This window comes from Hyla sarda, chromosome 3, assembly GCF_029499605.1.
Source record: "Hyla sarda isolate aHylSar1 chromosome 3, aHylSar1.hap1, whole genome shotgun sequence".
Lineage (NCBI taxonomy): Eukaryota > Metazoa > Chordata > Amphibia > Anura > Hylidae > Hyla > Hyla sarda.
The window spans coordinates 239,218,640-239,361,116 of record NC_079191.1 but is presented as its reverse complement, the minus strand read 5'-3'; the positions used below and the strand labels follow the sequence as shown (position 1 = coordinate 239,361,116).

General features: G+C 43.2%; 1 protein-coding gene across 2 annotated transcripts; it reads left to right on the top strand.

Moving 5' to 3' along the window:
- Positions 1–21,606: 21,606 nt before the first annotated feature.
- On the top strand, positions 21,607–111,699 carry WASF1 (WASP family member 1). Of its 2 annotated transcripts, none has more exons than XM_056566313.1 (9): positions 21,607–22,160; positions 64,130–64,289; positions 69,804–69,938; positions 89,049–89,202; positions 99,910–100,027; positions 102,744–102,913; positions 104,732–104,908; positions 105,438–106,081; positions 110,693–111,699. In XM_056566313.1, exons 2-9 carry the CDS (start codon positions 64,157–64,159, stop codon positions 110,845–110,847), a joined length of 1,686 nt encoding a protein of 561 aa, XP_056422288.1. In that variant the 5' UTR covers positions 21,607–22,160; positions 64,130–64,156; the 3' UTR covers positions 110,848–111,699. The 2 variants fall into 2 exon arrangements, with proteins under 2 accessions (XP_056422288.1, XP_056422289.1); XM_056566314.1 differs by lacking the exon at positions 21,607–22,160 and adding an exon at positions 31,718–31,778.
- The last annotated feature ends 30,778 nt before the right edge of the window (positions 111,700–142,477 follow it).

Sequence of the window (142,477 nt, the reverse complement as noted above, 5' to 3'; positions counted from 1 at the left end):
CCTCGGGCGCTCTGCGGGATGTTATTGGTTGTGTCCATGGCTTTCAACTCAAGGAATCCAAGTTATCTCCCTAACTTTGATGGTGCTCCTATTCAACTGTTTCTAGACCTGTCCTGGATCACTCTACAGAAGCGGCACCTGCTGCAACCTCTCCTTGCCACTCTGTGGAGCCACCAGATTGCCTATAGGTGGAGCTTCCCATTTGCCGTTCATGCTCGCAAAGATGGATGCTCTGCTGTCCTGCTGTCTGCATCAGACCTCCTGGCTTTCTGCTCTACATTGGATATCCCGGCTCCTCAAGTGGTGGACTGGGACATGACCCCCCCCCCCCCTCTTCCACCGCACCCTCCGGTGGGGCAGACAATTCGTGGGAGGCGCTCTGGAACGAAGAGGTGTCCTACTTCTCCTGCCCAACGGGTCCCCCTCCTCCTCCGCCTTGATGTTATCCATGGCGGAGCTTTGTTGTTTTTCTTTTACTCAGGTCTGATCAAGCTGACTATCTCAGGTTATCTACTGTTTGGAGATTTTTTGCTCTTTTGTCTCTAGTTTATTGCCTAATGTTTAATGACATATATTGTATGCTTTTTGGTCAGATTTTGTGGTAGCTACTCGGGGTGGCCTCTGGGGACAGAGCTGGTCCTTTTTGGATTGTTCTCCTTATCTTTGTTGTCCTCTCACTTCCCCTCTGAGTCTATGTCCAGTGCTTGGATTCCCTCTGGGTGTCCCCTTTATTGTTCACTTTTTACCCTTGCCTCCTCTCTGACCTTCAGGTCATTGGTTTGATTTTGAGATTTGTTCTTGACTTGTCTGTTTGTGTTCTTGTGACTGTGTTGCGAGTTTCGTTTTGTCTAGTCTTGTTTTGTCAACTCCTCCCCTAAGCTACGCCTTGTGCAGCGGGAGTTGATTACGCTGATGGCTGATATTGCTTTTTTGCAGAAGACGCACTTTGATCATTCTGGTACCTTTCAGTTTTTGTAACATCTTTATCCCCTGGTTTTTTCGGATATGTTTGCGATGGGGATTTTCTGCTGCTCTGGACAGTTCCTAAAATGGACAGCAGAGAGCACTGTGGTCATGACATCAGAGGAAATGCATTTCTTTTTTGGATTTCTCTTTAGTTTACAGCCGATAAAAAGTACTGGAAGGATTAAAAATTTTTAATAGAAGTGATTTACAAATCTGTTTAACTTTCTGGCACTAGTTGATTTAAAAAAAAAAAATGTTTGCCACCGGAGTACCCCTTTAAGTGTCTTGTTGTTTCCCCCCTACCTCCCTTCTTTCCTTTTTCTCCTATTTTGGTAATGTGTTGTTTGAATGCACAGGCTACTTTCCCCTTTTATTGCTGGTATAGCTTGTCATTGCTACAGGGGGAGGCTCTGCTTCTTGTTGTATTTTTTGCGTGTATGCCTCTCTCGATTACCTTGTTATTCTGCCATTTTACGATTTGATGACTGTCTGTTATTTTTTCTTTACTTGCTTTCTCATTGTATTTTGGAAACTATTAATAAAAATTACAGTAGAAAAAAAAAAAGACAGAATCTGAATGACCTAGTGAGTATCTAGTATATCAGCATATACAAGCAAAAAGAAAGTGGTGGATGGGGGACACGTTTTTGATCGAAAAAGTGCGCTAAGAGCCTCAATTTTTTGACCAATGTGTGCTGCTGCAATCTTCTTTTTGTATACTTAGTATATCAGCATAATTTTCTTTCTGTGATATGACAGGTACGCTTTACGCTTTTTCCTCAGGGTTCCCAACCCTTTGCATTCCTGCACATTACGCACATGAAACTGCGATGTCCCGGTCAGCTGAGAGGACAGCATGAGGGCCCTTACCTGCCTCCTCGCCGTCTGATCAGTGATCCTCTGTTGCCTCCAGCCTGTCGCAGGCTGAAGCAACAGAGCACCAATAACACTGATCAAAGCTGAGCCAAATCTCAGCAATGAACAGTGTATGCAATCGCAAGATTGCATGGTATTTCCCCCTATTTGGCTAAAAATAAAAAAGTAAAATGTGTAAAAAAAAAAAAAAAGTTAATAAATGTAAATAAGCCCCCCCCCCCCTAATAAAAGTTAGAATCACCTCCCGTTTTCCATTTTACATAAAATAATGTGATCAAATATAAACATATGTGGTATCGCCATGTGCGTAAATGTCCAAACTATTAAAATATAAGGTTAGTTAAACTGCACAGTCGATAACATACATGTAAAAAATAATAAAGTCCAAAATTGTGTATTTTTTGTCTCTTCATATACCATAAAAAAATTATAAAAAGCTATCTTAAGGTCAAAACCAAAATGGTAGTGATAAAAACTATAGACCACGGTGCAAAAAATGAGCCCTCACATAGACCCGTAAAGTTATAGGGGTCAGAAGATGACAATTTTAATTTTGGTGCATGTAGTTAAAAAAAATATTAAGTAGAAAAATTTAATAAAACCTACATAAATTGGGTATCCTTGTAACTGTATGTATCTGTATCTTTACAGAATAAAGATAAGGTGTCATTTGTACCAAAAAGTGCACTGCATAGAAATGGAAGCCCCCAAAAGTTACAAAATTGTGTTTTTTTTTATTTTACCACACAAATAATTTTCGCCTCAGATTATGTTAGAAAATAAGTGATGTCATTACAAAGGAGGATTGGTGACGCAAAAACATGCCCATATATGGGTCTGTAAGTGCAAAATTAAAAGCGTTATGATTTTTAGAATGGGAGGAGGAAAAAAAAACGAAAGAGCAAAAATGAAAATTGCCTGGATCACTATATAAAAAGCTCCAAAGCCTGGAATGTTCAGAGATTTATGGTCCAGGCGAGCGGTCCTTTCAGGCACCATCTCTGGACATTATCTAACTTGTATATATCATTGTCATCAGTTTTGCCTACTGCAGTTTTCATTTCAAATGTTTAGTTGTCCCTGATATTGTGGGTGGAACCTAGGCTCTGTGATGTCCCCCACACAAAGGGGCGGACTGATCGGCCAGTCCATTCGGATGTGGTCCGAGGACCCGGCCGAGTAAAGGGCCTGCCGTCCGTCGCTACTGTTGGGGATCCAGGAAACTTTGAAGGCGAGCGCTGTTTTGAGCTGTATATGTGGCTCACACGCATACAGCTAAAAACCTTGTCTGCAGCCCACACTGAAAGGAGATGTGACCTCCCCCTAATGCACAGTGCAGGCACTGATGACATCACTCATCGGCCCCTACACTGTGGAGACTGAAGAACGCGTCCGGCGGTAGAGCTGAGGAGATTGCTGCGTGGGACAGGTGAGTATCTATTTTTGTTTTAAACTTTTTTTTGACCTGGCACAAAGGGGGATGTCTACCTACCTATATACCTGGCTACCTAATCACCTACATACCTGATTACCTGCTTACATACCTGGCTACCTAACTACCATCATACCTGGCCTACATACTTGGCTGCCTAACTACCTGCCTACAACCTGGCTACCTAACTACTTTCATACCTGGCATACATACCTGCCTGCCTAACTACCTACCCACAAACTGGCTACCTAACTACCTTAATACCTGGCCTACATAACTGGCTGCCTAACTACCTCCCTACATACCTGGCTATCTAACTACATACCTGACTAACTACGTACCTGACTACCTAACTACTTGGCTACATAACTACCTACCTACATATCTAGCTATGCAACTACATAACCACCTACATACCTGGCTACCTAACTACCTACCTATTTACCTGGCTACCTACCTACATACCTGACTGCCTAATTACATACCTGGTTATAGAACTACTTACGTATCTAACTACCTAGCTAACTACCTGGATAACTACATACCTGGCTACCTTATTACCTAGCTAGCTATCTACATGCCTGGCTACTTACCTACCTACCTGGCTAGTTACCATCTACATATATTGCACTGAAAATTGTGATACATATCAATTACTGCTTTTTAGCTTTTTATTGACTGCATATAAAACTTATACATACGTGAAATAGACTCGGCCGCCAACAAAGTGCTCTGTAGATAAAGTGCAGAATGGGGAAAGACAGTGTCCTTTAACCCCTTAAGGACCAAGGGCATACAGGTACGCCTTTGCTCCCTGGTACTTAAGGACCAAGGGCGTACCTGTACGCCCGTGGGAATTTCAGTCCCCGCCGCGCGCCGGGCGGGGATCGCGCCAGGGTGACTGCTGATATCTATCAGCAGGCACCCCGCGCAAATGCCCAGGGGGGTCATTAGACCCCCCATGTCGGCGATCGGCGCAAATCGCAAGTGAATTCACACTTGCGATTTGCGCCGATTCCGGGTCATACGGGTCTATGGTGACCCGGAATAGAAGGGGGATCGCGGGTGTCCTAGACACCCACGATCCCCCTGTAGCGATAGGAGTGAGGTGGCAGGATTGCCACCCCTCCTATCTCTGCTATTGGTGGTCTAGACGCGACCACCAATAGCAGATCGGGGGCGGAGGGGTTTACTTTCGGTTTCCCCGTCCTGCCCTCCCACAATAGGCGGGGCAGGACGGGGAAACCGACAGGGACCGGCGCCGAAGATCCACTTACCCATCGGCGACGGCAGCGGCGACGATCAGCGGCGGCAGCGGGTGACGATCGGCGGAAGAAGAGGACCGCGACGCAGCGCCCTGGATCCAACGGAAGCCGGTGAGTTACTTAGCAACATCTGGAGGGCTACAGTCTGAGACCACTATAGTGGTCTCTAAACTGTAACCCTCCAGATGTTGCAAAACTACAACTCCCAGCATGCCCAGAGAGCTGTTTAGGCTTGCTGGGAGATGCAGTTTTGCAACAGCTGGAGGTCTACAGTTTGAGACCACTGCAAAGTGATCTCTATACTGTGCACCTCCAGATCTTGCAAAACTACAACTCCCAGCATGCCCAGACAGCAGTTTTCCTGTCTGGGCATGCTGGGAGTTGTAGTTTTGCAACATCTGGAGGTCCACAGTTTGGAGACCACTGTGCAGTGGTCTCTAAACTATAGCTCTACAGATGTTGCAAAACTGCAACTCCCAGCAAGCCTAAACAGCAAACAGCTGTCTCTGCATGCTGGGAGTTGTAGTTGCGATCCCTTCAGCTGTTGCATAACTACATCTCCCAGCATGCCTTTCGGCGATCAGTACATGCTGGGAGTTGAAGTTTTGCAACAGCTGGAGGCACACTGGTTGGAAAATACTGAGTTAGGTAACAGAACCTAACTGAAGGTTTTCCAACCAGTGTGCCTCCAGCTGTTGCAAAAGTACAACTCCCAGCATGCACGGTCTGTCAGTACATGCTGGGAGTTGTAGTTTTGAAACAGCTGGAGGTTTGCCCCCCCCATGTGAACGTACAGGGTACATTCACACTGGCGGGTTTACAGTAAGTTTTCTGCTTCAAGTTTGGGCTGTGGCAAATTTTTCACCGCAGCGCAAACTCCTAGCGGTAAATTCACTGTAAACCTCCGCCAGTGTGAATGTACCCTAAAAATAATAAAAAATAAAAAACGTATTGTACGGCAGTGTTTCCAAAACAGAGCCTCCAGCTGTTGCAAAACAACAACTCCCAGCATTTCCGGACAGCCACTGACTGTCCAGGCATGCTGGTAGTTTAGCAACAGCTGGAGGCACCCTGTTTGGGAATCACTGGCGTAGAATACCCCTATGTCCACCCCTGTGCAATCCCTAATTTAGTCCTCAAATGCGCATGGCGCTCTCTCACTTTGGAGCCCTGTCGTATTTCAAGAAAACAGTTTAGGGCCACATATGGGGTATCTCCGTACTCGGGAGAAATTGGGCTTTTTTTCCTTTTACCCCTTATGAAAAAGAAAAGTTGGGGTCTACACCAGCCTGTTAGTGTAAAAAAAAAAATTTTTTTTACACTAACATGCTGGTGTTGTCCTTTACTTTTTATTTTCACGGGAGGTAAAAGGAAAAAAAGACCCCCAAAATTTGTAACGCAATTTCTCCTGAGTACGGAGATACCCCATATGTGGGCGTAAAATGCTCTGCGGACGCACAACAAGGCTCAGGAGTGAGAGCGCACCATGTACATTTGAGGCCTAAATTGGTGATTTGCACAGGGGTGGCTGATTTTACAGTGGTTCTGACATAAACACAAAACAATAAATACCCACATGTGATCCCATTTTGGAAACGACACCCCTCACGGAACGTAACAAGGGGTATAGTGAGCCTGAACACCCCACAGGTGTTTAACAAATTTTCATTAAAGTTGGATGGGAAAATGAAAAAAAAAAAAAAATTTCACTAAAATGCTGGTGTCACCCTAAATTTTCATAAGGGAAAATAAAAAAAAGCCCCCCAAAATTTGTAAACCAATTTCTTCTGAGTAAGAGCATACCCCATATCTGGATGTAAAGTGCTCTATGGGTGCACTACAATGCTCAGAAGAGAAGGAGCGCCATTGGGATTTTGAAGAGAAAATTTGTCCGGAATTGAAGGCCACTTGTGTTTACAAAGCCCCCATGGTACCAGAACAATGGACCCCCCCCATATGTGACCCCATTTTGGAAACTACACCCCTCATGTAATGTAATAAGGGGCGCAGTGAGCATTTACGCCCCACAGGTGTCTGACAGATTTTTGGAACAGTGATCCGTGAAAATGAAAAATGTAATTTTCCATTTGCACAGCCCACTGTTCCAAAGATCTGTCAAACGCCAGTGGGGTGTAAATGCTCACTGCACCACTTATTAAATTCTGTGAGGGGTGTAGTTTCCAAAATGGGGTCACATGTGGGGGGGGTCCACTGTTCTGGCACCACGGGGGGCTTTGTAAATGCACATGGCCCCTGACTACCATTCCAAACGAATTATCTTTCCAAAAGCTCAATGGTGCTCCTCCTCTTCTGAGCATTGTAGTTCGCCCGTAGTGCACTTCAGGTCCACTTATGGGGTACCTCCATACTCAGAAGAGATGGGGTTACAAATTTTGGGGGGTATTTTCTGCTATTAACCCTTGCAAAAATGTGAAATTTGGGGAGAAACACACATTTTAGTGAAAAAAATAATATTTTTTTTTACATATGCAAAAGTCGTGAAACCCGTGTGGGGTATTAAGGCTCACTTTATTCCTTATTACGTTCCTCAAGGGGTCTAGTTTCCAAAATGGCATGCCATGTGTTTTTTTTTTGCTGTTCTGGCACCATAGGGGCTTCCTAAATGCGACATGCCCCCCGAGCAAAATTTGCTCTCAAAAAGTCAAATATCACTCCTTCTCTTCGGAGCATTGTAGTTCGCCCGTAGTGCACTTCAGGTCCACTTATGGGGTACCTCCATACTCAGAAGAGATGGGGTTACAAATTTTGGGGGGTATTTTCTGCTATTAACCCTTGCAAAAATGTGAAATTTGGGGGGAAACACACATTTTAGTGAAAAAAAAATTTTTTTTTTTTACATATGCAAAAGTCGTGAAACACCTGTGGGGTATTAAGGCTCACTTTATTCCTTGTTACGTTCCCCAAGGGGTCTAGTTTCCAAAATGGTATGCCATGTGGGTTATTTTTGATGTTCTGGCACCATAGGGGCTTCCTAAATGCAACATGCCCCCCAAAAACCATTTCTGAAAAACGTACTCTCCAAAATCCCCTTGTCGCTCCTTCGCTTCTGAGCCCTCTACTGCGCCCGCCGAACACTTTACATAGACATATGAGGTATGTGCTTACTCGAGAGAAATTGGGCTACAAATATAAGTATACATTTTCTCCTTTTACCCCTTGTAAAAATAAAAAAATTGGGTTTACAAGAACATGCGAGTGTAAAAAATTGAAGATTGTGAATTTTCTCCTTCACTTTGCTGCTATTCCTGTGAAACACCTAAAGGGTTAAAACACTTACTGATTGTCATTTTGAATACTTTGGGGGGTGTAGTTTTTATAATGGGGTCATTTGTGGGGTATTTCTAATGGGAAGACCCTTCAAATCCACTTCAAACCTGAACTGGTCTCTGAAAAAAAGTGAGGTTCAAAATTTTTTGAAAAATTGGAAAAGTGCTGCTGAACTTTGAAGCCCTCTGGTGTCTTCCAAAAGTAAAAACACGTCAATTTTATGATGCAAACATAAAGTATACATATTGGAAATGTGAATAAAATAAAAAAATATTTTGAATATCCATTTTCCTTACAAGCAGAGAGCTTCAAAGTTAGAAAAATGCAAAATGTTCAAATTTTTCATCAAATTTTGGGATTTTTCACCAAGAAAGGATGCAAGTTACCACAAAATTTTACCACTATGTTAAAGTAGAATATGTCACGAAAAAAACAATCTCGGAATCAGATTGATAACTAAAAGCATTCCAGAGTTATTAGTGTTTAAAGTGACAGTGGTCAGATGTGCAAAAAACGCTCTGGTCCTAAGGTGTAAAATGGCCTGGTCCTTAAGGGGTTAATGTCCTAAGGAAAGCTGTGCCTGATACAGCCCACAGATGGTATATTCAGCATAGAAAGACTCCATCAAGGAATGGCATGTACAGATAACACGGTATGTGCAAAATGTTTGGGATATATTTTCCAGTCCACATTGCATTCAATTCCTGTGAAGTACCGGGTAAGTCGAACAGTTTGTGCAAAAGCCCGGAGGACTTGCACTTGTTAAATAACCAGTGTTAACTAGCCACTGATAGCCAGCAATGACAGTCCCCTACAGGTTATCGGTACTACTCATTAACACCCACTGTTGCAAAGAAGTGGAAAAAGTAAACCTGGGATCCCGAACTTGCTTCAGCGTGCCGTGATGGAGTCCACTGCAGATGTCAACGTCCGCTGATTATGCGACCATTCGGATGCTGCGTCTTTGGCTCAGACCCACCGTTAACTTTGTTTTCTCCCCAAAACACTGGCAATGGGTGCTCTCTTGTAGATTCTGTAGATTCAATGCAATTCTCGCTGTAACGATCATCAGGAATCTTGTAGGTACAGCTATTTGTATTCCATGATAGTTTCTTTTGGGTCCATGTGTAGCGTGGTGCCGATACAGCACTGATGGCGGCCGTATGCTTAAACTGAGTGCGGTCAGACATTTAACGTCATTAGATCCCACCTTCCTACTCTACGTCACATCCCTACCTGTCAGGGCTCTCACACCTGTATAGGTAATCTACGTGCACCGGAGGGGAGGATTCTCTTTATCCAAACCTCGATTAGAATTGCTAGTTGCTAAGCAAGATGACAAGATGCGTTTCAGCTAATAGAAACATGGAGAGGAGTAAAATTGTTTATCTGATTATTAACTATATCCTAGATTAAACCTATTCCAGCCATACCTTTACTACACTATACAGAGGAAACATCCCAGATTTATTTAGGACACATTTTTCGCCGTTTTCTTTGATATTTTCTATTTTTTTATATATTTTTTGGCATTAAATGAAAAATTAAATATGAAAAATACCCGTGATCCATAAATGCTCATGAAACGTGTGACCTACCTTTCACTAGGTTGTCCCTGACCAGAAATGATAGGAAACCTTTATAAACCCTATCGTTAAAAAAAAACCTATCATAAAAAACATGCATAGGAGATTAAATAATTTAAACTCTGTGGTCTCACCAATTGTAATCGGTACGTCCATTCCGCTTCCCTTTGTAAAAGGAGACGATCCCACTTCCCCCCTCTCTGCGGGGGCTTGACTACTTAAATGACTGGTGCTTTTAAATCTGTACATCTGCTGTGGTGGTATTGTTTAAAGTGGTTAGCTACCAGGGTATTACGTTCATGTACAATATCACTTATATGTTCCTCCAATCTTTTGAAAAGGCAAAAAGTCTTCCCAACATATTTTTTTGGACATGGGCATTTAAGTAAGTACACTATCCCTAACGTATTGCAGTTGGCAAAATGTCTCATGAGATATTCATTACCTGTACTTTCACTTTTAAAGGTCTTACTCGCCACCACATATGCGCAGATAGTGCATTGGCCACATAGGTATGTACCAGTAGTTTTTCTTGTCAACCATGTTTCCATCTTGGTGATTGGGGCCAGATAGCTATGTGTTAGATTTTCCCCCCTTTTATACATTATAGATGGGAACACCGGAATTAAATCCGCAATTGCTTTTTCCAATTTCAAAATTTCCCAGAAAGTGGAAAAAACCTGTCTTACCTCCACCGCTTTCTGGTCAAAAGTACCAATAATTCTCAGGGGCTCTTTTTAGTTTTTTGCTGTTTAGGCAACTCTGTATGGTTGCTCAGAAGAGCTCTATGGTAGGCTTTTTTAAGGGCTTTATTGGGGTAACCTCAATTTTTTTAGCCTGGTTCGAAGTTCACCTGCTATCCTCTTAGAGTAGAGTAGTTGCGTCTCACTCGTATATATTGACTTAATGGGATCCCATATTTCAAGGGAGGTGGATGACAACTTTCCCATTGTAGCAATGTGTTAGTTGCAGTCTCTTTGCGATAGAGAGTAGTAGCAATTTGTCTATCATGTGTTATAAGAATTTTGAGATCCAAAAAAGTTAGTTGTTGTTTATGAATTGTGTGTGAACCTTTATCCCAGATTGTTTTCATTCAAGACCCCCACAAATTGATTGAACAGCTGCTCTGATTACCAAATGAGGAAGATGTCGTCTATGAACCGTATCCACAAATTGATGGATCTGGTCCATGACGACATCTCCTCCGAAAACAGAGTCTGGTCCTCCCAATAGCCCAAATATAAATTTGCGTAATTGGGGGTGCATGGGCTCCCCATAGCCACGCCGCGTTTCTGAAGAAAGGTGGTACCTTCAAACATAAAATAATTTCTGGTCAAAAGGAACCTCAGTAGGTCTAACACAAATTCATTATGCATTGTATACTGAATACCACGGGTATTTAGAAAAAATTAAATCGCCTCACATCCTTTTTCATGGGGGATAGAGGAGTAGAGGGCCTCCATGTCTAGGGACACCAAGTAACTATCTAGCTCGACGTGCAGACCCTCCAGTCGCTGCAATACGTTCGTGATATCTCTCACATATGAGGGCAAACCATATAAAAATGGGCGTAAAATGAGGTCAACATATTGGCTTGGGTTCTGGGTAAGGCTGTTAATTCCCGAGACTATTGGGCGACCCCTCAACAGGGAAGTCCCTTTATGAATTTTGGGAATGCTATAGAATGATGCCACTTTAGGACTGTCAGGTTTCATATATCTCATCTCAGCAAGTTGTTTCGCTTTTTGTAATATATTTGTCAGTTCTGTACTGAACATCTTAGTGGATCTTTTATTATCACTCCATAGCATTCTTCATGTTGTAAAATTTCCAAACACATAGATCTATACTCCTCCCTGGTCATAACCACAACATTACCTCCTTTATCGGATGGTTTTATCACCTAACTACATATCTGGCTACCTAACTACATCGTTAGCTACCTACCTGGCTAACTACCTACCTGCTCTTTTCTGTGCAGGATACTAAGTGGAGGCATTATTACAGTTCGGGGCTTATAGATAAGGAGATTGTGTAGGGATAAATGCAGAGTCTAACATGTTTGTCCAGCAGATTTTAAGAGATACGTTTTGGCTGGAAGATGTCGAGATGGTGGTCTGATCCGGATGGAGAAGAAAAGGAAAGAGGACACCGTCGATCAGAAAATACATCACCTAAGAGTTCCCTAGATGTAACTGTAAGCACTTATATGTATGGTAGAGTGATCATGTGTACAGCTGTTATCTTCCTCTATATGGTCCTGTATATAATCAGTTATATGCTACAGTGATCCTGTGTACAGCTGATATCTGTTGCTATATGGTCCTGCATATAATCAGTTATATGGTATACAGATACTGTGTACAGCTGGTACCTACTTCTACCCTGTTTCCCCGAAAATAAACCCTACCCCGAAAGTAAGCCCTAGCAGGATCATCCGGGTGGGCCGCAATATAAAGCCCTACCCCGAAAATAAGACTCAGGCCAGGGGTAATCAACTGGCAGACCAGTAATGCCCGCAGAATTACCAAACCCCGCCCCCCCTTGGCTGGTTCCACGGCAAGTTACAGTAATTGAGCCGGGGCAGGGAAGCTGTCGCTTTAAAACGTCCGCACGTATGCACGGCCGACGTCACGGACGTGTCCCTGCCCCCGGATGCTAAGCAACAGAAGGAGATCCCGCTGCCGCCAAGAGCTTCAGCTTCCGTACACTACAAATTGCGGACGCTACCATATCAAGGTGGGGAAGTGCTGGTCTCCGCTGGGGATAAATGTGTACCGTAGTTTATTATGGCAGAGGGGTGGGGGGCACTGTAGGAGTGTGGAGGATGACGGGGGAAGGGGAGGATGGGGGCTGTAGCAGTGTGGAGGATGGGGGGCTGTAGGAGTGTGGAGGATGGGGGGCTGCGGGAGTGTGGAGGATGGGGGGCTGCGGGAGTGTGGAGGATGGGGGGATGTAGCAGTGTGGAAGATGGGGGGGTGCGGCATCCTCCACACTGCTACAGCCCCCCATCCTCCACACTGCTACAGCCCCCCATCCTCTACACTGCTACAGCCCCCCATCCTCCACACTGCTACAGCCCCCATGTTGTTCAAGGTACATACCGTAAATAAATAAGCCCTACCCTGAAAATAAGCCCTAGTGTGTTTTTTGTGACTGAAATTAAATATAAGACCCGGTCTTATTTTCGGAGAAAAACGGTATATGGTCCTGCATATAATCCCTTATATGGTATACAGATACAGTGCACAGCTGGTCTATGCCTTTATATTGTTTTCTTTATATAATCACTAATATGGTATACAGATCTGTGTACAGCTGGTACCTATCTCTGTACGCTCTGTATATAATCACTTATATGGTATACAGATAATGTGTACAGCTGGTATCTTCCTCTGTATGCACTGTATATAATCACTTATATGGTATACAGATCCTATGTGCAGCTGGTATCTACCTCTATATTGTTATTGCATGTAATCACTTATATGGTATACAGATCCTGCACACAGCTGGTATATACCTTTATATGATCCTGTATTTAATCAGTTATATGGTATACAGATTCTTTGTACAGCTGGTATCTACCACTATATAGCTCTGTATATAATCACCTATATAGTATAAAGATACAGTATACAGCTAGTTTCAACTCTATATGGTGAAAGTATATACCTTTATATGATCCTGTATTTAATCAGATACAGTCATGGCCGTAAATGTTGGCACCCCTGAAATTTTTCAAGAAAATTAAGTATTTCTCACAGAAAAGGATTGCAGTAACACATGTTTTGCTATACACATGTTTATTCCCTTTGTGTGTATTGGAACTAAGCAAAAAATGGGAGGAAAAAAGCAAATTGGACATAATGTCACACCAAACTCAAAAAAATGGTCTGGACAAAATTATTGGCACCCTTAACTTAATATTTGGTTGCACACGCTTTGGAAAGAATAACTGAAATCAGTCGCTCATCAATAAGCTTCTTACACCTCGCAGCCGGAATATTGGACCACTCTTCCTTTGCAAACCGCTCCAGGTCTCTCTTATTGGAAGGGTGCCTTTTCCCAACAGCAATTTAAAGATCTCCACAGGTGTTCAATGGGATTTAGATCTGGACACTGCTGGCCACTTCAGAACGCTACAGCACTTTGTTGCCATTCATTTTTGGGTGCTTTTTTACGTATGTTTGGGATCATTGTCCTGCTGGAAGCCAATATCTCGGAAGCAAACCCAGCTTTTTGACACTAGGCTGTACAGTGCGACCCAAAATCTGTTGGTAATCCTCAGATTTCATGATGCCTTGCACACATTCAAGGCACCCAGTGGCAGAGGCAGCAAAACAACCCGCAGAACATCATTGAATCTCCACCATATTTCACTGTAGGTAGTGTTCTTTTCTTTGTATGTCTCATTCCTATTTCAGTAAACAATAGAATGATGTGCTTTACCAAAAAGCTCTATCTTGGTCTCATCTGTTCACAAGACATTTTCCCGGAAGGATTTTGGCTTACTCAAATTTATTTTGGCAAAATGTAGTCTTGCTTTTTTTTATGTCTCTGTGTCAGCAGTGGGGTCCTCATGGGTCTCCTGCCATAGCATTTCATTTAAATGTCGACGTTTAGTTCACGCTGATACTAATACTCCCTGAGCCTGCAAGACAGCTTGAATATCTTTGGAACTTGTTTGGGGCTGCTTATCCACCATCCGGACTATCCTGCGTTGACACAATTCATCAATTTTTCTCTTCCATCTATGCCCAGGGAGATTAGCTACAGTGCCATGGTTTGCAAACTTCTTGATAATGTTGCGCACTGTGACAAAGGCAAATCTAGATCTCTGGAGATGGAGTTGTAACCTTGAGATTGTTGATATTTTTGCACAATTTTGGTTCTCAAGTCCCGAGACAGTTCTCTTCTCCTCTTTCTGTTGTCCATGCTTAGTGTGGCACATACAGACACACAATGCAAAGACTAAGTGAACTTCTCTCCTTTTTATCTGCTTTCAGGTGTGATTTTTATATTGCCCACACCTGTTACTTGCCCCGGGTGAGTTTAAAGGAGCATCACATGCTTAATACAATACAGGAATATGGGTGCACTACTGTGGTAGATGTATACAATGACATTGGCTATCCCTCAACACTGATGTTAAAATTTAGACATTTGCCAGTATATCCTTATATGAAGGACATACCAGAGCCCGCACACCAACGCCAAGGTTTCTCAAATGGCGCGGGGGCAGCATTCGGTCGACTCACAACGTCCTCCCAGGTACCCTCCAGCGTGGCTGAGCACACATACAATGGGAGGAGAGAGGCAGGCTGCAAGCCCCACCTAAGTTGGCTATATAGGTGCATGGCCTAACAGGTGCTACCCTATTGCTGCCTGGAAGATATTCAAGGTGCATTACATATGGAGTTTAAACACCTCCAAGTATAAAATTTAAACAAACAACAAAACACGTGGTCTCAAATGGCTGTAGGTGCTCAACCCCAAATGCGGTTGTGCATTTATACTGGTGGAGCAGATCCTGCCCTTGTAGTCCGTTGCTAGGGGCGATCCCGAGCATAAAAATGCATACAATGGAGGATGCTTGCAGCGGACTAGAAGTGCCACAATAGAAATCCTACACCAGATAGACGGTGTGGATGTGTAACAATTAGAATAATACAATACAGGAATATGGGTGCACTACTGTGGTAGAAGTATATAATGACATTGGCTATCCCTCAACACTGATGTTAAATCACATGCTTGAAACAATCTTATTTTTCCACAATTTTGAAAGGGTGCCAATCATTTTATCCAGCCCATTTTTGGAGTTTGGTGTGACATTAGACCTCATTTACTTTTGCAAACCCGACATGTTTTGTCGGGCTGTGCGCCAGATTTTGTCGCATTGCGACAGAAATTCTGTCTGCACCAGATTTTGCGCCATAATTTTTTTAAAAAACCCCGACTAACTCTCCATTTTGCTGAGAAAACCCGAAAAAGGGGCGTGACCATCGGGAAAAGGGGCGTGTTCCCAACATTGTCACAAAACCCCAAAATATTTACTGAGTTTTCCACATAAAATGTGGTGGATTTGAGCTGGGCAAAACCCTACAGATCAGGGCGTGTGTAAAAAAAGCAAAGTGTAGGAAAAGTGGAAAATGTAGGGAAACCTTAGTAAATACCGTGGAAAATAAATTGTAGGGAATTAAAACCCACAATGAAACCTACACTCCACTCTTAGTAAATGAGGGCCATTATGTCCAATTTGCTTTTTTTCCCCTCCCTTTTTTGGTTTAGTTCCAATACACACAAAGGGAATAAACATGGGTATAGCAAAACATGTGTTACTGCAATCCTTTTCTGTGAGAAATACCGTATTTATCGGGGTATACCACGCACCGGCCTATAACACGCACCCTCATTTTACCACGGATATTTGGGTAAAAAAAGTTTTTTACTCAAATATCCATGAAAAAATGAGGGTGCGTGTGTGCGCGTGTATACCCCGATATACCCCCAGGAAAGGCAGGGGGAGAGAGGCCGTCGCTGCCCGCTTCTCTCCCCCTGCCTTTCCTGGGGTCTAGAGCGCTGCTGTCGGCCCTTTTCACCCCCTGGTTATCGGCGCCGCTGCCCGTTCTGTCCCCCTGACTATCGGTGCCGGCCCCCCATTGCCGGCGCCGATAGCCAGGGAGAGAGAAGCGGCGCCGACAGCCAGGGGGAGAGAAGGGGCAGCAGCTGAACGGCGCGGCGCTCTGACGTCATGCGCCGTGCATAGCAATGACGCCGGGGACGCACGACGGAGGCCTGGAGCAGCGGAGCAGCGCGGACCGGACTCAGGTAATTATGCCACCGGGGATGGGGGGAGGCAACGGGGCAGCGGCGCCGGCAATGGGTGCCGCTGCCCCTTCTCTCCCCCTGGCTGTCGGCGCCGCTTCTCTCTCCCTGGCTATCGGCGCCGGCACCGATAGTCAGGGGGACAGAACGGGCAGCGGCGCCGATAACCAGGGGGTGAAAAGGGCCGACAGCAGCGCTCTAGACCCCAGGAAAGGCAGGGGGAGAGAAGCGGGCAGCGACGGCCTCTCTCCCCCTGCCTTTCCTGGGGGTGTATCGGCGTATAACACGCACACAGACTTTAGGCTAAAAATTTTAGCCTAAAAAGTGCGTGTTATACGCCGATAAATACGGTATTTCATTTTCTTGAAAAATTTCAGGGGTGCCAACATTTACGGCCATGACTATATACCGTATACAGATTCTGTGTACAGCTGGTATCTACCACTATATGGCTCTGTATATAATCAGTTATGTGGTATAGTGATCATGTGTACAGTTGATATCTGTTGCCATATGGTCCTGCATATAATCAGTTATATGGTATACAGATACTGTATACAGATGGTACCTACTTCTATATGTCCTGCATATAATCATCTATATGGTATACAGATCCTATGTGCAGCTGGTATCTAATTCTATAGTGTCACTGTATGTAATCACACATGTTATACAGATCCTGTGCACAGCTGGTCTATGCCTTTATATAATCACTTATATGGTATACAAATCTGTGTACAGCTGGTATCTACCTCTATATTGTTACTGCATGTAATCACTTCTATGGTATACAGATCCTATGTACAGCTGGTATCTACCTCTATATTGTTACTGCATGTTATCACTTATATGGTATACAGATGCTGCACACAGCTGGTATATACCTTTATATGATCCTGTATTTAATCAGTTATATGGTATACAGATTCTTTGTACAGCTGGTATCTACCACTATATAGCTCTGTATATAATCACCTATATAGTATAAAGATACAGTATACAGCTGGTTTCAACTCTATATGGTGAAAGTATATAATCACTTATATGGTTTGCAGACCCTGTGTACAGCTGGTATCTACCACTATATATATGGGCCCTGTATGGGGGAATACTGGTTTGTGTATAGTGTTTTTATTCAGTACATTATAGCGGTATTGTCCTGTTATTGTGTGGTGTTATATATTTCCTCCTTGAATACCTGTATCATTGGTCATGAAAAAGTTATCTTACCTACGTTAACGTGTTTTATATATATATCTTTTTATTGTGTGTGTGTGTAAGGGTGGGGCATGAAGAGGGATTTGGGTGGGATAAGGGCATGACAGAGGTGTGGCTGGGAGCGAAGTCTTAAAGGGGGCCCTTGCTTTATTTGGTCTGGGGGCCCTGAGTGTTGTTATCCCGTCTCTGCCCATTCACTACACACAGAAAAGGATATCCTACTCTTCTATGTCTTTATATGCACCCTAAGGCCCCATTCACACTAAGGAAAATTCCACAAGGAAATTCTTGGTGGTTATTGCTAGCAGCGGCTTCCCATTGATTTTAATGGGATTTTGCTGCACAATTCACATGTTGGAAGTTCTGTTATGTAATTTCCTATATGAATTTGACTCCGATAGAAGACTGCATATGTTCAATCTTCTGGCAAATCTGCCAAAGCCCTGTGACTACGTTCTAGTAGATATGTGCACTGTCCTATTGACAGCGCTTGGACAGAATAGAGCTGGGAGTTGAGTGAAAGAAGGTTTAGTGGGTGGAGATAAGTGGAGAAAGATATATATATTTTTTAATATATATTAACCCTTTAACGACAATATATATTTATGTCCATTGCCGGTTCCCGTCAGGAGCTGATTGCGCTTCATACCTGGTGGGTCCTGGTTGCTATCAGCAACCAGGACCCGCGGCTTATACCAGACGTCGTTGATTGGGCTGATGTCTGGTATTAACCCTTTAGATGCCGCGATAAAAGTTGATTGCGGCGTTTAAAACGGGAAAATACACTTGACGGTTAGCTCAGCGGGCTGTTCGGGACCTCAGCGGTGAAATCGCGGCATCTCGATCAGCTGAGGGGACGGTGGGAGGGTGGTAACCTGCCTCCTCGCCGTCCGATTGGTGTTCTATTGCTCCAAGCCTGCCATGCAGGCTGGAGCAGTAGAGCACTGATAACACTGACTATGCTATGGCATAGCATTGATCAGTGTATGCAATCTAAAAAGTTAATAAATGTGATTTAATCCCTTCAATAATAAAAGTTTGAATCACCCTTTTTCCCATAAAAAAAACTAATATACGTAAACAAAAAATAAAAATAAACATATGTGGTAGCGACGCGTGCGTAAATGTCCCAACTATAAAAATATAATGTTAATTAAACCGCAGGTCAATGGCGTGCACGTAGAAAAAAAAATCCAAAGTCCACAATTTCATATTTTTGGTCACTTTGTATATATTTGTATAAAAAAATATCAAAAAGTCCCATCAAAACAAAAATGGTACCGATAAAATCTTCAGATCACGGCACAAAAAATGAGCCCTCATATAGCCCCGTATATGGAAAAATAAAAAAGTTATAGGGGTCAGAAGATGACAGTTCTAAACTAATTCTAATTTTGGTGCATGTAGTTATAATTTTAAATTTTTAGGTAAAATAAAACCTACATAAATTGGGTATCCTTGTAAGGCTGGGTTCACACCACGTTTTGTACTTACGGTTCCGTATACGGCTGGGGGGAGGGGGGGCGGCGGGGAATCGCGGCGCCCGCACTCAGCCATATTCGGGAAGCGTATTTAATGCATGTCTATGAGCCGACCGGAGTGAACCGCAGCCTCCGGTCGGCTGCGTTTTTGGCCGTATGCGGTTTCCTGACCGTAGGCAAAAACGCTGTCGACCACGTTTTTGCCTGCGGTCGGGAAACCGCATACGGCCAAAAACGCAGCCGACCAGAGGCTGCGGTTCACTCCGGTCGGCTCATAGACATGCATTAAATACGGTTCCCGAATACGGCTGAGTGCAGGCGCCGCGATTGCCCCCCAGCCGTATACGGAACCATAAGTAAAAAACGTGGTGTGAATTCAGCCTAAGGGCGCAAGAACACCACGTTTTTGCAATACAGTTCCTGTATCAGGTTTTTGGATGAAAAATAGATTCCTCAAAACCTGACTAAACTGTATCAAAACGTGTGTAGACATTTTAACCCATATACGGTTGAAAACCGTATACGGTTTGAAAAATGATGTCTGGTCTCATCCGTTAAAAAAAAAAAAAAAAAATTATACGTTTTTAACTTTTCATTCCATTTTGAATAAAGTTTCACTTGTTTGATTGAAATTCCAAGAAAAAAACTGTGCAAAGTCAAAAACCGGATGGTGAAAACCGCATGGAACTGTCCGCACATACAGTTCTGTATGGTTCCCATTGACTCCCATGTTAAAAAAAAACGTATACGGTTTAACCCCTTAAGGACCAAGGTACGTCCTTGGTCCTGCTCCGGTGATATAACGCGGGCTTACACAGTAACCCCGCATCAAATCACGGCGGGCCTGGCGTCATAGTGAAGCCGGGACCCGCCGCTAATAGCGCGCAGCGCCAATCGCGGCGCTGCACGCTATTAACCCTTTAGCCACGCGCTCAGAGCTGAGCCACGCGGCTAAAAGCGAAAGTTGCTGGTTAACTCAGTGGGCTGTTCGGGATAGCCGCGGCGAAATCGCGGCATCCCGAACAGCTTACAGGACAGCGGCAGGACTACCTGCCTCCTCGCTGTCCGATCGCCGAATGACTGCTCAGTGCCTGAGATCCAGGCATGAGCAGTCATGCGGCAGAATCATCGATCACTGGTTTCCTATGAGAAACCAGTGATCAATGATGAAGATCAGTGTGTGCAGTGTTATAGGTCCCTATGGGACCTATAACACTGCAAAAAAAAAAGTGAAAAAAAAAAAGTGACTGAATATCATTTAACCCCTCCCCTATTAAAAGTTTGAATCACCCCCCTTTTCCCATAAAAAAAAAACCACAGTGTAAATAAAAATAAAAATATATGGTATCACCACGTGCGGAAATGTCCGAATTATAAAAATATATTGTTAATTAAACCGCACGGTCAATGGCGTGCGCGCAAAAAAATTCCAAAGTCCAAAATAGTGCATTTTTGGTCACTTTTTATATCATTTAAAAATGAATAAAAAGCGATCAATAAGTCCTATCAATGCAAAAATGGTACCGTTAAAAACTTCAGATCACGGCGCAAAAAATTAGCCCTCATACCGCCCCATACACGGAAAAATAAAAAAGTTATAGGGGTCAGAAGATGACAATTTTAAACGTATTAATTTTCCTGCATGTAGTTATGATTTTTTCCAGAAGTACGACAAAATCAAACCTATATAAGTAGGGTATCATTTTAACCGTATGGACCTACAGAATAATGATAATGTGTAATTTTACCGAAAAATTTACTACGTAGAAACGGAATCCCCCAAAAGTTACAAAACTGCGTTTTTTTTTTCAATTTTGTCGCACGATAATTTTTTTTCCATTTCACCGTAGATTTTTGGGTAAAATGACTGACGTCATTACTAAGTAGAATTGGTGGCGCAAAAAATAAGCAATCATATGGATTTTTAGGTGCAGAATTGAAAGAGTTATGATTTTTTAAAAGCAAGGAGCAAAAAACGAAAATGCAAAAACGGAAAAAACCCCGGTCCTTAAGGGGTTAATACAGTTTTTCACCCGGACCAAGAAACGTGGTAGACTACGGTTTTGGGTACGGGTAAAAAACCGGACACAACCGTATAAGACGCAAAACGGACTAAACCGGATGATGCGTTTGACATACTGTGTACAATGTTAAGTCAATGCATACGGTTTTCTTTGGTTTTTAACTTGAAACCGTATATGGGAACTGTATAGCAAAAACATGGTGTGCATGCACCCTAATCATATGAACCTAAAGAATAAAGATAAGGTGTCATTTTTACCAAAAAAGTGCACTGCATAGAATCGGAAGCCCCCAAAAGTTACAAAATGGGGTTTTTGTTTCCAATTTTGCCCCACAAATATTTTTTTTCTTGTTTCGCCTTAAATTTTGTGGTGAAATGATTGGTGTCATTACAAAGTACAATTGGTGGCGTTAAAACAAGCTCTGATATGGGTCTGTGGGTGCAAAACAGAAAGCGTTATGATTTTTATAAGGTGAGGTGCAAAACACGAAAGTGCAAAAATGAAAAAAACTGTGGTCTTTAAGGGGTTAAATGTTTACTATATTCGCTTTTCTTTTCAAATGAATCCTTACACACAGTTTGGACATATAACAGTGACCCTTTACAAGCCAGGTCTTCAGAGGTTAATCCTTCATGACAGAGCCAGGCTTCAGGTAGGCAGTATCATGTGTGCCCGCCGTCTCCCCCTCACACTGCCGCACGTGATGACGGGCCCGGTAACCTGCACAGGAGGAGAGGGAAGGTATCGGAGTGAACTGCGGATTGATGGACTGCACCATCCCGTGCCAGGAGGGGTGGACGGATAAGAGAAGACACATCCTCCGCCCCGCTCTGCCCACGTCCCCCCAGCGGCAGCACAGAGCCCCCGCCATCTGATCAGAATAAGGAGCGGAGCCGTGTGCCGGCCATCGTCCTGCCTCTCCTTCTCCCGCTGCTGACCTGTCCCCGCCTTCCTTCCCTCCCTCCCCGCACAGTCTGCTGGCTCTGCTGCAGGGCACAGCCTCCACCTCTCGTTGTTTGTTGTCCTTGATCATCGTGGACGATCCGTGACAACGGGGGCAGAGATGGGGCGCAGCTGGTAAGCCGGTCCACGTGACCCCCCGGAGGAGCTCTATCCCAGGAGCGGAGGAGGATGAGCAGCGCCCGTTGAGCGAGCAGCCTCGTACCCGCTCCCGACCTCTTTCCTGCCCGCAGGTATCAGCCCTATGATCGCAGCGGCTGTGTGTGAATGTGACCGGGGATGTGTGCGGCACCGCATAGAGGCAGGCGCTGCTGAATGAATGATCAGGCCGCTGCCAAGTGCAAGGAATATCCCTAGGAACATGGCTGTGGCTGGCATATTATCTGGGATCATTTACATTCCTATGGCATCATCCATCATGGCATCACCGCTATACATATATATATACACTGTATATATCTATCATCACCCGGATTCTAATGTATTTCCTAGGATGGTTTTATCAGGTCTATATGCTTGGATGATTATATAAGCAGTCATTTGCATTCTTCTAGTGCACCATGTAATGAGATGGCATTCCTAGGTGCCCCATGTGTGCCAGGCACTTGTATGATGTTGGTATTTGGTACCTGTGTGCTGTTTGGTATGGGTGATGGCTCTTAGTACTGCACTGTTGGTCCTATGGCTCTTGATGTAATGGATCCCTGTAGGGCAGTGGTCTTTAAACTGTGGCCCTCCAGATGTTGCAAAACTACAATTCCCAGAATGCCCGGACAGCCAACGGCTGTCCGGGCATTCTGGGAATTGTAGTTTTGCAACATCTGGAGGGCCACAGTTTGAAGACCGCTGCTGTAGGGAAATCATTCAGTGTAATGGTACCTATAAGACATTTACGTATGTTAGTGATCCCATAGCCCTGACCAAAAGGAATATAATTCAATAACTTAATGCAATGGTTATTCTAACTTGTCATAAGCAGATCAGTAAGTGATAGGTGGCAGGGGATCTGGTGTTCACCTACAGCTGGCATATGCCTGTGTACATGTGTGCTTGGGCAAGGTGTGTGCCCAGCATATAAATATCGCTGTGTCATAGACTTCTCATTGGGATCTGAGGGAAGCAATCCAATAGTCTTCCTCTCACCCACCCCCACCTGCCCATTCTTCCTGGAAGAGGAGGGGATGGCTGGCGCTGGTGTCCTGTGCATTGTTAGTGGATTCCTCAGGATTGGGCTGGAGATGCCAGTGACAAGATGGAAGAATCTTGCTCTAGTACCTGTTGTATAGGCCCTGCACGTAAAGGGACCAGGAAGCCATGATCATTTATGTCATAACGGACACTTGACACAGTGACAGCACAGGCCCACATTGTCCCCCTTCACAATTGAGAGACTAGATGCAAAGTATCATGGTAATGTCTGCGGCTCTGTCCTTTTCTCCTCTGCTTCAGTACACAGGGTCAGGATTAGTGTGGAGATGTCAGCGACCCCATGAAGAATTCCTTTGCATGACAATTGTGAAGTGCGTCTACCATTAGCATGTATGACTGAACACTCAGGACTAGAGGGGGGGTCACTATATACCTACCGTCAATTGGCCGTCAAGCATTACTATGCTATACTATGCCCCTCATTTACTTAGAAAATCGGGTTGTAAGTCTATGTTGCTTTCTTACCCGACTGCTTTTTTCCCCTGGTATTTATTATTATGTCGCATCCTGTTTGTCGCACGTGCGTTTTGTTGGTTTTGGTTTCCAACTCCTCTGAGCTGTCGGGAAAAAATCCACAACAATTCAACAAATTCGGGTTGGAAACCTTTATAAATACGTGGGAAAGCCCAGAAATGTCAGGTTACGCCCCTTTTTCGGGTTTGGGAGAATCCACATCGGGTCCGTCAGGAAAAAATGTTGCATCGTGTCGCAGACTGGTGCCCATAGCAACCAATCAGATCGCTTCTTTCATTTTAAACAAGGCCTCTGCAAAATGAAAGAAGCAATCTGATTGGTTGCTATGGGCAACTTTTCCTTTGCACAGGTTTTGATAAATCTCCCCCATAGTATTTATTGACTCCTTTTTGTAGCGACACTGTTCTGTACGTCCTATAGCGCTTATTCCTCTTGCATCGGTTACATATATTCATTCCGTATATCTGAGATGTGAAGATCTGACAAGTGTCGTATGAGAACTGAATATGGGCGCTGTGCCATGTTACCTGCTCCTCCGTAGCTCTTTTACCTCATGCTGCACGCTATTCTGTAGTGGTGTTCTTATTTATAACCTATATATCTTAAGAACATAAAACCATACATATATAGTAATATACATTCTAAGATCAGTACAAGTAGCCCTGAATGTGTATATCCTGTTATGAGAGTATTTTAGGTACATAGACATAACAAGGGAAGTGTTCCCATGAGCTCTATCATCAGCCCATGGTGCCCTTTGCTTTCCTATTAGCCGAAAGAGCAAAAAAAAATAAAAATAAAAAAATGGGGCTAAAAAGGGCCAATCGTTACGTTTCCGGTGTATTCAATAGGTTTTGCGTCCTCCCCCCCCCCCCCCCCCCCCCAATAAAAGGAGATAATCGAAAACTGTAATTGCAACCAATCACAGTTCAGCATTCATATCTTAGGCTCCATTCACACTAAGTCTTCTCCATACGCGGACCGGATCCGGCTGGGGGATGGGAAAACCGGGCGCTCCCGTATCCCAGATAGTGACTCTGTGCGGCTCATTTTTGCCCTGTATCTGGTTTACTGGCCGGACTGAAAACCGCAGCATACCACGGTTTTCAGTCCAGCCAGAAAACCGGATACAGGGCAAAAATAAGCCAACTGTAGTCACTGGGGGAGATTTATCATAACCTGTCCAGAGGAAAAGTTGCCCATAGCAACCAATCAGATTGCTTCTTTTATTTTTGAAAAGGCCTCTGAAAAATTAAAGAAGCCATCTGATTGGTTGCTATGGACAACTGGGCAACTTTTCCTCTGGACAGGTTTTGATAAATCTCCCCTATATTTCCACCATAATTTGCAAATAAATTCTTTAATAATCAGACAATGTGATTTTAGGGTGCGTTCCCACACGGCGTATACACAGCGTATTTGAGGCTGCGCAAAATTTACGGCAGCATCGGGAAATACGCTGCATATTCCTTGCTCACTATACACACAGGGCTTTCCGGCGGCAGTCCTATGCGTCTAGTGAGTTTTAGAGGTGGGGCCGTGTGCCGGCGTGACTGTGACGCGCAGCTCCGCATCCAAAACTAACTGCACACATAGGGCTGCCGCAGGAAAGCCCTGTGTGTATGGTGAGCAAGGAATACGCAGCATATTTCCCGCTGCTGCCGTAAAATTTGCGCAGCATCAAATACACTGCGTATACGCCATGTGGGAACGTGCCCTTATGGATTTTTTCTCTCTCATTATGTCTCTCATAGTTGAGGTATACCTATGATGAAAATGACAGGCCTCTCATCATTTTAAGTGGGAGAACGTGCACAATCGGTAGCTGACAAAATACTTTTTTTTTTCCACCACTGTACATTGCTGCGGCCGGTTGATAGGCTGACGGTTGTCCGACGTTCCATTCACTAGGAAGCTGGTCCGGACCGATGGGGAAGGCGAATTAAAGTTTATTTTGTTTACCTTTTGCAGCCCGGGCATACGATAAAGAGCAGTGGTATTCAACCTGCGGACCTCCAACGGCTGTCCGGGCATGCTGGGAGTTATAGTTTTGCAACATCTGGAGGTCGAAGACCACTGCTATAGAGTGTCAGCGCCGGCGGCCACAACAAACAGGAGGACGCGGAGGGCAGTGCTTGCGGGTGACATATGTGATTAGTACCCCGATGGGGACAGAGCAACGCTGGGCTAATAATTAATTGGGAGGCAGAACAGCGCTCGCGTGTCACAAATGATTAGTTCCCCGATGTGGGGACGGCGTGCTGCGGCTGATAATTCATTCATTCCCGAGGGGGAGGGGCCAAACCGGTATTGCGGTATGGGTTAAAATTCATATCGTGCAGGAAAAAAAATGTGGTATTTGGTATGAACGGGTATACAACCCAGCCCTAATCTATACACTATGGAATATTTTCAGTCAGAATGGTTTTTCATCCGAAAAGATCATTTCTGTAGATTGCTCTGATTGTAGCGGCTGACAGGGAGCTAAAGATCGCATTCAACTGCACAACAAATAGAAATCTCTATCCGCGCCCTCCGTGATTATGTAGAGGCTGCTCCACTGCTTTAGGGTAGGTTCACATGTAACTAATCCACTGCAAGTTGCTCACTGCTAAAATTTCGCTTGCAGAGTTTCGGCTGCCTAATTCCGCAAGCAGAATTTCTGTAGCGAAAAAATCTGCAATGTTGATTATGTCGGTACCCATTGAAGTCAGTGGACAGCAACATAATCCACTTGCTGACTTTCTGCTGCAGAAATTCCGCTTTGGCCCCGTTGCGGTTTCTACCATCCACCATGCGGAGGGACTGCAGCACAGCTCTCCTCACATGAATGTGTTCGCTCCGTTCCCTGCACAGTTGGGGCCAACAGCCCTCCCGTTCAGGGACAACTTTTGACAGGGATGGTATTTGCATGAGTTTATTTGTCTTGTTTGTTGACTGTCACAGTAATTTGTTTGACATGTCGTGTGGAGAAGATCAACATTCATTCTGGACAGACAAGTTAAGATCTGCAGGCCAGTCTACTAGATCTAGTTCTGCTAAATACTGCCGTCTAAAAATAGTCCCTAGCCTGTGATCATGTTTAGTTTGTGTGTCTCCACCTGTTTGCCTTTCATTTTGCTGTTCCAGACTGTTGAATGCTGGGATTTCTCTTTTATCTAAGTCATTGCTCAGGTCACTGGTACCTCAGACAATTTCTGAGGAGATAAGATTGCGGCTTAAACATTTACCCAGTAAATTACTCTCACCCTGAATGGATTAAACTCTCTGAAGAGCCAACTTGTATAAATAGAGGAAGAAATGAAAGGAAGAAGTGAAAATGTTGTTATCTTTTGAGGGCTGATTTGATGGTTGTGTGAAGAAGTCTTATATGAAAAAGGATATTGGGGGAGATTTATCAAAACCTGTGCAGAGGAAGAGTGGGGCAGTTGCCCATAGCAACCAATCAGATTGCTTCTTTCATTTTCCACAGGCCTCTTTAGAGGCCTGTGGAAAATGAAAGAAGCAATCTGGTTGGTTGCTATGGGCAACTGCACCACTCTTCCTCTGCACAGGTTTTGATAAATCTCCCCCGTTTTCCTGTTATTTTTGATTTGACATATTACCGCTTTATCGTTGTTTCTCCTTTGGCACATGTCCTAAATCTCAGAATGAGGTGCCCGGTAGGCGATATCTAGTTACAGATAAATAACTAACAATATGCTTTACGTAACGCATGCACGCTGCATTTTGACGCTGCGTATTTCTGTGCTAGCAAAGTCTGTCAGAGTATTAATAGACACTTAGGGGGAGATTTATCTAAAACTGTGCAGAGGAAAAATGGTGTAGTTGCCCAAGACAACCAGTCAGCTTGCTTCTCTCATTTTTAAAGAGGCCTGTGAAAAATGAAAGAAGCGATCTGATTGGTTGCCAAGGGCAACTGCACCATTCTTCCGCTACACAGGTTTTGATAAATCTCCCCCTAGCACTCAAATACACAGTGGAAGAAGACACTGCTGAATTAAATCGAGGGTTGATAATAGGAAGAGAGACTCATCAGGGAATGGCATAGGCCTAATTAAAGGTGTATTCTGAGTGCAATTTTTTTTGTTATAAATGAGTCTAAAAGTAAAAAAAAATACTCAACACAAATAGAGAAACAGAGCCGCACATCCACAATTTGTATTTTGATCTACTTGCTTCTCAGCATAATTTAAAAAACCTAACAGGTTGTTAGTATACATTTTGATCAAAAAGTACAAGCCCACTTGCCACGTCAAGGCCACCTCGTTAGAGTGGGTCCCTAACCTAACACTGGAGTAGCGCCGGGTGGCAACCACCGCCTCCAAGACACCATGACCAAAGGGGGAACAACCCAGTGGCCAGGCAGCCCCACTGCTGCCCGACCAAGCCCCTGGCTTTGGACCGCACCACCCCACAGAAACAATGGCCACCACAGAGAACCACACCAGTATGAAACCTACCATGTGCTCCCTACCAGAGGGCTGGGAGAATGTAAGGAGGAAACCCTTATGCAGTCTCCTACAACTGTGTTGTATATTTGTAGTCTCTCCCTTCTTCCATGGCCAGCACTCCACTCCATCCATTCGGCCCCGGCATTTTTAATTAGCAGTAGACTGCATAAGGGTTTCCTCCTTACATTCTCCCAGCCCTCTGGTAGGGAGCACATGTTAAGTGTTCACACTAGTGTGGTTCTCTGTGGCGGCCATTGTTTCTGTGATGGTTTGTCTGTGGGGTGGGGCTGCCTGGCCACTGGGTTGTTCCCCCTGTGGGCATGGTGCCTAGGAGGCAGTGGTCGCCACCCTGCGCTATGCCAGTTTTAGGTTAGGGACCCACTCTGACTAGGTGGCCTTGACGTGGCGAGTGGGCTTGTACTTTTTGATCAAAATGTATACTAACAACCTGTTAGTTTTTTAAATTCTGCTGAGAAGCAAGTAGATCAAAATACAAATGGTGGATGTGTGGCCATGTTTCTCTATTTGTATTGTAAAAAAAGAAATACCTGCCCCCAATGCTGCTGTTCTGACAGTGTCTGGTCCTATAATGTCTTGTCCATGAAGGAACTGCCCACTCCTGTTCCTGGCTCAATGGATCACTGCTGCAGTTAGTGACTGGCATATTAGCCATTTCTTGCATGGACAGGATGTCACAAGGAGGCCAGAGAACAACTTTAAAAAGTTTTGAGGGCACAAAAATTTTGGGAAATAATCTGATTCTCCAGGGCATTATATTATAGAGAACTGGTGTGGCACAAGAAAAGTCTGGGAGATTAGAGTACTGATTGTGGGACACCTGCATAGAAATGGCACATAGTTTCATTACAAAGTGTCATATGCACATATTTGGCTGGCGTTTTATGGTGCCAGTTCCAAAAGTTGGCAGATCACCTTACATGTTGAAATGTAACGCAAAAATGATGAAAATGCCTTATGTGTAATTCTACCTTGTACTTGGTCTGACTTGGTGTTGTTTGCCGGACTCCTTGTCTAGAAAGTTTTTCACATGTTTTATAGACTTGCTGCACTTTTTTGACACATGCTGAATTAAATCTAAAGAGTAATTACATAGCATCTGCATGTGTTTTAAATATGGCGCAGAGGCTTTAGTGTCTCCATATGGAGTGGCTCTACATGCATAGTAGATGCTGATGTATATTAGCTTTGGACTTTATTAGTAGAATCTTTGACCCCTTTGATAAAACAGTGTTTGGTTTTTGTTTTGGATACTGTCAACTACTTTTTCTTGAAACGCAAGCCTTCCGATTCCAGTTCTCAATCCGGGAATTGTACTCTTGAGCTTATCTCGTCTACGAGTCACCGGACCAGGAAGTAATGGAGAATTGTGACTGCAATACAATTATTTTCTATGTAGAGAAAATCAAAAAATCTTAATGCTTATATTTATGTTTATAGTATTATTATAACTCTATAACTAAATTGACCGATTAAACCAGTAAGTGGCTCTGATTTTATTTGACAGCCGGGTCAATTTTTTAGATACTTGTTGTGCAACCCCCCCCCCCCCCCCCCCACATTTGTGGTGGATTCCTTTACAGAACGCCCAGATAATGTGTCAGGTGTTGGAGAGAAGATGCTTCTCTTTATGCACCGATTCTCATTGTCTGGCCTGCACAATAGCAGGAATCATGTGTCACCTGTGTCCTTGAGGATTGGACTATGGGACTGAGTTACTGAGAAAGTGTCGCCACCAGCTCTCACACAATTTTTAAGTTCTGATAGGGATTCAAAAGAACAACAGGTGATGCCATAGAAGGCAAGTGAAAGCAATATTTGGATACTGGAGCATTTAAAAGAAAAAAATTGCCAATGAAAAGTTCCCTGTTCTCACAGAAACCAGTTTGTCACAAATGTCTTTTTATCTTTAGCCCGACTTGCTGCAGCTTGCTCTAAGAGCTTTTATTTAGGGATCATGAGTTATTGGTTTTGACAGATTTCTCTCTTTTGTATTGTTGTTCACACCAACAACTTATATACTGTAGTATGAAACCACTGCTTTCATATAGTGCGCTACAGTGCCCAGCTGTCCCATAGATTTTGAATGGCTATTCCGTTCAATCAGGGGCACTCAGGAACCCCAGTCTAATGATGGGTGGCAGTCAATGTGACTTATTGAGCCCCGGCACCAGAAGGAAGAACAGAGCAACTCTCTGAAGCATCAGCTGCCGGTACAAATGTAGAGAATCCCCGAGGTGCACCAAGGAGCACAGGATTTAAAGGGGTTATCCAGGAAAAAACTTTTTTTTTTTTTTTTTTTTTATATATATATCAACTGGCTCCAGAAAGTTAAACAGATTTGTAAATTACTTCTATTAAAAAAATCTTAATCCTTTCAGGACTTAGGAGCTGATGAAGTTGAGTTGTTCTTTTCTGTGCTCTCTGATGACACCTGTCTCGGGAACCGCCCAGTTTAGAAGCAAATCCCCATAGCAAACCTCTTCTACTCTGTGCAGTTCCCGAGACAAGCAGAGATGTCCGCAGAGAGCACTGTTGCCAGACAGAAAACAACAACTTAACTTCAGCAGCTGATAATTATTGAAAGGACTAAGATTTTTTAATAGAAGTAATTTACAAATCTGTTTAACTTTCTGGAGCCAGTTGATATAAAAAAAAGTTTTTTCCTGCAAAACCCCTTTAAGTAAAGGTGTAATTTTTTTATTTTTTATTTATAATTCAGACAGTCCGGGCATATGAAAAAAAATAAAATAAAATTAAAAATATAATATTATTTTTTTTTTTTACCCTTTTCTAAATGAACACACACGCTGGAGTACCCCTTTTAATAATTCCATTTGCCCACCGAATATTTTACTCTTTTATATGAATCCTGTTCTCCAAATATTTGTACCTTGGAAACCAATCTAACGTGTTGCCCTTGGAAGCCAACCATCAAGTATCAGGAAAAAGGAACAGAGTTTTCCTTTTAAAGCATTTCACTGAAAAACATTTTAATTTGCACAGCAGCAAATCAACAGTAATTTGCTGACATCTCCTACGTGGGCATAATGGGAAAAATGTCATATTTTCTAAATTGGTAAAAAGTTCTTAATCTGGTCTGCTGATGGTCTTTGGTCATCCTGCTCTCAGCAACAATATTTTCAGTCATTTTTCAGGGTCATTAAAGGGGTACTCCGGTGGAAAACTTCAAGTCCCTTCAGGTCCTCAGCCGAGCCTGTCTTCTGTCTGCTTCCAAGGCAACGGGATAGACCAGCGCCTGTGCATTGGCCGAGACAAGTCATGGTTGGGGCCAGTGACCAACTCCTTTCTGCATCTGGATAGTAACTGAATATTTGCATATATGTACAGTATTTGGCAGATCAGTGGATGTATTTATATGCATGATTCTCATCTGTTATATATGGTCTCGGCTGACTGTGCGTGATTTTTGTCTTCACCTGTGGGGGGGGGAGATTTATCAAAACCTGTGCAGAGGAAAAGTTGCCCATAGCAACCAATCAGATCACTTCTTTCATTTTTAACAAGGCCTTTGCAAAATGAAAGAAGCGAGCTGATTGGTTGCTATGGGCAACCGGGCAACTTTTCCTCTGCACAGGTTTTGATAAATTCCCCCCCCCAAATTCAGTGTCCACCTGGAATCAGAGGCGAAAATATTGTGTCCTTCTGTCATAGTTCTGCCAGGAGCTATGCCTTGTGGGTATTCCAGCCATTATATTGTAGTACATTTCTGTCATCATTTTTACATAGCCGTATTTCTAGAAACATAGCACAACTTACAGGATACACTGCACCATCTGAATTTCTGATGTGGGTCATAATATATTTCGTGGCAGGTTCTGATACTTTAACACAAATGCAGGAACACCTTTCCCAATCCTATTTAAGCACTACAAAAAACTTGCGCAGAGGGAAAGGGGTGCAGTTGCCCTTAGCAACCCATCAGAACACTTGTTTCATTTTTCAGAGGCAACTGCACCAATTCCCCTCTACACAAGTTTTCATAAATCTACTCCATAGTTCACACATATTATTTGGGTTAGTATTTTAAGCCAAATCCTGCCCAAATTGTGTGTGTGAACCCACCTAATGTGACCGTGTGAATCCAGCCTTTCATAAAGTGGCATGTCAAGATGAATTTTTCCCTGTAAATTATGAACGCTGCAGTAATTTGATGTCCTTTTTATTGGCACGGTAGTTTTCTGTATTTTATGTGCCCTCCTCCCACACATTTCTGTCACACCTTTATAATTGTAAGCAGTTTGTATTGTTCAGTTGTAGGGAAGCATAACATTGGGTGGTTGTTTAGCTGCCAGTTAAAATGCATGTTACCTTCTATAAAATAGTTAAAAACATTGAGAAATAGAAATGTAAATTTTATCTGCTGATATTATTCTGGCAGGTACTTGGTAGGTGCCACTGCTCAGGGGAGAGAGAGCACAGTTTCTCTGGGGTTATTTACTCAGGTTAACTGGTATTAAATGCTTTTATGTACCAAGGTAAAAAAAAAAAAAGGCAAACATTGAGGATCACATGACACATTGGTCCAGACAGGTGATAGAAAAAGTGGATAAGACCAACTTTTAAATCTACGTTACTTTTTCTAATGCTGAGGGATTATTAAATGGACAAGCTGTGCACAATCGAGGCAGGGAGCCGGATCACCATGCTCCTCAATATTCCCCGCCTGTCCCTCTCATGAATATGCTAGGACGTGAGAGCCTGCATGTCCCTGAACTCTGCTCAGAGCAGAGCGCAGGCTCTCACGTCCTAGCAACGTGAGAGTGAATACTTTTTTGGGGGAGGGGAATATTGAGGAGGCAGGGTAGTGTGGCGAGACAGCTCCCCGACTCCATTGCGCACAGCTGCGCAATAGAAACAGAAGGAAGAACACACCTAACTCTGGCAATACTTTACCAATTCATGTAAGTGACCCCTCATTTTAATGCTGTTCACCCGCACAAATATAACCCAATATATTGGGTTTAATGCAGGTTAACAGCCTGTCAGTTTTGCTTTTATATCAGTGGGTAATTTTTGTGATCAGGCCATCTCAGTTTGCTTCAGTTGCAGTCACTTTTTTTTTTTACCTGATTATAAACTGTGGTATGTTGTGTTTTATTTCTTTTTTCTCCAACCGAAGTATCTGGACTAAAAACAGAACTCTAATGCTGTATTCACATCACGTTGGGGGAATACGGCAGCTAGATCCGTCCAGGAAAATCTTAAAACCAGCTGCTGTCTTATCCCCACTGGACCAGCCCTGTACCCCAATTAGATGGGCGGTCAGCTAGTGACTTGGTTCAGTTTTATCTTTTTGTTGCCAGAAGGGAATATAGCATGGGTCGGGCCGGGATATGGCAGCAACCGGTTTTCATATTCCAAATCCTGCTAACAAATGCCCCAAACATGATTTGAATGCAGCCTAACATATAGTAAAAATACATTACGGTATATGGTGCTAGATGTTATTGGAAGAGGGTTTTGTTTGCATCTGGTTTTTTGACCTTCCATTTTGTTTTTTTGTTTTTTTACCAAGCATGCTCTGAAACAAAAGCTGATGTAAAATGGAAAAAAAAAAACCTGACGCAAATGTTTCATTTTTTTTCCTTTTTTGTCATCCATTCAAAATTTCTATGTTGAATTATATAAACTGACCATGCCTGAACTGATAACAGACATTAATGTGAAACTAGCCTTACTGCTCCATACGCTGTAGTAGTTTTTTTTTTAAATATATTTTTATAAAAAATTTTCAATAAACAAAACAGAAAACAAAAAGAGATAATTGAACAAGATGTAGAATAACATAGGCAACAACAAGGGTAATATAAAGTTTGTAATGTACAGAGTGGGCCATTTATATGGATACACCTTCATAAAATGGGAATGGTTGGTGATATTAACTTCCTGTTTGTGACACATTAGTATATGTGAGGGGGGAAACTTTTCAAGATGGGTGGTGACCATGGCGGCCATTTTGAATCCAACTTTTGTTTTTTTCAATAGGAAGAGGGTCATGTGACACTTCAAACTTATTGGGAATTTCGCAAGAAAAACAATGATGTGCTTGGTTTTAGCGCAACTTTATTCTTTCTTGAGTTATTTACAAGTTTCTGACCACTTATAAAGTGTGTTCAATGTGCTGCCCATTGTGTTGGATTGTCAATGCAACCCTCTTCTCCCACTCTTCACACACTGATAGCAACACCGCAGGAGAAATGCTAGCACAGGCTTCCAGTATCCGTAGTTTCAGGTGCTGCACATCTCGTATCTTCACAGCATAGACAATTGCCTTCAGAGGACCCCAAAGATAAAAGTCTAAGGGGGTCAGATTGGGAGACCTTGGGGGCAATTCAACTGGCCCACGACGACCAATCCACTTTCCAGGAAACTGTTCCTCTAGGAATGCTCGGACCTGACACCCATAATGTGGTGGTGCACCATCTTGGTGGAAAAACTCAGGGAACGTGCCAGCTTCAGTGCATAAAGAGGGAAACACATCATCATGTAGCAATTTCGCATTTATCCAGTGGCCTTGAGGTTTTCATTGATGAAGAATGGACCCACTATCTTTGTACCCCATATACCACACCATGCCATAAATTTTTGTGTTCCAATAGTCTTGGAGGGATCTATCCAATGTGGGTTAGTGTCAGACCAATAGCGGTGGTTTTGTTTGTTAACTTCACCATTCACATGATTCATTGGACATACACTGCTCAAAAAAATAAAGGGAATGCTAAGATAACACATCCTAGATCTGAATGAATGAACTAATTGTAGGAAATACTCTCGTCTTTACATAGTTGAATGTGCTGACAACAAAATCACACAAAAATTATCAATGGAAATCAAATTTATCAACCCATGGAGGTCTGGATATGGAGTCACACTCAAAATCAAAGTGGAAAATCACACTAAAGGCTGACCTACTTTGATGTAATGTCCTTAAAACAAGTCAAAATGAGGCTCAGTAGTGTGTGTGGCCTCCATGTTCCCTTATGACCTCCCTACAATGCCTGGGCATGCTCCTGATGAGGTGAGGGATGTCCTCCCAGACCTGGACTAAAGCATCCGCCAACTCCTGGACAGTTTGTGGTGCAACGTGGCGTTGGTGGATAGAGCGAGACATAATGTCCCAGATGTGCTCAATTGGATTCCGGTCTGGGGAACGGACGGGCCAGTCCATAGCATCAATGCCTTCCTCTTGCAGGAACTGCTAACCCACTCCAGCCACATGAGGTACCTAATGGCAGTCAGGCTACCTTTTAAGCAGGACTGTGGAGTCGGTAGATAAATGTTACGACTCCGACCCTGGAGTTTTTTGTACTTTCGGCTCCGACACTCCGACTCCTCTGTATTAATATGCAAATGTATTTGATATATTCCTTGAAGGAAAGAAAGGCAACATACATGTCATTACCACAGGACTACTGGCTGGGAAGCCAACAGTCTACTGTATTGAACAGTTTGTGTGCTGATCTTCTGCTGAAAATAGGGCAGTGGGAGGATCCAGGAAGGGGCATTTATTATAAAACATGATTTCCCTTGTAGAATCCCATAGTCGTGTTTAAAGGGGTGCTCCGCCCCTAGACATCTTATCCCCTATCCAAAGGATAGGGGATAAGAGGTCAGATAGCCGGGGTCCTGCTGCTGGGGACCCCCTGGATCGCCGCTTCAGCACCGCCCTTTCATTACTACACAGAGCGAGTTCGCACTGTGCGTAACTTTTTTATATATATATCAACTGGCTCCAGAAAGTTAAACAGATTTGTAAATTACTTCTATTAAAAAAAATCTTAATCCTTTCAGTACTTATGAGCTTCTAAAGTTAAGGTTGTTCTTTTCTGTCTAAATCCTCTCTGATGACACCTGTCTCGGGAAACGCCCAGTTTAGAAGCAAATCCCCATAGCAAACCTCTTCTAAACTGGGCGTTTCCCGAGACAGGTGTCATCAGAGAGCACTTAGACAGAAAAGAACAACCTTAACTTCAGAAGCTCATAAGTACTGAAAGGATTAAGATTTTTTTTTAATAGAAGTAATTTACAAATCTGTTTAACTTTCCGGAGCCAGTATATATATATATATATATATATATATATATATATATATATATTGGCTCCAGAAAGTATATATGTTTATATATATGTTTATGTTTATATATATGTTTTTGCCTGGAATACCCCTGTAAACTGCCTACCTAATATTGTGGAGATCCTCCTGTGTGGCCAAAATAGCTCTGATCCATCGGGGCATGGCTCCCCAAGACCTCAAAAGTGTCTTGTATCTGGTACCAAAATGTTCACAGCATATTTTAGGTGTGGTCTTTATAGTTGGACATCCCGTAGATCAGTGGTCTCAAACTGTGGCCCTCTAGATGTTGCAAAACTTCAACTCCCAGCATGCTCGGACAGCCGTTGGCTGCAGCCAACGGCTGTCCGGGCATGCTGGGAATTGAAGTTTTGCAACATTTAGATGCTCGCTCATATTGAAGTCTGCGGAATTTTAAGTCCAAGACAGCACCTTGACAAACCATTCTTGAACATTCTGCTCTGTTGTAATGAACGGATGGACATTGGTTTACAATAATGCCCATGAATGCTAGGGTTAAATATTTATATTTCTTTGTCAGAACACTTTCTAGAACATCACATTGCCTCCTCTGGCTTACCTTCTTCTCATTGTGCATCCTTGTGCTATCTCTCCCCGGGCTCACACATCTAGCCCTCCATTCATATGATGTAAAAGAAAATGTAAGTCATCAAACCAATCCACCTGCTGTCTTATTGTCACTACTCTTATCCCTATTGTAAAATTATTTTTTAAAACAATTCAATAAACAGAGTTTACAAATAAATAAAAAAATAACAATTCACCTTCTTCCACTGCTTCACGGTCTAGTCCTGATACTCATATACTTATTGTAAGCCTTTTCTCTGGTGGACAGGGGTCCGCATGGGACTTTTCTGCATCTATGCAGCCCTATACATAACAAGCTGTCATGCAGTGTGTCCTGTGCCCATTTTCTACCATAGCAAGCTGTCATTTTTTTCATTATTTTGTGCTTTACTAGCTCTTCTGTGGCATGGGGCCAGGGACTTCCCACAGATATCAATGAGACTTGGGCCCCCCATGTTCCTATCTTTGTTTAACAGGTTGGATCACCCTTTTTTATATATATATATATATATATATATATATATATATATATTATATATTTAAAAAAATTCCAATGACGCAGCACTCCAAAAAAAAAGGTGCATTTATTCACACATGTCTCAATACAGCTGTAGAGACGTGTGAATAAATGCACCTTTTTTTTGGAGTGCTGCATCATTGGAATTTTTGTCTATGAAGAACCCTGATCAGGTTTAGACGCTGGCACCCGTACCTGGTTAACTAGAGCTGTGCTGCAACTTTTTCTTTTTACACTATATATATATATATATATATATATATATATATATATATATATATATATATACTACTGCATAGCAATAACATCCCACAAGATGTTTCCTTTTGGAGATGCTGTAACCCAGTGGTCTAAACCTAACTATTTGGCCCTTGTCAAAGTCGCTCAGCTCTTTCCGTTTGCCTAGATTTCCTTCTTTTAATACATTTACTTCCAAAGCTGACTGCACACAAACACGCACAGACCAGGAGGTTGGGCTCACCAGTCTCCAGGCTTCAGCTTACTGGCACATCCTAGGTCTAGTTTTACAAAGATCCCTTAAAAATGTACAATTGGTAAGAATGATTCCGGTAATCGCAGCTGAACGTCTGTGCCTCCCTGCTGCTTGTCTGTAGATGCTTAAAACCGCCAGTCAGCAGCTTGTCTACTTGCAGTAAGCTTTGTCATTGGCTTGATCTTCCAAGGATAGTGCAATGGCGTGTCTTCCCTTCTCATCTTAGCATGCAGTCTAATGAATCTTGATATGCATGCGACTGATTTTTGTGATGATTTCTAACTTTGTGTAAATTTACACGTTGTGGTCGTATCACGACAAATGACTTTGATTGTAACATGTAAATACATCCTTGGGGTTTTCATAGCCCCCATGATTCTTGCTTTGATCAATCTTTTTTTATTCATCCTTTTGCCTAGCATTTATATCTATGCACAGTGCTGTTTTTATGCTTTAATAGCATTACATTTGCAATAGAGATTTTTGGATCTCTGTAGGGTAGATTTATATAGTCATCTATTTACAATACTATATTCAGCCTTTAAATGTGTTGAAATGGCAAGTATTCCCTGCTGGCAGTAGTCATTAAAGCAGAGCATGGCACAGAATGGAGATAGAAATAGTTACATGAGCTAATTATTTCAGGTGCATGGAGGCATCAGCGGGCGCTGCATATCAACTTCTATCACTTCTCCAGCTTTTGCACTTCCTAAGCTGGAACCACCACGTTGCTGTCTGTCAACCCATAGAAACCTCAGTGACTGCAGCCTGGTGTTGAATCTCTTCCAAAGTCCTCTCTTTAGTGCTATCAAGTGGGCACTGATATGGTGAGAGGGGGGATGTTTGGAAGGCATGAAACGCCTCAGAGGTAGCAGGAGATATGGTGCTAGCATTTACCGTTTATTGGGATTTTGTTTGTGTGGGCAGCTTATCCCCTATCCACAGGATAAGGGATAAGTGTCTGATTGCAGAGGGTCTGACCGCTGGCCCCTTCTGGGAACGCCAGGGTGTCTGGCTAGAGATTGTGGGGGTTCCAGGGGTTGCACCACCAGTGATCAGACATCTTATCCCCTATCCTTTGGATAGCAAATACTAGGAGTAGGTCCAAAACCAGAAGATGTACAGATCTTTTCATTAACCCCGTCTGTCTCACCACGTTTTTTTTTTTTGTTTTTTGTTTTTTACTTAGATTCCCTTTAACCCCTTAAGGACCATGGACGTACCGGTACGTCCTTGGTCCTGCTCTTCTGATATAACGCGGGGTTACACAGTAACCCCGCGTCATATCATGGCGGGCCCGGCGTCATAGTGAAGCCGGGACCCGCCTCTAATAGCGCGCAGCGCCGATCGCGGCGCCGCGCGCTATTAACCCTTTAGCCACGCGCTCAGAGTTGAGCCGCGCGGCTAAAAGTGAAAGTTCCCGACTAGCTCAGTCGGGCTGTTCGGGATAGCCGCGGCTAATCGCGGCATCCCGAACAGCTGACAGGACAGCGGGAGGGCCCCTACTTGCCTCCTCGCTGTCCGATCGCCGAATGACTGCTCAGTGCCTGAGATCCAGGCCTGAGCAGTCATGCGGCAGAATCGTTGATCACTGGTTTCTTATGAGAAACCAGTGATCAACATAGAAGATCAGTGTGTGCAGTGTTATAGGTCCCTATGGGACCTATAACACTGCAAAAAAAAAGTGAAAAAAAAAAAGTGAATAAAGATCATTTAACTCCTCCCCTATTAAAAGTTTGAATCACCCCCCTTTTCCAATAAAAAAAAAACACAGTGTAAATAAAAATAAAAATAAACATATATGGTATCACCGCGTGCGGAAATGTCCGAATTATAAAAATATATCATTAATTAAACCGCTCGGTCAATGGCGTGCGCGCAAAAAAATTCCAAAGTCCAAAATAGTGCATTTTTGGTCACTTTTTATATCATTTAAAAATGAATAAAAAGTCCTATGATCAATAAGTCCTATCAATGCAAAAATGGTACCGTTAAAAACTTCAGATCACGGCGCAAAAAATGAGCCCTCATACCGCCCCATACACGGAAAAATAAAAAAGTTATAGGGGTCAGAAGATGACAATTTTAAACGTATTAATTTTCCTGCATGTAGTTATGATTTTTTCCAGAAGTCCGACAAAATCAAACCTATATAAGTAGGGTATCATTTTAATCGTATGGACCTACAGAATACATATCAGGTGTCATTTTTACCAAAAAATGTACTACGTAGAAATGGAAGCCCCCAAAATTTACAAAACAGCGTTTTTTTTTTCAATTTCATTACAAAGTAGAATTGGTGGCGCAAAAAATAAGCCATCATATGGATTTTTAGGTGCAAATTTGAAAGAGTTATGATTTTTTAAAGGCAAGGAGCAAAAAACGAAAATGCAAAAACGGAAAAAACCCCGGTCCTTAAGGGGTTAAAATGCAAAAAGGAAAATAATGTGTAATCCGCATCACCCACACTTACCTGGTACAGGCTTATAGTGCAGGTGACCGTGATTACAATGGACTTTACTGTTTTTGCAATCCGATGCTCCACTGTGCCCGAAAAATAAAGGTAAATATGCAAATGAAGAAGCTTGGTGCACCATGGCGTTCCCTAGCCCCGAGTGCACCACGCTTGGCCTGTATCTCCATGATATTGCCCTTTTTATGTTCCTCCCCCTGGGAAATCTGTCTGGCGAGCAGAGAAATCTCACAGACTGTTGGTTTACAGGGAATATTGCGCATGCAGCGCAAAAATGGCCTTGGACATACGATTGTCACTGCGAGTTATGAGAGATCTCACAGGAGGAAAAAGATTAATGGGGCGTTAATCTATAAGATACACACTAACCCTCACAGAGCACTCGGGCTCTGGAACGCCCTGGGTGCACCAAGCAGCTTCATTTGCATATTAATATTTTTGGGCACAGCAGAGTAACTGAGGCACGGATTACAAAACGGTGAAGTCAGTTGTAATCCGCCTCACCAGTGCTATAAAGGTATGTTCACACGGACAGATGTTTTACAGCGGATTTGACTTCAACGGTTCAGTTGGGTCTGCTGCAATTTTTTCACTGCAGAAAATCTGTCATTTCAGCGATCTACTATTACTGCCTGCAGACTGTAATAGCAGAGCTGCCATATCAGCCACTGGCTGCCATGACAACCTATCAGGCGCTCAAAAAATGCCTTGTGGGGGTATCGTTCGGATGCATGACAGGACCAGCACCTGGCATGCAACCTATTTGATGCTACAGTTGCTACTGACCATGGCATCCGAAAAGTTAACCGAGTCTCATCAGAGTGATCATACTTTCCCACCTGACATTTTACTGACGTGTGTTGAATTTGGGTAAGGAGTTACAGGTTTGCACTAGGTAGCTCTAAGTGATTTTGACATACTGAGGAAAAACGCTGACCTGTTTAAAGCAGTCAAATAGATATCTAAACATTACATTAAAGTTACCTGAACCTGCCTATTTCAGAAGGAGAGATGCCACAAGAGGTGTGGAGAAGAAAAGGAATCTGGCAGCAAATTGTCCCCCCGCTATCTTCCCATTCAAATGCTTGGCTGATTCATGTGTCCTTGGCTATATAGCATTATATTTAGTCAATATATTGAAAAAGAAGAAAAAAGGTTTATTTTATTATGTTGTTTTGTAGCCTCCGGTGCCCCAATTGCAACTCTGTTTTTATTTTGTTGCTATGCTCCCATGGTTACCGATTATATATAGGAATTTTACTATGTGTTTAAATAATTGTACTTTTAACTTAATAGTCAGGTGGGGTGAACTTCATAAAAAATAAAAAATGAGTCTGGGGGTGTGAATATGAGGCTAAGGGGCACTGGATCAGATTTAAGGAGTGTAAAAATGAGTCTGGGGGTGTGAATATGAGGCTGAGGGTGTGAATATGTGGCGATTGGGGCATAGATCAGGCTCAGCGGGCGTGAATATGAAGCTGAAATCAAGTTTTGAGTTCACACCCCTTTCAAAATAAAGTACGTGGCTACCTGGCCAACCAAATATGAAAATCCCTAGATGTCAGGAATATGGGGGGGGGGGGGGGGCATAGCAACAAAATAAGTACACCATTGAAATCGGGACACCAGATGCTAAGAAATGGTATAAAAACTCCAGTAAACATTTATTATGCTGTCTTATAGTAAGATTCTTTGTTACCCATAGCAACCAGTCAGAGCTCTCAAATTGTTCTGGTAAAATAAGCTCAAATTGATTGCCATGGGCAACAAAGAGAATCCTATTATAATTTATTTTGTCTACAATGCTATGTGAGGGCTCATTTTCTTAGCACTGTGATCTGTAGTTTTATATGCGTACCATTTCCGGGTAGGATGGGACTTTTTATTTAATTTTTTGGTTTTAATTTCATGGCTATTTTAGTATTCATTTTATGGTAAGGTTTTACAAAAGTTTTTTTTATTTTTATTTTTTTACACTTTTTCATTGATCTAATATTGATTAGATGTTGATTGATCAATGCAAATACAAGGTATTAATCTATTAAATCAGCACTCTTCTGGTAGAGACAAAGGCCCAGATTTATCAAAGAGCTATTTTCCCACGTTTATTTGGGTGGTGGGTTTGACTAGCGTGCATCTTATTTATCAAGAAGGTGCAGCAGGATGATGAATTTTGCGCAGCTCTCCTGTGGTGGGAAAAGCTCTACCACATACACTTTTTCTAGACGCTTGTGAGGGAGGGAAGTAGACACTTTCCCGGGTCCTGAATTTGGCAGGTTAGGTGTTTTTACTTACTTTCACAGAGCTGCCTGGACATTTTTACTTGCAATTTAGACGCTACCATCAAATTTGATTGCAGTGTCTAAGGGGTTAAAGCTGGGCATCACCGTGATCAGTGATGTCTGGCATTAGAGATGGGTCCTGTGGCAGATAGCCGCCAGGACCACCCAGCTATGACCTGCGTTCAGCTCCTGAGCGCGTGTCATAGAAGGGGAATAGGACGCTGTCGTCCACAAGGGGTTAAAGGTTGAATTGTGGAAGGTAGAAGTGATTCTCACGCCTACTGGTAGGTGGTGTAGCTTTGGGCCTAAAAAAGTATCTTTGCGCATAAAATAGCGACTTTTGACAAAAGTCGCAAATGATAAATACTTGACCACTGCATGGTCAAAAAGAAAAAGTTCTACGGGTAGGCAAAAAGAGTGAAACTGTCTATATCAAAAGATGCATAAAAGCTGCTAAATATGCTTCTTGCGCCTGAACTTTGCCAAAACATAGTCAAATGCTAAGGCCTTCAGCTGCAATGACCATTGGCACCTCATAAATATATAGTGGGGTGCCAATTGGACCACCAATAACATATGCCAAAACTGTTTGAATGACGCGATCACTATTCATTGCCACATTTAAACTGTTAAATGACCAGTTTTGGAGTAATCTCCAATGTCTGTCTCAGCAGTCTGCATCTGCTGGGTATGAAAAAGGCTCTGCTGGATGGTTCCACTCTGCTTCTACCCATTTTGCTGGTCTCCCTATACACCCGTAATACGCTGGGATATTTAATGGAAAAAACACTGTTCAAACAATACTCTAATGGCACATTTACACCTACGTAACCTTGCAGATTATGAACGTGTGAATGTACCCTAGGGTATGTTCACACATACTGTATACGCCATGGTTTTTATGCAGTGTTCAGCTTTTTTTTCTATTGATTTACACTCCATCGAATTCCCAGCATCAAATCTTCAGCGTATACAGTACATGGGAACATGTCCTAACAGTGATTTCCAGGATTTTCTTCCTGAAACGGTGCCAAACACGACTGGTGGTAATGGCAGCATGCACTCTATCCCCGATGGAGTGATATAACCTTAGCTTTTGTCATTATTGTCTGGTGGAGAAATTTGTTGGATCTGTAACGACACTCTTTCTATTTATTTGAAGGGCCAGTTTTTTTGGAAGGCATTAATAGCGCAGGCATCAGGATCATATGCAGATTATGTGAAACTTGGAATGGTTAGCAGTATTAGGCAATAAATAGCCGTGAAGCTGGGAATAGCCCCGGAGTCCAGTCATTGTTACATTGTCTTATTTTTAGGCTGCAAATCTCTAAAAGGCTCATTTAATGAAGGAACAAGGAGGTTTTCGGCTTAGGCAGGCAGCTCTTCATGTGGGGATTTTCTTCTGACTCTTTGAAGTGTGTTCACCTCTCTGGAGCTGGCAGTTCTGTACCTGTGAATTGCCTCCGAGCTGTTGTGCTGCTTGTTTGATGTTTGAATAGGAAGAAATGATCTTTTATGCACATTGCAAACCTCAGTATACTCAAAGCCTGGCTCCTCATACAGATGAGCAAAATGGAGGATTCCTTGGCTTATCACGAATATATACGAGTAGGCATTTTGGCCCAGATTTATCACAGAATGTCTACGGTAGAGCTATTTTCCCACGTTTATTTGGGTGGTGGGTTTGACTACCGTGCGTCTTAATTATCAAGAAGGTGCAGCAGGATGATGAATTTTGCGCAGCTCTGCTGTGGTGGGAAAAGCTCTACCACATACACTTTTTGTAGACACTTGTGAGGGAGGGAAGTAGACACTTTCTCAGGTCCTGAATTTGGCAGGTTAGGTGTTTTTACTTGCCTTCACAGAGCTGCCTGGACATTATCACTTGCATTTTAGACGCTACAATCAAATTTGATTGCGGTGTCTGAGGGGTTAAAGCCGGTCATCACCATGATCGGGGATGTCTGGCATTAGAGATGGGTCCTGGTGGCAGATAGCTGCCAGGACCACCCAGCTATGACCCACGGTCAGCTCCTGAGCACGTGTCATAGAAGGGGAGTGGGATGCTGTCGTCCACAAGAGGTTAACCCCTTAAGGACCAGGGGTTTTTCCGTTTTTGCACTTTTCATTTTTTCCTCCTCACCTAAAGGGTTAATAGCGCGCAGCACCACGATCGCTGCTGAGTGTTTTTAGCCCCAGATGCCGGCTTCAGTTACATGCCGGGACCGACCTGATATGACACGGGGTCACCGCGTGACCCCGCGTTTTATCGCGGGAGCCGGCCAAGGACGTAAATATACGTCCTTGGTCGTTAAGGGGTTAAAGGTTGAATTGTGGAAGGTAGAAGTGATTCTCACACCTACTGGTAGGTGGTGGAGCTTTGCGCCTAAAAAAAGTACCTTTGCGCACAACATAGCGACTTTTGACAAAAGTCGCAAATGATAAATACGTGACCCCTGCATGGTCAAAAAGAAAGTTCTAGGGGTAGGCAAAAAGAGTGAAAGTGTCTGTATCAAAAGGGGCATAAAAGTCTCTAAATATGCTGCTTGCGCCTGAACTGCGCCAAAATATAGACAAAAAAAAAAAATGCTCTAAAAGCAATGATAAATCTCCCCCTTTGTGTTCTTCTTCCCAGAAGGCAAAGCATTATGAGCTGGGAAAAAAACCAAAGTCTCTCACAATCGGCCTTCTAGACTTTAACCTGAGACTTGAGGGATCAGCATATATTCCAGGTGTATCTGCTCCGTCATTTCAGCATATCGGGAAAGCTTTTATTGTTGTCTGTGCTACATGCTATCTGCCTCACATAGAATCCCAGTAATTTGCCTGCTTTGTGTGGCGCTTCATGTATGTCTTCTAACGATAGTGACCTTGTTACCCATAGCAACTAGTATACTAAACTGCACAAAAAAGAAAGGAGTAGGCAGAAAGGCCATATATTATTTCTCAATGGTGTCGAGGAACACTCTGCATGGGAACTTACTGAATGTTGTGTGTCATAGTTATCGGCTGCCGTGATAATGGTCCACAACAGAGAATCCATCCATTTTGACTGTTAAAGGGAACCTGTCGGTTTGTGCTGCCCTAACCATGACCTATTGAAGTCAGTGGGTAGCAAAATATGCAGCTGATTTTGCTACCCATTAAAGGGTTACTCCACTGAAAAACATCTTATCCCCAGTGAACTCTGCTCTGTGCCGGATGACTGGTGACTACAGCTGCCACACCCCCCTCCATTAATGTCTATGGGAGGAGGCGTGACGGCTACGTAGTAGCCGTCACGCCCCCTCCCATAGACATGAATGGAGGGGGCGTGGTGTGACGTCACGAACACTGAAGCTTCAAGCTGCTGCCGGCCCGGAGATCACGGGGGTCCCCAGTGGCGGAACCCCCATGATCAGACATCTTATCCCCCTATCCTTCAGATAAAGGATAAGATGTATACAACGGAGTACCCCTTTAACTTCCATGGGTAGGAAAATATGCAGCAGCAAAATACGGCATATGTGACCCTACCCGTAATGTGAAATTCTGTGGCATTTTAGAGAAAACATAGGGGGACATTTATCAAGGGTCATGTAGGTGAATGATTTTTTTACACTTTTTTGTTTGTTTGGTGGTAACGTGTATGTGTACCAATTTTTTTTAAATGGTGCATGGAATGTGATAAATATGGTGCTTAGTACACATTTGTTTGCAATTACACCACTTTGTATGGCCCCTCCTTTGCAACTTTTTTTGGGACTTTTTAAAGGGGTACTCCGGTGGAAAACATATTTTTTTTTTCTAATCACCTGGTGCCAGAAAGTTTCAGATTTGTAAATGACTTCTATTAAAAAATGTTTATCCTTCCAGTACTTATTAGCTGCTACATACTACAGACAAAGGGGGAGATTTATCAAAACTAGTCCAGAGGAAAAGTTGCTGAGTTGCCCATAGCAAGCAATCAGATCGCTTCTTAATTTACCAGAGGCCTTTTCAAAAATGAAAGAAGCGATCTGATTGGTTGCTATGGGCAACTCAACAACTTTTCCTCTGCACAGGTTTTGATAAATCTCCCCCGAAGTTCTTTTCTTTTTGAATTTCTTTTTTGCTCTCTGCTGACACCTCTGTCCGTATCAGGAGCAAATCTTCATAGCAAACCTATGCTGCTTGGACAGTTCCTGATATGGACAGAGGTGTCAGCAGAGAGCACTGTGGACAGAAAAAAAAAAGAAATACAAAAAAAGGAACTTTCTTTGTAATATACAACCGCTAATAAGTACTGGAAGGATAAAGATTTTTTTAATAGATGTAATTTACAAATCTGTTTAACTTTCTGGCACCAGTTAATTAAAAAAAACATTTTTTTTTCCACCGGAGTACCCCTTTAACCTGTTGTGCAAAAACTGTGCAACTTTGTGTAGGTTTGTGGTGTAATTGAGCGCTTTGTGACAAACTTGCAACCTTTTTTTTTTTATTATAGAAAAGTGTGTAAGTCATTTTAGTCAAAATCACTTTAGCAAAAAAGTCACACAATTTGTGTGCAACAGAGACATTTCTGTGACTTTTCTACACCGAAAAAAGACTCTAAACCGGTTCATAAATTTCCCCCCATCGTTTTTGCAAGGCTCAAGAAGATGTGTCCCCAAGGTGGCTTTCCTCTTGCCTGACGGGTCTCTTCAGATATACAAATAGGGAAAGTACTGTCAGTCAGGCCAAGATTTTCTTATTCAGGAATATACAGAAAATTCTGCTGACTGAACCTGCAGGTATCCTATTTGCAGTGTAGTATTACATGATGGACTCTAGTGTGAACCCAGCCCATCCCTGTACAGTATAATGACTAATATTAGATTACCATAAATGATCACAGTCATCTTCTTATGTCCTCAGAGCCTTTTCTAAGGGTCATTTATTGGTAGTATGGGCCGATTTATCACCCCATTTACAATGCACATCGATCTTCCGAGAAATGAGCAAGTTTTTGTTCATTGTCCGATTGCGCAAATTGAGTTGCCCCAGAATTCTTTGTTAGCCAGCAGTGCATCTCTCTGTATAAACAGTGGATGAGCGGCCAACAAGGGTGGAAGAAGATGGCCACACAAACAATCCAGCAATTCATGCATCTATTCACTTCCCATAGTTGGACCTGGCTAAAGGATCATTTTATCAAGTGCAAACCGTCTTGTACGTAGTCCAACAGTGTAAAGGGTCCTGTTTAAAAGAACCCTTAGACTCTTTTAAGAAAGATGAGGAATTGAAAATATTTGGGTTATTTTTTATTTATTTTTATTTTCAAATTTTTTACCTTTACTATACTTCTGGTCTGTGATAAGGAATGATACTGCTGGAAAGTAATCTGCTCATAACAAAAAGCATCAGCTTAAAGCAAAACTGTCAGCCTGTTAACCCACACTAAACCCGGCCAATACTGGGTTATAGTGTGGGTGAACAGGATTCCATAGAGGGGTCACTTACCTAAATTGGTCTGGTAGGTCCTGAGATATCATCCTTGGAAGTTCCCTGGCTGTATTGAGGGAAATGCGCAGTGGAAGCGCCCCCCCCCCCTCCCTCGCCCGGCTAGCCGCTTCTATCTCCCTCTGTCACTTACTAGTAGGGCTGGGCGGTATGATCAAAAATGCATATCACGGTATTTTTGTAAGTTATGGCAGTTCCACAGTATTTAACTGTTTCTCCCCCCCCCCCCCCCCCCCCCCCACACACACGCTGGGGAACTAATCATATGTGACCCGTGGGCGCTGCTCTGCTTCTCGGACCCCCCCCAATGAATTATCAGCTGCAGCACTGCGCTGTCCCCCACATTGAGGAACTAATCATATGTGACCCGCGGGCGCTGCTCCCCCTATCCTCCTGTGTGCCGCGGTGCTGGAAATGATTAATAAAGGACACCTGTACTGATTAATTTTACATATTCCTGTGCCCGGGCTGCAAAAATAAACAAAATAAACTTTGACCCACCTTCCTACATTCCCCCGTGGCTCCGGTATCAGCCTCACTGTTCTCCGCTGCAATTTTCATGCTGCTTCCTGGGGACGGGAATGTCACAGAGCTGTCAGCGGCTCTTTACATGACAGTGCGCTCAGCCTGTCATGTCATGTAAGGAGCCGGCCGACAGTGCGCTCAGCCTATCGCTGAGGCAGGATATCGCTGCGTGATACGCGGCCGGTGATACGCGGCCGGTGATACGCTGACGGCGTTGTGGCGTTCCCGTCCCCAGGAAGAAGCATGAAGATTGCAGTGAAGAACAGTGAGGCCGATACTGGAGCCACGGGGGAATATAGGAAGGTGAGTCAAAGTTTAGTTTGTTTATTTTTGCAGCTCGGGCACAGGAATATGTAAAATTAAACAGTACAGATGTCCTTTATTAATCTTTTCCAGTGCCGCGGCATGCAACATTTAAAGCGGCGGTGGCTCACAGGAGGACGGGGGGAGCAGCGCCCGCAGGAGTTACATATGATTAATTCCCCGATGTGGAAACAGCGCTGGGGCTGATAATTCATTCATTCGGAGGGGGGGGGGGGAGGGGCCCAACCGGTATTGCGGTATAGGAAAAATTAATATCGCACAGAATAAAAAAATCGGTATTCGGTATGAACTGGTATATCGCCTAGCACTACCTACTAGTCCCGCCCCCGCTATTTGCATATTCATAGTCTTCAACTCCACGACCTAGTAACGTGGAGTCACCAGTCACGTGAGCTCAGCGCTCTTGGATGACCTGGATGACCTGTTTAGTATTAGGACTTTAGAATAATTTAATAATTTTAGATAGCAAAATGGAAAATTAGGAAAACATCACCAGAAATTCTTAAATATTACCTTTAAATCCTCAGAACAAAGTTTTGTGCCGTTGATGTGCTTAGCTCACAGGCGATTGCCCTGCCTGATATTGGAGATTCGGTCAGAAGCATTTTAGGGTACTCTTACATATAGCCCTAGCAGTCGCAGCTAGTGATTTCTCTCCTGAAACAGAAGTCCAGTGCACCAAGTGGTAGCTGTGGCCACCGGCGCAGCATATAGGAGCAGCTTTAGCCTCTGGATGATAACAAGAATATTTCTATTTTTGTTCCCAGAAACCGTGATCTTTACAATGGTCAGAAAATGGTCTGATTACAAGATAAAATAAACCAATAGTTACTTACCTCTCTGATCCCACACTTATTTCTTGTCTAGGCTTCGGTCCGCAACCCGGTCTTTCTTTTGGAGCAGACCTTCGCAGCCAATCAGTGACCACAGCAGTCACATGTCATACTCCAGGCATCAAGACTCCCATCATTGCATATTGAAGCCAGAACTATGGCACCAGAATGCAAAGGCTGCTGATTGACTATGGCGGTCAAGTGTCAACAGTTCTAAAAGAAAGACTGGGATGCTGACCGGAGACTGAATGGGGATTTTTTTGTATTTAAATGGGATAAAGAAGTGGCGATCAAAATCATTGGACATCAGTATTGAGGTTAAGTTGGCATCTTGTATTTTTGTGCCACTCAATACGCAGAGTTAACTGTTCTACTGGCTGCACATCCTCTCGGATCCAACCTGTTAGCCCTATAGAATTTCTTCTAGATCCCCCTGTAATCTTTTTACTAGACAGTCTAGGACTTTAATGTGGTTGTCAATAGAAATATCCAAAAGTTGTTAGTATCTCTTTTTACAGCATTACAAAAAAAAAAGCCAGGGACTGTGAAATGAGCATGTTACTGTCTCTGAAGAACCCAGCTGACATTGTTTTATCAGTGTAGACTGAAGCAATGACAAGGCTGTCCTCTTCTTTTCATACATATCACATTCTGCTTTGAAAGACAAGACCCTGTGGTTCTCGCCCAGATGCATTGGCTATTCGAGCGCTTTCAGATGATTACAGTCATTTGTCTGCAAAGTTTGTTACCCTTTCCACACAAGCTGCAAAGTTCTGCCACCTTGACCGATAAATACTGGTTGTGGAGATGGACTTTGAAATGTTCATGTCATTCCTCTTCTGTCCTCCCGTAGATTACAATGATTCATTTGACTTTTATAACCCTATGTTCCTGGAAAATCTCTATTCCCATTTGTTTCAGCACTTCACAACATATTTTATAATGTTTGATGTATATGTCCAGTCTAAAGCTCCCTGAAGTGCTGCCGAAATCCGCAACAGACAAGAAAATCATCTTTGTAATTTAGGTTTATTGTATATGCCATTTGTGATCAAAGAACCCACTTTTCTGTTTACTGATAAAGGTGCCTACGTGTAAGCAAGATATAGTGTTCTGCAGTAGTTTGGTACCCCATTCTGTGTCAGGACCCTCTCATATTATATTAAAACAAATATTGGCTTGGGAACATGAGAGATTGTTAACATGCTGTAAAATTTCCTTGTGTTTCCCTCTTGTTTTAAAGGGGTTCTCCAGCCCCTTATAAGACATCTTATCCCCCTATCCAAAGGATAGGGGATAAGATGTCTGATAGCGGGGGTCCCATCCCTGGGGACCACCGCAATCTCCCATGCAGCACCCACTTGTCTCAGCTGCACGAAGCAAAGATCACTCCATGTCTAAAGCCTTACGACCACGGGAATGTCACAAGGGGGCAGAGTCGTAACGTCACGATACTTCCGGCTCCGTGGTCGTGAGGCTTCAGACACGGCGTGATCATGGCTTCATGCAGCAGAGACAAGTGGGTCTGATTGATTGCGGGGGTGGGACCCCCATGATCAGACATATTATCCCCTATCCTTATGATAGGGGATAAGATGTCTTAGGGCAAGAGTACCCCTTTAAGTTAATGTAAGGTGAACTGATCTAGGCTTCTCTATGGGAACGGAGGCCAGGGTAAGTAGAAGTTATTTATTTTATTTATTTTAAACATGAGGGGACACTAATGGCTTGACTCAGGGAGAGATGAGACACTAATGAAACCGAAGGGGATACTAATGACTGATCATATGATGTCACGTTGCATAATGTTAACTACGTTTTGTGACGTGTCACCTGATTACAAATTTTTTTTTGCGGTCTCCTAGATTTACAACAAATTTTTTAAACCCTGGCATAGAATGTCTTGGTTCATGGTGGGGGGGAGTTGTGTGTTGTGGTGGGGGGGGGGTGTCAAGTAAGTGGATTGTTTTTGCTATCATTGACATATGGCACCTATAAAAAGCCGGGACCTCAGTTTAAATTTAAGCCTTTTGTAAAGAGGGGGGATATGGGTGGGAAAAGGAGGGGTTCTTAAAGAAATGTTTTTTGGTTTTATGATTGTATTGAATTATTTTAGGAAAAATTCCTACAATTCCACATTTTTTTTCATCAGGGTCTGAAACAAACCTTCAAAAAAGTAAGATCTTTGTGCCCACATGCAGTTGGTATCTGTAACCTGGCTTTCTTATGGTGGTTTTGAAGACTTAACTTGCGGAGTGGCCTCTCAGGTTATGACAACATGGTTTTGCTGCTGTTCTTGGAATCATTTGTGTTTTTCACACTAAAGCGCATTCCTCTTTAGGAGACTGAATGCACATCCTTCATAAATAATATTATGGTTGTGTGATTCCATAGGGTTTAAACTTGCATCTTATCATTTGAACAGATACATTTGATACCTTCAGAGATTGCTCTCAAGAATGGACCAGACTTGCGGAGGGCCACCATTGTCTTCTGATGTCTTGGCAAATTTCTCTTGATACAAGCAAATTGGCTAGAAATCTATAAAATCCTGCACTAGGTGATTCATCTCCAGTTACCTCACAGCCATGACATTGTTACCTTGAGTATGATTTTTTTTTTTTTTCATTCCTCTGGATTAACTCAGTAGGACTCATTAGGGTTATAAGTTGATCCAGGGATTCATTCTGGTTGCCATATTTGGAGTCGGGAAGGAATTTTTACCTCTAGTATGAGGGTTTTTTGCCTTCCTCTGGATCAACTCAGTAGGGACTCATTAGGGATATAGGTTGAACTTGATGAACTCTGGTCTTTTTTCGACCTTATGAACTATGTTATTATGTTACTATATTGTTTTCTGGAATTTTCCAAACTGTTTAAAGACACAGTCAACTTGATGTATGCAAACTTTTGATCCACTGTAACTTTTATATATATTCAATTTGTTGTAAACATTTTCTGGAAAAATTGCATGTGTAATGTACAAAGCAGACGTCTTAAAGTTTGTAATATTATAGTGTGTTGACATGGAATCTGTGGAGGAGAGAAATGTGAGGTTTAACAACTTATATGTATGTAAACTAGGGATTAGAGATGAGCGAACTTACAGTAAATTTGATTTGTCACGAACTTTTCGGCTCGGCAGTTGATGACTTATCCTGCATAAATTTAAGCTTTCAGGTGCTCCGGTGGGCTGGAAAAGGTCGATACAGGCCTAGGAAAGAGTCTCATAGGACTCTATCCACCTTTTCCAGCCCAAGGAAGCACCTGAAAGCTAAAATAATTTATGCCGGATAAGTCATCAACTGCCGAGCTGAGAAGTTTGTGACGAATCAAATTTACTGTAAGTTCTCTCATCTCTACTAGGGATGCACTGAAAGGGAAATTTTGGTCCGAAACCGAAAATTTAGGCTGTGCTTAGCCGAAAATGCATCGCCCCGCCCCTTTTAAAAAAATATATAGTTTGTTACATTTTATTATTTTTGGGGGGGGATGTGATGTGACCAAAATCAGCAATTTTTGCATTTGGGATTTTTTTGCATTTATGCCGTTCACAGTGCAGGATCAGAATTAATAGTTGGGACAATTACGCACGTGGCGATACCCAATATGTTTATTTTTATAATTTTTTCATATTTATTATATGGAAAATGAGAAAAGGAGGGTGAGTTAAACTTTTAATATGTAAGGGGTTAATGTTTTTTTTTTTTTTTTTTTTTTAAACTTTGATTTAACTTTTGTTTTTTCTACACTTTATTAGTCCTTAGGGGACTTATAGGAGGAATCATTAGATTCCTCATACAGATCAATGGAGTTCCATAGAACACCATTGATCTGTGCGATGTGTGCTCATTTGGTTGAGCCTGCTTAGCCAGGCTCAATCAAATGAAGAGCCACGGACACCAATGATGCAGAGGGAAGCCCTCCGCGCTGCGGGCGGGACATTTACATGTTCCTTTTAGACCCCGCTGTCAACTTTCGCGTCATGTCCTCACCCGACCCATGACGTTACATGTATGTCATGGATCGGGAACGGGTTAAGCCACGCCCCCTAAATTTTCGCCAGAAAATTCAATCAGCCGAAAATGCCTAAAGGGGCATTTTCAGTTGATAATTTTCGGCAGCCAAAATTTCGGTGCATCCCTAATGTAAACTTATGACTTAAACTGTACATCTGTGTTTCCTTAAATGAGCTGGTTAGAAAGTGAGCTATCCTCCTGTGCAGGCGCCTGTGTATAAGCAGGCCATACAACTTTAGACTAACGGTGATGAACCGATGGTCTAATGTCTGTGGTTGCTGCCAAAATAGATTAGCCATAATGCACTTCTCCCTGTACTTTTCTATTATATCCTTCATAAGAAGCACCACTGGAGATTACTGTCAGCTATTCTTTTTCTCAGAATACTGTATCATAAGCAATAGATACACGTATATCATGAATAAATGTATGAATAGAAGATGCCCTATCACATTAATAGTTCTAGAAAGCAGTATTATAATGTGTGCAAATGCTGACGATATTACCAGTAAGTAATGTATTTAAGTGATGTTGCTCATCCATGATTTCAGATATTCATTGCCCATCAGCCCTAGAGTGGCTGCCCATACCCATTCCAGAAAAAGGAGCACATGACAATTCTCCATACATCCCTCCATTTTATTAGGACATATACTGCAAACGTTTCTCCTGGTCAACGTAGAAAACCTTTGTCGCCATAGTCTGAAAACAGTACATTTGTGCAGATCACTTACCTCTTTAATAAGAGATACTGTAGCAAAAGCCGTAAGTAGAGAATTATATATATTAAAAAATACCTTTTATATGAATTCCACCTTATAGGGAATCTGTCCTTGTGGAGATTTCTGGCGTTATTTCAGTAGTGTGAACTTAAGGTAACTGTCTCTTCTGATCTCCCCATATACATAAACAATCGGTACTGTTCGTGTGTTTTGAATGGATGGTTGGGGTAAATGCTGTCGTACTGGAATCCGCTTATCTCCTTGAAAACAAAAGGATCAGGCAGTTTAAAATCAACATGCCTGATCCTTCCTTTTCCCCCCGATATCTCTTAGGAGGGAGTCCGGAGGCCACCATACAATGTTGTAGACACATTCTAATTCTGTGACCATGGGGTCATTTGGTTTCCTATTATTCAGGTGGCACATTTCATAACCCAAGGCAATTTGCAGTAAGTAACTTTTTTTTTTCTTTTTCTACATGATTATGGATATATAGGCGCAAAAGCCATTGAATAATGTGCGCACTTTTGGTGAAGATTAGTTGTGAAGTGTGTGTACATATTTTTGTTGTTGTGTTGTTTTTTTTTATATTTAAAGCCTTATTTTAATTACTTTTAATCTCACAGTTTTGGATAACCTTTTAAAAAACAGATAGTTCTCAGCAGTGTGGCATAAAGGTATCTCAGAGAGTTGATAAATAAATGTAGCATCAGCTATTATAAATTTTGGGGGATTGTCTTTAGCCTTTGTACCATAATATCTTGCCGGTAAATTGATCATTTCATGGAATTACTTTAAGGAAAAACTCCAGTTTACATTCAGTAGATACAGTACGGATACACCAGTACGTTACATGAGACCGAACTGCAGCCGTTTCCTATCTTGGTGTAATCTGAATTTCTCTGAATGTGATGTACTGTAATGCGACTCATATGTCCCAATGACTGTAAAGTAATTCCACTTACGTCTGATCCTCAGAACACTGAAGACCGGAGCCTCGGTAATATGGTGATGTCATTATTTATCTTTGTGTAGCTTTTATGTTATTACATGTTGTCTATTCTTTTAGTTACTAGCTTGAGAATGTTTATTTGTAAGATTCTATAGTTTCCTAGGGGGATTGGATGCCCCATAGTGTCCTTTCCATGTTGCTTGCACCAAATGGACACCATATATTGTGGTATTCATTGATTTCTTGTACAACAGCATTGAACTTAATGTCAATTTGTGCTGGCTTACTGTGGAAGTTTAGCTATTCATATAAAAGTTTATGTGATGTAAAACAAAATATATATATATTAAAGAAGATTTACAGGCTGTTCCTGCTATTTATTATAGAACAGTGAACTCCTCAGTGGTTCTAGTGTATAGATTCCGTAATACCGGTAAAAAAAAACCTGCAACATCTTGCTGAAATCCATCATGACTATTGGAAGGAGCATTTCTGATCCCTTAAACCAGTGTTTCCCCAACCTGTGTGTCTCCAGCTGTAGCAAACTACAGTGTTTGACTGTCCGGACACGCTAAGAGTTGTAGCTCTTCAACAGCTGGAGGTACACTGGTTGGGAAATGCTGCCTTTAAAAAAAAGAACAATTGCATTCTTATCTTTACAGCTGTATATATTTACCTTTTTTTCTGTTTAACATATGACTAAATGCTACGCTATGCATATACAGTAGTAGTACTATTGGCTTAAAGGGGTATTCCAGGCAAAACCTTTATATATATATATATATATATATATATATATATATATATAATCAACTGGCTCCGGAAAGTTAAACCGATTCGTAAATTACTTCTATTAAAAAATCTTAATCCTTCCAATAGTTAGTAGCTTCTGAAGTTTTCTGTCTAACTGCTGAATGATGATGTCACGTCCCGGGAGCTGTGCATGATGGTAGAATATCCCCATAGGAACTGCACAGCTCCTGGGACATTAGTCATCAGAAAGCAGTTAGACAGAAAACAACAACTCAACTTCAGAAGCTAATAACTATTGGAAGGATTAAGATTTTTTAATAGAAGTAATTTACAAATCTGTTTAACTTTCCGGAGCCAGTTGTTATATATATAAAAAAAAGTTTTGGCCTGGAATACCCTTATAATGTATGCCAGAGCATATTGAGCAGAGCTCTGTGGTACTTGTTGATGGTTTGCACTGGTGACCTAAAGGCACTAAACCTTCTTCCAATCCATCTGCTTCAATGGATAGGAAGGATATTTACAATATGAATGTATCTGTATTGGTCTATTGCAAAGCATTGCCCCATCAAAGGAACAGAAGTAAAGCTACACAATAATGTATTGTCTGCAGTGCTCCTGTTTGCCTTTCGTGCAGCTGCATACAGAGCCTTTGATGCTGTTACATCTGTGGGGTTTTTTAACGGTGTGGTAGCTAGGCTCTCCTTAAAGGGGTATTCCGTCTTTATACATCTTAACCCCTATCCATTGGATAGGGGATAAGATGTATGATCGCAGGGGTCCCGGTGCTGGGGACTGCCACGATCATGGTGCAGCCCCCCGCCATTCTGCCAGGGACTGCACAGAGATCGCGGGGGTCCCCAGTGATCATACATCTTATCCCCTATCCTATGGTTAGGGGATAAGATAAATAAAGCTGGAATTCCCCTTTTAACATGGTGAAAAAGATTCAGATACAGTGTCAACTTGGTATAGTAGCTGGCAACTCCATTAACCATGCACCTTACATTTCGGATGCAGATCGACACAGGTTGGATTCCACGGAAAATTTGTTGCATATTCGGCACTGAAATATGAATCAAATCCCGTGACTGTACACATCCTGTGTACGTCAGTATGTTTTCAGCAAGCCTATTCACGTGCACGAAAAATTCCAGTTAAAGGGGTATTCCAGGAATTAAAAAATTAATTTTTTTATATATATATCAACTGGCTCCAGAAAGTTAAACAGATTTGTAAATTACTTCTATTAAAAAAATCTTAATTCTTCCAATAATTATCAGCGGCTGAAGTTGAGTTGTTGTTTTCTGTCTGGCAACAGTGCTCTCTGCTGACATCTCTGCTTTTCTCGGGAACTGCACAGAGTAGAAGTGGTTTGTTATGGGGATTTGCTTCTACTCTGGACAGTTCCCGAGACAGGTGTCATCAGAGAGCCCCTCACGTAGGCTTGCATTGAGGGGCGGAGCGTGACGTCACATGGTGGCATGGGCGTGACGTCACACGCCGACGGCCCTGCGGTCGACCGTAATCAGTCCCGGAGCGAACACGCTCCGGGGACTGATTACAAACGGGGTGCCGCATGCAAGATCACGGGCGTCCCCAGCTGCCGGACTCCCGCGATCAGGCATCTTATCCCCTATCCTTTGGATAGGGGATTAGATATGTAAGCACCGGAGTACCCCTTTAAATCTTTGGGGCCTTTTTGTCTTTTGCACGATAAGTTTTTTTTTCTCCTTTTATAAATGTTTAAAGCCTCTTCATTACCATCTTATTTCCATAGTTTAAATGCTTTTCTTCTTTATCATTCTCTTAAAAGTGTCCCATTTAACTTGTGCACTTTTATTTTCGAGGACATTGAGGGAGATTTATCAAAATCTACGCAGTGGAAAAGTTGAGTTAAAAAGGCCTCTGAAAAAAAGAAGCCATCTGATTGGTTGCTTTAGGCAACTGCTCAGCTTTTCCTCTATACATGGTCTGGTCTCTATCACCTAGGTTAAAACCTACCCCTACTTTGGAACTTCTGTCTGGCTTATTGATTAGTATAAGGTCCAATAGTGCCCTCCACCCTTGCCAGGTCCTGCTTTAGTTATAAAAGGTAATTAATGGTCCTTTATTATTGTCTAACACCTGTATTCTTTTCTGGACCTGCAGGTTTCAGTTCCCAGTTATTATCGGGTTAATTGAAGTTGCCCATAATAATGACTTCATCCTGCCTTGCTGCCCCATCTATTTCTCTTATAAGTGTGTTTTCTGCTGGTTCCATACTTTGCGACTTATAACAAACCCCTATTAGTAATTTAATATTCTTTCTCCCTCCCCATATTTCCACCCATAGAGGCTCCACATTTTCATATTCATCACATATGTTTTCACAATGGGCTTAAATGGGCACTGTCAGATACAAAAACTTTTGATATGTTGTAAAGCATGTATAACCAATGGGTTTTGCAATTCCTTTCATTAGAACATTTTCAGTATTTCATACTGTAAAAGCCAGTCATACAACTGCTCCCCCCTGCCTGCTTAGACACATACTAGTCCTGCTGTGTCCATGCATCATCACCTACGTCATGGACAAACTTCCTTGATTGACAGCTGTGAGTGCAGGGCTCACAGCTAGAGGAAAAATCCTCCCACTGTCAGCTTGTGTCCTGTTACTGTCAGTGAGGACAAGCTGGGAGTTGTAGTTTTGCTAATGCTAGGGGAGATGTGAGCAGACAGCATACTGAGGGAGGGGGCGGAGACCTGCACAGTGAGGCCACACCCCCTCCCTTTGACACGAATTCAGGCTAGTGAGCTAAATGAAAAGTGTAATAAAAAAAAAAATAAAGGTGCTAGACACATAAAAATTAGATGTACATACTCAGGATTAGGTGCTGAGTGATATATATATATTTAAAAAAAATAATAATGTTGGATCTGACAGGTACGCTTTAAAGAAAAAGTATCTAAAACGTATCCCCTATCTTTATAGGATAGGGGGATACGTTTTCTTACATGATACTTCTCCTGTAAGGCAGTTTTTTACATATATGCACAGCCCCCTCCTCACTTTATTTGGTATGGACCGAGTGTCAGAACTCAATTTTTGGGGGGTCCATTGCATAAGCATTTATTGAAACTGAGTGCAGGTAGCTGATTCAGCTAAATGAAGGCCTTAACTGTCTTATGTTTGGACAGAGCATAGACGATACTGTGTGTTTCCGTAAATCTATTAAACACTTTAGTCTTTATTTTCCATTTTGTACTTTTCTTGTCTGGTATTCTCAGCACTGGCTTTGTGTTGGGATCCCGGCCTCACATGTTTACACACTAGCGCTCTGTCTCTCTTTGTAAACGTTCCTGACATGATGTATTATTTAATTAGCATCAAGTTTCCGCCGGACAGAACAGCAGATCGTGTAAAAGTCATGTGAAAGGAACTATTGCTTGTCGGGCATTCCCAGTGCTGCACTGTCAATGGGAAACTACTGCCAAACGAAACCCCCACCATTCACAGAGAGGGGACTGGAAGGGTCTAGTAAATGCAAGGATTCACTGCACTGCATACACGAATGTTAGACGCTGTTTACTACCAATTGCTCTATAAAATAGGCAATTATATTTGACATTAGCCCCTGCCTTCTTTCAGGAAGTATACAACACTACTCATTTATCTGTATGGGGTGGCATCTGACACGTGGCAAGGCCTGTAACTATTGCGCCATTTTTACCAAATCCATACACAGGCAGTGAATCATCAGACAATGTAAAACTAGAATAATACATGAATGCACAAGGGGAGCAAAAAAAAAAAAAATTAAAAAATAAAAACCCAGATATTAAAATATTATAAAGGTTAATTGGAATCTGTAGGTGAAAAAAACATAAGCGCATCACTGGAACTGTGAAAGGTCAATCCTAATGTCACAGTATCCATATTCATATCAATCGCTTTCCTTTGGACTGAGGGAGGTACATGCCACATATATACCGGCACTTGAAACAAGTACAGTGGTCCCTCAAGTTACAATATTAATTGGTTCCAGGACGACCATTGTATGTTGAAACCATCGTATGTTGAGACCATAACTCTATGGATACCTGGTAATTGGTTCTAAAGGCACCAAAATGTCATCCAAAAATAGGAAAAAGTGAGGATTAAACAAAAATAAGTAGATAACTAATATAGATAAAGCAAATCCTTACATATAAAAGTAAGAAAGATCTGCTGGGAGCTGTAAATCATTGTCTATTTTAGTGTTTCCCAACCAGGGTGCCTCCAGCTGTTGCAAAACTACAACTCCCAGCATGCCCGGACAGCCAAAGGCTGTCCGGGCATGCTGGGAGTTGTAGTTTTGCAACAGCTGGAGGCAACCTCGTTAGGAAACACTGGTCTATGTAGAGGACAGAAGCTTCTTCAGGGTCCTGTACAGAACACGTAATGTCCTAAAAAAAAAAAAAAAAAAAAAAAAGAAAAAAGAAAATGGAGCCGCCCTCACCTGATGCCCAAAGGAGCAGCTAACCCTGGTACAGGTGAAGAGTACAGAACATGTAATACCTCCCTGTACTGTAGGGGGCACTACCAGACACCAGTCAGTGCATGTACTTCAGTAATACAGGGGTTTTACCAGTGAAATATACATTCTGATTGGTCGGTTCTTCCAGCCATTGACATGTTTCGCAGATTCCAAAGCATTGTATGTTGAGTCTGGTTTCAAGTTACAATGGTCCAGAAAAGACCATTGCATGTTGAAACTATTGTATGTTGAGGCCATTGTAAGTTGAGGGATCACTGTATTGTTTAACAGGGGCCTGATGGTGGTATTTCTGTAGTACCATCTTTGTTTCACTTTCTGCCCAAAAGCCTCCGTTTTACAGGAAATTCTGTAAGGTGTCACATTTGACCTTTTTGTATGTTTCCTATATGAACATCTGTCCCTACAATTTTTGTCACTAGTGAACAGTATACAGCACTTTAAAAAGGGTTATCCAACCTTTATTGTATTCAACTTGTGCAAATGTGTTCAAAACTGTTTTAGGGGACCAAGTACAGTAAGGTTACTTCATATGTTTAACAACAGATGCCATTGCCTAAACGGTGACATCCATCAGATGATATCTTGATATCTTTAAGAAAATTCTGATTAAAATTTCAAATGGACACTAAAATACACTGTGAAAAAAGCCCTTAATGACAGTGATGTGACCTATAATCACAAATAAGGTGTTTTATGAAGAGTTAACGGCTATAGTCTGTGTTCATACATTGCATTTTTACAGCATTTTCCGTATGTTTTTACTGCATTTTCACCATATCTGTTGCAGTTTTCCAAATGACACATTTTTACCATGACTTTGCACAATTGCGGTCAAATAGGACCTTTTTTTTTTTTTACACAATTTTAGAACAGCAAAAATAAAAGAGTAAAAATGGCAGCAATAAACATAATGTTATAGTATAAATCTACTATATATTCTGATCTTGTACAGATAGCAGCAGTATACAGATGTGGGTGGGAGGAGGTCTGAGAGCCACTAGGAGTGAATCTGATAGGTGATGATGTCATTTTGTGGTTCACAGGAAGTTGTCTGACCCAGGACCCCCATGATTAGACCTCTCCTATTCTCCTATCCTCTCTCCGTCCCCTATTCTTTGGATAGGAAACAAGATGTCTAGGGGCGGAGTATTCCTTTAACCAATCTTAATCCCCTTGTTTATGTTGCTTACACTGCATGCAGTTCACTAAAAAGTAGGGGGCGTTCCCACATAAAAAAAAATGCTTGTTCTGACATCTCTTGTGGGACCTTCCTCCTTGACACCAGAAACATACACAGTGCCCTGTTTGTCCAGCCCACACTTCCTGTATTTACAGTACAGTGTTCAGGACAGTGGAGGGACTAGTGGTAAGAAATATATATAGCATTTTTTTTAATCCAAAAATATACACATTTTATATCCAATGTATATTACAACTATAAAAATAATGTTACTATCTATCTATCTATCTATCTATCTATCTATAAATATATATATATATATATATATAAAAAATTATAAATTAACTGACTGTGCTGGGCTGGGATAGAGGTGGAAGAGGGCTTGGATAGAGGTGGAACCAGACAGGTCCCAGTCATGTTAAATGAGGTCTGTTTGGTTTCCATTAGATCACCATTATATTTTTCATGATGTAAGCGTTGGAAAAAAAAGACTGACATGCAGGAGTTTGTCCTCCACTCAAGTCCAGCCATTATAACTGAATCCGCAAATAAAACTCCCTAATGAAGCTCAGAACAGTGATGTGAACCTAGCCTACGTCATGTAACTTTCTGTGGTTTACACTGGTGACCACATGACCAAGTTAGCGTAATAAAACCCATAGATGCAGCTGTGCTGGAATAAAACATATAGTGCTGTAGGACTAGTGATTGTAAGTGTACATGATATGAGGGGGGGAAAAAAGCTGAATATTTTAACCTACATTAATATAATCTATATATATAAAACTTAACGTGTGTGTGTATGTATGTATGTATGTGTGTATGTATGTTCCAGCATCACGTCCAAATGGCTTAAGATATTAACATGAAACTTGGCACACATGTTACTTATATGTCAACAACAAACATGGGATAGGTGATTTAACCCTTACTCATCCCCATTTGCCAGGGGCGGGGTTTATGTTTAAAGTCCCATACAAGTCATTGGGAAATATATGTTACTGCATAACTTCCAAACGGCTGGAGATATTTCCATAATACTTTGTCACATGTTACTTATATGTCCACTTAAAATATAGGATAGTTAATTTAACCCTTAACTACCCCCATTTGTGAGGGTCGAGGTTTTTTTTTAAAGTCCCATGCAAATCAATGGGAAATGTATGTTCCCACATAACTTGCGTACACTTGGAGATATTTCAATAACTGGTACACATATTATGGGTCGACATAGGAGGTCGGGATAGGAGGACGCGATAGGAGGTCGGGATAGGAGGACGCGATAGGAGGTTGGGATAGGAGGAAGGCATAGGAGGACGGGATAGGAGGACGGGATAGGAGGACGGGATAGGAGGACGGGATAGGAGGACGGGATAGGAGGACGGGAAAGGAGGACAGGATAGGAGGTCGGGATATGATGACTGCATAGGAGGTCGGGATATGAAGTCAAAAGCTTCCTCCTTTGTTTATTTTCCTCCCAAACAAGGATTAGGAAGGAAAAACCGGGCAACGCCGGGTACTCTGCTAGTAATCTATATTCATGTGCTTGATATTTTCATTTGTGTCATATTTAGTATGTTATTATAAGCTTCCTCATAATGCAGAAAGGGGGTAACACTACTAACTTAGGATTCTGGTAAACTGGTTGAGGGGATCGCTCCTTACTTAACCCTTCTGAAGCAATTTTTTACATGCTAGTAGATTACTATGCAGTTGATGTTCTATTGACCATAATTTTAGCTGTTATGTCTGATACTTTTAGTACATTAGTACTAAATCTGATCATAGTTGTGTCACAACTCTTGGCATTATTCCTCTGGTAATGAGCATATTTCATTTGACCAAGTGTGCATGAGATTTCAGTTGGCGAGAAAAGAAGCTTCATGCTTCTGCCAATCTTTTCTTTACGACGATAAAATATAAAATTCTAAGAACCTTTCTGTTGAGGGTATTTCTAGTACCTCCAGCTTTACTTAAAGCATACCTTTAAGTAAAGATAATTTGACAAATGGCTATCATGCAACACGGTCTCATAATGTAGGCAGGAAAAATGGTGCCCCGATTCCAGGGTTTAGGTGCCAAATTTGAAATGCATGTCAATTTGAAAAATGCCCAGTGCTGCACCATAGTCCTTTTTTTTTTTTTTTTTTTTTTTTTTTTATAAAATTGACCGCACCATTAGGGGTACACTTTAAATTAAACCAAATATGAAAACTGAGATTTGGAATGATCAAAAATGTTGCAGGAAGCAGTGGAAAGAAAATGTATACTTATGGTGACATCTTACAGTGACATTGTTTTTACGTTGCAGGTGAAAAGCTATCATCTTTAACCAAGGATGCCACTCGTTAAAAGAAATATCGACCCCAGGCATCTGTGCCACACTGTCCTGCCAAGGGGAATCAAGAATGAATTAGAATGTGTGACAAATATTTCTTTGGCAAATATTATTAGGCAGCTTAGTAGCCTGAGTAAGTATATTCCTATTTCTATGCTGTTTTGTATGTGTAGTCTGTGGAAGATGTGTTCATATATACCGATCCATCAGGTTTCATGTACTGATTTGGAGTGTGTTGTGGAGACAAGAAAACCAATTATGTTACCCGTCACTCTTCGAAATAGCAGATGTTTTGGGGTTACACCATAACGGTAACCGTACCATTATCCAATTCATTTACTCCTGTCTTTGCTGGCATGTGCTTCTGCACACAGTCCTATTGGAAGGATTGGGCTATCACAGTGACAGCCAAATCCTTTATTGTGACAAGGGACTTAAACAGTCCTCGAAAAATCCCTTGAAAGCATCTGTATGTGTATGGTTACTAAGGGAAACCAATGATGTTAGTAAGCATGTGTGTGGCGCATACAGAGAGATGCATTCTGGGCTGTTATGATTTAGATATCAGTTATCTATATATATGGTGGCACCCTGCCACATAAAAATCAGATTCCTTGCTAAAAAAAAAAAAAAAAAAGATATCTTATATTGCTCGAGCTGCATAAAAAAATAAAAACAATTCTAACCCCTAACTCCCATTCATCTCCTTCCGGTCCTCCAATCTTCAGTCTTCTTTCTACCTATTCTGTCTCGGCCAGTGATTCGCTAAGCAGGCAGGTCCTGCTCCGAGCAGAAAGACAAGAGGTTAGGGGACCGGAAACCGCTAAAAGGGAGCTGTGGGGCACCAGTGAGCGACCAGTATAGCGTGTTTTTTTTTTTTTATTAAATCCAACCCCAGCAATATAAAATTTCTCTAAGAGCTCCAGGATGCCCCTTTTGAGCACAGATTTTGTGAAATAAATAATTAACACTCTTGTGGCCTTCCTTTAGTGATAGAAGGCTATGGACACACTTAGAGTTTGCAGCGCATTTAGAATGCAGCATTCCAAAAGGCTCTTGGCATCAAAGCCCACAGCATTCTTAGTCATAAAAGGGTTCAAATCCATATTGTGGGAAGGGGTTCATAACCTTCATCTGACTCCCAGATGCGATCACAGAATACAAATTCTTCAATTTCTCGCTGACTCCTCATTCAGTAATCCTGGATTTTTACAGTCGCTTCTACAGCGGCTATGAAATAGTTACAGTTTAGTGATGCACAATGGACCCTGCCTGCCAAGAATCAGCTGTTTAGAGCCCCCACCATGGTTGTTCTGGGGGGGGAGGGGTAAAGCTAGTCCTTATTCTCTTCACTATCTGTAGGATAAGAAGTACATTTTAAACATTTCAACGAAGTTTGAATGATTCTTTAAGAAATACCTGTCAGATGTCTATGTGGGCAGCAAATGATTTAAACAATCACCATGAAACATTAAAGGGCTGCCAGCTGTCAAAGAAGGAAAGCTGAAGAATAGGAACATCAGCAGGTAACTAAAGTGCTCGGCTAAAAATAACTCATCCTGCAAATTAAGTTCCAGACGAAATCCGTAAATACGTGGTGGAGATGCTTTAACTATCAGCATATGTATATGTTAAGGCAGAACATATTGTATCAGTTACGATAAGCTATAATTGCCTAATTAATTTTTAATCATTGCATTACTTTGGCAAACACTCTTGGAGCAATATTCAAGTAAAAGGGAATACCTTGTAGCGGTTTACACATACTTTCACCGAATTGTATCTAGTCTGTAAAAGTAAACGGTCTATTGAGGGGTGTCTGTTATTTGAATTACATGGCTGTGTTTTATCTGTAAACATGGAAAATGTGTGCGTTTGATTTACTGTATTTTTCGTCATATAAGATGCTCCGGTATATAAGATGCACCCAATTTTAAAGGATAAAAATCCAGAAAATAAAGATTCGGAACCAAATACAATGTAAAGTATAGGACAGTGATCTTCAACCTGCGGACCTTCAGATGTTGCAAAACTACAACTCCCAGCATGCCCGGACAGCCGTTGGCTGTCCGGGCATGCTGGGAGTTGTAGTTTTGCAACATCTGGAGGTCCGCAGGTTGAAGACCACTGGTATAGGAGGTAGTACTCACGTGTCCCAGCCGCTCCGGACCCATCTCCGCTCGTCACAGCTGCCCTGGATGTCGCCCTCCATCGCTGTCGCCGCGTCCCCGGGGTGTCCCCGTCGCTCCGGAACGTCTCTGCTGCCCGGTATCCTCGCTCTCTGTTGCCGCCATCACGTCGCTACGCACGCCGCTCCTATTGGATGACGGGACGGCGTGCGCGCTGACGTGATGACGACGAAGGAGAGCGCCGGCCATGCAGGGGATCCCGGCACGGAGCAGACACCGAGGAGGCAGGTAAGGTCCCTCCCGGTGTCCTGTAAGTGGTTCGGGACGCCGCGATTTAACCGCGGCGGTCCCGTACAGCCCGACTGAGCAGCCGGGTTAGTGTCACTTTCACTTCAGACGCGGCGGTCAGCTTTGAACGTCGCGTCTGAAGGGTTAATACAGGACATCACCGCGATCGTTGATGGCCGCAGGGACCGCCGCGATAGGACATGGTTTTAATGTGTATTTGCCGTATAAGACGTCTTATACGGCGGAAAATACGGTACTTTCACTGGATTGCAATAAGGTTGTGAGCACTGGTGAAATTGGTAACGCCAGAGAAAAATGCACAATTCTGCAATTCCGCTAAACCTCTCCATAGAGAAAGGTGTGCGTTTTCCTGACATTTAAACAGAGGCCAAAAATGGTACATAAATCCAACCTACAATGGTATTATGGAAGCCAGGCTATTTATTTAACTTACAGAGAATTGTCTTAACCAGATACAGTTGTAGAGGTCAAATAGGGAAAATATTTATTGAAAACCCCTTTTAACCTTCCTGGCTTTTAAGGAGTTGTTCAGAGATGAAACTTGTGATCTTCTGTCCGTAGGTTACGTAGTCTTGATACACACTTGGTACTCTAGTTTGGGGAGAGCCAACAAGTGCCGCCATTTTGAAAATACTGACACCACATCTCCGGATCCAGAACAATTTGCCCACAATCAAAGACACATACGTTCCCACATTTATCCATGACTGCCAAATGTTGCCGGAGAAGAGGTCAACACATTATCTGAGAGACGATTGTGATACAGCCCCCGCTTGGTGTCCCCTAATGATCACAAGATGTCAGGTGCCAGCTGTTCCTAATGCATTGATCATTCCTGTAAAGAATTATTTTATTCCAGGCAAAAAAATAATAATTTAGCCTTTGGCCAGAGTCATGCAATACAAGCTCCCAAAATTTCATTTACCTGAAGGGTGCAGTTCCAGGGATGCCCTACTTTGGTGTCTCTCTCTCCAATAGGAAACAGTTTTTCGTTTTTGTGGTCCCTAATTGGCTCCTGACTAGACTGGGTGCATCTGCGCACTCTCACCTCACTGTAGACAACCATTACCTTGTAGAGTACCTCCCTCATCTTACATTCTTTGTTATTCCTAGAGATTTATGACTAATTTGACAACTGGGAGTTACCATTCCCTCCTGATTGGGCTGTGTCAGTCTTTGTACGGACACTTACCCCAACTTGTAATACATTACAGTAATACAGTTGTCAATTTAATAATACACTTCTAAGAATAATTGCGGATGGATGACACAATGAAGAGTTCTAATTAAGATGGCCCAAAATTATTATTAATTAATCTTACCTTGTATTTTTATGGCAGGATACCCCCTGGAATGGTAAACAGTATGGATGTATGCATTTCGTACATGCTCCATGCAAAAGACACCTTTTATTATGGTAGTCTGAATTATGGCTTTCCTTTTACTATCATCTACTTTTCACACAAGAGAGAATTCTGCCACAGTTCTTTCTCCTCATTTCAAGCTGGATAAATTATTATCTGAAGGTGAAATACATCTGAGCCTGCATTTTAAATTAAAGGGGTATTCCAGGAAAAAAAAATAATAATAATATATCAACTGGCTCCAGAAAGTTAAACAGATTTGTAAATTACTTCTATTAAAAAATCGTAATCCTTTCAATAATTATCAGCTGCTGACGTTGAGTTGTTGTTTTCTGTCTGGCAACAGCTGCTCTCTGCTGACATCTCTGCTTGTCTCGGGAACTGCAGAAGAAGTTTGCTATGGGGATTTGCTTCTAAACTGGGCAGTTCCAGAGACACATTTCATCAGCGAGCATTTAGACAGAAAAGAACAACTCAACTTCAGCAGCTCATAAGTACTGAAAGGATTAAGAATTTTTTAATAGAAGTAATTTACAAATCTGTTTAACTTTCTGGAGCCAGTTGATATATATAAAAAAGTTTTTTCCTGAATAACCCCTTTTAAAGTATAGAATGCTTAGGGGGCCCTGATCTCCTCCCTTTTTTTTTTTACAGTATGTTGATTAAGATCCCCCATTCCTAAGTTATAGGGGGTTTGTAGTTCAGCAATCCTTTAGAGGGGCAGGGCTGTATTATAATGGCAGTTGTGTTTCCTGGTAGGGTCCACATTTATGACACATTCAGCGTTATGGTCAAGGCAAAATATAGGAAACTCTGCTACTAGTGCCTGATTCATGGCAGGTTACACTTGTTATTGACCAACTAAGGAGTTTTATCTTGTCTGAATTTATTTATCCCAATACAATTTTGCCTTCATTTGTTCATATTAAAAGCAATAGTACTTCCATCAAGGAAAAGTACCGATCTGATGCGTTTTGGCTAGATCGCCATAGCCAGTCATAGATCTTACACATACAAGCAATGACTATCTTTAAAGGGGGTATTCTGTCTTTATACATCTTTTCCCCTATCCAAAGGATAGGGGATAAGATGTACGATCGCAGGGGTCCCGCCCTCCTGCGGTCATACATCTTATCCCCTATCCAAAGGATAGGGGATAAGATGTATAAAGCTGAAATGCCCCTTTAAAAACCCTAGGTTTTATGAGGAAGAAAAAAGACAACATTTTATTGGAATTGCCAGTGCTGAAGTTCGTACGTATGTACGTATGTATGTGTGTGTGTGTGTGTGTATATATATATATATATATATATATATATATATATATATATATATATATATATATATTATATAATATATATTATGTGTGTGTATGTATATATATATATATATATATATATATATATATATATATATATATAGGGGAATACGCAGATCAGCTCATTACATCACCTTTTCAGGCGATGTTCCCTGGTATCAGCTGATACCAGGGAACATCGCCTGAAAAGGTGATGTAATGAGCTGATTTGCATATTCCCCTACCCAGAATGCCTGCGGAGTGCTTAGTGGCCCTTAAAAGCTCCGTCACACCAGGAGTGGTGAACTCTGCCTGAGTTAAATACTCATCCCGTGTATGTATATGTATGTATGTATGAATATATATATATATATATATATATATATATTTTATATTGTTTGGACTTTGGCTGTGATTCTCGGCATCTGTGCACACATGTGACATGTCCACTTTGATATACAGACGCACATACTGTAACTTTGTCAGCAAATGAGTTATTGTAGCAAGCTAAATGTTTCGCTAAAATGTTTTTTCCCCCCTTCTTTAAGGTAAATATGCAGAAGATATATTCGGGGAGCTGTTCAATGAGGCCCACAGCTTTTCCTTCAGAGTGAACTCCTTACAAGAACGTGTTGATCGGTTATCTGTCAGTGTGACACAGCTAGATCCTAAAGAGGAAGAACGTAAGTTTTATAAGGTTTTCCTTACATTGTTACATTGCATGTGCCTATGTTAGGACAGAACTTTCATGCACTTTTTTGAGCCTACACTGGAAAGCAGAAATAATTCTCCTGACAAGCCAACCCAGCTGGACAACTGTACGCTGCCATTGTCTGATGTTAACACATGAAATAGGTCATCTTCAGCCCCACATTCCGCTGCAGTTAATTAAACAATGGAGAAAAGCTTTAAAGTGGCATTCTTTGCCTATTGGGTAGAAATTCCTGTCCTGTGTATCTGTTTGTGCAGTATTTCTTGTAGTCATTTAATCCCCTGAAGCTAAAATCATATACAGAAATGTAATTGTACTGTGCCCAAGCTTTTCTGTTGGTATTTTCATTATACTCAAGAGCTCATACTGCTCCATTATATTTTTCTGTGCTTGAAATTGAATAGCGGTACAGTGACTCAGTATTTCCGTACCTGTGATCAGTGATTGTGCTAAAAGAAGGCCGTAAGGGATACATGTTAGACAAGCCTCGTTGCCATCAGCTGAGATGCTTTTGGTTAAAGGGGTACTCCCGTGGAAAACTTTTTTTTTTTTTTCTATATCAACTGGTGCCAGAAAGTTAAACAGATTTGTAAATCACTTCTATTAAAAAATCTTAATCCTTCCAGTACTTTTTAGGGGCTGTATACTAAAGAGAAATCCAAAAAAGAAATGCATTTCCTCTGATGTCATGACCACAGTGCTCTCTGCTGACCTCTGCTGTCCATTTTAGGAACTGTCCAGAGCAGCATATGTTTGCGATGGGGATTTTCTTCTGCTCCGGAGAGTTCCTAAAATGGACAGCAGAGAGCACTGTGGTCATGACATCAGAGGAAATGCATTTCTTTTTTGGATTTCTCTTTAGTTTACAGCCCCTAAAAAGTACTGGAAGGATTAAGACTTTTTTAATAGAAGTTATTTACAAATCTGTTTAACTTTCTGGCACCAGTTGAAGAAAAAAAAGTTTTCCACAGGAGTACCCCTTTAAGGTGAATGTATCTTGCAGTTGTATTTATCTTGTTAGGTTTTTATTTTTATTTTTTTTTACTAGAAATGCCTTAAGAGAAAGCATTGTCATAAAAAAAACATTATTATTTTTTTCAAACCGACTAAAAGTGTACTTGTAAGCATAGTCTCCATGCTGAGCAACACGCAACTGCTTGCTGACAGTACTATTGCCAAGGCAACCGTTTAAAGCACTGTGAGTATCATGCATGGATCCTATCCTTAATAAAAGGTGTAGCGTCAACAGCTGGCATCCACCAGGGTACTGTGTGTCCTGGCACTCACCAAAATCAAGCTGCATTCTCTGGTCTATGTCTCCACTGTAGACCCTGGGTTTCCTCCTTTGGACTCACTTCTGCTGCTTCTACCATTGCAGCAGCTCCTGCTCTGCCCTCTAAGTGCCACACAGGAGCACTGGCTTTAACTTAAAGGGTTAGTGCGCGCTTCTTTATAGTTTCCGTCACCATTCTCTGTAAGGCATCACATATAAAAGCTTGGTCCACCCATCTCCTGAGCATTATTGTAGCTTGTCTACATGTGAAGATGTCTGTTTTGATCTGCTTCCTGATCCTGTTATACCTTGCTGCTTCTCCAGTGCATGACCTGGACTGTTGACCATGCTTGTATTCTCATCAGCCCCTACCACCTGGCTGCATCTGAGGTTCTCTGCTGTAACACCAACTCAGCTGTAACACCAACACAGCTCTGCTACTAAGTGGTCTGCTATGCTGCATTAAAATTACTTAGATTGTCAGCTTGTCCCTCTTGCCTGTACCCCTGGTATTTGGCACTGGGGCATTCTGGCTAGCTAGGCCAGCTGCCACCTAAATGGGACCACTTACTGCATCAGAAGTCCAATTTCTGCATCCAGGAGTGGAATCAAGGGTGAAAACTAGGGGAATGCTTCTTACTCCCAAGTTTGACCCAAAGACAAACCGGCAGGTGGCACAGGGGGTCCACACCCCTTGGGACGTTACAATAGGCCTCATGCAAGATACTTGCTGACCACGTACTGCCCACCATACTGCTCAGCATAATTCCCTACTGAATCATTTCAGTAGTAAACTTTTTTTTCTTTCTCTTTTTCTGCTGTTTCCCTTTTGCTGGTGTAAGCCATATATGAATTTCATATAGAAAATTAAAAACAGATGAGTTGGATTTATTTGATTTGGTCATTTTAAGTTCACCTGTCACTAGCAGTCTCATTAGACTGCAAGTGACAGATGTGCGTTAAGGGTGCGTTCACACGCTAGTAGCTAGCAGGGAGTTTCCCGCTGCAGGAAACCCGGTGCGAGTTACGCTACCACTGATTTAAATGGGTCCGTGCACAGTCCGCAAATCTGACACTATTGCGGACTGTCTGTGGACCCATTCAAATCAATGGTAGCATAACTCGCAGCAGGTTTCCCGCAGTGTGAAACCGGCTACTAGTAATAGCGTGTGAACGCACCCTTAATGTATGAAGTCATAATCCTCAAATGGGCACTGGACAGGATATGTTTAAACATCCCAGGAAATCTCGTAGCCCGAGACTGACCCAATCAGGAGTCAGAATGTACCACAGACATGTATGGGCTTCCGCCATTCTGACTCTTGATCGCATTAGTTTTGGGGCAAGTCTCTGGCTGCGAGATTGCCTGGGAGGTTTGTACATATCTTACCGAGGCTTATAACAGGTTCACTTTGAGGATTTGTAGTAATTTGCTTAATTTACTTCCTAACCTGGTAGAACTTACAGTATATCTGCTATACATTATGACATTATACATTCATATAGTATTTTTAGACTTGAGGTACCAAAGCAAGCAAACAATTTCCACACTGACAGTGCACAAGACTTTTAAAGACAAGCGGAACCTTCCTTGGCATTGCAGATGCCTTGGTAATGAACATCAACAGAAGAACTAGAACTAGGTGACTTCTAGTTTACATTAAGTTCTTATAAAAGCTACAATAATTAAATATATTCATTTCCCTTTATTGAAAAAAGAAGAGATTTGCTCCACTAAGTCCTGCTGTATCTGCTCGAACTCTATACATTTTTTTATTTTTTTTTATGAACGCTACTTTAAAATCTGATAAGATCCTTACTTACAGGGTTTCCTAACCATTGTGCTGTTGTCAAATTACAACTCCCAGCGTGCCAAAGGCTGTCAGGGCATGCTGGGAGTTGTAATTTTGGGAAAGGTGGAGATACATTGGTTGGGAAACACTGCTTACATATTTTCTTAAAGGGGTACTCCGGTGAAAAACATTTTTTTATTTTTATTCAACTGGTGCCAGAAAGTTAAACAGATTTGTAAATTACTTCTATTTAAAAATCTTAATCCTTCCAGTACTTATCAGCTGCTGTATGCTCCACAGGAAGTTCTTTTCTTCTTGATTTTCTTTTCTGTCTGACCACAGTCCTCTGCTGACACCTGTCCATGTCAGGAACTGTCCAGAGTAGGAGCAAATCCCCATAGCAAACCTATCCTGCTCTGGACAGTTCCTGACATGGACATAAGTGTCAGCAGAGAGCACTGTGGTCAGACAGAAAAGAAAATCAAGAAGAAAAGAACTTCCTGTGGAGCATACAGCAACTGATAAGTACTGGAAGGATTAAGATTTATAAACAGAAGTAATTTACAAATCTGTTTAACTTTCTGGCACCAGTTGATTTAAAAAAAATAGTTTTCCACCGGAGTACCCTTTTAACTATAGGAACATACTTAAGAAAGACTGTCACTAGTGACAGGTTTCCTTTTATCACAGTGATTGTATGATTCACTCTAAATGGTGGTGCTGTTTCTGAGTAAGGCTGGGTTCACACCACGTTTTGTTAAATACGGTTCCCGTATACAGCTGGGAGAAGGGGGGCGGGGCTTAATTGCGGCGCCCGCACTCAGCCGTATTCGGGAACCGTATTTAATGTATGTCTATGAGCCGACCGGAGTGAACCGCAGCCTCTGGTCGGCTTCGTTTTCGGCTGTATGCGGTTTCCCGACCGCAGGCAAAAACGTGGTCGACCGCGTTTTTGCTTACGGTCGGGGAACCGCATACGACCGAAAACGAAGCCGACCGGAGGCTGCGGTTCACTCCGGTCGGCTCATAGACATACATTAAATACGGTTCCCGAATACGGCTGAGTGCGGGCGCCGCGATTAAGCCCCGCCCCCTCCTCCCAGCCGTATACGGGAACCGTATTTAACAAAACGTGGTGTGAACCCAGCCTAACCTAGTTGTAACTTGAGCCATTGAGAGACACTGAGTCATTGTGGGGGTACCTCAACCGTGATTGATAAATCTCACTATATGCAAATAAGGTAGGAAACCTGTCACCAGTTTCATGCTGCCTGAACCATGAGCAGCACAAAACAGTGACAGGCTCCCTTGTCACAGTGAATGATCCCAGATTCCAGAGTGCAAAATATCCTGTCTATATAGGAAATATGTAGAGTCAGTTTTATGGCCCAGATGAAGGCCAACACCTTAAAACAAGGATAAGATCTTCCTTACAATGGGCTTTCATAAACTACCTTCTGTTTAGTGGATCAACATAAAAGTGGAAAGTGAAGCAAGCCAGTACAGAAGCGCCCCAGCTGCGCTAGAAGTTTGTTGGAACTCATTGTTACTACTCCATAGGAAGCCCTTTTCCTTCCTACTCTGAGGAGCAAAGCCTGCTCTGTTCTATTGCCAGAGATGCAATTGTCTGACTGTACATAATCATTTCGTTGTGTGACAAATAATGCCAGTTTTCACTTGGTATTAGCTGTGTAATGTGGTAAGAATGCGGGGACAGTTTTATCACCATCAAAATAATCCTGAGTTAATAGCATTTCGGAAAACAGCAGCTGCTGAATATGTGGAACAACTGCTGGGAAAACTATTGAAAAGCAGCTGTTTTTCAGTTAATGCTAAAATGCCTAATCTGACATCCCTGGTCCTTTTCATAGCAGCAAGGTTTTCTTTTAATACTGCAGGATAAGGAAATACAGTAGATCTGCCATACAGTGGGTCAAAAAAGTATTTAGTCAGACACCAATTGTGCAAGTTCTCCCACTTAAAAAGATGAGAGAGGCCTGTAATTTTCATCATAGGTATACCTCAACTATGAGAGACAGAATGAGAAAAAAAAATCCATAAAATCACATTGTCTGATTTTTTTTTTTAAAGAATTTTTTGCAAATTATGGTGGAAAATAAGTATTTGGTCAATAACAAAAGTTAATCTTAATACTTTGTTATATACCCTTTGTTGGCAATGACAGAGGTCAAACGTTTTCTGTAAGTCTTCACAAGATTTTCACACAGTGTTGCTGGTATTTTGGCCCATTCCTCCATGCAGATCTCCTCTAGAGCAGTGATGTTTTGGGGCTGTCGCTTGGCAACACGGACTTTAAACTCCCTCCAAAGGTTTTCTATGGGGTTGAGATTTGGAGACTGGCTAGGCCACTACAGGACCTTGATTCGTTGCTCGGACGGTGTGTTTGGGATCATTGTCATGCTGAAAGACCCAGCCACGTTTCGTCTTCAATTCCCTTGCTGATGAAAGGAGGTTTTCACTCAAAATCTCATGATACATGGCCCCATTCATTCTTTCCTTTACATGGATCAGTCATCCTGGTCCCTTAAGAGAAAAACAGCCCCAAAGCATGATGTTTCCACCCCCATGCTTCACAGTAGGTATGGTGTTCTTTGGATGCAACTCAGCATTCTTTCTCCTCTAAACATGACGAGTTGAGTTTTTACCAAAAAGTTCTACTTTGGTTTCATCTGACCATATGACATTCTCCCAATACTCTTTTGGATCATCCAAATGCTCTCTAGCAAACTTCAGACGGGCCCAGACATGTATTGGCTTAAGCAGAGGGATACGTCAGGGCACTGCATGATTTGAGTCCCTGGCGGTGTAGTGTGTTACTGATGGTAGCCTTTGTTAGTTTGGTCCCAGCAGGTCTCTGCAGGTCATTCAGTAGGTGGTCCTCCCCCCCCCCCCCCTGTGTGGTTATGGAATTTTTGCTCACAATTCTTGTGAACATTTTGACACCACAGGGTGAGATCTTGTGTGGAGTCCCAGATCGAGGAAGATTATCAGTGGTCTTGTATGTCTTCTGTTTTCTAATAATTGCCCCAACAGTTGATTTCTTCACACCAAACTGCTTGTCTATTGCAGATTCAGTCTTCCCAGCCTGGTGCAGGTCTACAATTTTGTTTCTGGTGTCCTTCGACAGCTCTTTGGTCTTGGCCATAGTGGAGTTTGTAGTGTGACTGTTTGAGGTGTCTTTTATGCTGATAACAAGTTCAAACAGGTGCCAATAATACAGGTAACAAGTGGAGGACAGAGGAGACTCTTAAAGAAGAAGTTACAGGTCTGTGAGAGACAGAAATCTTGCTTGTTTGTAGGTGAACAAATACTTATTTTCCACCATAATTTGCTAATAAATTCTTTAAAAATCAGACAATGTTATTTTATGGATTTTTTCTCATTATGTGTCTCATAGTTGAGGTATACCTGTGATGAAAATAACAGGCCTCTCATCTTTTTAAGTGGGATAACTTGCACAATTGGTGGTTGACAAATACTTTTTTGCCCCACTGTATGTGTGTAGTCTTAAAATAAAGTGCAGGGATTGTCGGGGGCCCATTTACAAGTGAATCTGTTACATTAAACAGGCAGAATATTAAACAGCAGGAGTAGCTGAGCAGATTATTCAAGTAAATATTCTATAAAATGTATTGATCTATATTCCTTCTAACTCTTGGTTTAGTGGGAATCTACTGGGCTCCTAAATTTAGAGGAAGGAGGGGTTGAGATAATTAGTTGGCCAGTTATTATGAATCTTTTGCCACAAAACTATATTGATTTCCTTCTTAACCTGCTCTATAACCCACAGTGAACAGACTACAGATAACCTTTAATGGGATGTTTCAGCTTTTGTTCATTTTATTGTTCCAGTACTAATAAAAAAAACAAAAATTTAAAAAATAGGAACCAACTTTGCAAATTACTTACTCCTTCCCTTTCCAGAACATATGGGTATATCCTTGCAGCGGGTACATTCCTAAGACAAGGGCGTACCCATATGTCCTGCCCATTCCCAGCTCTGCGGCACCCGCTGAAGGAGATCAACGGCGGGAGCCATCTGTTAGTCACCGCAGGGATCCCACCGCAACTGCGAAGACTGAGATCACACTGGTCTCGACATTGTAATCCCATAGATGGTCAGTACTTAAAAAGTACAGCACTTAAAAAGTAACCCAGCCCCCTGTCAGTGCAAATTAATATCAGCCGGTTCAGTCCCAACTGATGGCCTACGAAAAGGCCTCATTGACAAGCTGTCACTCATGATGGTTAAAAGCAGAGATCTGTCTCAAGACGTTTTTGTTAAAAACATAATGATTACATTGGTTACAAGCACATTTCTAAGCTCCTGAATGTTCCAGTGAGCACTGTTGGGACTATACTACGGAAGTGGAAAGACTGTTGTCTCCAAGAAAAACAGTAAGTAATTCACCCCACCATCATGGCCTGTATTCACGCTCCTCACACAATGCTCCATTGCTGAATAAAAAGCATGTTGAAGTTTGATTAAAGTTTGCTGCACAACATGTAGAAAAGCCAGTGAAATACTAGGAGAACATAGTGTGGTCAGATGAGAACAAAATGGAACTGTTTGGATGCCATAATACACACCATGTTTGGAGGAGAAATGACCCTGCATATCACCCTAAAACACCATACCAACAGTGAAGTTTGGAGGCGGAAACATCATAGTGAGGGGCTACTTTTCAGTAAATGGCACTGGCACACTTCACATAACAAAAGGAGGGATGAATGGGCAAATTTACAGACATTCTTGACAAAAATCTTCTGCCACCTACCATGATGATGAAGATGAGACGAGTGTGGACATTTCAGCAAGACAATGATTCCAAACACACTTTTTCAAATGGTTTCGAAGAAAGAAAATAAAGCTGCTAGAATGGCCCAGTCATTGCAAATCTATGAAAAGAACTAAAGATGATAATTACTAGAAGAGGTCCACAGAACCTTCAAGATTTGAAGATTGTTTGTGCGGAAGAATGAGCCAAAATCACACTAGAGCAATGCATGTGACAAGATTTTCCATACAGGAATTTGTCTTAAAGCTGTCATTACCAATAAATGCTTGTTCCACACCTTTTCCCTGTGTCTTTTCACTTTTAAGTAATGTGTACCGTATATACTCGAGTATAAGCTGAGTTTTTCAGCACGATTTTTCGTGCTGAAAAGGCCCCCTCGGCTTATACTCGAGTGAACTCTCCGTCGGTGGTCTTCAACCTGCGGACCTCCAGATATTGTAAAACTACAACTCCCAGCATGCCCGGACAGCCATCGTCGGTCCGGGCATGCTGGGAGTTGTAGTTTTGAAACATCTAGAGGTCCGCAGGTTGAAGACCACTGCCCGGGCCTTCGTCATCATCCAGACCTCCCCCCTTTAGTTTTCTACTCACCTCCCCTTGGTGGGAAGGAAGGGTGAGCTGGTCCGGGCCATCTATGCTGCAGGGACCGTCCGGTGGGGAGGGTTAGTCGTTCCGGGCTGTCCATCTTCACCTGGGAGGCCCTCTTCTCCGCTCCGGCCCCAGACTAGTGATGTTGCCTTGACGATGACGCACAGGGACGTTCGTCCCGGTGAAGATGGACAGCCCGAAACGACTAACCTTCCCCACCGGACGGTCCCTGCAGCATAGATGGCCCGGACCAGCTCACCCTTCCTTCCCACCGAGGGGAGGTGAGTAGAAAACTAAAGGGGGGGGTTCTGGATGATGACGAAGGGGGGATGATGACAGGGTGATGACGATGAAGGTGTTAATGACGGGGGTCTGGATGATGACATGGGGGGGTGATGTATTTCCCACCCTAGGCTTATAGTTGAGTCAATAACTTTTCCTGGGTTTTTGGGGTGAAATTAGGGGCCTCGGCTTACATTCGGGTTGGCTTATACTCGAGTATATACGGTAATCATTTCTGCACTACTTTGTTTTTTTTCTATGTATGAGTTATTTGGGTTATTACCAATGTCTGGTGAAAATTTCATGGCAATAGCATCTTTAGATCTACTTAAGATAGTTGTCAGACAAATGCTCTTAATTCTCTCCCATACATATATCTCACATGGGAGACAAAGTGTCATTTTTTTTTTCTCTCCCGAACGATCTAAGGGGGATATTTATCAAAACCTGTCCAGAGGAAAAGTTGCCCAGTTGCACATAGCAACCAATCAGCTCGCTTCTTTCATTTTTAACAAGGCCTGTGCAAAATGAAAGAAGCAATCTGATTGGTTGCTGTGGGCAACTGGGCAACTTTTCCTTTGCACAGGTTTTGATAAATCTCCCCCATAGTGACATAGCAGGAGTAGATCTCGGAGTGCAAAAAGGTTAAGTTTTTCCATTAATAAATCGCAAACACAACTTACTTTTACCGCAGGAGTATAATAACCACTCCTCTCACCTTAACTTGCTATTTTTTGTACTCTGATTTTATGGGAGAAAGTAGGTTAGGTTCATTAATTGCTCAATTGTTTTTCATGAATTTTTTTTTTTTTTTTTGCGTGACCAATTCTCATTGCTAACTAACCAGTACATTAAATTATGATACAAATTTGTTTTTAAATATTTTAGTTGACAGCATCTTCTGATAATTTCTACAGTCTTGAAGAGGTATTTCTATGTATTTTACAAACACACTGCAGCCTACATTGTGTGTAATATAGCCAACTACTCCATACTCATCTTGTCTGGTCCAGTGCCAATGTTATTTTCTGCCCTAGTCTATCTGTTTACTTCCTCTGATAATGCGCTGTCCCTGCCAAGGGGCTGATGATGTTCCAAACACACTGCATTCCATCTTGGATGCTGCTGCAGTATTGGAATAATTGAAGTAGGAAGATGGGGTTAGTAAACAGAGAGACTAGAGCATCAGCACTGGACCAGGCAAGGTGAGTATGGGGTAGTTTGTTATACACAAATCAGTCCGATTTACTGAGTTTTACTGCAACATGTTTCGATTGGTCCCATTGACTTTAGTGGTCCAAATTTATTCTAAAAGGGATCACATTTTGTCCATTTCCTGAATGTATACTTTGGACACTAGAGCAGGGGACCACAATGTATGCTTTTCACAGTTACTATTAGATAATATTGGTCCATTAAAGTAACCAGGAACACATTGTGATGTATGATGGCATATCTTACTTATGTACACTTGCAATGTCTGCAGAATTGATATGAATGGCCCCACTTGTATTGACAATCCATTGCCTAATATCTTCATAACAGGAAAAAAATTATAAATTGTAATCTTACAGCATAGTGGCTTCTAACTCAATTCATACTTGGTACACATGTTTTATTTGGTAGCAGTCTGGTTGCTGTGGTTTGTAAATTTTTTCCAGAACTTGGTTTTGTCATTTCTTCATTAAATCTCTACTTAATTTATCCCTGGTATTTTTCCACTCATTTAGTAAGGAAAAGCAATTAGCCAAATAAACCCATAGGGGAAATTTATCAAAACCTGTCCAGAGGAAAAATTGCTGAGTTGCCCATAGCAACCAGTCAGATTGCTTCTTTCACTTTTGAAAAGTCCTCTGCAAAATGAAAGAAGCAATCTGGTTGCTATGGGCAACTCAGGAACTTTTCGTCTGGACAGGTGTCACAAGTAGCGCTGCAGCCAGACGTGCTGGCTGCGAACGCGCTCCGGCCCCGTCTTCCCATGCTGCTTCTGCTGCCGTTCGTATCGTGGGATGCGCCCGCATCCGAACGCCAGGCTCTCACTCTCCCCTCTGCATCTCTGTCCCTTCCACTGTTCCCTGCTGTCAGCTCGTGCGCCCCCGCCAGCTTCCACAGATTTAAAGGGCCATTGCACCATTGATTGGTGCTTGTCTGGTCCTGTGTCTATTTAACCCCACACTTCCTTCCTGTCCTTGCCGGATCTTTGTGCTCACTAGCCCTAGAGAAAGCGTTTCAGTTGTGTGTTGTCTACAGTGTTCCAGCCCTCATATGCACTTATAGTTTAACATGTGCAAATAACATCACATTAGCAACATCCTATTAGAAACAAAACATCACAATGGCAGTATCCCAATAGCAGCAAAATGTAAGTAATGTGCAATAATATAGGTCAATGGTATACCCAGTAGCGCTGATGTCCAAAAGATGATAGATCCCGGCTCCCCCACCTCACCCTCCATGTAAAATTCCTGACTATTGTAATAAATCTTAAAGGGTAATCTAGTGGGAGTTTTTTTTTTTTCCAGAAGTATGCCCATAGAGTAGTACATAAGAAAAAAATAAACCTCTACTCACCTCCAGCACTCCCTCGATGCTTCCAGTGTCCTGCTGGTCCAGTCCCTGGTTCTGGGGGGTCGACAGTCAGGTTGTAACTCTCAAGCTAATCACCAGCCGCAGAGATGTCTCACCTTGGCCGTCAAAAGACTGAGCAGCAGTGTGAAATATTGCGCCCAGGCACCAGGAAGAAGCACAAGCGCAATACATCATACTGTACTACAATTTGAGGGGGTATATATATATATATATAGTCCCAAATAAATGCAGCACTACTTATCTAGTCCAACAAACAATGGTGGTGCCAGCATCCAAAAAAGACTCGATCAAAGTCCTCCATAGACAGAAACCAAAAACAGGCGCAGCACTCCAAAAAACAGTGTGATTTAATATCTCATGTCAGCATTACAACGTTTCAACTCCTCCTGGAGCCATTTTCAAGCATGCTTGAAAATGGCTCCAGGAGGAGTTGAAACGTTGTAATGCTGACATGAGATATTAAATCACACTGTTTTTTGGAGTGCTGCGCCTGTTTTTGGTTTATATATATATATATATATATATATATATATATATATATATATTGTTTTCCACTAGAGTACCCCTTTAAAGCCAAGGGGCTATGAAGGCCTGGGGTGCACCATGTCACAAACACTTATAGGTGCAGGAAAGCAACAATTCAAGGATATATCTAAATCTACCCTACTTATAAAATTCCCACCACTTAAATTGTCAATACTATATCTATCTATGCATAAACATACACTCGGTTCAAAAAGATATGGATATGAACCATCTGCATTTGACCCAAATGTTGATATATAGATATTTGTGCATATGGATGCATTAGAGGAATAGATTTCCTTAACCCCCTTAGTATCGTGACAGTATATATGACACTTATCATGTAGTAATTTTAGATATGGACTACTAGATTTGCCACCAAGATAATTATGGCTTTACATGGTACCTGCCTAGTGTGGCCATGGTTTTTCAAGGATAGGGATACGTTGTGATAGCCATTTGACTTGAATTTTATCCTTCTTTGTTTTTAGTGTCCATGCACAGGATTCTTGGAGGGTTCTGTACAAGTGTTTGGATGGTGATTACATTTCAGGGGCTTATGATGGAACGTCCTAATGCTTGCTATACTGTGCATTTTTATTTAGGTCAGGTGGTGTTGAATATTCATGAGAGAACTGGTTTCCTCTGCAGTCTGCAGTTATTGATTTCATTGCTTTATTAAACAAACCAGTTGAATGATTCCCTAAATGGGCATTCAAAAGTCAAACAATTTGACTTCTTCAAAAACTTTTACATATTTACAGTGTTAATGTTTCCCTTGTTGTTAGAGGGTAAATCGATGAAACACCTTAACCCCTTTTTTTCCTGAAAAATGCTATCCTAGGTTGGTCATTATTTATTTGTCCAGGACCTATTTTGCATTAGACTCTCTTTATTATAGTTGGTAATTAAGGCTTCTTATTTATTGCCTATAGAGACTAATTTCCAATGCAGTTTATTTGCTGTGGACAATAAGGCCTCTGTCTCTATGTAGCACAGTGTGCCACATTTTCAGTTCTGCTTCATGCACACACACTAGTGCTGGTAATTTTTATGTAGTCTTGAAAAAAGTAACAAAGGGGAGCTTACTGAATACATGTTTATACAGCCCCAATAGAGTAAGCTCTTGCGTGTTTTTACAGTCCCAATAGAGTAAGCTTTTGCATGTATATACAGCCCCCATTAAGTAAGCTCTTGAATGTTTATAAACCCCAAAGAGTAAGCTCTTGCAAGCATCATTTGTAGGGGACTTGCCTGCCAGTATTGAGTCTAAAAGGCCTCCTCTATTTTGAAAGACTCCTTAATAATCATGAAGATTGGTCAAGTGTTAAGAGAGGTAATGATAATACTAAATAAAAAATAATAAAAAAGATGGTCAGAATCCGCTACTCTGCGTGGTCATAACTGCCGGCAAACAACAGACTTTTTTAATGTGCATAAAGTAAAGACAACGGGGGAAATTCATAAAAACCTGTGCAATAAAAAAAAATGACTAGTTGCCTATAGCACCCAATCAGATTGCTTATTTCATTTTTAAAAAGGCCTCCGAAAAATGAAAGAAGCGATCTGATTGGTTGCTGTGGACAACTGGTCAACTTTTCCTCTGCACAGGTTTTAATAAATCTCCCCCTATGTGTAAATAGAGAAACACAACAAAAGATAAGCTGTATGGACTAAATGCTGGAAAAAAAAAAAAAGAAAGCCAACTTTAACTCACCTTCCTCTGTTCCCCCATAGAGCCGCTACAGCTGTTCGGTTTTCTGGTCTGGTCTTCTTTCTTCTTCAAGGGAACGGAGGAAAGGGAGTTAAAGTTTGCTTTCGTTTCTTTTTTTGCAGCCTGGGCACAAGACTGGAGATACTTTTCAGTAGATCTGAGCTCTCCCCAAACCACTGACCCTACCTCCTTGGACAAGCTACCCTAAATGTTGGTCCCCATCTGGGTAATGGTCCCTACACTCAGTAACTGCATAGGATGTCAGGGAGGCCCGGTTATCAACACATAGACATGTCAGGAACCAAATCCACAAACAAGGGGTTAATCAGTGATAAGTAAGAGTCATAACCTAGATGGGAGCATAGTACAAAATCAGAACCAGAGACTTTGTGAGGCCAGGTAAACCAGGAGGGTAGTGTAGTACAAAATCAGCAGGCAAGAGGGTAGTCAGGGAATAGGCAAAGATCAAGTCACAATAGGTCAGGATTACAGGATACAGAAAGCTACTGGAGGGATAAATCTCAATCAAGGGCAACTCATCTACTAAGCTGCCCAATTAAATCTCCCACCACTGGTACTGGTGAGCTACAGTGCCAGAGATGTCTTCTAGTGATGCATGGCCAGACAGTTATGTATGTTACAGCTAGATTTCATTTTCCTGACAACATAGTCAATATTACTTAAAAAAGTCATTAAAAAAACAAAAAAAAAACTTTTACCCATCTTTGCACTCTCCTGCTGTTCTTCCTGGTGCTGGGGCCCAGTATGTCACATTGCCACTCAACCAATCACTGATTAGGTCAGGACACCACTGCAACCAGTGACTCAAAGAGCTGCACTGTAACTCATCGACCCCTGGCACCATGAAGAAAAATACATGGGAAGGGGGGGGGGGGGGGAGGAAATATTTGTTGTTTTGCATATTGTGCAGAACTTCGTTTCAATCTATTATGAGTATTTTGAATAAATGCAGTTCTCCATAGCGTGTCACCTTAATACCATGCCATAACTTTGATTTCTTGATGGAACTAGTTCACATTTGGGCCAGTTCCCTTGTATTTTGTCACTGTCTGTTCTGTGTCACATTTATGAAACCACAGAAAAATGATAAGCCAGCACACCCTGCCACGTGTCTTTGCAACACAACAGCTCAGATCCTGTCTCTGGTTCGGGCACAAAAGCACATCAGAAGAAAGAGTGTGAAAAAAGTGTTATATTTAGGGATGCTTTTTATTAAATAGTTTGGTTTTATTAAAAAAAGGCTTGGTACACTTGGTATAAAGACAATATAAAAGTATACAATACAGTGCAAAGAACAGCAGTACATAAGTGACATTATCTAAACTTGCACCGACCAAAAACTGAAAAGGAAAGGGGTAAAACCAGTGCTAATATCCTCAGGTTTTGAGGAATCCGTTTTTCCTCAAAAACCTGATACGAGAACTGTATTGCACAAACGGGGTGTAAATGCAGCCTTAGCTTTAGAAAATCATTTATATTTATGATAAATGCTGAGCAAAATATGTATGTTATTCTCTTGGTGCTCAGGCACTGAATAGATGTCTGCTATTTGTTTACGCTACTGGCGAAGTGTAGCATGCTCTTATTGTTTTCGAACTGGTTCACTTTATACTAGTGACTAGTAGATATTAAAGTACCGTATATCCCGGTGTATAAGACGACTTTTTAACCCTGAATTTTCTTCTGAAAAGTCGGGGGTCGTCTTATACGCCGGGTATTGAGGTCCGGGATAGGAAAACTTCTGATTATCTGCCCTGGCCGGCTCCCGTGTGTGGCTGCAGACGGGGGCCGGCCAGAGCAAGTAAAAACTAATACTGTATACTAAAAACCAGGGTGCCTCCAGCTGTTGTGAAACTACAACTCCCAGCACGGCAAAGGCTGTCCGGGCATGCTGGGAGTTGTAGTTTTACAACAGCTGGAGGCCCCCTGGTTTTTAGTATACAGTATTCGTTTTTACCTGCTTTGGCCGACCCCCGCCTGCAGCCACACACTGGAGCCGGCCCGGGCAGATAATCATAGGTATTCCTATCCCGGACATCCCTGTGTCCCGAAAAATCTTTTCGGGACAAAAGAATGTCCGCCGGTCACTTACCATTCCCCGGCGGCGTGTGTCCTCCTGCGACCCTCCTTCGGTCCTCCTGCGGTCCGGTCCTCAGTCTCTATGGTTGTACGCATGGGACGTCAGTGACATCAAATGCCTACAACTATAGAGGCAGAGGAGCGCCTCTATAGTTGTAGGATGCGCGCCGACCGGGGCCTGGTGAGTGACCGGCCGTGCTATCTTAAGTGATCCGGTCACTGCTCCCCTGTCCCGGCACCTACTGCTATGGTTCATAGGCCATAGCAGTAGATGGTGACCCGGGCCGGAGGAGCGGTGATCGGAACACTGTGGGGGCAGCACACAGACATACAGCCTCCAGCCATACACTGTGTATATGACTGGAAGCTGTATGTCTGTTTGGGGGGGAGCTGCCAATCTAATGTGGGGGAACTGCTGACCTAATGTGGGGGGAGCTGCCGACCTAATGTGGGGGGAGCTGCTGACCTACTATTGTGGGGGAACTGCTGACCTAATGTGGGGGGAGCTGCCTACAAATGTGGGGGAGCTGCCTACTATTGTGGGGGAACTGCTACTAATGCGGGGGAGCTGCCTACTAATGTGGGGTAACTCCCGACCTATTGTGCAGGAGCTGCCTACTACTGTAGGGGAACTGCCGACCTAATGTGGGGGAACTGCCGACCTAATGTGGGGGAACTGCCGACCTAATGTGGGGGAACTGCCAACATAATGTGGGGGGAACTATACTGCCTACCTAATGTGGGGGGAACTATACTGCCTACCTAATGTGGGGGAACATGATGCCTACCTAATGTGGGGGGAACTGCAAGGTACCATACATCGTGTAGGAGGGGTAGTCTTATATGGCGAGTATATCCCAAACTCTATATTTTAACTGTAAAAGTTGGGGGTCGTCTTATACGCCAAGTCGTCTTATACGCCGGCATATACAGTAATCTATTCAAAAGCTATGTTTTAATGCACTATCCCACTAATTTGTGTTTTTGACATCTTTATGGTGGTGACACATAAAAGGAGACATGATGGAGACTAAAGCTGCCAGCTAGAGATTGCTCATACAGAACCCACCAAGGATGCAACAGTGAAATTAAGGTGGAAGAGGGTTTAAGCGGCTAATAATTTTGGATGCATTTTAATTTCTGATAAAAAATAAAGACCAGCTTTTATTATTATTATTCCGTACACACCTTTTAAGTTGTTATTATTGATGCGTCACATTTCAGGTGATTTTTTTTCCATTCCAATGTTAGAGTACCTTGGGGGTGATTTATCCAGACTGGTGTTGTAGAAAAGTGTAACTGTTGCATGTACCGATCTGAGAGGGCTTCAATCTGATTGGCTGCTATGGGGAACTACTTCAGTTCATCTGTAGTAATAGTATTCATCATTGACTTCATCATGTCACTTAGGCACTGTACTAGAGCTGGGCGGTATGACCAAAAATGTGTATCACGGTATTTTTGTAACTTATGGCGGTTCCACAGTATATAACGGTATTTCTCTCCCCCTCCCTCCCCCCCAAAATCATGTGACCCGCAATCAATTATCAGGCCAGCGCTGTGCTGTCCCCATCGGGGAACTAATCACGTCACCCACAAGCGCTGCCTTCCTCGTCCTCCTGTTTGTTGCGAGCTGCCGACGCAGGAAATCTGTACTGTACGCTGTATCCCTATGCCCAGGCTGCAAGAGGTAAACAAAATAAACTTTAACTCGCCTTCCTACGTCGGTCTCTTGCTCTTCCGATGTTCCGCCTTGGCCGGTGATAGGCTGAGCTCACTGTCATGTAAGAAGCCGGCCAGAGCTCCTTACATGACAGTGAGCTCAGCCTATCACAGGCCGAGGCGGAACATCGCTGCGGCCAGTGATAGGCTGAGGGCTCTTCAAAGTAGGGATCGACCGATTATCGGTTTGGACGATATTATCGGCCAATATTCACGATTTTGGACATTATCGGTATCGGCAATTACCTATCCGATAATGCCCCGCCCACCGCGCCGCACCCCTCACCACTGCGCCGCACAGCCCCGGCCAGAGACCGCCGCCGCTGCCCCATTGCCTCCCCCATTCCCGTTTTTATAATTACCTGTTCCCGGGGTCTGTGCTACTTCTGGCTCTTGCGGCGTCCTGTGTTACGCTGTCAGCTCAGGTGGATGCCGCCGGAGCCAGAAGTAGCGCGGACCCCGGGAACAGGTAATTATAAAACCGGGAATGGGGGAGGCAATGGGGCAGCGGCGGTGGTCTTTGGCCGGGGAGGTGCGGTGGCGGTGATAGGACTCAGGAGGACCCCAGGACAGGCAGGTGGAGAGAAGCGGGTGGCGGCGGCGGTCTCTGGCACTACAAAAGCCGCTGCAGTTCATTGATTTAAAGCGCCCGCTTTAAATCAATGATCTGCAGCGGTGTCGCCAGAGTTCCCGTCCCCAGAAGCAGGTGAGGCCGGTACCTGACCAACGGGGGAAGGTGAGTTCAAGTTTATTTTGTTTATCTTTTGCAGCTCGGGCATAGGGATACAGTGTACAGTACAGATTTCCAGCGGCCCGCAACAAACAGAAGGACAAGGAGTGCAGCGCTTGCAGGGGGACATGATTACTTCCCCAATGGAGACAGCGCAGCACCTGGCTCATAATTAATTGGGGGGAGAGAAGCAGAACAGCGCTCGCGGGTCACAAATGATTAGTTTCCCAATGTGGGGACAGCGCAGCGCGCTGGGTTGATAATTAATTTATTCCCGAGGGGGAGGGGCCAAACCGGTATTGCGGTATGGGGAAAAATTCATATCGTGCAGCACAAAAATTTCGGTATTCGGTATGAACCGGTATACCGCCCAGCACTACACTGTACCTTGAATGACACCTGTGAATGCTGATTTACACTTGTGTATTAAGATCAGCAGACTTTGTTTCCTCAAGTAAAAGACAATAGCATCCATGTGGTTTTAGGTTAGTTTTTTGTCTGGTAAGAGCAGTAACCTCCCTAACAGACTTTCTATATTATCAGCAGTATTAAATAACACTTCTTTAGAGTTGATAACAAATCCTTTTGACCCAGCAAAACCATTCCTAGTAAAGGCGGATATCGCTATGCAAACAGTCAGAGCTGCAGAAAAGGTTATATTAAATACAAAACCTATTAATTCTTGTGTTAGGAAGATTTTGATGTTACTTATCTTAGATTGTAACCTTTTTTTTAACCGTTTAAATCTTCACTTACTTTAATTCATTCTATAGTTCTTTTAACTGTAGTAGATTTTTGTTAAAGTTGTAAAACCTTAAAACTAATATTGAGATGACTTTTAACCAGAGTTCATATTATTTCTTTAGTTGTTTTGTGTTAAATGAGAAAAAAAATTTAAAATACAGGCAATATTTTCCTGAATTAAAATTTGTCTTTGTTCCTCAGTGTCATTACAGGACATCACAATGAGGAAGGCGTTCAGAAGCTCCATTACACAGGATCAGCAGTTGTTTGACCGTAAAACTCTGCCAATTCCTCTCCATGAAACCTATGAATTGTGTGAACATCCTCCACCTCTTAATATACTAACACCATACAGGTATGTGTTCACCTACCTGGTTTTCATTTGTTTTGTTGTACATTCTCTATTTTGAAGGCAAATTGCTTTGCGTTTTCTATCCTGACATTGTGACATCTTCCTTGGTGTACCCGTGGTTTGATTTAACATCTTTCTCATTTTGTTTATACTTGCACCAAATTTGAAACACGGCTGACTAGGAACAACAAACCGTTCCCTTGGCACAATACCAGAGCATAACTTCTTGTTGGCTCCTCCACAAACTGACGCATAAAATTGTCCTGCAATAAATTCAGGAATTTTCTCCCCTTTCAATTTTGGCTGAACCCTTACCCAAATCAATATCTAGATAGTTAAAATCTCCCCTTATTACCACTGTACCAGCCCGGGCAGCCCTCTCTGTGTATGCAGCTGACCTTCTATCTTCTCCACAAGGATTCCACTTCATCACAATGATTACAAGCTATTGCATCATTCACACTTCTAACATACAGACATACTCCTCCACCTCCTGCTGCTCGCCCTATCCTTTGGAAACGGTGTAAATCCCTGCAGACTGATGGCCCAGTCATGTGCGGAGACCTAAATTAATGTGTTCCACCAGTAAAAAAGGCCTCAAGCTTCCCCATTTTGCTTGCTAGATTTCTGGCTTTTAACCTCTCAAAACCTGTTTCTTCTCCACCCATTGCTGTGTTCTAGTCCCTCTAATCACCTATCTGTCACTTTTATCTGCTAGATTTGTTGTTTTTTGCTCTGTCCACATAACAATCTTAACTCTGTGACACACCTTCTTCTCCAGCACAGCAGATTCCCTTCAATTCAGGTGCAAATGATCTACAAAATAGCGTTCATAACGCAATGAAAAGTCAGCTTAGTGCACTAAATACCCAAATTCTTTTCCTTAATACCAATACTTAAGCCTTGCATTTGCCCCTTTCCTGACCCATGACTGGGTGGGGGGAATATGGCGTGGTCCTGCATCATAATAGGCAGATGCCCGCTGCACTTGTGGGGTGGTGATGGGTTACTGGGGAAGGGAAGGTGCTCCTCGGGTTTCCCTGGCTTGGTGGTTGCTGAAGTCTGCCTTAGGCAGCCCCTAGCAATCAAGTGACGATTACATGCAATAGCGTAACATTGATCTATGTAAGCCAATTGTTGATGGTTTACAATAGGCCCCTGGGGGAATGGGGCAGAAAATGTACAAACAGGGCCACCATCAGTGGGGTACAACCCATACACTTGTATGGGGCCCAGAGCTTCAGGGGGGCCCGGCCGTCCCTGGACTTTTTTTTTTTTTTGGTTGTCGGTCAGTGAGTGGGCCCGCCACCACTCCTGACTGTGGTGGTGGGCCCACACACTGCCATGGACAATGCTGCTTCCATGCAGCAGGGATACCTCCGGGGCCGGCCTTTGCAGTGGCCAGCAGGAGGTACTACCCCCACACGCCCGCTGCGCACTGATACAACCTCCGCCTCACAGTAGCGCTGTGGCGGAGGCTGACCACAAGAGAGTCTCTATGCTGCCTGCCTGCTGACTGAGAAAGTCAGGTGTGCCACTGCTCCACTCTGCTGGCTAAGATGAGTGGTGGCAGCTCCACTCTGCTGACTAAGGTGAGTGTTGGCTGGGGTGGGGGATCCGGAGGTGAGCAGTCGCAGAACTATATAGTGCAGGTGGGGCCTGCTGCCTGGGCAAAAGATTTGATGAGGACTCTGAGGCATTCAGGCAGCAAAAACTATATGGGGGCAACAATTAGCAGCAAAAAAAGGCGTACAACAACTATATTGTTGTACGCCCCTTTTTGCTGCTAATTGTTGCCCCCATATAGTTTATGCCTGAATGCCTCCTCATCATATCTTTTGCCCAGGCAGTAGGCCCCAGCTCAGCTTCCTGCCACATGCGCTATATAGTTCTGCGACTGCTCACCTCTGGGCTCCCTCCCAAGCCCCCAAATGATCATTATATATATTTTTTATAAACATTTATGGTGCCGGCGCCACTCTAGTGCTTATTTCCCACTGCTGCCAGGAGGCATTCAGGCATAAACTTTATGGGGGGAAAACTATTAGCCAAGAGGGGTCTACAACAACTACTGTATATGGGCTGGGGCACAACTTCCACTATATAGTTGTTGTCCCTCCTGGCAGCAGTGGGAAATAAGCACTAGAGTGGCGCCGGCGCCATACATGTATATAAAAAATATAAATAATGATCATTTGGGCCTGGGGGAGGGCCTTGAGGCGAGCAATCGCAGAACTATATAGCGCAGGTGGCAGGCAGCTGAGCTGGGGCCTGCTGCCTGGGCAAAAGATATGATGAGGAGGCATTCAGGTATAAACTATATGGGGGCAACAATTAGCAGCAAAAAAGGGTGTGCAGCAACTATATAGTGGAAGTTGTGCCCTGGCCCATATAGTTGTTGTTGTTTGGGTAGGCCTCTCTGTTCATAGTTGCTGCTTCCATATAGTTTGGGTAGGCCCCTCTGTTAAAGGAGTAGTCTGGTGAAAAATAGCATCCCCTATCCAAGGACAGGGGATAAGTTATAGAACGCAGGGGGGTCCAAGCGCTGGGCCCCCCGCGATCTCCTGTACGGGGCCCCGACAGCCCGTGGGTGGCTGACACCCCCCCTCAATATAACTCTATGGCAGAGCCGGAGCGCTGCCTTCGGCAATCTCTGGCTCTGCCATAGAGCTGTATTGAGGGGGCGTGTCGGATGCTGCTTCGTGCAGTGGTCAACACACTCCCTTCCCTCGGGCTGCCGGGGGCCCCATACAGGGGATCGCGGGGGGGCCCCAGCGGTCAGACACCCCGCGAACTGAAACTTATCTCCTATCCTAAGGATAGGTTATAGGTTTTTCAGTACTGGACTACCCCTTTAACCCCTTAGGGACTCTTTTCACCTTAAGGACTCTTTTCGTTTTAGCATTTTTGCTTTTTCCTCCTTCCCTTTTTGCACCTACAGACCCATATAAGGGCTTGTTTTTTGCATCACCAATTGTACTTTGCAATGACATCATTACATCATTACATCATTATTTTATAATATAACCTGTGGCAAAACAAAACAAAAATTATTTGTGAGGTAAAAAAAAAATGGGAAAAGGGGTACTCCAGTTGAAAAAAAAAATGTTTTTATTTATTTTTTTAAATCAATTGTTTTGTAAATTACTTCTATTAAAAAATCTTAATCCTTCCAGTACTTATTAGCTGCTGAATACTACAGGGGAAACTCTTTTCTTTTTGGAACACAGAGCTCTCTGCTGACATCTCTGTCCATTCTAAGAGCTGTCCAGAGAAGGAGAAAATCCCCATAGCAAACATATGCTGCTCTGGACAGTTCCTAAAATGGACAGAGATGTCAGCAGAGAGTTATGTACTTGTGATTAGGGATGGCCCAATACCATTTTTATAAGACGGAGTACGTGTACCGATACTTTAATTCTAGTACTCGCTGATACCAATTACGAGTACTTTTATTTTAAAGGGAATCTGACAGCAGGGTGATGCGGTTTCTGGCGCCGTTTACCGTGCTGATATGTGGGTACATTGTTGTGTACGATGGAGGCGGCTGCTGTAGTATGAGCCAAGATTTCTCTTCTCCATTGGACAGAACAGGGAATTTTCATGGGCGGCGAGACCGATGTCTCCGGAGCGATTGCGCTGATGACCACATGGTGAGCAGCAGTAGAAACCGGGTCACCTGCACTATCTACCTATAAATTCAAGTTAGTGCAGGTGACTCTGCTGTAAGATCGTCTTTAATAGTAGGTAGTATCCCCTTGCAGACACTAGCAGCAGCCCCCCGGCAGTCATTAGTAGCAGCCCCCCTTGTAGACAGCAGCCCCCCTTGTAAACAGCAGCCTGCCTGTAGACTGCAGCCCCCCCCCACTTGTAGACATTAGTAGCAGCCCCCCTGTAGTCCACAGCCCCCTTTAGACAGTGGGCTCCCATTTAATCAGCAGCAGGCCCCCCGTTTAGACAGCAGCAGCAGGGCCCCCCCCCTTTAGACAGCAGCAGCAGGGCCCCCCCTTTAGCCAGCAGGAGGGCCCCCCTTTAGATAGTAGCCCCCCTCCTTCCACTGTAGACAGCAGGGCCCCCCTTTAGACAGCAGCAGGCCCCCCTGTAGACATTAGTAGCAACCCCCTCCTTGTAGACAGCTCACCTACGGCTGTCCTCTGTCGGGTGCTGCCGCTCCACCCCCCCGTCCACATTATGGCATCCTATGGAGGAGCATGTGACATATACGTAACTCGGCTTCCTCCGTAGCGTTACGCTGGGCGCATGGGAATAGATTTGGAGTGACGTGTGTGTCACATGCTCCTCCATGGAACACTATGATGCGGACGGGAGGATGGGAGAATGGAGCAATGGAGTGGCAGCAGGTATCGGACATGGTATCGGGGACATTAAACGAGTCCCTGATACCATGCAAATGGCTAGTATCGGCCCCGATACTAGTATCGGGACATCTCTACTAGTGATGTCAGCAGAGAGCTCTGTGTTCCAAAAAGAAAATAATTTCCTCTGTAGTATTCAGCAGCTAATAAGTACTGGAAGGATTAAGATTTTTTTTAATAGAAGTAATTTACAAATCTGTTTAACTTTCTGGCACCAGTTGATTTAAAAAAAGCCCATAGGGGGCTAAAACATGCAATCTTTTGATTGCATACACTGATCAGTGCTATGCCATAGCATAGCATTGAGCAGTGTAACCGGTGCTCTGCTACTCTAGCCTGCTGCGCAGGCATGGAGCAGTAGATCGCTGATCGGACAACGGAGAGGCAGGTGAGGACCCTCCCATCGTCCGGTAAGCTGATCGGGACATCGATTTTGTCGCAATAGTCCCAATCAGCTCGGACGGAGTCGGGCGGGCGGAGTCGGGGCGGGCAACCCTGCGGGGGCGGGGGTCAGGCCTTTAGCTGTGTAAGGGGCCCCAAAATTCCTAATGGCAGCCCTGTGTACAAAAAGTTTTAAAAAATATTAAAACATCCCCCACTCCCTATGCTCCTGCTGTCTTTCCTGTGGTGCACATGACACAGAGGCAGGAATGACCTTCCCTTTTCTTGAAACCCTTTCCAGGTTCTAACTACATTAACCCAGCTACTTACTTGGTTCCTCCTGATTCATTTCCTCACCCTTCATGTCTATCCAACTAACCGCTTTCATAGTAACATGCAACACTAACTGTTTATAGCCTTTAGTGTTGCATGTTACTTTTCCAGATCTCTGATGTGAGCTCCCAGTTGGGCAACATGCTCATATCTGTCTTCAGTATTCACTGGAACTCCTGCTCTAGTTCTATATATTTTGCACTAAAGAAAATCTCTTGCTAAGTAATACTTACAGGGGCTTTCAACTACTGCTTTTAACCCCTCAAGGATGCATGGCTTACATTTACCCCCTTCACCTACTACGGGACTTTGAAGCCAGCTCAGGAGCTGAGCTTGCTTTAAAGTGTACGTGTCATTAGCCAGAAAAATAACATTATACAATGGGGCAAAACAGTATTTAGTCAGCCACCAATTGTACAAGTTCTCCCACTTAAAAAGATGAAAGAGGCCTGTAATATACCTCAACTATGAGAGGCATAATGAGAAAAAAAAAATCTGTAAAATCACTGTCTGATTTTTAAAGAATTTATTAGCAAATAATGGTGGAAAATAAGTATTTGGTCACCTACAAATAAGCAAGATTTCTGGCTCTCACAGACCTGTAACTTCTTCTTTAAGAGTCTCCTCTGTCCTCCACTTGTTACCTGTATTAATTCCATCTGTTTAAACATGTTCTCAGTATAAAAGACACCTGTCCACAACCTCAGTCACACTCCAAACTCCACTATGGCCAAGACCAAAGAGCTGTCGAAGGACACCAGAAACAAAATTGTAGACCTGCACCAGGCTGGGAAGACTGAATTTGCAATAGGCAAGCAGCTTGGTATGAAGAAATCAACTGTGGGAGCAATTATTAGAAAAATGGAAGATTCGAAGATTCAAAGCTTCGTAAGGAGCATTTCAAGGTCTTGGAGTGGCCTCGCCATTTTCCAGATCTCAACCCCATAGAAAACATTTGGAGGGAGTTGAAAGTCCATGTTGCCCAGTGACAGCCCCAAAATATCACTGCTCTAGAGGAGATCTGCATGGAGGAATGGGCCAAAATACCAGCAACAGTGTGTGAAAACCTTGTGAAGACTTACAGAAAACATTTGACCTCTGTCATTGCCAACAAAGGATATATAACAAAGTATAGAGATGAACTTTTGTTATTTACCAAATACCTCCCACACATCAGCCAACCCACCCATTGAAACGCAGTGTTTTCCAATCAGGGGGCCTACAGCTGTTGCAAAATTTAAGCAGGACAGGCTCCCTCTGGTCACCTGACTAGTGATGTCAGGTCTCGACTCACTGCAACCTGGGAAATACAGAGACAAGAGTAATTTTGTATGTTGGGGCAATAATCACAGAACAATTGTGAGACCACCAGTCACACACAGGTACAGACACTATATTATGAACTGCACTACTTTACAGCCCCTGTAGCATAGTCGAATAAAAATAAATAGTCGTAATATCCCTTTCAGGATTTAGCTGGAAATAAATGATGAAAACATATTAAAGTGAATCACAAAAACAAGGTCAGATTCTTGAGCAAAGTGAAATTCAAGGGCAGTCATTGTACAGTACAATCTAAAAATGACTTAGACGGGTGTATAGGAAGCCACAACATTTAAATTATATCGTAGAAAAGATAGGGATCTGTATATCGTCTGATGGTGGAATAAAGGAGAATTGATTTTTCAAGCTCATTTACCTTTTCTTTCACTGAGCGGCATTTTAACTGTTCGGTTTACATGAAGTTAGTATTAGAATGCACTTGCTTACTCTTCAGTACAGAACTATGAGAAGATTGATAGAACGTCATGTAATGTATGTAATTGAATTGTATTCCATTATGATACAAAAGTACAATACTAGCAAGGAGTACTCTAATCACAGCAGTTTATTCTGGGGATTTCTGAGGAGGTCTGATCGCGGGGGTCCTGCCGCTGGGCAGGGCCGGTTTTAGGCTTAGTGTGGCCCCAAAAGTCGTAATAGTGCACTAACCATATTTGTACATTTTTGGTCACTTCAAATACCATAAAAAATATCTACAAAGCAATTGAAAACAAAAATGGTACCGATAAAAACTACAAAGCAAAGCGCAAAAAATGTCCCTCATACATCCCCATATACAGAAAAATAAAAGTTATAGGGATCAGAATAGTACAATTTTATATTTTTGTATAGTCCCCCCACATTAGGTTGGTAGTATAGTTCCCCCACATTAGGTTGGCAGTACAGTTCCCCCCACATTAGGTTGGCAGTACAGTTCCCCCCACATTAGGTTGGCAGTACAGTTCCCCCCCACATTAGGTTGGCAGTACAGTTCCCCCCCACATTAGGTTGGCAGTACAGTTCCCCCCACATTAGGTTGGCAGTACAGTTCCCCCCACATTAGGTTGGCAGTACAGTTCCCCCCACATTAGGTTGGCAGTACAGTTCCCCCCACATTAGGTGTGCAGTACAGTTCCCCCCACATTAGGTGTGCAGTACAGTTCCCCCCACATTAGGTGTGCAGTACAGTTCCCCCCACATTAGGTGTGCAGTACAGTTTCCCCCACATTAGGTGTGCAGTACAGTTTCCCCCACATTAGGTGTGCAATACAGTTCCCCCACATTAGGTGTGCAGTACAGCCCCCCCCTCCCCACATTAGGTGTGCAGTACAGCCCCCCCCCCACATTAGGTGTGCAGTACAGTCCCGTCCCCCCCACATTAGGTGTGCAGTACAGTCCCCCCCCCCCACATTAGGTGTGCAGTACAGTCCCCCCCCCCACATTAGGTGTCCAGTACAGCCCCCCCCCCACATTAGGTGTGCAGTACAGTCGTCGTCCCCCCCACATTAGGTGTGCAGTACAGTCCCCCCCCCCCCCACATTAGGTGTGCAGTACAGTCCCCCCCCCCACATTAGGTGTGCAGTACAGTCCCCCCCACATTAGGTGTGCAGTACAGTCCCCCCCACATTAGGTGTGCAGTACAGTCCCCCCCACATTAGGTGTGCAGTACAGTCCCCCCCACATTAGGTGTGCAGTACAGTCCCCCCACATTAGGTGTGCAGTACAGTTCCCCCCACATTAGGTGTGCAGTAGAGTTCCCCCACATTAGGTGTGCAGTAGAGTTCCCCCACATTAGGTGTGCAGTAGAGTTCCCCCACATTAGGTGTGCAGTAGAGTTCCCCCACATTAGGTGTGCAGTAGAGTTCCACTCACATTAGGTGCAGTACAGTTCCCCCCACATCAGGTGCAGTATAGCTCCCCCACAATAGGTGCAGTATAGTTCCCCCCACATTAGGGGCAGTATAGTTCCCCCACATTAGGTGCAGTATAGTTCCCCACATTAGGCGCAGTACAGTTCCTCCACATTAGGTGCAGTATAGCTCCCCCACAATAGGTGCAGTATAGTTCCTCCACATTAGGTGCAGTATAGTTGCTCCACATTAGGTGCAGTATAGTTCCTCCACATTAGGTGCAGTATAGTTCCTCCACATTAGGTGCAGTATAGTTTCCCCACATTAGGTGCAGTATAGTTCCCCACATTAGGTGCAGTATAGTTCCCACATTAGGTGACGTATAGTTCCCCACATTAGGTGAAGTATAGCTCCCCCACCTTAGGTGCAGTACACTTCCCCCACATTAGGTGAAGTATAGTTCCCCCACAGACATACAGCCTTCAACCATATACAGTGTATGGCTGGAGGCGGTATGTCTGTGTACTGCCCCACTTCAGTGTTCCGACCACCAGTCCTCCGGTCCAGGGTCACAATCTACTGCTATGCCCTATAGGCCATAGCAGTAGGTCCCGAGAACAGAGGACCGGTGGTCGGTTCACCGAAGAGGACGTGCCGCTGGTGACTTACCATTTCGGCCGGCGCGCGTCCTCCTCACAGCTCCGGTCTTCTCCTTTGTTGCTATGGGCGCACGCACGGGGGCTGCCGCAGAAAGGTAACAGGGACACCCCCTGCAGGCTGCTCAGTGGCGGCCGCGGATCCCCCCCGGCTTGATTAGGCCTATGCTAAGCAGCCGGTAGGGGGCCCCCTGGGGGCCCTAGGCAATTGCCTGGTTTGCCCCGCCCTAACGCCGGCCCTGCTGCTGGGGACCCCCGCGATCTCCCTGCTGCACCCAGCGTTCGTTTAGAGGGTCGGGTGCAGCACCAGAGGCTTGTGACATCACAGCCACACACCCTCAATGCAAGTCTATGGGAGGGGGCGTGATGGCCGTCACACCCCCTCCCATAGACTTGCATTGAGGGGGTGTGGCCGTGACGTTACGAATGGGGCGTGACCGAAGTGCCGAGCAGGACCCCCGCGATCAGACATCTTATCCCCTATCCTTTTGGATAGGGCATGTGATGTCTAGGGGGCGGAGAACCCCTTTAAATAAGAAAACTGCAGAATATATATGTATGTATTTATTAATGTTTCTCATTTATTTGACATTTTTCATGCATGATATAATAGGCAATAGTTGGCCCAAAAATCTAAAATCTTATGTTTTCTATTATAGTACTGCTCCAGTTCTGATGGTTGTCATAAACCATTGGCCCTCTTGTGGTTAGACTGAGCTTAATGATGACATTAATGCAATGTTAATATATCAGGCTCTGTATCATAAAATGTACCCTACATATACAAAACAGCGTTTCTTTTCTCTTGCACATAAGGATCGGCTGCTGCTTTGAGCGCAGGCTGTACAGCAGATGTCACACATTTATGCCCATTTATTTAAGCATACCAATTAAAATAATGTGCTGTACTCTGAACATTCTGTTCAAGTGTGAGGTTAAACTGCTACCCAAGAAGCCTCCTCTCATTCCCTTTTAATTCATAGATTGATGCTATCTATGTGCCTTTCATCTCATCTAGAATGTACTCAACAAGATGAAAAAATAAGAACGGCGTAAATTATTATTATATTTTTTAATTCTTTATTGATGTTTCTTCCTCCTTATGTTTTTAGAACAACATTATATTTAATTTTTTTTTAACCTTTTTTATGTTTATGCTCAAATAGTCCTCTACAAAGCACCGGCTAAGAGTAAATAGCATTGAAATGAAATCCATAATTCATAAGATCTTTCTTGGTTGCAGGCTTTTGGAATCTTGCCTGTAAATGCTACTTTGCGCAGTGATAATTATTAAATATTCATGTGGATTGCCTTTGCAGGACATGTATCCTTAGTTAAAAATGCAGATTACAACAGATAAAAGTTTTCTTTGCCACAAATGTATTAGTTGGCAAATTCAGTTGTCTTACAGCAGTCGCTCTTGTATATTCAATAGAAGGGGCATTTGCTGATGGAGTTTCTCTTTGATCTTGGAGGCAGCCATAGTAGCCTCAGTACTATACACCACACTCTATACAGTACTGTATGTTGTTAGGTTCCAGTTGGCCGGTTTGTCCACCCACATTTTAGCATATAGCCTTTGAGGATTTGCAGATAAACCCAGGGACCAGGGTTTAGGTATCATCATGATTTTGTACCCCCTGTTCATGAGTACAAAACATAGTGCAGCAGACTACGCTTCATAACATTATTTGTAATTTTACCTTTATTTATTTTTTTCTAATGAATATAGCCTTTTTGGTAATATATATACCTGTTCCCCATTATCTTAATATTTCTTTATCTTTATAGAGATGATGGCAAGCAAGGGTTAAAGTTTTACACCAACCCATCCTACTTTTTTGACTTGTGGAAAGAGAAGATGATTCAGGACACTGAGGATAAACGGAAAGAAAAGAGAAAGCAGAAGGTATGATGTATCTTTGCTTCACATCACATTTATTTTATTTTTTTATCCGTTGGTATTCCTCAGACAATGTTTATTATTTTTACATTCTGTGTTTAAAGAGTTGGACCACCAATGTAACTCTCAGACAAAGTCCGCTAAAAGCATAGCAGCTCTTCGCTGTGGCTAATAAATGGGGTTTTTAGCAGTGGACTCCTCTTTTATTGCACCGATATGTTGTTTTGGGGGTTTGGCTACTTTTGGGAAAATAAGTTAGACAAAGGTATCTCAGAGATGGGGATTAGAATAGCTGTGGATACATTATTACAAAAAATAGCTGTTCAGCTGCAATTACAACAACTTGGGACAAAAAGAATGTCAAAAGGAGTGTGAAGGCAAAATACAAAAAAGATCATGTGATACACATTTCAAATAAAAGTTGAGACCGATTAGGAAGAATCTCATAATGTGGAATATAACTATAAAAATCCAGGCAAAGAACATGTTAAACCAATAATAATAATCTACACAAACATCATAAGGAACGTGTAATATTGTATGCATGGGACATATGGAACTCAAATTTTACCAAAATGTTCCAGTGTATTGTCTTTTACTGAATTAAGCTTCTCACATATCATATCATCATTGATGTGGAAAATGAGTTGGAGATAATAATTTTTCTATTTAGAGACTATATTAATAATTCTTGAAGCTATTAGTATAAATAGTCATGTTAAATGTATGGTTGGGCTTTGTAAACAGTTTATTACTAAGAAGGAATATTTTTGGACATTTTGGCAAGTGCAACCATGGTGTTTATCAAATCAACCACCTGGGACCAAAGTGTTTCAATCTTTTGATGGGATTACCACATATTACAAAAAGTTTCCCTAAATCTATACCCTCTGAAACAGAGACACAGTAGGGCAGTGTTTCTCAATTCCAGTCCTCAGGGCCCCCTAACAGGTCGTGTTTTCAGGATTTCCTAAGTCTTTCACAGGTGACATAATTCTGGTCAGTGAATCAGGCATCACCACAATTATATCACCTGTGAAAGACTAAGGAAATCCTGAAAACATGACCTGTTAGGGAGCCCTGAGGACTGGAATTGAGAAACACTGCAGTAGGGTATATTGGGCGAAGCGTGGTAGAGACATATTAGGAATGGTGAAATATTTTTTTAAGAGGCCTCCATCAAAAAGGCCTGCCAGCTCCTCTTGCTAAGAGTCTCACAGCACTGAAGCCACGTCAGTGCTGTCCTCTTCCCACTGCAACAAGAAAGGTATCTTAAAGGGGTTATCCGGCCAAAGACCTCTTCTCCCCTATTCAAAGGATAGGTAATAAGATGTCTGATCATGGGGGGCCCGTCCGATGGGACCCCTGCGATCTCCGTGCAGCACCCACATTCTAAGCTGGTCTGTGTCTCCAGTCTCAGAAAGCTCCTTCCGGGACTGGAGACGTGCCCTAACGCTTTACAGCACATCTCCAGTCCTGGAAAGAAAGAGCCCCCTCCCATAGACATGCCCCCTCCCATAGACATGACTGGAGGGGGCGTGGCTTTACAGCACATCTCTAGTCCTGGAAAGAAAGAGCTTTTCAAAACTGGAGAATGCATAGAATGCAGGTGCTGCACGGAGATCACGGGGGGCCCGCCGCTGGGATAAGATCCTTTGAATAGGGGATAAGAAGTCTTTGGCCAGATAACATCTTTAACATCAGGTGAGCACTGTTTAATGGAAGTGTCTACATAAAAGATAGTAAAACTACTATTAAGCCATGTTCACACTACGGAATGTGGTAGGTCTGCAGAGGTGTGCGCCGTCTCATAGATGGCTATGCATTCTGTGCGGACAGTTTTTGTTTGTTTGTTTTGACCGTTTTAGAAAATCTGGACCAATCCCTACCAAGATGTTGAAACGGCAGTAAAGCAGTGAATCTGCTGAACCCGTATGGATGATAGCGTGGCCCGTACCAGGGATCAGAGTCTAAGGTGCTGCTGGTTTTCACCAGAGCCCGCCGCAAAATGGGATGGACTTGCCGCGGCAGGCGGCACCCAGGTCGCTGCCCCTGATACGGCTCGTCCACACAAGCTGCTGAGGTGTTATGAGGCAAACTCATGGTCTGGACATGCAAGAGGTCAGGGCAGGTAGCACAGGAGCGTGGTCAGGAACAATGTTCGGAGATCAGAGGGCACAGGAGCAAGGTCAGGTCACAGAGCAAGAGGTCAGGAACACTGTTACACAACACACAACTGGAGCTCTTTCTCTAGGGATAGTGAGCACAAAGATTCAGCAAGGACAGGAAGTAAGTGTTGGGTTAAATAGACACAGGACCAGACAAGCACCAATCAATGGTGCACTGGCCCTTTAAATCTGAGGAAGCCGGCGCGCGCGCCCTAGGAGGTGGTGGTGCACGCGCCAGCAGCACGGATCAGTGGAGGGGACAGAGATGCGGAGAGGAGAGTGAGAGCCCGTCCCGCGATGCGAACGGCAGCAGAAGCAGGATGGGAGGACTGGGCCGGACCGTGCTCGCAGACAGCACCTCTGGCTGCAGCGCTACTTGTGACAGAAGTCATGTACTTGTTAGAAACACATCTACTCTTTAACTTGAGTGGCGATAATTGTAAAGTTAGCATATTAAAGTATTGTAAAGGACGTACCCACCAGACAGGACAGAGTTCTTTTTAAAGAGTCTGTAAATCACTTTATATTCATGGCTTGATACGTGTGTCTTTTAGCAAAAGAATATTGATCGTCCACATGAGCCCGAGAAAGTGCCTCGAGCTCCACATGACCGACGTCGTGAGTGGCAGAAGTTAGCTCTTGGTCAAGAACTGGCTGAGGATGATCTGGATTTACACAAGCATATAGAAATTGTTAATGGACCAGCCTCTCATTTTGAAACAAGGTATTACTAAAAAAAAATATATATATATATATTTTTTGTGCAATGTGTTCTATCTCGTGGACCTAAGTTTCTATTAATGATATTACCTAAAGATCTATGTTCACAATCCCTCCCTAACAACTGGTGTGGTCTGAAAAATGTCTTGTCTGCAATAGTAATACTTTAATACTTTGCTTTTTCTAATTCTTTTAGATTGGATATCAAAGGTGCATTAAACTGCACCTATTGTTTATTTATATGTTTAGAGTATCATTGTCTGTGAATTTATTCCCAAAGTGATTTTGTCTGCTGCATTTAATAGAATGCTCAATTCAGCCATTGAATGTATTAGAAAACTCCTCCTTACCACTTTACAGCAGGGCAAACCTTTGTGCTGCAAGTTCTTGCAACTCTATCTAAAGCTACAACGAAAAATACAGGTTCTGCCCTAAACCTATGCTTTGCAGAAAGCCTCCCTCCCTCCTATAAAAATCAATAGGAGATTTTGTGCAGAGGCTTTCTATTAGTGTTTCCCAAACAGGGTGCCTCCAGCTGTTGCAAAACTACAACCCAGCATGCCCAGAAGGCCTTCAGCTGTCCGGGCATGCTGGGAGTTGTAGTTTTGCAATAGCCGGAGGCACCCTGGTTGGGAAACGCTTCTGTAGAGAGAGATGGAGGACTGCAGAATATCAAAGACTGACCTGCTGTTAAAGGGGTTATCCAGGAAAGATATATATATATATATATATATATATATATATATATATATAATATATATATATATATATATTTATATTCAACTGGCTCCGGAAAGTTAAACAGATTTGTAAATGACTTCTATTAAAAAAATCTTCATCCTTTCAGTACTTATGAGCTTCTGAAGTTGAGTTGTTCTTTTCTGTCTAAGTGCTCTCTGATGACACGTGTCTCGGGGACTGCCCAGTTTAGAAGCAAATCCCCATAGCAAAACTATTCTACTCTGTGCAGTTCCTGAGACAAGCAGAGATGTCAGCAGAGAGCACTGTTGCCAGACAGAAAACAACAACTCAACTTCAGCAGCTGATAATTATTGAAAGGATTAAGATTTTTTAATAGAAGTAATTTACAAATTTGCTTAACTTTCTGGAGTCAGTTGATATAGAGAAAAAAGTTTTTTCCTGGAATACCCCTTTAACCTCCATGATGGCCTATAAGCTGGCCATAGTCCCAGGTGATGTTGATCACAGAGTACTAACATGGTGTCTATAAGTTTTTGGCAATGACGCACTCAGGCTTTATTAAGATAGTGAGTGCCGGATTTCATGAAAAGCCCAGCACTCCGGGTTTCTAGAGGAGAGAGAGGCAGTGTGACTACATGCTGGGGCTCTGCATCCTTGCCAACTTACTATGCACTGGGGCTGATGATTAAAGTACATTTTACTCAAAATTTTACCAGGTACTGTGGGCAGCATATAGACCATCAAGGAGCTGACAAGTGAACTAACTACAGTGCTGAGTAGAAGGTTAAACAGCATTAACAGGTATACCTTTGAGTTGAACCAAGATTTTTGTCAAGAGGAAATCACCTTTTATCTGGTATGCAAACAAGCTTCAATTACCCATAAGGCAGGACTGCAGAGGGGCTTTCACTCAAGTCAATGGGGGAGGAACCGGGTTGACACAGTGGAGGATTTATGTAGATTGATAGTCATTCACGAGAGCTACTGTATTCTGCAAACAAAAAAACAAAAGGGATTTTGTTTGATTTTATACCTGCTTTTTAAGTAGAACGTAAGTCAGCCATTTATGTCACTTCTACATACAATTTTTAAAAATGATTGACAAATATTCTTTCACTAGACCACAAGCTTATGGTGAGACTGCAGATGGGCCCTTCTCACTTGCTGCACTTCCGTATAGCCAGATGAACGATCTCCTAAACAGGGTTGAAGACCGGGTACTGGTGAGACCCCATGAGCCACCACCGCCTCCACCAATGCATGCTGCTGGAGATGGAAAAGCCATGCCTGTTATCAGGTACTGTATCTTGGATAAAAGGAACGCTTTATTGTAATTATATAAAGGATGCTGTTTGTTTAAGAACACAAGTTAAAGGCACCTGTCAGCACATTTGAGCAAGGGCAGGAGGGCATAATAGACGTCTTAATAAGGTTTAATACAATGAGTTTATTGCAGGAAATGAGCAGTGTAAATGCCCGAAAAATAGCTTTCAATCCGATGCCCAGGGTATGCTAATGAAGGCTAAGTAGTCATTGGGGCAGAGATCAAGCCACAACTAGCCATTGCTCTCTGCCTGTAATTGCTCTCGGCATGATTGACAGGCGAAGAGGCTTTTATGTCCTGGAAGCAAGTGACATAGAAGCCTTTTTGTCTGTCAATCATGCCTGCAAAGTGTGACCACAAGCAAACCTATAATAATCCTCAGTAAGACCAGTAGAAATAAAGATATGTTCTGAAATGCATATCCAAATATGTTGTGTCCCCTATTTTACATTTCATTTGTAAATGTTTCATTAAAATTCTTTTATTTCTTCATTCTTTCTAGTGCCACACAAGGATTGTCTGAAAACCGGCCACAATCTCCAGCCATGGGTAGAACGCCAGTGTTTGTGAGCCCCTCTCCACCACCTCCACCTCCTCCACTTCCTCCCCCTCCTCCACCGCTTCCATCTGCCCTTTCTGCTTCCTCTCTGCGATCATCAATATCCTCCACTCCTCCACCTCCCATTCCTCCACCACCCCCACCACCTACAGCTAACATGCAAACTACTGTTGTGCCACCTTTACCAACTCCTCTGCAGATAGCACCTGGAGTACTTCATCCAGCTCCACCACCTGTAGCTCCACCCCTTGTACAGCCCTCTCCACCAGTATCCCGTTCGGCTCAAGTATCTGAAACTGTGCCAGTTCATCCACTTCCCCAAATTGAGGCACAGGGTCTTCCACCACCTCCTCCTCCTCCACCTTTACCTCCACCTGGGATGCGCCCCTCCTCTCCTGTTGCAATCCCACCCCTCTCACATGCTCCTGCTGGACTACATCCTCTTGCTTCCATTGTGCCCGGTTCTCATGCTCCTCTTCTGCCCCCATCCCCTCCATCTCAAGTTGCGCCTGATTCTAAGAGACACCCATCAAATCTCCCAGTTATCAGTGATGCTAGAAGTGTTCTGCTGGAAGCAATACGAAAAGGTAAAACAATTTATATATTGCTATAAAGACCTTAATTCAATAATGTTTTATAATTCTTGTCAATTATGTGCTAAAATATCAGACTGATCAAGGTTTGGTATCTGGGCCTCTGATACTGAATGAGCATGGTCGTCCAGTCCCTGGTTTTAGCGCAGGCTTCTTTAGAGTAAAGAATCGCACCTTACTTAGTCTCCAGGAGAGTAGCTATGGTGGGTGCAAAGGTAGCAGTTGCATCAGGGCCCTGGTGCCTAAAGGGGCCCCAAAGCACAATATTCCCCATAGGAGACCAGTATTATAATTGGCACATGAGGCCCTATTGCATATTTTGCATCAAGGCCCAAAAGCTACAAGTTATGCCTCTGGTAGTCTCCACTACAAGAGAAAATTTAGAATCTGGACTTTTAGCAGCAGTGGGGATACTATTATTTAGTAAGTTGAACTAGGATTTTCATTTTGTAAGCCTTAGAACTAGCAAGCATAACATTGGTGCTGTGTCATATCTTAGGCTCTGCTCTCATCTGTCTCATATAAGACTCTATAATAAAAGAGAGGCTGAGCTTCCCATGGGATGGTATCGCCAGTACACCAGTGCAGTCACATTAGTGTGCTAGGTAAAACTGCTCACCTGATTTAGTTGTGTAACAGACACAACTACGATACGCGCATCAGTCAAAGATAGTGGTGCAGCTTCCCCGATGTTAGTGTGAAGGGATCTCCAGCCGATTTATGCAGTGGTGAGAGGTAAAGGAAAAAGGCCGACTTGTAGCGCAATCCACTCAGACATCAGTTAGAGATAAGGTTCTTCTTTATTACAGCCCAACAACAATGCATTTCGAGGCTACACTGCCTCTTCGCGAGGTAGATAAGCTTGCATACATACACAGCAAATGTGACGACCCTATGGAATATCAAGATCATCACATCTGTCTCGTGGCACCAATTTATAACAGAAGTCACAACAAAGTGCCAGATCTGTCTTATGAAAGATACCATCGTACAAATTGAACAGGGTCTCTCATGGTTTCCTGATGAAATGCAACCTGATTAAATCTAACAGAATTTGTTTTGGTACTATGAACAGATCTTTAGTCAGTATAGTATTGCAATAATTGTAAATAATTGCGCAAGTAGATTGATATAGATACATGTCTAATTAGATTTAGACTTTATAGGCGGTCTTTATTTTGGTGGAAAGTCTTATTGCTTACTAATCTTTATCTATGGTTAAAGGGGTACTCCACTGGCCAGCGTTCGGAAGTAAATGTTCCGGATGCTGTTTTCGTGCTGCATGGGTCGGCCACGCCCCTCGTGACTTCACGGCCACGTCCCCTCAGTGCAAGTCTATGGGAGGGGGCATGACTGCCCCTTTAAGCATTAGCCATTTTTTTATGTGAAATCTCAGTGGAAGTTCTATGAAATTATTACCGTATTTTCCGGCTTATAAAACGACCCCCAACTTTTACAGTTAAAATATAGAGTTTGGGATATACTCGCCGTGTAAGACTACCCCTCTACTGCGATACGGTACCTTGCCATTGTTCCCTCACACTAGGTTGTCAGCATAGTTCCCCCACACTAGGTATGCAGCATAGTTCCCCCCCCCCCCCCACATTAGGTTGTCAGCATAGTTGTCGTATAATTTATACGCAAGGAAGATAAAGTAATAAACGTTATCTCTCACAAATAAAAATATGAGGACCGCTGATCTAAAAAATCTAAACAAGTGAGATCCTCAGAGGCCGACACAATAAATACCTCTATTATTTGTTAATATTTAGAAGATGGGAATATCGTTGCACAAATAAGACCTCAACAATAAAATATGTAAAAATAGATATACAATTTATTAATTAAAATATAGTAATATAAAATACGATTGAATATGCAGATCAATATGAAGTCATTATACCATAAGTCACAGTAATACCTAAATTTGCCCACTAGATGGCAGTATACCCCCCCTAGTTCACAACGGTATTCAAAATTGACCACAAGATGGCAGCATAGATATCAACTGTATATAGCATATATGCAGTTGGTATACATAAGAAATTAATATATTAAATACAAGATATGTTGATGCATGCAACAGTGATTTTCCTGCTTAGAGATATTATGAATGAAACTTTGTCTTCATAAATGATAACATATAAATTATTGGCGGCTATGCAGAGGGGAATGTCCCTTACTAATTCTATAATTTTGGGGCTATTTCTTTTGGAAAATATGAATCACAAATACAATTAAAGTTATTCTGTTCAGATAGATGTCAGTGTCTGCAGATTCACTAAAGTTATATCTGGACAGAAATCTATAAATTCATCCACAAGTTATGGGTAGGAAAATATAAATTACCTTAAGTACAAACTCTCCCTGCTATGGAATAGCCAACAATAATCAAGATATTAAAGTTCTTTTATAGTTACCACAAAGTAGAAGTGCCAGTGGGTAAAACAAGTTGGATGGGATCAGCCTGTTCACTCAGCAGTCACAGAAAGATAATCCAGGATGCTCTCCAAAGAAGGAACAAAAGATGATGATTCCCCTCTCCTCACCACTACAGTATAAAACAAGGCTTCCTTATCTTGATCAGATAAGAAATTAACCAATCACCAACCAATTAACCAAATGTGCTAGGCCCTTGTCTCGTCCAGATGTAATTATTTCACTGACCAGAGAGGGCACTCTTGTCCTCTAAGATATAGATATGTCAAGGCATCTCTCCAACTAATTGCCAATAAATATAGTTAGCTGGATTAGATTTCGACATCTAGCATACACACACACAGTAGACCTCTCAGGATTTTCCCAAGTCTTCAATCTGAATCTGACATTAATGGTCCCTCCCGAGTTTAACTAATTAATAGATTCTCAGTTCTGTCTATACTTACAGTTATAAATCTATCAGATAAGACATAACTGTGAACTTTATTCATGGGACAAAATCAGACCACCAGATTGCATACATGCTACGTTATACATGCAGGAAATATATATACTCCTGAGCTGAAAATGACCTGAATTCCAATGCCCTTATCTGAGCCATAAGGTGGTTTATATAAACACAGACAAAGGGATGTTTCACACTTGCAGACACCATGTGAAATTATGGAGTTTAACCCCTTAAGGACCATGGGCGTACAGGTACGCCCTTGGTCCTGCTCTCCTGATATAACCCGGGCTTACACTGTAACCCCGCGTCATATCACGGCGGGCCCGGCGTCATAGTGAAGCCGGGACCCGCCTCTAATAGCGTGCAGCGCCGATCGCGCCGCCGATTGCGCTATTAACCCTTTAGCCGCGCGCTCAGAGCTGAGCCGCATGGCTAAAAGTGAAACCGAAAGTGGCCGGCTAGCTCAGTCGGGCTGTTCGGGATAGCCGCGGCTAATCGCGGCATCCCGAACAGCTGACAGGACAGCGGGAGGGCCCCTACCTGCCTCCTCGCTATCCGATCGCCGAATGACTGCTCAGTGCCTGAGATCCAGGCCTGAGCAGTCATGCGGCAGAATCAAACCTATATAAGTAGGAAATAATTTTAATCGTATGGACCTACACAATGATTTTTTTTCCGTTTCACCGTAGATTTTTGGGCAAAATGACTGACGTCATTACAAAGTAGAATTGGTGGCGCAATAAATAAGCCATCATATGGATTTTTAGGTGCAAAATTGAAAGAGTTATGATTTTTTAAAGGCAAGGAGCAAAAAACGGAAAAACCCCCGGTCCTTAAGGGGTTAAGACTAAGAATCAACTTTACACAACATGGGTTTTTTTGCTTGAACAATTAAGATGGACACCACACAGTATGATTGTCTGAAATAATTCTGGCCCATATAGTCTGACATAGTTCCCCCCACATTAGGTTGTCAGCATAGTTCCCCCCACATTAGGTTGTCAGCATAGTTTCCCCCACATTAGGTAGGCAGTATAGTTTTCCCCCATATTAGGCTGTTGTTCCCCCACATTAGGTAAGCAGTATAGTTTCCCCCACGTTAGGTTGTAGTTCCGCCACATTAGGTAGGCAGTGGACCCCACAGACATACATCCTTCAGCCATATACAGTGTTTGGCTGGAGGCTGTATGTCTGTGTACTGCCCCTCTTCAGTGCTCCGACCACCGCTCCTCCTCCTATAGGCCATAGCAGTAGGTCCCAGGACCGGAGGATTGGTGGTCGTTGCACCGAAGATGACATGCTGGTAACATACCATGCCCGCGCCTCCCCGCTGCTCCGCTCAGCTCAGCTCTGCTGTTGCTATGGGCGCACGCACAGTACGTCAGTGACGTCTCTGCATGCCCTACCTCACGGCAGCCCCTGCGTTTTTAAGGTTAACGCGGGGCGGCAGAAAGGTAATCGGGATATCCTTGTGTCTGGAAAAGATTTTTTGGGACACAGGGATGTCCCAAATGTGACGGGGGAAGTTAAACTCGGCCGGGACGCCCGGGGTATGGTTAATCCATATCCCGGGCGTCCTGGCCGACTGCAGCACCCGATGTATAAGACGACCCCCAACTTTTGAGAACATTTTACGGGGTCAAAAAGTCATCTTATATGCCGGAAAATACGGAAATTTATTTTTTTACTTTATTAAACTGCTTCTGTCAATGTTTCAGGTATTCAACTCCGTAAAGTGGAAGAACAGCGAGAGCAAGAAGCTAAGCATGAACGCATTGAGAATGATGTAGCCACCATTCTGTCCCGACGCATTGCTGTGGAATACAGCGACTCCGAAGATGATTCAGAGTTTGATGAGGTGGAATGGGAATAAAATGTTATATATTACAAACAACAAACTGGAATGCTGATGTCAATTGTGGTGCTTGTTCTTTGAAAAAAAGTTTGGTCATTTTTAGTGTTTTGTATCTCTATTAATTTATGCCACCAAAATAAACAAGGGTTTTCTTTTTTTCACTTTTAGTTTACAGCAAAGAAATAGCATCTTCAGAATTTTACAGTGAGTTTTACAGTTATTTTACTGGGAGGCTATGACTATATTTCATTAGATCACTAAGTATTAAGCAGCTGTCAGTTTGTAGTATAGAAAGTTGGATTTATTTTTTATTTTTTTATTTACTTGTGCACTTTGTGAATTTTAATTTAATGAAGGTGATCGGAGAGTGAAATTCCAAGGGCAGCTGTATCTAATGTAGGCCTTATTTTATTTAATGAGAATTTCAGACCATTAATACTAGGTAACAATTTCTACTGCTTGAATTAGGTCTATACACTGAGACAAACAAGCTGAACTGTCCCCTGCACCCAGGAAAAGTAACCATGCTGTGCTCAATGAGGTGTATTACGCTAAAAGGATCCTACATCATTGCACAAAATGGCCAGCTCCACTGTGTGTGGGTAAACAAGTTTGCTTTATGGTTTTGAATATGTTGACATGAACTTTTTGTTGTTGTTTTTTTTTTTCATTTTTTTTTTTTTTTTTATGATGGCCTTATTTGAATGCTGAGGTATTTTTTTATGTACATGTTGTTCGGTACTATTTTGCCTGTATTCTAAAGTAAAAGAAAATTCATGTGAAAACTGACTTTAAACATTCGATGTAACTTATGTAACTGTTAAGAAAACAGATTGATTTGATTTAATAAATTCCTCATTTTAAGTGGAACACACTGTCCTTCGTTGTACTTAAGGAACGCTCCAGCGGTGTGATGGCCACATCTAGTGGTCAAAGTGTGAATTTCATGCAGTGTTTTTGAGAAACATTATTAGGATGCTTTAGGATGGGCCCCTAAGGATTATTTGCTCGAATCCGCAGCCATGGACGATTCAAGGCTCTGGTTGTCCCTGGCCCAAACTACTTCTTCTATGTACGATTAAAGGGGAGCTCCAGTACTTAACAACTTATCCCTTATCCACAGGATAAGTGATATGTGTTGATCGCAGGGAGGGGGGGGGGGGGTAAGATGTTGGAGTATCAACCGGCACCTCAGAATATAGATGAACGGAGCAGTGATTGACGCACCCCCTCCATGCATCACTATGGGAGAGGCTGAGATACACAAGCGCTGTCTCTCCGGTGAAGTGAAAAAAACTGTGATCGGTATCACATTGGGCCGTAGATCAGTTTTTTGCACTACACTGGCTCTTCCATAGAGATGCATGGAGGGGTCGTGTTGACCATCGCTTCTTGCGCTCCTTCAAGTTGGCTTTTAAAGAATAAAGCATTGAAATCACACGTACTGCACTGGACATCTATTTATAGCTAGCTGTTTACTACAGGTAATATGGTTCACTGTAAAAAGTAATCCTGGATCCTTTATCATCCAGTTGCTAAGAATGACAGAGATTAAGCTTTGCATTTATGGCTTTTTTTCCCCCATACAGTTGTCATATTGAATGTCGCAAATGGGCCTGTTTTTTTGCTACTTTTTAGACCACCATGCAGAAATAGCAAATTTTCCAAACAGACATACGTAGGGCTTTTTTCTTTTTCTTTTCAACTTTGAGTGGTCACAAATTTATCAATGTGCAAAAACATTCCACAAACCTACACCAGCTCCTAGTTGTCTTGAAATATGAACTTCAGAGGGGATTTCCCTCGCCATACATGCAACAAATTTATTAACACCGTACTTAAGGCAAAACAGAGAGCAAAATATAAAAAACATAACAATACCATACCAAAGACTGAGCTTGATAAATCTCCCTTAATAAGTTTATCACCTTGTATGAATAGACTTTTAGTCTCATTTTTAAGGGATTGTTTTATTAGGTTATAACATGCTTTTACCACTAGAGGTCACTAGATTACCATTTGATGAGGCAACCTATAAATCGTGGAAATGTTTACCTGCAAATTTAAGTGAGTTGTTGTAATTCTGCTTATAGCTATTTCATATGCATAAAATAGCCTGTGTCTTAAGGATTGTTACTAAAATCTTTATGTTAGGGTCCTGTTACCCTGGCAGTTAGCTTGCCCAAAACAACCATAGATCCACAGTTTAGAAAGTTGATCAGTGTTTATTTCCTTTTATTTATTGGTTTACAGATTTTCTAGCAGTCGTTCATTCAGATAGATGTGCTGGCAACAAACAATGATTTTTATGTCAACATCAAAGAGGTGATCGGCTGAAAAATGGACATTTTCTTGTTTGTTAGCAGATCAGTGGAAAAATAAAAAAAAACATTTGTTCAACTTATTATTTTGTCATGGATTCTGTTCCAAAGCAAGCAGCTACTCCGCAACATATACACACATAGCATAACATGAATATTATAAAAGGAAGACATAGGAAAATAAAATGGTAAAGTGGTATTCCGGATGTTTTCTTTTTTTTTCTTCTTTAAACTTCTGTGCTCAGACTGGTGCTAAAAACAAAACAAAAAAAAACCACCCTGGAGGAGATTTATCAAAACCCGTCCAGAGGAAAATTTGCCCAGTTGCCCATAGAAATCAGTCAGCTCGCTTCTTTCATTTTTAACAGGGTGGCTCAGTGGTTATCGCTATTGCCTTGCAGTGCTGGGGTCCTGGGTTCATCCCACCAAGGACAACATCTGCAAAGAGTTTGTATGTTCTCTCCGTGTTTGCGTGGGTTTCCTCTGGGTACTCTGGTTTCCTCCCACACTTCAAAAATATACCGATAGGCTTAGATTGTGAGCCCCAGTGGGGGCAGGGACCAGTTCGAGTGTACAGTGCTGTGAAACCTGTGTGCGCTCTATAAATAAAGTTATTCTTATTATTATCATTATTATAGGCCTCTGTAAAATAAAAGAAGCAATCTGATTGGGTGCAATGGGCAACTGCACCACTCTTTTTCTCTGCACAGGTTTTGATAAGTAGATTTTTGGACTTACCGTAAAATCTCTTCCTCAGAGCTTCTATTGGGGGACACAGGACCATGGTTCGGATTTGGCCAGGGTTTCCCAAGTGGTGTTTGCTTCACTCCTGCTCGCTCCTGCAAGATTTGTGTCTGATCCTGCCTGCTCCCGCTAAAATGTGTGTCCAATCCCGCCCACTCCTGCTAACATAGGAATGTACACACACTCTTCACATACCCCCCCCATGTGTATGGCAGTGTGTGTATATTGTATACAGGTGGGGTATGTGCAGAGCATTGCACCATAGTGTCTGTAGTACTGTAGTAAATATATATAAATTTTTTACCTATATTGAGTATCTCTTATCTTGACCACTAGCTGCAAATTAATGATAAAACATTTTTGTATAAATATTTATTTACCCTTTGTGCCTTTTTAACCCCTGATGTTGTTCGGTCTGTTCTTTATTGTTGGCCGAACAGAAACACGTTGGGTGAATAGCAAGGGTTTATAATTAATATACACAATGTGATGTTTTGAAATGCAATAATTATTAGAAACTACGACTGAATGGTGGGTTGCATTTTATTATTTAGATTATTTAGATACCATTTTGACACGCATACACTTTTTTGTTTAGGTGTAGTTTTTTTTAAAGATAGAATAAAGGCTAAGTTTTATGGCACCTTTTTTGTTTTTTACACGACTGTTGAGAATTATTGGTCCACGTGAAACCTTATCTTTTTACGTAATCAGTCTACTCTGCACTCACATACCCGGCAGGGCCCGCAGCGCAGCGCACTGTGAATTTGCATAAACTTTGGTGGCAGTGTGTTGTGTGCACGTGTGATGGCCCAGTGCGGGAATTGTTACCCCGTACCCTTGCTGCCCTGTCAGGCAGCCTCCCTGCAGTGTCCCCTGGGCTTCTTTCATTCGTATTTGATTACCAAGTGATACTGAGTCCTATCTCCAAGAGCAGAGCACCCACGTGGACCGGGTGTTCTACACACAGTGCCGGCCCTCTTGATTACTATATATATATATATATATATATATATATATATATATATATATATATGTTGTATCTTTAAGAAAGGTTAACATGTCATCATCAGTTGTCATGTGATTGTTACCCAGGAGGTATCAGTGACCAGGCAACTTAAGGGTGACCAATGGGACTCCACCAGAGTCTCCCCCATAGAAGCACTGGGAGGAGTCTCTTCTCTCTCTTAGTTCCTGAGTTTTTGCTGAGGTGCAGTAGAGCCTAAGAGTGTGTCTGGAGTCATAGGAGGTCTCAAGTCAAGTCTGCAGCCACAAGTTAAAAATCTACAAGTAAGCTTAAGTCACAGCTTAGTCTGTGTCAAGTCAGTCATTGTAATCTATTGTCAAGTCAACATGGCCTGCACTAAATTGTCAAAAACTACTGCAAGTCCCAGCAAGCCCTTAAGGTCTCTGAAGTCACTGGTCACCTTCCGTGGGCCCGGCTATACTGTATAGACTGTAAAATCTGTCAGTCAGTAAAGCTACCTTTGTCGGTAACTTGCCGTCAGAGTCATTATTGCCCCAGTGTCTAGCCCAGGATCCTGCAGTATACCTTCAGGTGCTATTGAGGATAATCCACGCCCTGGTGTCACGCATACAAGGGGTTAATGCCATCTGCTCCTAGGGTAATTCCATCTGCCCTGCATATGATACCTAATACCACAACTTTTGGCGTCCTATGAACAGGACACGGGTGTGCGCCTTATGTGACAATCCTCCCCCAGTCTGAACTGTGTCCAGTATTGTCAGAAAATCTCATACCGATGCAAATAAAATTTACACCAGATAGAGTACAGGACTTTACCAGTGAAAAGTGTTTTACCCGAGGCGCTTGTGAAATAGAGGGAGAGATGAAGAAAAGACTTGTCTGTAATTGTGAAGTGTTCAAGTACTGTGTCAACCATGTGCAAGATCAGGTCTGAAGCTATGTTGTGTTAAGTGTTGCCTGTACCTGTAATGGTTAAAGATTTGCCTGAGAAGTGCGCAAATATGTCCTGCGCTGGTCAGCGTCCCACCCCTGGATGTGGAAACCATGTTTGCTGTATCGAACTGTAAAGATCCGCCGCTTGTTGCTGGGGGAGCGGTAGTCAGCGCTGCACCGCTGATGCACTTCCGGCCGACAGCCATTTTCCCAAAGTCCTGCATAAAAGGAGCAGAGCCACCAGATCCTCTCAGTTTGCTGAAAGTCAGCAAGTGGATCAACATGGCGGAACAGGCAAGCACGAGATCAGAGAGTCCCAAGATGGCGCTGGAGGCCTGGAAAGTTGCCGTGGAGCACGTTTCAAGAGTTAGGGACCAAGGAGGCTTGCTATCAAGTCCCACTGCCCTAGGATGATGGAGACTGGCCAGCAACCCCGGCGGAGGGTACACTGAGATCTTCAAGAGGATTGTCACCGGTGAGGCTGTCCCCTCACCACTGGACCCCGGGGTCCTGGGCCGAAATTCACACCGAGAAGTAAGAAGTGAGTACCCCGGCTGAGGCTGCATTCTTTACCCCTCCTTCTACCCCTAGCCCAGAGCAAACCCCCCAGGTCCAGAAGTCTGCTGTACATCCCCGGTCACCACCATTACCTAAGTGGTTGTTTGGCGATGAGCCTGGACTGATACAATATATGAGGGAGCACCTTCTGCCAGGGAAGTCCCATCCTCCAGTTCCAATGGCCCAGTCCAAGAGGGCCAGAAGAGAAGCCCAGGTGGTCGAGATTGTAGAAGGGCTGAGGGCCCAAAGAGGGGGAAATATATGGGCCGAAGCTGCTGCCATATGAGGTGCGACAGGTGCAGCAACAGGACACTAAAGCATTAGAGGCCCTGTACACAAATCTGGAACATCTCCAAGAGGGAGAGCCACCCCTGGAATGCTGTCAAGCCATGGCCATGAAATTCGACATTCGAAGTGAGTGGGTTTGGCACCCTCATGGACTATCGTCATGGTGGGACCATCTTGGTCAATCGTCAGGCAGTGCAGAGAGACTATCTTCCCCCATCATTGCATTCTCTAGAGAGCGGAGAGATTGTGGAGTACACTCCTGTACAGAGCATGAGAGGACAGTAGGCGGCTGCAGTGCCCCATCCAAAGAATCCAACTCAAGTTCCATTTGCCTACTTCCCATCGGACGACTGGGACGCAGATCCCTTTGGTTTGCTGACACCTAAAGTCAGAGGTACCGTCCAAAAGGAAGCGATCTACATGCCCAAAGTGTCTGTCAGGGCACCAAAGTATCTACCAAAGTCAGTGAATGTGCTCAGGCCTACTCCTGTGGTCAAAGAGGTTTGGCCTAACCAGCAGGCACCAACCAAAGTTCCTCAGCCTACTCCCGCAGAGGAGGTTTGGCCGGCACCAACTGCTGTTCCCCCTGTGGTGCAATTTGCTGCGGTGCAAATGGTGGTCACCATCAGCCCACTATTACCGAGTCTACCTTGTCCCGGGTGAAGTGGAACACCCGAGTTAGTCCATTAGAGGGGACGCAGTCCCGTGGACCCCGTTACATGTCCCAGCCTCAAAAACAGTTCGACAGGCGAGGTCGGCATGACAAATATCCAGGCTGAAAAAGTCTACCAGTGATAATTCTGCTGTCTTTAACTTTGCTTTGTGAAGTACTTTTGTTGTTACAGGTTATGCAATGTTCAAGAAAAAGGGCCTTACTAATTTGTCAAGAAGTTTATTCGTAACCATGTGCCCAGCTTTTAGCCCTGATTCTTTACTGAGAACTCAGAACATACCAGAACTGTGGAGTGGTACTAGAAAAACATGTATATACTGTCAGAGTAATATATTTTCGTTTATATTTTTGAATGCACATGATGGTGTACTATAATGTTTATGGTGTGCTGTAATAAAATGTATATAATGTGTTTGTACGAAAAGGTTTAAGTGTACAATGTCTTTTGCTCATGGCAGTTTATATACGAGTCACTTCAAATAGAATTACATCACTCTGAGTAGTGAAGTGTGCACAAGTAGGAGTCCCAATCCTTAATACAGTACAATAAAGACTTGGTACACTGTTTTTTGTAGACTTGTCAATGTGACATTTATTTAGCAATCCAAAATAAGGTAACGTTTCAGTCCAATAAGGACTTTCCTCAGACCAGATTGCTGCGGAGGCTGTGGATAGAAGATGTAGAATGGCTCATAGCCGTAATGCTAGGAATATGAAAAGGCGGCCTGTAGTTGCTGGAGTGTCACTACAGTGACTACAGGCCGCTTTTTTATATTCCTTTCAGCATGGCTTGGTCTTTGAGCATGACAATGATCCCAAACACACCGCCCGGGCAACAAAGGAGTGGCTTCGTAAGAAGCATTTCAAGGTCCTGGAGTGGCATAGCCAGTCTCCAGATCTCTACCCTAAACTTGCACAATTGGTGGCTGACTAAATACTTTTTTATCCCACTGTATTCTCAGTGTACCTCAGTGTAGTCAGTCATATTGGGGGAGATTTACTAAAACCTGTGCAAAACAAAGTTGACCAGTTGCCCATAGCAACCAATCAGGTTGGCAACTAGTCAACTTTTTCTTTGCACAGGTTTTGATGAATCTTCCCCATTGTGTATATGTAGATAGGGATATTTTAAGATATGTCTATTATAAGATATGTAGCAGGATTCTATTGTTAAAGAAAAGAGAGAAAGAAGAGCAATACTCCTCCTTTACTGCCAAGACATTACCTGAATGATAGTGCTGCTGTTCTGGTTTTCTAGCATTATAAGGAAATAAGTCAGCATTTTGTTACTCTGTTTGACCTACTAACCCTTCTGATAGCAGCTGCCCCCCCCCCCCCCCCCCCCATGAGGGTTGTGGGTAGATGTGTAAAATACTTTGTAATTTCTCCATGTCGATGTCCATGCTTTTTAGACAAATGACTATTGTGCAGCACTGTTCACGATAGTCATTTGTCTAAATAGGATGTGTCAAATTTTATGCCATTTTCCCTGCGCCTACCGCATATTGCTCTACACAGATCTTCTTGCTGCTGGCTTCTATGGAGACAGCACCAGAAGCTCTGTCTCCTAGCAAAAAGTTATATACAGCAAGGAGAATGGCGCCCCATGCAAGGATTTAGGTGCCACTTTTGAAATGGATGTCAATTTGAAAAATGACTAAGCTGAGCTTAGCCAGAGGAGAGAATTCTGAAGCCAGGTTTCCTGTGGGCGGTCAGTTGAAAGAATGGTTAAACTATCTATGTTCCTTTGGAGCAATACCTAGTAGCTCCACAGCTTCCAACACCTAAGCAGTTGTCTCTAGAGTGCTCCTTCTAGAGCAGGGGTCTCAAACTCCCGGCCCGTGGGCCATTTGCGACCCGCGGAATGAAAGTTTGTGGCCCACACCAGGTAGATGTAATTTGTATTGCCCGACGCCCGGGACATGCAGTTCAGGTAACTTCTTCAGGCATTTAGCCCTGCTTCGGGCAAGCAGCGCTAAATTCCGGTAGGCTTCACTTACCCCGCCCTCCTCCGCATCTCTGGTTGGCAGGCCGGCCCGAGTCTGTTGAGGGACGTCGCTCATGTGACGTCCCTCCGCAGACCCACACAGGAGGATGTCAGTGACGTCACTCGTCAGGTCGCCGCTGGAGAGGAGAAGCGCAGGACAGGTAAGTGTGTCTATGTGTGTGCATGTTTGGGTGTCTTGTCTGTGTGTGAGAGTCGGGGGTGGGGGGAACGACAATGCTACCTAATGTGGGGAACCTGCTTCTACCTAATGTGGGGAACCTGCTTCTACCTAATGTGGGGAACCTGCTACTACCTAATGTGGGGAACCTGCTTCTACCAAATGTGGGGAGCCTGCTTCTACCAAATGTGGGGAACCTGCTTCTACCAAATGCGGGGAACCTGCTTCTACCTAATGTGGGGAACCTGCTTCTACCTAATGTGGGGAATCTGCTTCTACCTAATGTGGGGAACCTGCTACTATCTAATGTTTGGAACCTGCTTTTACCTAATGTGGGGAACCTACTACTACCTAATGTGGGGAACCTGCTTTTACCTAATGTGGGGAACCTGCTACTACCTAATGTGGGGAACCTGCTACTACCTAATGTGGAGAACCTGCTATTACCTAATGTGGGGAACCTGCTTCTACCTAATGTGGGGAACCTGCTTCTACCTAATGTGGGGAACCTGCTACTACCTAATGTGGGGAACCTGCTTCTACCAAATGTGGGGAGCCTGCTTCTACCAAATGTGGGGAACCTGCTTCTACCAAATGCGGGGAACCTGCTTCTACCTAATGTGGGGAACCTGCTTCTACCTAATGTGGGGAATCTGCTTCTACCTAATGTGGGGAACCTGCTACTATCTAATGTTTGGAACCTGCTTTTACCTAATGTGGGGAACCTACTACTACCTAATGTGGGGAACCTGCTTTTACCTAATGTGGGGAACCTGCTACTACCTAATGTGGGGAACCTGCTACTACCTAATGTGGAGAACCTGCTATTACCTAATGTGGGGAACCTGCTGCCTACCTAATGTGGGGAACATGCTGCCTACCTAATGTGGGGAACTTGCTGCCTACCTAATGTTGGGAACCTGCTACTACCTAATGTGGGGAGCCTGCTGCCTACCTAATGTGGGGAATTTGCTGCCTACCTAATGTGGGGAACCTCCAGAAGTTGCACCCCCATCATCCGTCAGCTCATGCTTTTACCAACACGGGGTAGGGGGAATGGGGGGGTGGCTAGTGGATGATGGGGGTGCTACTTCTGGTGGGGGGTGTTGCTGGTGGATGATGAGGGGCGCATGATGGGGGCATTATATGTAAGGGGTGCATGCGGCCCAGCCTCGCCCTGCTGCTACCTCCAGTGGCCCCCGGATAATTTGCGTTTGAGACCCCTGTTCTAGAGCTTCTATATATGTAGGTGTAGGAAGAGCTTCCATCCCTTTTGACTTAAAACCAATTGGCAAGTATTGCATGATTATAGCCCTGTGATACCTAAACAATGTTATAGCAAAAAGCATTTGCTTATGGGGACAATTTTGCTAATAGCTCTAGCATCTAAGAAGTACCAGAAAATGATGGTGTTTATTCAAGGGGTACTAGTATGGCTCCCTTTGTGTTTACAATGCGAAGAACCAGAGAAAAAGACCCGGCGCTGCAGACTCTTGAAGATGGATGAAGCAAAGTCTGTTTATAGTGAAAAAGTCCACAGCAGGATCATTTATTAATAATGTACAAGTGAAAATGATAAAATGACAGGATTAAGCATTTCAGGAGCAGCCCACTGTTCCTCCCGAAACACGTAATCCTGTCATTTTATTATTTTCACTTGTAAATGATTAATAAATGATCCTGCTGAGGACCTTTGACCTTGGACCTACCTGACTTCGCTTCATCCATCTTCAAGAGTCTGCAGCGCCGATTACCGAAGGGTCTTTTTATCTGGTTCTTCGCATCATACTCGGGACGACTACCAGTTTGTTCCTCCGAACCACTGGCTGAGCAGCGACTGCTACACCATGGTACCCCATTACCTCTGGGGGGGGGGGATATGCATGGGTTTTTTCTATATTGAGGTGAGCGGCCATAGTTACTATGTAACTATGTAATAAAGAATAAGATCCTCCCCACCTCCCCTATAAAGAGAAGAAACAGACCAGTTTGTTCCTCCTACCCACAGGCTGAGCAGCGACTGCTACACCGTGGTACCCCATTACTTCTGGGGGGATATGCATGGGTTTATTCTATATTGAGGTGAGCGACCATCTATAAGCCCTGTGGGTTTTCTCCCACTCTACTTTCTGTCCACGTACTTAAGGGTAATACATGAGGTGCCGTTTGTCGGTCCTTCTTTTTTCTTATTTGTGTTTACAAAGATCATTTCATACATGCTGACCAACCTAAGAGAAAAATAAATCTCTGGCCACCTCTCTTAAGAAACAATGGTTAATTGCTAACTGGTTAAGACTGGTGGAAATTTTATTGACAACCTCTAATAAAGAATAAGATCCCCCCCCCCCCCCCCCCTCTCCTATAAAGAGGAGAAACAGACAGAGACCCCTTGTGTAATAACAAGAAAAAGAAAAAAACTAAAGATAGGGTATATTTGTGTGCCACTGTTTGGACTAATGGAAAACAAATTATCATTAGGAATTAACGATTCCCTTCAGTTGCGTGGCATAGATGGGAATTTAGCAAGCAGATAACCCAATGGGAGGGCACTAATGCCTGGCAGAGGAAAGAATGACCGCCCAAATGAAGCATGGTTAGCTATTTTGGTATCCACTCTATAGTGTGGGATGAAAGTGAAGTGAGAACTCCAAGAAGCTGATTTACAAATAAGTTACAAGGAACAGAGCTTCTCTCTGCAAAAGAAGTAGCTACTGTCCTAGTAGAGTGAGCTTTCACAAACTCAGGAGGCTGCAGACCCTGAGATACATGAGCCTCCTCAATCCAGCAACTAATGGTTGGTTTAGAGGCTTTGTGGCCCTTACGGGCACTAGAAAAAAGGATAAGGAGATTTTTATCCTTCCGGAACACCTTGGATCGATCCAAGTAAATCCTAAGACATCTCGATAGGTCGACGGTATGAAGACCTCTATCTTCTTCCAAGGTGGGGAGAGGAGCCAGCACAGGTAGAGAGATAACCTGGTTGATGTTAACAAATGTTCAAATGTTAACAAAATTGGCAAAAACCTAAGTAGAAGCCAATCCTAGAGGAACAGGGTATAAGGCTTAAAATCCACCTCCTCCAAAGGATCAAAGGGGGGAGATAACCCCCCCCCCCCCCCCCCCGAGCACTGCGGACATATCCCAAGCAGGGATAGGCCGAATGACAGTAGGCTTAAGTCTAGAGGCTCCTTTCAGGAATCTTGATTAGGGATTCTTGAGTGACCTAATGAGGAAGGCCAAAATTACAGAGACTTGAACTTTAAGGGTAGATGGAGTTAACCCTTTATCCAATCCATCCTGTAGGAACTGAAGAATGACAGGTACAGAAGAATTCTGTGAGGATAACTGGCGTGTCCGACACTAAGATGAAAACATTCTCCAAGTTATTTTATAAGATTTTGATGTAGCTTCGGATCTAGAGTGTGAGAAAGTCCTCAAGACAGCCCCCGAAAGCCCTTCTAATTGAGGAAGTGACCGATCAATCTCCAGGCTGTCAGGTTGAACATGGGTAGATTGTAAGAGCTACAAGTGTACCACAACACTAGTGCTTGCTCTGGGGAAGCCTCCAAAATTGACCCTAACTCATCTGAGTTGGGTGAACCAAGCTCATTTCGGCCAATATAGGATGATAGCTATGATTGGTCTTGCCTAATTTTCATCAATACCCTCGGGATCAAGGAAGTTGGAGGGAAGATGTAGGACAGCCTGAACCTCCCTGGGATTGGCAGAGCATCTAAAGCCACAGGATTGTCTTCCCTGTAAAGGGAGCAGAATCTCTTCACCTTTGTGTTGAACCTTGTCGCCATGAGATCGATCCCTGGCATGCCCCACCTGAGCATAATCTCCTTAAAGATGTCCAGATGAAGAGACCACTTTCCAGTTGGAAGTCCTCGGCTCAGGCCATCTGCAGTCATGTTGTAAGAACCCCGGATGTGAACAGCCGACAAATGGGTGGAGTTCAGATCTGCCCAACCCAGAATCACTCCTATCTTTCTCAGGAGACTTTGTGACCTCATACCTCCCTGTTTGTTGATATACAGCACAGCCGTCATGCTGTCTGATTGCACTCTTACTGCTTTGCCTTGTATGCAAGGAGCGAAGTGAAGCAGAGCCAACCTGATTGCTCTGACTTCCAGGAGATTCGATGACAATGTCTTCTACTGCAATGACCAGGTTCCTTGGAACATATTGTCCAACAGGTGTTCTTCCCAGCCTACCAGGAATGCGTCTGTGGTAAGTATGATCCAATTGGGTTGGATCAGGGACTTGGCATCTTGCAGATGTATCCACTATCTTAGAGAGGACCAAACTTGGAAAGACAAGGAGTGCACGGAATTTAGACCCACTGGACGTTGATCCCACTTGGCTAGTACTTCCGATTGAAGCGGACGTAGATGGCACAGAGCCCAAGGAACAGCCTCTCAGAATTCTCATTAGACAATGAATAGTCACCCTCTTGGGAACTGAGAAAGATGGGGCTGTATCCTGAACCCGTAACTTCCTTTCGGGAGTTAGATGAATGGTTATAGACACAGAGTCTACAAACTGGTAATGTTTTAGGACTCTACAAACTTGGGCAGCAATCCTTAAGAATCTTCTGGACCCAGGATGGATGGGGATTTGGAGATATGCGTCCTTGAGATACAAGGTTGCTAGGAAATCCCTGGCAGCAGAAGATTGATAACCGACTGGCTGGTTTCCATCCGGAAGTGCTTGTGCTTTATAGACCGGTTAAAGAACCTTAGGTCTATGATCATCCTCCAATATCCAGTGGCCTTTGGTACTAGAAAAACCAGAGAGTAGATTCCTACATTCCTTCACTAGTAGATTTTTATGTCTATCACTTCTTTCTGGGGAAGGTTCTATGTGTTCTAATGCTGAAAACTTCAGAGCTTTAGGATCACCATTGTGGACAATGACCATGTGGGATATTAATCTTTGTGATCCACGTCCAGTTTTAATGATCGTATGTGTTCCCTTATATGGTGAAATAATGGACATATAGTTTTTCCCACATAGTAGTGGCCACAATCACACAATAGGCAGTATACTACAAAATTTGATCTGCATGTAATGAATTGTTTAATTCTGATACTGTAACCTCCCAGATTCATTTCTTTGGCTTGTGCATTGAATGAGCAGAATGAACAGGACCCACATGAATAATTACCTATAGGTCTGCTATCAGTGATCCAGTTTCTCTTCTCTAATCTACTGTTTTTATTGTGTTTCCTTTTTAAAAAATCTGACGTGGTGTGGTTTTTCTTGTATGTTATTATGGGCTTACTTTCTGTTAATAATTTGAGATATTCATCCCTTTGTATCATGTACCCTGAAATTCAGAGATATCATTAGCATTTTCGAAAATTCAATTCGGCCAATTTGCTGAATTTTTCTAAAAATTTTTTTGATCCGAATTTATTTGCGGTGAATGTATATTAAAAACTGCTATTTCTGGCCTACAGAGAGCGTCAATAGGGGTATAGAACACTTTGCTGTGTTCTAACACGCATATGGAGTGTGCCGGGGGAGTGAAATTATACTGTTATTCAGAATAACATGCAGTATGAGGAGACCATATAGTGGCTGAATGACACAGCGTGGAGGTTTTGGCAGCATGAGGAGACCATTTAGTGGCTGAATGACACAGCGTGGAGGTGTTAGCAGCATGAGGAGACCATATAGTGGCTGAATGACACAGCGTGGAGGTGTTGGCAGCATGAGGAGACCATATAGTGGCAGAATGACACAGCGTGGAGGTTTTGGCAGCATGAGGAGACCATATAGTGGCTGGATGACACAGCTTGGATGAGGCTGAAGCATGAGGAGACCATATAGTGTCTGAATGGCACAGCCTGGAGTTGGCTGAAGCATGAGTACACACCAAGGCTTCACAATCTCCAAGAAAAAACACAAGAATTTTTGAAATTTAAAATGAATATTTTGGATAGCTGGTGCTACCTACCATAACAAAATTTTTATTCCCAGACCCAGGCCCAGCAGCGGCATCAGTAAACCATATATTGCCTGCCAGCCTGGAGTTGGCTGAAGCATGAGGAGACCATTGAAATGTATGATTTTTTTATTTAAATTTAAGATTTTGAAATTTAAATGAATGATTTTGAAATTGAACTTTTAACTCCCAAGTTTTAGTGTCCCGGACCCCGGCGTGTGGGTACAAAGGGCCAAATCTAACAAGCTCATGTGGCCGTGAGATGTGGGCGCAACGTCTCCATTGCCCTGACCAGCCATTGTTTCCAACACTTTTCACCAAGGCAAACCATGTGAAGAACAGCGTGACACCGTTGTGCCCTACACACATGGTATGCTGAAGGGCCACTGAGACTTGTCCGGGCAGTGGAGGCTGAGGACACGGTGGAGGATAAGGAGGCAGAGTCGCACACTGTCACAGGTCCAACGGGCTGACAGAGTGGAGCAGGAAGCAGCATGAGTACACAAGAGGGGTTCACAACCTCTAAAATTAAAAGGTGAATGTTGAAATCTCTATTGAAGATGCATGTTAAGTAGTGCTACCATCCAAAAATGTAAGGCCCAAGCCCTGAAGCATCAGTAAGCCAAGTAGTTCCTGAAAGACACAGTCAGGAAAAGGCATCAACAGAACACAAGAGGATTTCATAACCCCTAAGATTGAAAGATCAATGTTGAAATCTCAATTAACCCCTTAAGGTCCAGGCCATTTTACACCTTAGGACCAGAGCCTTTTTTGAAAATCTGACAACTGTCACTTTAAACATTAATAACTCTGGGATGCTTTTAGTTATCATTCTGATTCTGAGATTGTTTTTTCGTGACATATTCTACTTTATTTTGGAGGTAAATTTTCAGCGTTACTTGCATCCTTTTTTGGTGAAAAATCCAAAAATGTCATGAACATTTTGAAAATTTTGCATTTTTCTAACTTTGAAGCTCTCTACTTGTAAGGAAAATGGATATTCACAATAAATGTTTATTTTATTCACAAATACAATATGTCCACTTTATGTTGGCATCATAAAATTGACATATTTTTGCTTTTTGAAAAAATTAGAGGGCTTCAAAGTAGAGCAGCAATTTTCAAAAATGTCATGAAAATTGCTAAATCTGAAGGGACAGATGTTACAGAACAACTCCCAGCATGCCTGGGCAGTCTAGGCATGCTGAGAGTTTTAGTTTGACAACATCTGGAGGGCTACCGTTTGGGCACCACTGTAACAGTGGTCTCCAAACTGTGACCCTCCAGATGTTGCAAAACTACAACTCCCAGCATGCCCAGACAGCCTTTGGCAGTTTGGCCTTCCTAGTAGTTGCCACAGTAAAGATCACTTTACTTTCACTTTCAATTCCCCCCTCCCCCACAGTAGTTTCCCTACCTGACCCAGGATCCAGCAGTCTCCAGCAACGATCGGGGTCTCCAGGCATCTTCTCCTGCAGGTACCGACCTCCATCTTCTTCCCACGATCCCCTCGACATCCAGGGGTGGGCAGAACGGGGGTTGCCATGGCAACCCACTGTCCTTCTCTGCCATTGGTCAGAATCAATTCTGACCAATGGCAGGGGATAGGAGGAAATCGCAGCATTGCGACTTCACTCCTACTCTTCAGGATGATCTGGGCTGTCACTGACAGGTCAGATCATCACAATTTTCCCGGTGATCGGGTCAACAGAGACCCGATCAGCCCGGAATAGTAGAAAATCGCATGTCTGAATTGACATGCGATTTTCTGCAATCACCGACATGGGGGGGTCCCGAGACCCCCTCGGCATTTGCACGGCATGCCTGCTGAAGGATTTCAGCAGGAATGCCGTTACGATCTCTGCTCGGCGTGCAGCAGAGACTGGAGAAACACCAGGACGTTCTGGAACAACCTTGGCCTTAAAGCCCAGGGTTAGTTTTTGATATTATGCTGAGAAGCAATCAGATCATTATACAAGATTGTAGATGTGCACCATGTCTGTTTTCTACCCGAATTCACACTGTGTTTTCTATCCCCTCCTTTTTTTTGTTTGAACTTGTGTCTGCACTCTTCCCCACCCCCTCAGCCCAACCCTATATAAGTAGTAGTTAGCTACACAAGGGCCATTTCTTCCCTAGCAGCCTCCCAGTCTGACTGGGAGAGCTTGGTAAGTGTGCTATTACACCTTGTTCACACTGGTGTGGTGCTGTGCGGCGTCCGTTGCTGCCGTGGCGCCGTGTCTGCGGGGGGGTGCGGCCCATAGACTGGTTTGAGTGGCATTGGGGCCGCTCTGCCAGTGGGTCGTTCCCCCCCGTGGGCACTGGTGTCGCGGCGGTGGTGGTGGTCGCCCAGTGCTACGCCATTTTATGCTAGGGACGTTAGGGACCCACTCTAAATAGGTGGCCTTGACGTGGCGAGTGGGCTTGTACTTTTTGATCAAAAATGTATACTAACAACTAGGGATCGACCGATTATCGGTATGGCCGATATTATCGGCCGATTATCACGATTTTGGGCATTATCGGTATCGGCAATTACCTTGTCGATAAGCCGATAATGCCCCGCCCCCCGCACCGCGACCGCGTCTATGCAGCCTACTAGGCCGGAGCCTGCCCGGAGTGGAGAAGATGACCCCCAGAGAAGAAGGACAGCCCGGACCGGTGCACCCTCCACCCGGAATGCCGCCGGACACTACAGGAAGGATGGATGGCCCGGACCACCCTGACAGGTAGGGGAGAGAAGCGGGTGGTGGCGGCGGTGGCGGCCTATGGCACCGCAAAAGCCACTGCAGTGCATTGATTTAAAGCGCCCGCTTTAAATCAATGACCTGCAGCGGTGTCGAGGGGGGATAAATAGCCGATAACTTATACCGGAATATCGGTATAAGTTATCGGCTATCGGCCCTACTCTCCACCGATTATTGGTATTGGCCCTAAAAAAAACGATATCGATCGATCCCTACTAACAACCTGTTAGTTTTTGATATTATGCTGAGAAGTAGAGATAAGCAAACTTACAGTAAATTCGATTCGTCACGAACTTCTCGGCTCGGCAGTTGATGACTTATCCTGCGTAAATTAGTTCAGCCTTCAGGTGCTCCGGTGGGCTGGAAAAGGTGGATACATTCCTAGGAAAGAGTCTCCTAGGACTGTATCCACCTTTTCCAGCCCACCGGAGCACCTGAAAGCTTAACTAATTTATGCAGGAAAAGCCATCAACTGCCGAGCCGAGAAGTTCGTGACGAATCGAATTTACTGTAAGTTCGCTCATCTCTACTGAGTAGCAATCAGATCATTATACAAGATTGTAGATGTGCACCATGTCTGTTTTCTACCCGAATTCATAAAGCCTACTGAAACTGAGGAACTTCAGAATGGTAAATCTACCACCTGGGATAGTCAGTCAATTCCAACAGCCGGTGGTCAGTATCCACAGTTCCCTGTTACTGCTAGTCCTTGGCAATATTCCTTTTATTACTGGTCTGGTATCAGCAATGGCAATAATGCTGGGAGAGTATATATTGCCTGAATTACACAGCCTGGAGTTGGCTGAAGCAGGAAGAGACCCCAGGGCTGCACAATCCCAAAAGAAAAACTCCAGAATTTTTTACATTTAAAATGAAGATTTTGGATAGCCAGTGCTACCTACCATAACAACATTTTTATTCCCAGACCCAGGCCCAGCAACGGTATCGGTAAACCATATATTGCCTGAATAAGACAGCCTGGAGTTGGCCTAAGCATGAGGAGACCATTGAAATGTATGATTTTTAAAAATGTGTTTTTATTTAAGATTTTGAAATTTAAATAACGGATTTTAAAATAGAACTTTTAACTCCCAAGTTTTAGTTTTCCGGGCCCCGGCGTGTGGGTACAAAGCGCCAAATCTAACAAGGAGTCACATGTCACATGTAAGCACAATGACAGAGCCTGGAAGTGGCATCAGCATGAGTTTACAAGAGGGCTTCACAATCCCTAACATGAAAATGTTAATGTTGAAATCTATAAAAGATGTATGTTAGCTAGTGCTTACCTCAAAACATTTTAGGCACAGGCCCAGCAGCATCACTAAACCATATAGTTGCTGAAACACACAGCCTGGAGCAGGCAGCAGGATGCGTAAATAAGAGGGCTTCACAACCCCTAACATTAAAAGATCAATGTTGAAATCTCGATTGAGCATGTATGTTTGCTAGTGTTAACATAAAAAAAATTGTAATATCCAAGACAGTCCCAGCAGCATCAGAAATCAATATATTGGCTGAATGACACAGCCTGGAGGTGGGGAAAGCATAAGGAGCCCATATAGTGTCTGAATGGTACAGCCTGGAGTTGGCCGAAGCATGAGGAGACCATATAGTGGCTGAATGGCACAGCCTGGGGTTGGCAGAAGCATAAGGAGACAAAATAGTGGCTGAATGAAACAGCCTGGAGGTGGCAGCATCAGGAGTCCTGAAAGTGAACCTGTGACAGAGTGGTGCGGTGGGTGGCAATACCAGTACCCAGTGATGAAGGTGGCTGGAATGTTTGTAACTGGGGAGCAGTGCCTTAAATCTTTTGGGCACTATCCATATTTGTGCAGTGTCGGTGTAGCACCATGGTCAATCTTCTCTGATGCATCTGGCATTGGTGGGTGAAAATCCTGGCTGATCCATGCCTGATTCATCTTCACAAAGGTCAGTCTCTCCACATTTTTCGTGGACAGACAAGTTCTCCTTGGGGTGACTATGGTCCCCGCCGCACTAAACACCGCCACACTACTGGCCGGGCAGGACAGCTTTTCCAGGGCAAACTCTGCTAGTTGCGGCCATAAATCAAGTTTGGCTGCCCAGAAGTCCAGCGGATCTTCAAGGTGTGTTGCATGGGCATGTCAAAGTATTCCACCACCTGCTGGTTCAGGTCCTGCTCCATGTCTACCTGCTGCTGATGATTTGCTTCACTGTGCGGGTGAAGAAAGGTACTCATCAGCGACTGTAGACTCAGGCTGCTGCTGATGGAGCTGGTACTGCTCCTGCCACCCCACACCTCCCCAGCAGCCAATGCAGTGGAAGGTGTAAGACTTACTAGTGGATGGACGATGGCGCCGATAGGCATCAGCCAGCTGACTACGTAGGATCTCTCTGTAGTAGGTCAGTTTGTCCTCCCTCTCATTTTGTGCTGGTAGCGAGCGTCCAATAAGGTGGATACCAAGAAGTCATCCCGCTGCCGAATGGGGACAATTCGGCTGTCAGTACGCAAGCGAGTATGCATCGTGCCAGTTGTGCAAGTGACTCGGAGGGACTCCCTGCCTCCATCTCCACTGCATACTGCCACAGTGTGTCTAGGTCCTCTGCCTCGCCTTCCTCATAACCCTCTAGCTCCTCTAGTTCATCATGCTCCTCCTCTACTGTCAGATGACTAGAAACACCTCCCATCTCATCAAACCTAAACTGTGCTCCACTGTGCCCCTCATCCCATCCTCCTCCTCCAGTTCAGCCCCCACAGGGCTCATGTGGCCGTGAGATGTAGGCGCAACGTCTCCATAGCCCTGAACAGTCATCGTTTCCAACACTTGTTGTAGGATATGAAGCAGTGGAATGACGTTGTTCATCCCGTAATCCTGGCGACTTACATATAATGTTCTTCCCGTTGTCGGTCACTATGGTTCCCATTTCCAGATTTCATGGAGTAAGCCATGCTACGATTTCTTTACGAATGACTTTTAGCAGTTCCTCGCCTGTGTGACTATTTTCGCCAATGCAAACCATGTGAAGAACAGCTTGACACCGCCGTGCCCTGCACACATGGTATGCTGAAGGGCCACTGAGACTTGTCCGGGGAGTGGAGGCTGAGGACATAGTGGAGGATGAGGAGGCGGAGTCGCACACTGTCATAGGACCAACGGGCTGACAGCGTGGAGTAGGAAGCGGTGTGACCTGTCCAAGTATGAGTTGTGGCTGTGCAGGAACCACATTCACCCAGTGAGCCGTAAAGGACATGTATTGTCTCTGACTGTAGTTACAGATCCAGACGTTGGCGCTGCCGTGCACTTGGTACACACCAACAGGCTCAAGGACTGGCCCATCTTCTCTTCCACAAAATTGTGCAGGGCTTCTCTCCAGCTTCTCTTCCACAAAATTGTGCAAAGAAATGATGGCTTGGTACTCTCCACCTTGGCTCGGCACAAGCCATCAGTTCTCTGAAAGGTGCAGAGTCCACCACTTGAAAAGGGAGGGACTGCAGCACCAGCAACTTAGACAGGAGCATTTAACTTCTGTGCCATTGGATGAGTGGGCGCATACTGTTGTCTCTTGGACATGGCTTCGCGGATGGATTGTTGGCGGAATAGCTGACTAAAAGTGGGAGAAGCCGGAGCATCTGGAGCAACAGAAGGAGAGTATGACACACAGCTCCCTTCGGCTGAGGTGGTTGAGCCTTGGATGGCTGAAGGAGAGAGTGGCATGCCACTGGGTGATGCCGCAGGCTGGACCACCACATCTGAGCCACGGTTGTCCCAGGCCGCTTTATGGTGGCGCATCATATGTTGACGCAGGGCCGTGGTGCCAACATTGCTAACCTGTCCATGCTTCACCTTTTGCCTACATATCTTGCATGTGGCTGTGTTAACTTTCTCCAGATGCTTATTGAAAAACTGCCTGACTGTCGAGTATCCACCCAGTTTACCACCAACAGTGCGCAATAATTGGCTGCTACTGCCGCCGTCTCCAGGAACCCCTGTTCCACTACCTCCCGGGAAGGTAGGCTGCCGCAAAGCAGGTGGCCTACCCCGGGCACGTTTGGCTCCTGAATTTCCACGTCTGCCACTATGCTGACTGCCAACCATGCTACCACCTTTCTGGCTCATCTGCTGCTTCACGGGCAACCTGCAACCCTCTTCTGCTGATGATGATGAAGCCCCCCTCTGCACCCGGCTCCCAAGACTAGCAGTTGGAAGTGGAACGCTGCAGTGTGATCAATTCAGCGTGTCTGTGTAACACACAGAGACACGAAGCCGTCCTCTCTCTGAAGTGTATGACATGAAATGAGCAGTCGCAATATAGGGCTGTGACATCACAGAGGTTAATGAATGCTGATAGGCTGCATCCTGCATGTGATTCAGGGTCATCCCGCCTAACTCCCTTCCCGCCTTGCCTTCCCACCTTCCCAGCATCCCCTGCCCCATGTACTGACATGTGGATCCGCCATTATAGGTGTTCTGGAGTCTGGAACGCTGTAAAATGGAGTTTAATGAAGCGATTTGTGCGATAGAATCGTGGCGATATTCACATTCGTTGCGAATTGAATAAATCCTGAAATTCGTAACGAATTTGGGTTCGTTTGCTTCGATTTGCTCATCTCTAGTCTCTGTACTTCCTTCTGCTAATTCGAAAAGGTTATGTAGTGTGTCAATGTTTTGTGTCAACGTGTTTAACCCCTTAACGACAATGGACATAAATGTACGTCATGGTGACGAGGTACTTAACGCACCATGACGTACATTTATGCGCCACCATGATCGCGAGTATCGGAGCGGTGCTCGCATCATGTGCGGCAGGTCCCGGCTGCTATCAGCAGCCAGGGGCCCGCCAGTAATGGCGGACATCCGCGATCGCACGGATGTCTGCCATTAACCCCCTCAGGTGCCGTGATCAATACAGATCACGGCATCTGCGGCAGTGCGGCACTTTGAATGCATGATCGGATCGCCCGCAGCGCTCCCACGCGATCAGATCATCCAGCATGGCAGCCGGAGGTCCGCTCACCTGGCTCTGGCTGTCTCCCGGGGTCTTCTGCGCTGGTCTGAGATCGAGCAGACCAGAGCAGAAAATCACCGATAATACTGATCAGTGCTATGTCCTATACATAGCACTGAACAGTATTAGCAATCAAATGATTGCTATGAATAGTCCCCTATGGGGACATAAAAAGTGTACAAAAAAAAAAAAAGTAAAAAAAAGTAAAATAAAAAATCCCCTCCCCCAATAAAAAAAGTAAAATGTCCATTTTTCCCATTTTACCCCCAAAAAAGCGTAAAAAAAAAATTAATACACATATTTGGTATCACCGTGTGCGTAAAAGTCTGAACTATTAAAATATATTGTTAATTATCCTGTACAGTGAACGGCGTAAACGTTAAAAAATAAAAAAAAGTGCAAAATTGCTGCTTTTTTGTCACATTTATTCCACAAAAAATTAATAAAAAATTTATAAAAAGTAAAACCTAAGCAAAAGTCATACTGATAAAAACTAAAGATCATGGCACAAAAAATGAGCCCTCATATCACCCCATATATGGAAAAAGTATAAAGTTATAGGTGGTTGGATGAGTGGGCACATACTGTTGTCTCTTTGACATGGCTTCACCGAAGGATTGGTGGCGGAATGACTGACTCGAAGTAGGAGGAGCAGGAGCATCTGGAGTGATAGAAAATGGGTATGACACACAGCTCCCTTCAGCTGAGGTGGTGGAGCATTGGCTGGCTGAAACAGGGAGCGGTGTGCCACTGGGTGATGCAGCAGGCTGAACCACCACATCAGAGACACAGTTCTCCCAGGCCGCTTTATGGTGACACTGCATATGTTGATGCAGAGCCGTGGTGCCAACATTGGGACCCTGGCCAAGCTTAACCTTTTGCTAACACATCTTGCATGTGGCCAGGTTAACATCCTCCGGATTCTTGATGAAAAACTGCCACACCGCAGAGTAGCTGATTTTCCCACCAACAGTCCACACTGATTGACTGCTACTGCTGCTGACTCCAGGAACCCCTGTTCCACTACCCCCAGGGAAGGTAGGCTTCTGCGAAGCATGGGGTCTACCCCGGGCAAGTTTGGCTCCAGACTTTCGACTTCTGCCACCATGCTGACTGCCAACCATGCTACCACCTTGCTGGCTCAGCTGCTGCCTTACAGGCAACCTGCAACCCTCTTCTACTGATGATGATGAGGCCCCTTCTGCACCCGGCTCCCAAGTGTGATCAGCTTCATCATCATTGAGTTGTGTCTGCATGTCACTGATGTCCTCCTCAGGTTCATCAACAGGGTCTGCTTCAAGAGCCTGAATGCTCGCAACACCATCTCCCACGCCACTCTCCTCATCAATACTTGCCCACCTAGTGGAGGAAGCGGCGGATATCTCCTCCACTTCTTGGCTGGGCAGTAGCTGCAGTCTGTCCTCAAGTATATCGTTCTCAATAAAAAGTGCAGTTGAACCCACAGCATAAGATACCTCTGTGGGGGAGGGAACAGCATAGGACAGAGGCAATGGGAGGACAGGGACTGCTCCCGGGCCATGCCAACTGAGGTTTTTGTCTGAGGAACCCACCAACTGTTGACTGGGGGTGTCAAATGTCACTTTTGAAGAAGTGGATGACCATGTTAACCAATGAAGACAGATGGGTTGCTGGTTGAGACACGACCGCTAGCTGATACTGGAAGCTCAGGCCTCTTGCTGCGACTCCAGCTGCCACTCACCTCTAGTCTGCTGCAACCTCTGCCTGATGGATTTAGGCCTCTGCCACTCCTCTGTGCACGTCCTGGCACTTTTCTGCCTGACATACTTAGTGCGTATATGAGGGGAGTGCAATGCGCTCCACTAGCTTAAAACAGTATTTGTCTACAACACCAGCAGGTGTGTACTTTTGGCTGGCCTTTCACAGTATCTAGGCCCTTAAGACTTTAACAGGAACAAAATTGTACACCACTTAGTTATATGTATGTGGTATGCAGTATTGAGGGGAGGACAATGCACTCCAGTACACTTAAAACAGGATTTGTCTACAACACCAGCAATTGTGTACTTTTGGCTGGCCTTTCACAGTATCTAGACCCTTAAAACTTTAACAGGAACAAAATAGTACACCACTTAGATGTACATATGTGGTATGCACTTATGAAGGGAGAACAAGGCGCTCCAGTACGCTTAAGACAGTATTTGTCTATAACACCAGCAGGTGTGTACTTTTGCCTGGCCTTTCACAGTATCTAGGCCCTTAAGACTTTAACAGGAACAAAATGGTACACCACTGAGATGTATGCACAGGTTACACTTAATAGAGGAGAATATGCTTTTAATGCTGACCCTAACTGGCTGACAGCTTTTCAGTTGTTGTACACATCAGTGCTGGAGAACACAGTCTCTGTGTACTACACCCAAAATTGCACTTTTCACTCCCTTCCCTACTAGTGCTTCTAGGCTGGATGTGGGCTTGAGCTGAATCGCTGCTGTAAAAAAGCTTTTCTGTGCAACACACTGCTCTGCAATAGAACGCTGATGTAACTGGGAGGTGAATCGTTGCTGTAAAATTGCTTTTCTGTGCAACACACACTGCTCTCTGTCCCTCTCTCTCTCTGTAATAGAATGCTGATGTGACTGGCCACAAGATGGCTGCCGATTATATAGGGCTGTGACATACAGGGTTGCAGGCTGCTGATAGGCTGCATGCTGCATGTGATTCAGGGTCATCCTGCCGACTCTTGTTCCCTCCTTCCCAGGATTCCTTGCCCCATATCCTTACATGTGAATCCGCCATTTTAGATGCCCTCGAGCTTGGACCACACTAAATGGAGTTTAATGAAGCAATTCTCGTGATGAAATCATGGCGATATTCGCATTCGTTACGAATCAAACTTTTATTGAAATTCGTAAGAAATACGGATTCATTAGATTTGATTCAGAGGTTACAATACACAATCCAACAGGACTGGACTCCTACAATTGCAATTATTCATATTGACCCTAAAGAGTTGTTTCTGTCAGTTCTTTGAGATGAGCAATGGTCAGTATCTGAGGCAGGATCTGTGTTCTGAGGACAGCCAACTTTGCCCTACCTGCAGAGGCTCAGGCCAACAGCCTGCAGGTTGTCAGGTCCTTTTAGAATTCAGAGGATCAGTGTTCCTCTATTTATTGCAAATGGCTGTCTGGGTATGCTTGGAGGTGTAGTTTTGCAACAGCTCGAGGCACATTGGTTGGAAAACAGTGCAATAGAGGTCAGTCTACTAATAGTATTCTTTTGGAATAATATTCTGTCTGAATGTGCCAACCTTTACAGATCTCTCTTGACCCTCCTTCACCTACAAATGTGTTAAGAGTTTTTTTAGTCTGAGTTGGGAAGTGATAGATTCAGTCCTTCCACTAATTAAAGGTGCACCTAGTAGCGCTAGCTTCTTCATTTGGGGTTCATTACTCCTCCAACCTTATGCTGAAGAGATTCCTCAATGGGGTAGTAAGTTAGTCCAATGACTTCAGGGACGTGCCTTTGGTACTGAAATACCCGTGCAGGCAACCATTTGAACCCCTAGAAATGTGTTCCTTAGAAATATTGACCTTCAATTGCCTCTCTTCTCAGCCAAAAAGGGTTAGGGAACTCCAAGCCTTTAGTTCATAAAAATCATAAAGGTGAAACTCGAAAAATTAGAATAATGTGCAAAATTAATTTATTTCAGTAATGCAACTTAAAAAGGTGAAACTAGTATATGAGTGAGGCTCATTACATGCAAAGCAAGATAGTTCAAGCCGTGATTTGTCCAGGGTCAACGCATCCGTCTACCAGGAGATTTTGGAGCACTTCATGCTTCCTTTCCTTTATGTTGGATTAATAAAATACAATGAACTTTTGCATGATATTCAAATTTTTTGACTTTCACCTGTATGTGTGATTTCATGCTGACAGTCACCTTTAGGTTTCTCCCTTACTTTCCATATAAAACTTTTCCCTGTGTTATGTCTTCCTATTTTAGGGTGAATGTTTATCACAAGTGGATTTATATTTGCGCATGTATTTCTAAGACATTTTCCTTCAGAAAAGATGATCTTCATTTCCTTCCCATGTCTGGGCCCAATAATAGAAAGAAGCCCTCCAATACATCTATAACTAGTGGGATTAAAGAAACTTTAGCTAATGGCTATTTTTCTTCTAGTCAGCCTTAATTTCAGGGTGTCACAGATAATTTTATAAATATACATTTCCAACTCAATGGCAGAAAAATCAGCCATTTCTATTGACTATATTTATTGTCTATTTTTAGGCGTAGCCTCATGGCCTGTCTTAACATCTTTATAGCCATTACACATTCTCAGTGCCCTTTGTGTTCTGCCATTGACAGCCGGACTTTGTTTGCAGTGGTGTTGGGAATGAGAAACCTAAACCGCTACAAATTGGATGAAAGGTTATAGTACGGAAGCTTCATGGTAAGCGCTTTAATCCTGCCTTTACTGGTGTGATGATCTGGGGAGCCATCGTAAACCACAGTCGCTCACCCCTAGTAGTAATATGAGGGACACTAACAGCTCAGCGACATGTGCAGGACATCCTGAAGCCACATGGCATCTTTCAAATGGATAATGTTTTCCCCAACACAGCAAGGGTTTCCCAAGAATGTCTCCACCAGATTGCAACACCTCCTTGGCCTGCCATATTACCAGATTTATTGCCAATTGGGCATTTATGATGAACCAGCTTCTGCATCCTGCAACATTTTGTGGGCAAATGTGCCGCAGAATGCCATTCAGAACCTGTATGCCTCCATACCCAACCATATCTTATTTTGTATCCAGGCTAAAAGAGGCCCAACAGGGTACTAGAGCCTCCTTTCTTTGTAGCTTTTTACCAATAAACATATTCTTTCGCTCTAATATTGTAACCACTTATATATATATAATAACACATCAAGAAGAAGTTCTTAAAATTGAATTACATTTATTTGTATAAATGCAATATATGTATTTATTTTATTATGAGTGTATATGGAAACACACAAGACCTTACATGACTGGAGTATATATTGTTTTGAGTCAAGATTGTTTATAGCTAATATGTTATATTTAATGTACATGTCCAGCACCATTTTCTAGGAAAGCAATAGCAATCTAATTGAACCGTAACTGGGATTCATGTGGTTGAATGAAAGACTTTCATCAGGATGTATTACATCTTGGTTCACAGAGCCTGATACTTTGCTTAATGCTCGTTTTCTGTTCAGAAATGTCTCATGTTTATTGCGATACAATATTGTATAGGAACAAAGAACATATCCTCATTGCACACCATCTGAATAAATACAATTTTAGCCTTATACTTATCTTTAGTATAATAGCACGCTATATAAGAGACTTGTCAAAAATAATTATGTTTGGAATGTGAATAAAAAAATGAATTACTGTGGCTGCATAAAAACATCTTGTCTCAATAAGATATTGTTGTTACAAGTGCCTACGTGACTCAGGTCACCCATCTGTCTGCTGCACTGAGCTTATCACTTGACAAGAGAAATAATCCCATTAGAAACAAATCACACTGTTCAGTACAGATCTTGTTAGTTAAAGGAGTTTCCGGAATTAGAAAAATGGATCTGCTCTTGCCCAGAAACAGAACCATTTTTGCCCCTGGGCTGTGTTTGGTATTGCAGATCATCCTCCAGTGACTGGTGTTAAGTTGCAATACCAGTTGCAGCCATGGCCGGACTGGGGACAAAAACCAGCCCTGGAAATGATTGCATACCAGCCCCACAGCACTGTGTCATTGTGCCATCCAACAGTCGGCATGCCGGCAGGCATATATATATATATATATATATATATATATATATATATATATATATAGAAATGTGTGTGTGTATATATCGTTTTTTTCAAGAAAACAGCACCTGAATGCATTGAAGAGTGCAGGCAAGTGTAGGAATCCTGGTCACAAATCCACAGCGAATTTTATAAAGAAAAAATAAAAAGTGGGTTTTATTCCAACATGTGTAGAGTTACAGGCAATGTTTCTGCTGCTCACCCAGACATTGGGGGAGATTTATCAAAACCTGTCCTGAGGAAAAGTTGCCTAGTTGCCCACAGCAGCCAATCAGATGGCTTCTTTTATTTTGCAAAGGCCCTTTTAAAAATGAAAGAAGCGATCTGATTGGCTGCTGTGGGCAACTAGGCAACTTTTCCTCAGGACAGGTTTTGATAAATCTCCCCCAATGTCTGGGTGAGCAGCAGAAACATTGCCTGTAACTCTACACATGTTGGAATAAAACCCACTTTTTATTTTTGCAAGAAACACAGATGTGCTGCAGTGATTCCTTCTCTCTCTCTCCCTCTCTCAGTATATACACACACACACACATCTATATTAATTTGTTTATTAATATATATATATATATATATATATATATATATATATAAATATAATGTCACCCATAGAATACAGCCAGTGGCATTGCTAGGGTTGGTGTCACCTGGTGCGGTAGAAAATAGTGTCACCACATACCTACACGCCACCCCAAAGTTATTTTTTGGCCAGTTGTGACAGACGCCACTGGTGTAGCGCATTGTGAAAAAATCCAGTATAATAATCAAATATACCAATTTCCATAGAATGGGAAAGCGCTAAAGAAGTCTTCACCATTTAAAACTACAGCTCCCAGAATGACTTAAAGAGGTACTCCGGTGGAAAACATTTTCTTTCAAATAAACTGGTACCAGAAAGTTAAACAGATTTGTAAATGACTTCTATTTAAAAATCTTAATCCTTCCAGTACTTATCAGCTGCTATATGCTCCTCAGGAAGTTATTTTCTTTTTGAATTTCCCTTCTGTCTGACCACAATGCTCTCTGCTGACACCTCTGTCCATGTCAGGAACTGTCCAGAACAGGAGAGGTTTGCTATGGGGATTTGCTCCTACTCTGGACAGTTCCTAAAATGACAGAGGTGTCAGCAGAGAGAACTGTGGTCAGACAGAAAGAAATTCAAAAAGAAAAGAACTTCCTGTGGAACATACAGCAGCTGAGAAGCACTGAAAGGATTTTCAAATAGAAGTAATTTACAAATCTGTTTAACTTTCTGGCACCAGTTAAAACACATTTTTTTTTCCAGCAGAGCACCCCTTTAAGCAGTGGTAAGGTTAGGCTGGGAGTTGTAGTTTCACTCATCATAACTGTAGAACTGACAAGTGACTACAGCTCTGATAGGACATAGAGAGGACAATACACAATGATATCAGTGACTACAGGTGACGTCTTCTCTATAGTCTTTCCTTATCTAATTCAGATGGTACATACCGTCAGGACTTGTTCCAGCTAAATGTTCATTCAGCAGAACATGACGCCCAGATGGTTCCTCACTATGTCAGCGCATTCTCATCCTCTATATGAAAACAATAATCATTATAATACTGCCAATCACTCTATACTTTGAATATAATACTGGCACACACCGTACCCTCTGAATATGATACTACTACACACTGTACCCTCTGAATATAATACCGCCACACACCGTACCCTCTGTATATAAAACCGCCACACACCATACCCTCTGTATATAAAACCGCCACACACCATACCCTCTGTATATAAAACCGCTAGAGATGAGCGAACTTACAGTAAATTCGATTCGTCACAAACTTCTCGGCTCGGCAGTTGATGACTTATCCTGCGTAAATTAGTTCAGCTTTCAGGTGCTCCGGTGGGCTGGAAAAGGTGGATACAGTCCTAGGAGACTCTTTCCTAGGACTGTATCCACCTTTTCCAGCCCACCGGAGCACCTGAAAGCTGAACTAATTTATGCAGGACAAGTCATCAACTGCCGAGCCGAGAAGTTCGTGACGAATCGAAATTACTGTAAGTTCACTCATCTCTAAAAAACGCCACACACCGTACCCTCTGTATATAAAACCACCACACACCGTAACCTCTGAATATATTACTACAACACACTGTACCTTCTGAATATAATACTACCACATACTGTGCTCTCTGAATATAACCTTGCCATGCACCCTCTGAATACCATACCGTAATGTACCATACAACCCCAAAAATTCCTTATAATATACACTATAGCTGACATGTATAATTGTCTTTAGACAGTTTTTTGTGTCTAAAAATGGTGCAAAAAAGGCACAAGCAGGGTTTATTTGTGCCTTTTTTGAACTTCAGTTGCAATCCACTGATTTTGGCAATACACGTGATATGAACGGGTTTTATGAACTGCGTCTTTTTGTGAAAAGGCGCAAAGCCACTGAAAAGTGTCTAAAACTACACCAGCCCAGACTTAGCTTTTTAGTGTATGTGAAGAGAGAAATTTCAGAAAATGTGACCAGAACTAAATTTATCAAATGGTCTGCTAACTTTTAATAAATTTGGTGCTGCTACACAGAAAAATACTTCACTTACACCTACAATAATAAATGCCGGCCTATACCTCTGAAATGCAAAACATCTGTGCCCCTCACATATAATGCCCTCTGTCCTGTGCCCCTCACATATAATGCCCTCTGTCCTGTGCCCCTCACATATAATGCACCCTGTCCTGTGCCCCTCACATATCAAGCCCTCTGTCCTGTGCCCCTCACATATAATGCCCTCTGTCCTGTGCCCCTCACATATAAAGCCCCCTGTGCTGTGCCCCTTACATATAATGCACCCTGTCCTGTGCCCCTCACATATAATGCCCTCTGTCCTGTGCCCCTCACATATAAAGCCCCCTGTGCTGTGCCCCTTACATATAATGCACCCTGTCCTGTGCCCCTCACATATCATGCCCTCTGTCCTGTGCCCCTCACATATAATCCCCTATCATGTTCCCCTCAGGGTGCATTATATGCGAGGGGCACAGAACATGGGGCGGGCACAGGACAGAGGGCATTATATATAAGGGGCACATGACAGGGTTGGGTCCTGTCATTTGCCCCCACATATAATGCCCCTCTGCCTTGTGCCCCTCATATATAATGCCCCCCCCTGACATGTGCCCCCACTTATCATTTGCTTCCCCCTTCTCACACCCATCACCTTTCTCACACGCTGCGGGCTGCGGCTGCTCCGTTCTTGAAGTGTCGTCAGTAACAGCCTCGGGGATTTCCGGGCACCGGCGCGATGGTGTGATGTCATCGCGCCGGCCTGCCGTGGATGGCGTCACTGCGGCTGTTACTGACGACACTTCAAGAACGGAGCAGCCGCAGCCCGCAGCGTGTGAGAAAGGTGACGGAATGGTGGAGTGGGACAGCTGACAGCTCCCGCTCCACCATGCTAGCCGGAGGTTATAGCTCCTTCATTAT

Excerpts from the sequence above, each read along its gene's own strand:
- WASF1 (XM_056566313.1), top strand. The coding sequence starts at position 64,157 with ATGCCACTCGTTAAAAGAAATATCGACCCCAGGCATCTGTGCCACACT. Across the intron at positions 69,939-89,048 it reads AGATCCTAAAGAGGAAGAAC|TGTCATTACAGGACATCACA; the intron begins GTAAGTTTTATA and ends TTTGTTCCTCAG. Across the intron at positions 106,082-110,692 it reads GCTGGAAGCAATACGAAAAG|GTATTCAACTCCGTAAAGTG; the intron begins GTAAAACAATTT and ends TCAATGTTTCAG.